The 144,179-nt window shown below is 37.1% G+C and overlaps 2 protein-coding genes across 2 annotated transcripts in view; both read left to right on the top strand.

Moving 5' to 3' along the window:
- Positions 1 to 33,362: 33,362 nt before the first annotated feature.
- On the top strand, positions 33,363 to 132,416 carry ADAMTS19 (ADAM metallopeptidase with thrombospondin type 1 motif 19). The gene is made up of 23 exons (XM_032214776.1): positions 33,363 to 33,615; positions 36,030 to 36,619; positions 53,089 to 53,254; positions 59,774 to 59,946; positions 60,526 to 60,609; positions 62,512 to 62,669; positions 65,906 to 65,949; positions 88,906 to 89,011; positions 96,067 to 96,207; positions 98,695 to 98,845; positions 101,300 to 101,401; positions 103,410 to 103,540; positions 104,389 to 104,561; positions 105,591 to 105,718; positions 106,136 to 106,256; positions 111,010 to 111,090; positions 117,450 to 117,607; positions 119,287 to 119,440; positions 120,416 to 120,551; positions 122,238 to 122,442; positions 124,545 to 124,697; positions 129,356 to 129,533; positions 130,962 to 132,416. The coding sequence occupies exons 1-23, from the start codon at positions 33,531 to 33,533 to the stop codon at positions 131,111 to 131,113; spliced, it is 3,570 nt and encodes a 1,189-aa protein (XP_032070667.1). The 5' UTR covers positions 33,363 to 33,530; the 3' UTR covers positions 131,114 to 132,416.
- Positions 132,417 to 134,615: 2,199 nt separating this feature from the next.
- Positions 134,616 to 144,179, top strand: part of MINAR2 (membrane integral NOTCH2 associated receptor 2) — a 12,302-nt gene continuing 2,738 nt past the window's right edge. The window contains exons 1-3 of the mRNA XM_032213850.1: positions 134,616 to 134,777; positions 139,203 to 139,445; positions 141,616 to 141,753. Coding sequence (XP_032069741.1) covers positions 134,616 to 134,777; positions 139,203 to 139,445; positions 141,616 to 141,753 — 543 coding nt within the window. The remainder of the gene's footprint in view (positions 134,778 to 139,202; positions 139,446 to 141,615; positions 141,754 to 144,179) is intronic.

The raw sequence follows: 144,179 nt of genomic DNA, 5'->3' as shown, positions 1-144,179 counted from the left end.
TTTTGCTGGCCTGTGCTGGCGGGCTGCTGCTTTCTTTCGCCCGCCTGTGCCCGCGGCAGCCCGCCAGCTCAGGCAGGCAAAAGTCACTTTCTTTCGCTCGCCTCTGTGTCCGTGGCAGCCCGCCAGCAGAGGCGGGCGAAAGACCCGCCTCTGCTGGCAGGCTGTCGCTGACACAGGCGGGTGAAAGAAAGTGACTTTTGCTGGCCTGTGCTGGCGGGCTGCTGCTTTCTTTCGCCCGCCTGTGCCCGCGGCAGCCCGCCAGCACAGACCGGCGAAAGAGACTTTCTTTCACCCGTCTGTGCCCACGGCAGAGCTCGGGGGGCTGCCATGAGCACAGGCAGGCAAAAGAAAGTGCTTTAGTCAGTGAGGTGTCGGGAGAGAGGACTGCCTCACCAGCCATAAACCTTACCGCATGTCACTGAATTGTAGAGTCTTGCTGGGTGTTCAAATAGAATCAATCAATCAATCCATGTATTTCCAAAATCTGACTATTTTCATAGTCTCCATAGTCTTGCTATAATCTCCAAGAGGAAATCTATGCAAACAAAATTCTATGGACTTTTTCTCCTCTCTCTCTCTCTAATAGAATAAGAAATAAGCAAAGTCCTTGTTTAAAACTTCTCTGAATGTGACAAGCTATTATATCAGGTAAGAATCCTGGTTTAGATGTTTTCACTCTAATATACTTATTGGTTGTTTTTTTTAATTGCAACTGCATCTAATGTGAACTTGTACATTTCAGACATATTCTTCTGAATATACTGTATAGCTCTATCCAAATCATGATAATGCCTATTTTTTGGAATAATAGTGTAGATAGATAATTAAGAATTTATATTGGCTTTGTGACAACCATTCTCTAAACTAATTCTAACTGTCTGATAGAACAGCCCATGGTTGAGATATGCCTGATACAAGACAGACGTGGCTTCACTTCAGTTTCTTATGTTTCTGGCACATATTACTTTATGCCACAAATGCATGTTTTGTATCCAAAGTTCTCTACCATGTGCCCTAATCTTTTTGTCAGTTTGCCCAACCTAATATGAACTGAAGCTACTATTTAAACAAGCCAACAATATAAATACAAGAGCCAATGGAAAACACATATCTTTTTCATCTGTATTACTAGTTGCCAGGTATGAATTAAAAAAAGAGATTATCTATTTGAAGAGCTCATTAGCTTCTTGGCATTAAAATAATACTAAAAAAAAACCTTTAACTTTGAATGTCTTCTGAGATTTGAAAACAGCAATTTCATCTCATATGTTTGAGTATTTCAAGTAATCTTGGCTACAAAAAGACCCTGAGAGAGATTCTGCAACCCACAAGTTTAAGATGGTTACTGTTCACTTGAAGTATATGCATTAGTATTTGTATCCAAAGGGTGTTGGCTTGGAAAGCAAACTCATGAATTTCAGCTTGAGGAACTTATTAGATCATTCTTATCTCCTGCGCTTCCTTGCCATTTTAAATTGTGCATAAAGTTTGACAATTAAGAAACAATTTTAGCCAAGACGAACAACTTGCCTGCATTCCAATCTGAAACTACAGTAAAAATGTTGTGCATTGCTGCCAAAATGCTCTTCTTTATAGATGCATAATCTGTTTTTTAGGGAGCTAGAGTAAGGGTTCGGGTTTATTATCAATAAAACAAAAGCATGAATATTTTACACAAACAATATAGAGGGATTCTGGGAGATGATCTGACGCTTGGGAAAACAAAAAATAATTGACAAGGAGACCCACAGAAAATAAAATGGGTTAGGGTTAGGGTTATCATTGATGACATAAGCATAAACTTATAAGAAACAGTAACAGACAAACCCAGTAAAATGATGGCCATTCAAATCATAATGTTTTGAAAGGACTGATTAACTGAATAACAACAACGTTGTTCAATAGGGTAGTTGGGAAGCATATAAAATTGAGCAGTGTTTTTGGAACCCCAGACCACAAGCTGACTTTTTGGATCCCTTGCAGATCCCCCTTAGAGCAGATCCTGTTCTCCCACAACAAATCCTCTATTTTACTTTCCCCAATCTGATGCGACTCAAAAGAGGATTCTAAATCTGTTTTCTTCTTGATAAAACTAATTCCTCCAACCAAAAATATCATTTTTAAATATGGAACAGCTATTGCATTTGCAGTCTTTTTATTTTAGTAAAATAAATTATTGTTTATTGTTCAATAAAAGCTTGACTTACTGATTTATGTATGTCGTTTTACAACAAATAATTAATAGTTGTCCTATTTGAAATCCTATACTAGAGCAAAATGATTTCAAAGCACATGAATAAAATATTAGAACGTATTTGTGTCTCTATAATCTTGTGCTCTCCATAAATTACTAAATTTACAGAGTCCATAATATTTAGGCAAAGAAATGTACAGCCTTAAAACTGTATTTCCAGGCAGGACTATTTAACAAGCAGTTCCTCTTTTATCCAGTGGGCTTTACACCCTGGTTGTGTAGTTATGGTTACAATTTATTCCTAGTTTCTGATTTATAAGGAAGTCTGAAGGATAAATATGAAGAGAATTGAACTTTGAAACTGTTTAGGAACATTTAAGTTTATAGTTGCTAGGATTTTCAGGTATCTATCTCTCGTTCTTTATAATGTTCTTTGAGGAGTGAAATTACATCACCATTTTAAGGCAAAGTGTACTAAATCCATGTCTTTTCTTCTTACCTAAAAATTGATGATCCATCATAGGCAATGCTATGTTTTTTAAGTTGCTAAGGCATTACATCAAAATATGTTGGTCTTATTTCCTTAGTTCCCAATTGGTTGAGGAAGGCTGCATTGAAGATCAAAGTGTACTGCACAATGCAGACTGAAAATATCTATAAGGCATCAAGACATACGAAGTCCAGAAATCAAAAAGCCTGAAGATTCTGTATTACAGATAGTCCTCAACTTACAGACACAATTGGAACTAGCACTTCCATGCAAAATGTATCTCACCAATTTCTTAAAAGATTTTAGAATCAGAATAGAGATGGAAAGGACGTTGGAGATCTTCTAGTCCAGCCCACGCTCAAGCAGGAGATCCTATATCGTCTAAGACAAGTCACTGTCCAGTCTCTTTTTAAAAACCTCCAGTGATGAAGCAGCCACAACATATGAAGGCAAGCTGTTCCACTGGTTAATTGTCCTCTCTTAGGAACTTTCTCCCTAAATCCAGCTTGCTTCTCTCCTTGATTAGTTTCCATCCATTGCTTCTTGTCCTGCTCTCTAGTACTTTGGAAAATAAATTGACCCCCTGCTCTTTGAGAGGCTGCCCCAATGTAATATAGCTCTGTAATCTTGGTTTTCCTTCAAAGTTGACTTGGTACCTCTCTAAGGAATGGTTTGGGAAGTAATCAGGGCTATCTCCAGATTCAGGGAAGACCATGCAAAATGTCCTTTGATGGATCTGCTTCTATACCAGTGAACCTAAGGGGCTTATCTCATAGCAGAAGTGAGTAGTACCATTGATGCAGAATTTAGAGATTTTTAAATTTAATTTGATTGGTCCTATTTTTCCAACAGTGCAAAAAACTAAAATGGTGACTTGGTTAAAGGAAAGAAAGAAAGAAAGAAAGAAAGAAAGAAGAAAGAAAGAAAGAAAGAAAGAAAGAAAGAAAGAAAGAAAGAGGGATGAAACTCTTGGCCTTAATGCTCAGTCCCCTCAGGGCTTCGGAGCTAGAACATTGGTCAAGGATACTGATAGAGGTATTAGCTGGAGAATTGTTCTGCTTTTTCTGAGAAGCAGCACTATTTCTTATTTTGTAAAGGAAACAATCTTATTTATGCAATAGTTATATAGCTTTACATAGCTGGCTGCTCCTCCTAGAGCAATTTCTTCTCATCTGTAACAAATTGAAGCAACTTGTCATCACTGTAAGAAGATAGATACTATTTTTTCCTCTTTTATTTGTTTTACTAAAATGGGTATTTTTATCATAAGCATCTCGATTATTTGACAGCCAATTCCAGTACTGCCTATTTTGTTGGATTTCTTAGAGCTTTTTCAAGTCCTCTGTAATTATAATACTGTTGTATTTCATTTACCAGCAAAGTTTCTTCTGAGATACAATCAGTGGTGTGCTTCTGCGCGGTCGCACAGGTTCAGGTGAACCCACCCTTGTGTTAAGCTATCCATTTATAACTAACTTTCTGACTCATTCCCTCCACCCTCGCTGCCCAGCTGAGTTTCATGGCACCCCTGCTTTACTCACCGGAGCTGCCTGAGTTGATTACCTGCTTCTTGGAAGCTCCGCTTTGCTCCCAAAGGGGCATGTGCGAGCGAAGCTAGCATGCGCTCTCACAACCAGTGAACTGCTTATGAACATAAGTGCAGCCCATCTCTGGATACAATCTTGATTTACTTAAAGCTTCCTGTTAGGTTATGTTCTTAACAAGTCTCTCCTGAATACTTCCTAACATTTTAATACAGCTTTACACAAAATAATCCAGACTATAAATCTTGCCACTCAGAGCCTATCATAAACTAGCTCTTTTATTGCAGGGTATTTTTACCTGTGTTTGTATTGGACCTGTAATACTACAGTCATTACTTGTTCCAGTCAGTTCCTGCCAACCATGTTTGTAGTTCAGCAGATGTCAGATTGGGCCAAAGAATCTGATCTGAAATTCAAAGGATTGACTCATGATCCCAGTTAATATATTGGCTTTCTTCATTATTCTTTTTTCTCTAATTTGGACTTTCCATAAGACCATTAAACTGTGAATTATCTTGTTTTATGCTCTAAGCACTAATGGATGCAGAAAAAGAGGTTGTAGTTTAATGATCAAGTTCAATGTGAAATTGACAGAACATGTAAACATGATATGCTCTTTTGACACTGTAATGCCAAATGTAGTTGGCCTAGGATAACTGTATGGCTTGGGAAACATTAAATTAAGAAATTAAGCAGGAGAATGACTTACAATGTTTGCCACTCTAAAGTTTCTTGATTGCCTACACAGTTTTCAAAGAGGTAAAATAGGACCAATATGCATAGCAATAGCAACAGCAATAGCAGTTAGATTTATATACTGCTTCATAGGGCTTTCAGCCCTCTCTAAGCGGTTTACAGAGTTAGCATATTGCCCCCAACAACAATCCGGGTCCTCATTTTACCCACCTCGGAAGGATGGAAGGCTGAGTCAACCCTGAGCCGGTGAGATTTGAACAGCCGAACTGCAGAACTGCTGAAGTAGCCTGCAGTGCTGCATTTAACCACTGCATCACCTGGTGAAAGAAATCAATTTGACCATATTATTTGTACAAGGAAGCAGAACATTTCAGTTATAACAGCAAAGAAATGGCAAAGGACTGTCTGTGGAATAAATCACCAACTGCCTATGTGTGTAAGTTCCAAGCCAAGACAAAACAGTAGAATACGCCCATTTTCTATCCATATGTGATTGTAGGCATATTCCATTCATGGACAAGGAAATCATCAGGAATTGCTTTGAAGTCCTGAACTTCATTGATAGGGAACCAGAGGAACTGTGAAATGAAATCTGAGAAACTTGTTAAGAATGAATCTGAAAAAAAACCTGCCAAAGACCAAGAAACAGAGGAAAGCAAACTAGAAGTCAGAACAGACATGGAAATTGTCAAAGAAAGAAGTTAATGTCAAGAAATCTCATAAAGGAAATTAACAAAGAATTTTAGAGGGCCTTCAGAAGAGACAAGAATCAATTACATCTGTAAAGACACCGAAGGCAGAAACAAGCCTGGAAAAACAAGGAAAGTTTTCCAAAAGATCTGTAGGCTCAGAAAAAAAGGCTAATGAAAAAATAGTAACCGATTCCAAAAAGAATGAAAAGAGTATACTAAAATTCTAAATGGTAGAGAAGCCAAAATCTAAGATGTCTTGACAGATACTTCATACTTGCCGAAACTTCTAACGCTAGAAGATGAAATTAGATCAGCACTGCAATCATTACCAAACTGTAAAAAACTATGGAAATTGAGGAATGTTGACAGAAATATGTCAAGCAACACAACAAGACTATGTAAAAGTTTGACCAATATATGCCAGAAAATCTGGAGAACATAGTGGTCAGCAGTTTGGAAGAGGTCAATTTGCATAATGATACCAAAAAAGAGCCTCTTTTTTGGTATTATTATGCAGATTACACAAACTATCATACAATATTCTTAATTTCACTTGTTAGCAAAATCATTCTTAGGATCACACACTGATTATAGTCCTATATGAAAGGGGGGGATGCCAGATGAAGTGCTTTACCAAAATCTGAAGAACAAGAGAAACTATTGCTTATGCACACCAGCTAATTAAGAGAGCCTTATCCTATACATAGTCTGGATAGAGCATAGCAAAATAGTCTGGCTTCAGGTTGGGAAAAGAGTAAGAATCTCCACAGACATCGAGTGAGACAAGACTGCGTACTCATTTATTCAGTCTGTATGCTGAAATAGGAAATGGGTTTTGAAGATAAATGTGCTTTTAAAATTAGAGAAGAAATATCAATAACCTGCATTAGGCTGATAAAAACAGAAATAATTTTTCAAGTACCAATAATGTTGAAGAACACATTAAAATATTGGACTAAGTTTAAATATAAAGATGATGACAACAGGTACAAAAACTAGTCTTAGAAATGATAATGAAGTTAGTGAAATGGGTGGTGGTAGTTCTTACCTTTTAGGATTGACTAACAATGAAGGCTTTGAAAAAATATTCAGATGCCAGGATGTGCCTATACCTATAAAGAACAGTTCAAGGAATGGCTTTCCTTGGGATACTGTATGAAAGTCAAAGTTAGACATTGAAGAATCAAGACAGAAAGAGTATGGATGCTTTTGAACTTTGTTTTTTTGGAGAAGACTCTTCAGAATACCATAGATAGCCAAGAAAACAAACTATTTTATCACTGAAATAACTCAAAGTTCCTACTCAAGGCATAAATGACCAGGCTCAACTTCTCATATTTTGGACACATTATATGAAGAGCTGACATTATATGAAATCACATGATATGAAATCATTATATGAAGATTTTTTAAAAGAAATCTATAATGTTTAGAAAGATGGAAGGAAGCAAGGTGGATGGATATGATTACAGCAACAATGAATGCACCATTGGAAGACCTAAAGTATCAGGTTGGGGATAAGTCATCCAGTGGGTTCAGCTTCTCTTTGAAATATTTGTATTTCCACTGACCTACACAAATATATTTATCAGAGCTTTGCAAAAATATATGCATAATTCCCTATTTCTATTCATTAATTTGAATTTCTAGCTTTTCAGAACAAAAGTGTTTTGTGGATAGGAGGCAAAAATTAAATGATCTAATCTACTATAGTCTTGACAAAAATAAATTTAAATCAAATAAATACTATGAAAATTCTGGTTTCAAAAGTGTTTTTGTAACTTGAAAAAAAAGCTTCACTATTTTTTTTCCAGAAAACATTGTGTGCTGAGAGTATTAAGCTGAGAAAACTAAAACAACAACTGGAAATAAGTCATGCCAAAAATGTGTGGGATTTTATTAGAGTTTTATGTGATGCATAAATGAAAATGTAATTACTAAAAGAATGTGGCACATTCATTTCTTGCAACTATGATGCAAATGAGATTATTAGTTTTATTCATTAATCATTTTATAGAGCAACAGTATTTTTTTGAAAGCTTCATAATCCCTATGAAAATCACTGACACAATTGTGGCATCCAAAGATAAACTGCCATTTTATTTAATTAAAATAAAATAACCAACATACATTTGGTTGCTAGGTTCATTCCATCCTTGGGATCATGGGTCATATATTATTTATTAAACAATTTAAATTCTACAATTTAGGGGTTTTTCAAGAATACTTTAATATTTCATTATGCCAGACTTGGTTGTTCTCAAAAAGTTAGGCAGGGTCACACCCAGATGGGAGCCCTTCAAGAAAGGCCATAAATATAGGCAAAATTAAGAAGTCATGAAAACATATGAAAAGAAGGCTACTTCTGTATTAATGCCAAGAAAATTGCATGGGTGTGTCCATGAACTCACCAGAAGCTAAGCTTGACTCGAAAGAAACGTTTAATTCCACAATGGCTATGGCTGGCATATGTTTAATTTATGGACCTTATTTTCAATTGCAATTTTAATGCATGAAGAATTTAGACCTCCCGTGTCTTCATCTTGCATATTTCATTGCTCATATGATTCTTATAAAATCTCTCAATTGTGCTTACACTTAGAGATTTCCAGGTTATTATCCTGTGGCCTTTTAGCAAACCACCTTTTATAGCTGAGTTCTTGGCTAGACATTGGTAATAAATGGGAGATCATAACCTGGCTAACCATAATTTATAGTTGTTTTTAAATAACATTATGATATATTTTAAAAGACACTGGAACTATTGTTCTCGAGAGTTATACATACATCATAAGTATCTTAAAAAGGTATTTCCAAAGAGACCATTTGCTTCACAGCCTTATGTCCCACTGATTTTAGTCATTTCATTAAGCTGCCACCATGTCAAAAACTTGGCATTCTCTCTTTTTCTCCTTTTCCTAGGACTTCAGGAACACAACAAATTCGGGTCCTCTAATTCTGGCTCAATAGGAAGATGTCCAATAGAACAGAAGAGTTTTCTCCTCTAGAAATATTTATTACCTATTTTTCCACCTTGATTAGATAGCATCTAGGGAAAAGATTATTCAATTTCAGAATGTTGAAACAAAATTAAATGGTAGGGGGGAAAATCAAGTGTACCCATTATAGACAGACAGACAGACAGACAGACAGACAGACAGACAGACAGACAGACAGACAAAGAAAGAACAGGACACAATGAAGACTGCGATTTTTATAAGCCGTTGTGGTGCAGAGTCAACTTTAACGTGTGTACTCTGTATGACCCCCCTCCCCTTGTAGCAAATCTCTACTCATATTCTCCATGGTCATTAATCAGAAGTCTGTGATCATGATGTACATCCACAGGGAATGCCATTCTTTCCTGGAAAACACAGCTTAATATATCTCATATAAACAAAGCCAGATTGTGTTTGATTATTCCACTGCGGCATATTTGCGTGTCTTGTTACAGTAACAAATTTGCATGAAAAATGGAGGATTTTAGTTATATTGTGTTAGTGCAAATAGAATGATGACGTTTTGAACATGTCTAAGAATAAAATAGATATATCAGACAGACAGACAGATGATAGATAGATAGACAGACAGACAGACAGACTGACTGACTGACTGACTGACTGACTGACTTTCTGTTTTGCTCATGAACAAAGAAAGTCAGATTACTGCTGTAAATATACTAGTCTGCTGGTTTCATGTATTGTATACTGGTTACTTAAAATTGAACACATTTCAGAGTTTACATGTGCCTTCAGCAGTTTTTAATCTGAAAGGCATTTTTCCCCTTACAATAAAGACCACAATAAAGTCTTCTGATAGTGTCATTTGATTAAAATGCCTGTTGAAAACAAAGATATTAGCATGGGATGAGATGGCTTTGTCTACAGTCACTGTTACTTCAAAGCAATATTTCTGGAGATTTGCCTGAAGATTATCCAGAGTTTTTCAGGGGCTCATTGATTGGGGAACATACAGTGCATTCAGAAAGTATTCAGCCCCACTTCACATTTGCCAATGTTGTTATGCTGATTCTACAGTTGTTGAAATTCCATCGTTCCAAAGCAGGGGTGGGCTTCAAAATTTTTAGCAAAGGATTCTATGCCCGGTTTCTGGTTGGACATGGCCATGGTGGGTGTGGCCTAGTTGACCTCCTGTACCATAAGTGGGGGGGGGTTGCCCTCCCAGGCTCTGGAGGCCCTCTTCTGAACTTCTGGTAGGTCCATTTTTCACTCTCCCCAAGCCTCTGCATGCGCCCTGCACTTACCTGCATCTAAAATGGGCCACGTGGGGACTCCTGGGAGGGGTGAGGTGGGCAGGGCCAGCAAGGAGTGGGATTAGGGGGTTCTCCAAACTGCCCAGATCCTTAGCTAAAGGTTCTCCCAAACCCCTGCGAACTCCTAGCAGTCCATCCCTGTTAGGGGCCAGTAAGGTCAGTAAAATGAGGACCCAGATTGTTGGAGCAATATGTTTACTCTATAAACTGCTTAGAGATGTGCATTGCTCACAACATACTGTACAGCAAGAGTTCTACAGGTGTTTATTTAAACCCCCCCAAACAGGTGCTCGGAAAATAGTTCTGTTGCACAGGACTATCAGATTCTGAGCTCCGCACAGCAAGAGTCACTGAATAACTGAGTCCAACAGGCACACATAAAGTCCAGGAAGGCAGCTCACAATTTGAATGGGTAGGATACACAGCAGGAGCAGACAAGACACAGAACTGGGCATGTTGCTCCAGCAATATTTAAGTCTTCAGAGCAGGATTAAGTAGGCAAAGTCAGTGCAGCCCTTCATGAGAGGCAAGATTGCCTCCTCATCAGTAGTGTACCTGACCAGCATTGTGCCTGTCTTCTCCCTGCTCTACTTGTCCTTGAATCAGGAGGAAGCATGGACTCCACCTCCTCCAATGCTAATGGGTAACAACCACTCCCAGTCGTCTCCTGGAGCCTCCTGGCCAATTTACTACAGCTGTGCTTTACCTCCCTCAGCCTCAGCCTGTTGCTCATCCAATTGACCCAGGCAACTGAGCAACTGAGGCTGCTCCATCAGGCTAGCACTCTCTGAGCCCCGATCCTGACCAACACTCTATTCCGCACTTTCCTCTGCAGACTGGAACTCCTCCTCCTCCTCTGAACTTGCATCTGGAGTGGGTTCCAGTAGTGGAGCCATGAGAAAATGCTGTATAGCACTATGAAGTGGTATATAGATCTAACTGCTATTGCTATTTGCCTTTGTTTTGATTCTTTGTGATCTCATTTCATATTATTTGCTAGGATCTTAAAAATGCAAGCATTTAGATGTGATTGACTACAATTCCTATCAAATTTTACCAAGGCTAAGTGAAATTGTTGTCTAACATACTTGAAAGATTCTACAAGAATGTTAATGCTGGCCTTCTGAATTCTAAATTCTTCCAAGGATGGGAACAAATTAAAACATAATTTTTGAGCTATCTTGGCATTTATTCCATTGCATATTTAAAACAATTAGAGCAATAGCACTTACACTTATATACCACCTCATAGTGCTTTTACAGCCCTTTTTAATCAGTTTACAGAGTCAGAATATTGCCCCCAACAATCTGAGTCCTCGTTTTATCGACCTCGGAAGGATGGAAGGCTGAGTCAACCTTGAGCCAGTGAAATTTGAACTGCCAAATTGCAGCTAGCAGTCAGCTGAAGTAGCCTGTAGTGCCACACTCTAACCTTTGTGCCACTTCGCCTCTTATGCAGGTTAAACAAGAACTACTCTTAATATAACAATGGGAGACCTTATTGTAAGCCAAGTATTTGAAGACTGATCAATATTGTCACCTGAGAATAGGCCTAATTTTGCCCTTCATTTTCAACTAGTTTGATGTTTTGTCATCATGAACATTTAGTTTGTAATTCACTTAGCATATTGATTCAAATTCGGAGTCAAGCCAAGTTCAGGATCACATGATCAAATCACGTCACCTGTCAAGAGGGGGAAAAAAATTTAAGACAGGACAGTTAAAAATGGCATGAAGATTATAAAGTGCTTCTATGTGATCATGGGCATATTTTGAAAGCAACAAAAATATGTGTGAGATTGATTAAAAATTAAAGTATAATTTTGGAAAGTTTTCATTCAAATAATATGCCAAAAGAATGACTAGGATGACTTTTCTACATTGGATTTACAAAACTAACCAATTAACATTTTGAAGGGTTTTATAAGAAGAGACAAAGAAAAAACGATAAATTCAAAGATATTATGTGAAAGGATTGAAAATCAAGATTATTAAAAGTTAAAGGAAGAAATATAAAGTTGGCTTATTTGATCAATGTTAAAATAGATATTTTATTTTTGATAATTGTAAATGGAATTTTGGTGACTAGGACTAAATGACAAGACTTTCAAGATTTGCTTAAAGATAAGAAATGAGTTATGAATTGAAGAGCTCATATGTCTTTCAAGAGAAGATAATATATTATTAATATGGTATATTGTGAATAAGTCATCTCTCTCTCTCTCTCTCTCTCTCTCTCTCTCTCTCTCTCTCTCTCTCTCTCTCTCTCTCTCTCTCTCTCTCTCTCTCTCTCTCTCTCTCTCTTCCATTCTCTGTCCTTCGGCTCGTCACAAGAGACCATCCAGACAGAAACCCAATATTTTTTACTGTTGCCTTTCTGTTACATTTGTTAACACATCTGCCTTAGAGGCAATACAGCACAGGCTCGATTCCCACTAAGGGTATGGCTAGCTGATGAGAGCTAAATAGCTTGAAATAGATCTATACTAGTCTCCCTTTATTTATTTATCAGCACAAATATAACATATATATATATATATATATTTGACCTAGGACCAGAAGCCAGACTGCAAATGCACAATTAGCCTCTTTAAACCCCTCCTATCCTTACATGAAACACAAACCCCCAACCAATCAGAACACACCTCCACCCAATCAGGACACACCTCCACCCAATCATGACACAGCCAAGCTCCCACCCAATCAGTTCAAACCCCCACTGGCAGTTAAAAGGAAGAAACAGCCGAGACCTCACATTGCTCCTGGAAGCACCAAGCCTGAAGAAGCCTGAAGATGACGAATGAGACTTCGTCGAAACGTCGCCAAGACATCTCCAATTTTACGCAGGAGAAAACCCGAATAACTAGAGACATATATATTTATTTATTTATATATATATATAAGAAGTAAATAAAAGAATATATATATATATATATATATATATATATATATATATATATATATATATATATATATATATATATATTCTTTTATTTACTTCTTTTTATTTATTTTTACTTTATATTTTTATTTTATGCTTTTCTATTTTTTTACTGTTTAATTTTTTTAATTTGTTTTAGTTTTTATCTTTTTAATTGTAATATTCAATAAAATTGTCCCAAAGGTGCTTTTTTCAAGAGGCAATTGGACTTTCTGGTTTCAGTTGCCTCTTGAAAAAAGCACCTTTGGGACAACCATAACCTGGGTGACTGAGAATCTCCATAGATTTCAATATAATTATTTTAAAAAGCAGCTAGTTAGCTCTATTCTATGTTACAATTCAAATCTGTTGCCTCCCTGTTTGTTATACCCATAATAAGAAACAAAACAATTATACAGTATATAATCAATATAAGTAATTGATTTGTTATTATGTATATATTTCTAACATCAACATGATCACAATTGTTGTCATTGGTATTTTGATGGTATGAACTTCTGAGTGTTTTTCCAGTTAGACAGATCTAGCAGGGCAACCTGGTCTACCCAATTATGGGACAGCGCATATTGCTTCCACTTTCATCTTTCAGCCCCAATCCAGGAGCCTTCACAGGGAGTTGCTTTTGTGACAAACTATTTTTGTGTTGAATTTATGTTTTACTGACAAAGAAATAAAGGGAAACTAATATAGATCTATTTCAAGCTATTTAACTCTCATCAGCTAGCCATATCCTTCTGGGATCCAAACCCAGGCTACTTGCATATATTGGAAGATGTATCTAAGCCACAGGCTCTCCACATTTTGTTGGCTATACCAGAGAAGAGATTAAGTATTTTTCCGGTGAGACCGAACTGCACACTAGTGGGCCACTTTTAGTTCTTAGGAGACAGATGTTCACAGCCTAAAACCAGCAGTTCAGTTGGCAGTGATTGATATTCATATTGGCTAGCTCAGAGTTCAGAAAGATCAGAGAGAACCTGATGTTTCCTATATTTGCTTCTTGATATGATTTTTTTTCCTCTGGATCACATAACATAAATCAATCTCTGTGCCTGTGCTATACCTGTAGTATAAGAAAAGCCTTGGATGTTGATGGTTACAATGAAGTTTATTTTCAGGTTTCTCCAGTCCTCAAATACCCTTCTAAGAACCAAGCACTAATACACTTTATTGGAGAAAATTGAATTGATATCATTTCTGCAAGAAAAAGCAATGCCAGCTGTTCTTTTCTTTTCCCCCCATCTGGGTTTTATCTAGGACAGGCTTCAAATGTAACAGTTCACAAAATCCAAAACAATGCTGCACATTGAGCTTTTGTATCTTTCCTGGCATATATCCAGTAATTTGTTATGGTAATTGATTGAAAGGAAGAGCGGGCAGCTCTTACAAACATCCATCTCCCCTTTAAAGTGGTGCAGCTGGATTGTTCTGGGTATCTCGCAGCTGGAATTCTTTGCTCAAACTTTTAAATATGAAAAAGTAAACATCTGACTGTAACTCATTTTGGGAAACTACCAAAAAACATTGCATACACTTCTGCTGGGTGTGCAATGTGTGGATATTCTTTCACCAATTTACCTAAATGGGAGAAATATCAGGTTTAACTACAATCAAGATAGAAAACAAAACACAAGGGAAATATTTTTGAGCAAGCAGGTTGGCTTTAATAAATAACGAATAATATAAGAGAGAAAAAAACAACATTTTTAGTATACTGTAACAGAGGTGAGTTGCTGCCGGTTTGGCCTGGATTGGCTGAACTGGTAGTAGCGGCAGTGAGAGGCTCTGCTCATCCGCCTGGAAGCTTCTGCACATGCACAGAAGTGTTGCGGGAGCGCGCCCGAACCAGTAGTTAAAAAATTGGCAGCCCACCTCTATACTGTAAGTAAGTGCTAAGTGACACAGTAGCTCAGTGGCTAAGATGCTGAGCTTGTCAATCAGAAAGGTTGGCAATTCAGCAGTTCGAATCCCTAGTGCCGTGTAAGAGAGTGAGCTCCTGTTACTTGTCCCAGATTCTGCTAACCTAGCAGTTCAAAAGCACATCAAAAATGCAAGTAGAAAAATAGGGACCACTTTCGTGGGAAGGTAACAGCTTTCTGTGCTCCTTCAGCATTTAGTCATGCTGACCACATGACCACGGAGATGTCTTCGGATAGCGCTGGCTCTTCAGCTTAGAAAGGGAGATGAGCACCACCACCTAGAATCAGGAACGACTAGCATATATGTGCGAGGGGAACTTTTATCTTTAAGTAAGTGGTAGCTATATTTTCTCTTTTGAAGCAATAGATATAAAAAGCTGTTTTCAGGATCATGGGAAATAGTGGAATTTACCTTTAATTACTGACATAATCTTGTGAAAAGACCAACTCAGTGTAAATTGCAATTCTTTTCAGAAGTCTCTTAATGAATGCTAAGGTTTCAAAAGCTTAAATGAAAAATTAAATGGGTTTATTGATTTCTGTCTTTTGCTTCATTCTACTAACTGCTGTTCACATTTACATCTGCCTTTTTCTAAGCAGTGAAGTGAAGGCAAGAGAGAATCCATTCCTTCATAAATTAAGATCACTTAGTTTATGAAGAATTGTGCTCCGAGGTAAGAAGGTATAGAGTTACAGCTTAAACAAGCCCTACAGCTGACTTGGGATTTGGATCAGAGCTTCTCAAAATTAAAACCCTGCCTTACCCACTCCAGCAGTTGCAAGCAGACTTACCTTCTGGAAGCATGATAAATAACTTTATTAAGTCAGACTGCCTTGAGGAAGAAGAGCAGTGTTACCACTTAACATGAATTAAAGGCTTTCAAATGTAAGTCTGAAAGTACTTGATTTTTTTTCCTGCTATATATTAAGTCTAAAGTGAATACAGATAAGTGAGCTTTTCCTGAAGCTGAAGTGCTCACTTAGATCATGTATCCTGAAATGCATAGAGATCAGGGTCAGCTATGCATTTATTTCATTTTGCACAAGGAGCACATCTGCTGCGATTCAGCTGTTTGTAGCTTAAAGCCTGAGAACTACTGCTAAACAAGATAGAACTAGGAACCATATAACAACATAGCTACCCTAGAGAGTCCAAGCTAAATTCTTAAAAAACATCTTCCAGGTTGCCTGCTGTTTCTGAAAATGCTGTATTTTGGTGGGAACAGGAGGCAGTAAACTTGAATTCAGTCTTTGGATAAATATTTTTATTTATTGCCTGAAAGTGTTCCACAATCCTGTAATACTGCTGGTTAATTTCAAATCTTCCTGGGAAAAAGCAACCCAAAGGAAATTATGGATTTTCCAGTGATGTTATTGTATAATTAGGGCCACATCAAGCTAAATTAGCATTTTAGACACATAAGGTCAAACCGACACTGTTGCCCTCCCACAGAATATATTTATAAGCAATTAAACTTGAGCTCCCAAAACAGCTTCATATTTTGACTTCTAAATTTAGGAGAGTTTTAATCTAATTATCTTATTTGAATGCCCTCCCCTCAGCTATTTTGGAAGGAAATAAAAGACAATTCCTTTTGAAGTATGATATTGTTCCTAAGGCATGGGTACAATAGAAATAAGGGCCTTTGTTCTTCTTCATTGTCATTTTTATAAGGACATTTGTCACCAACTCAATAACCCTCTTATAACTACATTTCTAAGGCATTCTGATAATTTCTATTTACACTATTTGTTAATTTTCTCTGTAAAGCAGCAAAGAGGATGAGTGAAGAATGTCAGAAGTGGACACCAAGAGTTTATATTCCCAGCAGGATCACCCAAAGCATAAAGGTACCTCGCCTATGCTGCTAAAGCAAGGTGACACCTATAGCAAATATAGGTGTCAGCTTGATATAGTAAAATGCTAAAGGTTAGGGATCACTTTAATGACAAAGTTAAAAGCAATGATGATAACCTACCTTTCGTTTGTCAAGAAAACCTCATGCATCTTTTTGTATTTTATATTAAGAAAAATAATTTTAATATTTTTAATATTATTAAAATGATTGATGATGCAGTGCCAAACGATGGTCCAGCCCCTCAGGTTGGGTGGCAGGCTTGAACAGGTGGCTAGATTAGAAGTCCTTCATGGTTAGTTAATGAGTTAATTTACTTTATTGTTATTGCACACGGCACAACAAAATTTAATGCCACCTTCAGCTTACATTATAACTATAAAAATAAAAACACAAGCATACATCCTTTACATTCTATATAATTGAAATTGAAAACCTGATATTGCACTATTCTATAAAATTCAATATGGTTACTGCCCTGGGATAGAAGCTGTTTTTCAGCCTATTTAACTGTGTTTTTATTATTCTGTACGTCCTGCATCTTTAAGAATGTTTTGAACTTTCTTAAGGCAACGGGAACTATAAAGCTCTTCCAAAGAGGGGAGAGGGCAACCAATGATCCCCCGGGCAATGACATTGATGCCTCTGGAGGGCTGTCCTGTCTGCTACTGTGCAATTGGCAGGGTACCTTCCAACACTGCTATTCTGCAAAACTTCCTTTCCCCTTCTCCTTTTCTGGTTTGCCAGTGACTCTTCCAGGAATTTTCTTCTTCCTACAGATAGTAGGTAAATAGGCACAAGAGAATTCAGCAATGCCATTATAATTCCTAAAACCCGTGGCCTGATTGAATCACAAGCCCTGCACTGGCTTTATTATTTTGATTTTTAATAAATTCATGTTTTTGCCCAGGCAAGAGTTTCAGAGAATTAAAATGCTTTAATTTTTTGCAAATAGTTACTAGTGTGTCCCCCACACCAAATCACTACTTTTCTATAATCAGATAATTCTTTGTACAAGGGAGGAGGTGAGGGTCAGTGTGAGGGGGAGAAAAAATACCAATATCAAAGACAAGTGGTGGTATGGCGTATGCCTGGTCCTTTAACACAGACATATAAAAGAGGGCGGGGGAGGTTGTCTCCTGCTTCCCCACACCAGACTACAATATCCCTTGCAGGATCACTGTGGGGGCAGAAAAGTTGACAGTACTTTCTTCCAGTTTCAAGAATGGGAAGAAAGACATCTATGAGGATGTATGAACGACTCACCCAATGAAGAAGCTAACAAGAATTCATTGTCTTTTTTTCAGGTGAGAGGGCAGGGAATCAAAAGAATATTCCTACTACCCTCTTTCAGTCTCCAGTTCTGAGATCTTTTAGTCAAATTATTATTTTTCTTATAAATTGTGTAGTTTAGTTTTTAACATCATCATCAATAGCAAATCTCTTGTCATCTTTTAGAAGTCTAATAGTTTAATATATACCTTATCTACGTAAGATTCCTTTGATTTGTAATTTGAAGTGCACTCTTAATTATATTTATATATGCAGACTATTTTTCAGCCCAATTGCCCTCAATGAATTTCACAGTCAGGATATAGGCATCACAAATGATTTGAATATAACACATTACTATTTCAACTAAGATACTTAAAATAAAATATAGGAAAATATGTAAACTCTTGAGCCTTTTGAAGCAAACAAATTAAGAAAAAAGTTGCCTAAAACCATGGCAAATACATTCACTTCCTGAATTTCAACATTCAGTGCCATCTTATTTCAATGTGATGCTCACTGGATTGGAATAGGGAAATTATATCAACATAATATGATTATCGTTATCAATTCTGTCAACTGATGGCAAAAACTATACACTGGCAGATGTGCCTTGTCCAAGAAGGATAATCTTAATTGAACTGATTAGACCAGAGCTTAGCTTACTCTGAAGTTAGTTTTATGTATACAAATGGACGGTCCACATTAAGTAAAACACAAACACAGACTCATACAGAAATCAGTGGGAAGTGTCTGGTGATTGCCTCCTAGCACAGCAGAGGTTTCCTGCTAATACTGCAGCCAATGATTGTAGATGATGGTCAGGAAAAAGTCATAACATACACAAAGACTGACCAGTGAATCCGTCTTCTCCTATTTCAGGACTCAAAACATTTAATTTAGTAAGAATAATAATGGATTAAGAGAGCGTCAGCATCTGGCCAAACTACTCTGACCTAGGAAGTTAAGCAGGGTTGGTGTTAGTATTTCGATGGAAAATCATCAGAAAAAAAACTGCCTAACCCTAGACTGTAACATTAGGGAAGAAGTCAATGCATTTTACGGCATTTTATAATTTTGAGTATCATAATAATCATTGGTGTTATTGCTAATGTGCTTTTAACATTGAGTTACAAAAAGTTTAGTGATGTAGCAAGGCAGGCCATTTTTTTCAGCCATTTCTTTTGTTTTGTGGTGAGGGGATCAGATAATATTCAAAGTGCAAAATATGAAAGTTTACTTCAATTGTTCTATATCTTTACAGACAAAAAAACTCCACTGTAGACAGAAAACTGTATTGCTGAAAATTGGCACTGAATTAAATAGTACAATCTGGAACTGCTTTAAGGTATACAAAATTGACATTGACCTAGGCCAGTGGTGGCGATCCTATGGCACATGTGCTAGAGGTGGCACACAGAGCCCTCTCTGTGGGCTAGCTCTGTTCTGGGTCTCTGCCGTGCATGCGCGCCTACTTGCCATCAGCCAGCTGGTCTTTGGGTCTCTGTCGCGCATGCACAGGGTGCATGAGCTCTTGCACCCACACCTTGCAGTTTGGGTGGGGCGCACACTTTCACCATCACTGACCTAGGCAAATTGGTTATTCAGATTGGACCACTGGTATGAGACTTAGTTCATTTCTATAACTATCTTTTTATTTTAAAACAAAAATGAAGGGAGATCTTGTCTTCTGTTTTTCCTCTCCTTTTCCTCTCTTTCCTCTAAATGCAAGGGAAAGGAACAAACCGAAGAAGGATCAAGTGCCCAACTTGTACTGGATTTCATGTAAGGATTGGATCAAACCAGATCACAACAAAGGCCATATTCCATAACAATCAGTGTCAAAACAGTCAACAAGGCAATACAATGGAATGCTCAAATTCGATTTCTAAAAACAGCAATTGGAGAAAGGGAGTGAGCAGATAAACACCAACTCTTTATTTATTTCATTTATTTTAGTATTTTCTAGAGCTCACCAGAAAAGGCAACATAATGAAAATATTAAAACTTAAGTAATTAAAAAACGAAATAAAGTTATAAAAATGGCAATGTAAACACTAGCTATAACGTTCATGAGCAAAGCTTGAAGTAAAACTTTTTACATCATGGATGTCAAACTCGCTGTGTCACATTGCGATCATGTGACAAATTGCGATATTTTTTTCCTTCGTGGAACTAGGGTGGTCATGGCCTGTGGAAGTTGCATCCGGCCTATAGGCCGCCAGTTTGACACCCCTATTTCATTCTTTTAAAAAAATTAAGCTGTTAATACAAAATATTTTTATTATTCTGGGTAACCTGTGTTTGTTCAGTATAGTTATTGAAGTCCTGCTCTACTTGTTCAATGTTCATGTTTATTTATTAATTTAAATAAATTGTATCAAATGATATAAAATATGTTATATTTTACAGGGGGGTGGGCTTTTTACAGAAGTACTTTGAGATAACTAATCGAGTAGATTTTCCTTCAGGACAACCTTCTGAATTTTATATGACAATAATAGTACTTAGCATGTAAAATGTAATCTTCGAAAGCTCTTCGCTAACATTAACTAATTTATCTAGAGCAGTGGTCCCCAACCTTTTTATCGCCGCGGACCAGTCAGCCTTTGATAATTTTACCGTGGCCCGCTGAGCGCGCGCAGGGGGGGGGCGTTGTTTTAAATCCACCTTCCCAATTCAACACCTGAATCATATCCCACCTTCCATTTTGTATGTAGATTTTAAGGAATAAACAGCTGAATTAATCAAGGTCAAAGATAAAAAGAGCAAGGGCAAAATTAAATAAGCCAGAGGATAGCAATGTAAAAAGAATACAGTATTAAGGAGAGAAAGGAGAAGAAAAAACCTCGCTTCTGCTGAGGTCAGGGAAATGTTTGATACTGATCTGGATGGGTAAGAGTCCAAGAGTCCATATCGCCAATAACTACGCGTGGGGGGAAAGGAAATGTGTTTTGTGAGGAAGAGAAAGAGCGCGCTTCACCGATGCCCGTTGGCGAAATTTTGGAAGAGAGGCAAGAGGCACCGAGCCCCCACCCCTGGCTGCGGCAACTGGAGCGGGCGGGAGGCAGGGAAGGGGTGGGCAAGACCGCCGCTTTTCCACCGTGCGCTGCAATAGCGGCAGCGGCGGCCTGATCGCGCACCCCCCATCTCCCCTCAAAAGACCCCCCCCCACCCTCGGCTGCCCGACGTTCTCTCTCTCTCTCTCTCTACCTCTCCCGCCATTCCTTCTCACAAGCCAAGGCCGGGCGGGGAAGCGCCATCTCCGTCCCGGGCGCGCCGCCCCTCCCTGGGCAACTCGGAGACGACTGAGCCGAGGAGGACAGCGAGAAAAAGAAGAGAGCGGCCAGCAACGACCGCCGGGGAAGCCGCCAGGGCCTCCAAGGGCTCCGCTTCCAGCGCATGGTCCGCCCCCTCCTCGCCTCGCTTCCAGGCGAGCCGACTGAGGCGAGAAAGGAGAAAGAGGCAGAGGCGTTCACTGAGGGGACAGCTGACTCGGGGAGGGGGCGGAGGTGGTGTAGTAGCGGGGGATTCTTCCTCCTCGCCTCACTTGCTCCTGTGCTTCCGCGCAGCTCCCCCCTCCGGTGACGGCGCTGCATGAGTGAAGAGTCGGCCATTGCATGGCCCCCGGCCGCTGCGCGGCCCGGTGCCAGGTACTCCACGGCCCAGCACCGGGCCGCGGACCGGGGGTTGGGGACCACTGATCTAGAGCACTAAATGCCTGTCAGCAGGCTTTCAACTTACATTTCCTAGTTTTGGATCTCAGTAATTATAGAATACCTTCTCTCTCTTAGGACCCTGTAATTAAATGAAACATTGTCAATCTCCTGTGTTTTCCCAGTATAGCTAGAAGGCATGAATTTAAAGATAGAAGCAAGAACCTTCTAATGTACAGTCAGAGATAAAATGGCTATTACCATTTACTTTAAATAAAGTAATAATGTCTCTTGGAGCAAATTAAGATAGACTTGCCTCTTCCTTAAGAGTGTTTAAAAACATTTATTTATTTTAAATTTTTGATAGACATTAAATTATTTCAGGTTAATGCTAGAGAATCTTGCAGAGAAGTCTGCTAACAAGCAATCACTTTGTCTCATTAAATGTTGCAGCAAACTGTCCTCTTTGTAACATTCAATGTTTTCTTGCTATCTTTTATATTGATGTGGCTGATATATGGATGTGAGGGAAAGTGTTTTGAATCTATAATGGACATGTTTACTATATGTTGGCAGCACTTGAAAGAAGTCACTTCCTTAAAAAAAATCACCAAAAGGTACAATGAATGCACTTATCTCAGACTTGAGACACTTTTTCTGAAAACTGTGTATCCCTATTCTTCATCTCTTCCCATCTTTGCAAACCATCCTTGCTTCTTCAGCATCTACATAAAACAGGGGTGTCAAACACAATTTCATTGAGGGCCGCATCAGGGTTGTGTTTGACCTCGTGGGGGTTTGTAGGGTGGAGGGGGTGTAGCTAGGGGGGGGCATGGCCAGCCCACCCTGGCTACACCCCCTGTCTCTCATGGGAGTGCTTTGCTAGAGAAAATGGGCTTCCAAGCTGCAATTTCTTCTACAACAGCCTCCTGCAACCCACTTCCAGCAAAAATGGAGTTTGCAAGGGCCACCATGCGGCCCTCCCAAGCTCCGTTTTTGCTGACAGAGGCACCACGGGCTGGTCCTTTGCTGTCTCCAGGGTGGCCCTGTGGGCCAGATCCAAGCACCCCGTGGGCCAGATATGGACCAAGGGCTTTGAATTTGACATCCTTAATATAAAATTTCATATTTAGCTTTATATTTCTTCAAACACTTGATTACTGACTATGCGATCAGTGCACTGTACAGTATTGGTCTATTAGTTGATGGGGTGCAGACTTGCTAGGACACATCCTGTTTTATTTGTCTATAACAATGTGACTGTGCTTTTGATAAAAATGGCCTATGGTTGCAACTGGCTAAAATCTGCTCCAACTCATTAGTACTCTTCTACTATAAGAAATGCACCATAGATATAATTAAGCCTGGTAATCTAGTCTATATTTATCTTTTTAAAAAGCAGTACATGGAAAGCCTCAGTTAAGGAAAGCCATGATGGAAGGTAGATGTCGATGTTTATACTCTCATCCAGACCTTAAATAAGTATTTTGCAAACTAGACATTTGCTGCAATTAGCTAAAATATGCAGAAATATATTAAAGACCTGCAAGAGGAACAGTCCAAAAGTCTAGCCAAGTTTAGCTAAGGATGAGCTTTAAGGTTTTTAATATGACTAGCTTGGCTGGTGGTATGAACAGTCAAAAATCCATCACTCACAGATATTTGGATATACAATTGGAACCTGAAGGTTTTATAAAACAAAAAGGATACACTGCATCTAAGTTCTACAGACCTATTGTAAAAATGATGCACTTTTAGATATATGGCTTTTTTTAAAATGGGCATTTGCCACCCGCAATGTCCTAGATTAACTTCACAGTATGACTTTCATTATGTGTTATTTACAGAGAGAATACCCCACTGTGTTATTTAAACTCTACTGCATAAGCCTTGAAGGCTTGTAAATAAGGTCTCAATGCTTTTTAACACTGCATATTTACGTATGCCCGACTATCTAAGATTTGTATATGAAACATTAAACTTATAACAGTTTTGACAGCAACTTTACTATTTCTTAATTTAGTTATTATTTAGCAAACTTCACTAAATAAAACACTTTGAAGCACAATTGTAAGATACATTTTGGATAAGCTCTTTGTTAGTACAGAAGAAGTGTGGCATTAGAGCCTTTAATAAGTTAAGTGATAATGAATATTAACAATTCAAATTGAGATTTTTTTTTCTGAATGAAGTGATTTTTCTTTACTTTCAAAAATGGATGTGCTCTATTTATGCAAGATGAACTTCCTTAAAAAATCTCACTTGAATTTTACATGGCGTATTTGTTTTCAAGGTTTTCTAGAAACTAGAAGTGCTTCTGTTTCTAATTTGAGAAGACATATGATATGCTTTCCTAAAGTAGCAAGCAAAATTCAAGCAGACAAAATTTCTTCTGTTATTTTTTCATAAATCTTGATGTGTGATGTAAATATTAACTTAAATAGTAACTTAAAATGTAAAGTCTAGCCTTTTATAGACCATTAGATAGAATAATTACTGACCAAGATGAGAAAATTATAAAATTATCTGTGGTTTTTAAAAACAATCTTCCAAACTCTGGCACTATATTGCCACTATTCAGAACCGTGGATTGGTCCCTAGGAAATTGTTATTGTTCATCATGCCTGGATTCACATGTCATGCCAGATTATAATACGATATCTGCTATGTGAATTCAGTCACCATGAATTGCAAAGCATGGTGTATGTGTATGAGTCAGAACAAAGTAGCTTGTTCCACAAAACATGGTTTAAAGAAACGATAGTTTTGAGAGATATGGGAAACCATATGTGATCTATTCTCATGAATTTAGACATGAGGTATAGGTGAGACTAGTACATTTCTAAGATGAAGTCTGTACCTCATCTTGCTTTTGGCTTTATCTATGGGATATACATTGTCTTTTAAATTTAAATAGCCTGAAATGCTGTAAGTTACCTCAGCTGGTGCATACCCATTGGAAAGGCAGCACAGCTATTGCTATATAAATAAAATAATTCCTACACCTGATTAGTCTTTCACATTGTTTGTGACACTGGAGAGGGGGACCCTGCTTCCAAGTCAGTGTTGACTCCTGGCAACTGCCTGGATGAGTCCTTGAAGTTTTCTTGGCAAGGTTTTTCAAAAGTGATTTTTCATTGCTATCTTCCCCCAGCTAAGAGAGAGTGACTGGGTCAAGATCACCCGCCTGGCTTCATGCTCAGGGCAGGTCTAGAACTCACATTATCCAGTACTTTTTAAATATATTCTTTTTTTTTTTCAGGATAACAATCAATAATGGAAAACAAAAAGCCAAACCCCAAAAGAAAAATATATGCATTGTGAAAAGACATATAGAAAGTGCTTTTAAAAGAAATAAAAAGATAAATATATCATTTAGCCATTCTATATACAATTTACTCACACAAAAATTCTACATATAGTTTTCTAACACAATTATTCAAGTATGTGTTAATAATAATAATAATAATAATAATAATAATAATAATAATAATAATAATAAAACTCCGCCATTGCCGGTCCCAAGCCCGGATGAGAAAGGAGGAGGGTTGGGGTCAGGTTGGCATCTGGACCCGTAAAAAAAAACCCCGCCAACCCATACAATATGGTGAAAAAAACAAATAAGAATTCCATACAGCATCGGTCGTCGCGCGGGTTAACAAGGGCCACGGCGGATGTTGGGGTCCCTGGACATCCGTTGACAAGTGGGCTACAAGTGGACCAGCCAACAAAACGACAAAAATATAGTGCAGAGGAAAACCGTGCCATAATGGCCTGTTACTACAACTCAGAGCCAGAAAAAAGAGGCTATTTAAAGCGAATGTATGAATTATGGAAACAACAATATCCAGATTCAAATGTTAGTGAACAACGACTAGCAGATCAAAGGCGATTTATTATACGGAATAAAGTGTTTAGTGAAGTTGAACATGAGGAAATTCAGGCAAATTGCAAAACCCAAAAAACAATATCACAAGCGGAAATAACGGATATTCAAGACACAACTAAAGACATTATAGTAGAACTCCCAGAAGAAGCTCTCGGGGAGGAAATAACATCACCACCACTAGAACCAGTTATCACTGAACCAACTGATGAACTAACTCAAAAACAAAAAGAATTGAAGGATAAGATCATGGAGCATTTTCTGCTTAATGAGGAAAGGCAACGTTTACCATCACTAAAAATTGTGCCTAAGAAAATTTTGGCCCCTATCATGAAAATGGTTAATGCAGTGTTTTCAACAATTGAACCGGGATCCATCTTGGAAACAAACCAGTTAATGTACAGCGCAGCTGTAATAGTCACTAATGAACTAGGCATTAAAATTAAAATACCTAGTCACACAACAGAAAAATCATCAAAGCCAAAGTGGAAAATCCGTTTAGAACAAAAAATCAAAAAATTAAGGGCAGATGCTAGTAACTTAAAGAACATGCATGAGCAACGGCTTAAAAACAACAAAATCATAGATCGGCTAATCAGACGATATAGATTGGATACAAGGAACATCAATGAAGCTGTAGAGATTGTAAAACAGCAGATAACAGCAACAGCTAGAAAAATTGAAAGATATGAGGCACGAATCATCCAATATAAACAAAATCAGCAATTTCGATCAGACCAACGGCGTTTTTATCAAAGTCTTAATGTGAATGGTAACACCAAAAGTGAAAAACCAGAAAAACAGGCCACAGTTGAATTCTGGAAAGAATTGTGGGAAAATGCAAAGGACTACAACAAGGAAGCAAAGTGGATACATGACTTTGAGGAAAGCATTGGCAACAAACAAATGCAAGTATTAGAAATAACAACTGAGATGGTCAAAAATCGAGTTAAAAAGGTAAAGAATTGGACATCACCTGGAAAGGACCAATTACATGGTTTCTGGCTCAAATATCTGACCAGTTTACATGCAATATTGGCCAGGCAACTGAAGGAAATTTTACAAAAGGGCCAAATTGATGAATGGTTGACAACTGGAAAAACATACTTGATTCAGAAAGATGCAACTAAAGGAACAACACCTGAAAACTACAGACCAATAACATGCTTGCCAACAACCTTCAAATTATTCACAGGCATTATTGCAGATAACATGATGGATTATTTGGAAACAAAGAACATCTTGCCAGTAGAGCAAAAAGGCAACAAAAGAAGGAGCAGGGGCACAAAAGATCAGCTTCTAATTGATAAAATGATATTAGAAAATTGTAAGAACAGAAAAATGAACTTGAATATGGTCTGGATTGATTACAAAAAGGCATTTGACTCACTGCCACATAGTTGGATCATAAAATGCTTAAAAACAACTGGCATTAGCAAAAATATTACATCCTTTACTGAAAAGGCGATGAAACAATGGAGAACTGAGTTGGCAGTAGGGAATGAGATCTACGGAATGGTTAATATCAAGCGAGGAATTTTCCAGGGTGATTCACTTTCACCTCTTCTCTTCATCATCGCAATGATCCCACTATCAGTAATCTTAAAAAAAAAATGAAATTAGGCTACCAAACAGCCAAAAAAGCTGAAAAAATTCCGCATTTACTATATATGGATGATTTGAAACTCTATGGAAAGTCAGAAATAGAAATCCAATCATTGACAAACACAGTCCGAGTATTCAGCACCGATATTTCAATGCAGTTTGGCATGGAAAAATGCGCCACTGTATCCATAAAAAGGGGCAAAATCACTGCATGTGAGGGAATTGAAATGCCCAATGGCCAATTAATTAAATGCAAAGAAAATGAAGCCTACAAATACTTAGGCATTCTGCAGTCGGATAACATCAAGCATGGAGAAGTAAAAACTATTGTCAGGCGAGAGTATACCAACAGAGTTAGGAAAATTTTGAAATCTAAATTGAATGGTGGAAATACAATCAAGGCCATAAATACCTGGGCAATACCAGTTATAAGATACACAGCTGGTATAGTTAACTGGACACAAGCTGATTTGGACATTTTGGACCGAAAAACCAGGAAACTAATGACAATGCACTACAGTTTACATCCACGTGGTGATACTGATAGACTGTACCTGCCCCGAAAATCAGGTGGCAGAGGATTATTACAAGTGAAGCAAACAGTTGAAGAAGAAAAACATGCACTGGCTGATTATTTAAAAGAAAGTCAAGAACATCTATTAATCGAAGTAAAGAACAAAAATCTACTGAAGGCCCAACAGACGAAACAAGAATACAGAAAAGATGTGATAAAATCAAGAATGGAGAGTTGGCAGAACAAAGCACTGCATGGCCAATTTCTGGAAAAAATAAAAGATAAAGTGGACAGTGAACAAACTTGGTTATGGTTAACAACAGGTACATTAAAGAAAGAAACAGAGTCACTAATCCTGGCTGCGCAAGAACAAGCTATCCGCACAAATGCCAATAAGGCCAAAATCGGAAAATCCTCTGATGATGCCAAATGCAGACTTTGCAAAGAAGCTGATGAAACTGTTGATCACATACTCAGCTGCTGTAAAAAAATCACGCAGACTGATTATAAATTGCGGCACAATTCAGTAGCACAAATGATCCATTGGAATTTGTGCAAAAATTATAATATTAAAACAGCAACAAACTGGTGGGAACATCAGCCTGAAAAAGTCACCGAAAATCAGATGGTCAAGATCTTGTGGGATTTTCGTATACAAACCGACAAAATACTGGCGCATAATACACCAGACATCACACTGGTTGAGAAAAATAAGGTCATAATCATAGACATCGCAATACCAGGTGATAGCAGGGTCGCCGAGAAGGAACATGAAAAAATCGCAAGATACCAGGACTTAAAAATCGAAATTCAACGACTATGGCACAAACCAGCAGTGATAATTCCAGTGGTAATTGGCACACTGGTTGCTATTCCAAAAGCACTGGAATTACATTTAAAACAGTTAAAAATTGACAAAATCACCATCAGTCAAATGCAAAAAGCCGCACTGCTTGGATCTGCACGCATATTACGAAAATACGTTATGACGTCCTAGGCCCCTGGGTGGGGCCCGACTAGTAACCAATGCCAAATCCGGCGAAACAACTGGCCGCTGTGATACAATGGTATAATAATAATAATAATAATAATAATAATAATAATAATAATAATAATAATAATAATAATAATATGAATGTATTTTGATGAGTCCCATATTTCATTTTATTGCCCATATAAAATGTACATCCACAGTATAGGCATTATGCTCGTTGTTGGCAAATGCAATCAGGTCTTCAACCCATTGAATGAAAGGGGCCACACATTTATTATTCAATGCTATTAGAAAATATTATCATCTGAAAAAACGTAGCTATGGTGGTACAATTATATTTATATAATCCAGTACTTTTTCCCCAAAACAAACTAAGGTAAGATGTTTTTAAAACATGTGATTGAAAGAAGCATTATAACCCAAAGCCTTAACCACTACACAAACTGGCTCTGTAACTCCTCTTTAGTAACTCCTTAAATTTTTTCTAATCTTGTGATCAAAGATTTGCTTGGCTTGCAGAGTTATCACAAATTTCACTGATTTATAAATGCTTAAATTTGCAGCTAACAAGGTTTCTATCTGCCAACCTATTTCACCCTAGCATTCTATGGAAATAATCTGCATTGAATATGGTATGAACAGTTACCCTCCCCCACAACTATAGTAAAAGGCGAGAGGGACACTATTGCAATTATATTTGGACACAGTTTCTGATGGAAGATGTATCTGTGGACAACACTATAATTTGAAAGGTGGCTGCCAAAATTTCTTGAAGGAGCGTTGTCTGAAATATGTTCGCACATGCCTTTCAATACCTTTAGTAGCTCTGGAAACAGCCTGCAATAGTTTAAAATCACCAAAGAATAATTTCCTGTAGGGCATGTATGGACCAGCTCAAATTCAGAGTTTGGTGTTATCAACAACACATTCTACCTTAGCTGCTTTTTCAAAAGCACATTAAGGTACAGAAAGCAAGCAGCTTAGTTGATTAAACATGTAGCAAATTTACACGAGGTCATTATCATCTTTAGAAAGCTTTCAGCTGGAAATGTGGAGCTTAGTCCCCCTGCTCAGTTCACACAAAGCGGGTTAAAAACACTCCTGCTTTTGTTGTGAACTTCAGATAGATTATCTCTCAATGAAAGTTTTGTTTATATATGAAGCTTTTTAACAAGTATTTGCAAGCTATGGTAAAAATCAAGATTGGGATCATGTCATATCCATGCTTAAATATTGACAGAAGTCTCACTCTTTTTAATACAGGCTTACAGTGCAATTCTATTCTGGCCAGATTCTTCAGAAATGTATTTAATTAAGTGGCTCTGACTTTTTGGGGATGCAAATTTAGATGAGAGCTTTATGAAGATTAGCAAAGTTGTCATATTTTTTTCAAATATTTTTTAAACTTTTTTATCTCCATGATTCCTGTTGCTGTAAAACTTTTAAAAAATTGCTCATCTTTTTCTAAAGTTATGAACATAAGCATACATTGAATTATCAGGTGTGATAATCATACAAATTACTATTGTGTTATGGCTCTTAAGAAAGCAACATTCTTGTTTTAATCTCACACTTTATTTGCAAAAGTATAGTTTGCTTGCTTTGAAAGATCAAAGTTTGAATACCACCAGAGGAAATGTGTTATGGTAATTTTTCATTAATGATTGATTATTGTTAAAAATTGCTGTATTTGATATAAATCTTTTTGAATATTTTAAGTTCAATGAAAATAGAGATCAAAAGCTAACTTTTAAGCAGTATAGTTCCACACTGTGAATATACTTTTTAAATTAGAAACAAGATTGTTTAAATATCAACTTCTTTATTCTTATTATTTTGATAACTATTAATGAGAAAATGCTTTTTTTTCTCTTTTAAATTTAAACAGTTATATTTGCCTTGAGAGTCAGTTTTTTAAATATTAAGTTAACAAAAAGGTTATCTCCTTCCTTCTTTCCTGATGCATACAACTTTATTGAGGTTTCACTAAGGTCAAGGTTGGGCAAGAAATCAATATACCACCCAATTTTATTAATTAAAGGTTAATCTACATACCTATGGGTTATCAAGCCTCACAAGTTTGCATAGGCAGACATTAAGGCCTAGAGTGAAGCCTGACACCAATCATGTTTTGTGTGTGCAAGCATTAGATTTGTAAAAAAATGTTATGCCCTTCCACTTTTTGCTTACAATCTCTCTTGCCCTGCTTCATGTTCAAAAATTTGAAAATCTGAATTGTTGGACTGAGGACGTCCAGGCTATGATCTATCCAAACCCAAGGGAATTCATGTGGTCTATTCACTCTCTCTCATCCTATTGGGCAGGTTTATTTAAGGAAAAATATTGGAAGAGGGAGCACAGTGTATCTTGTCTTTAGCTCCTGGAGGGAAAAATGAGATAGAAATTGATTCTAATAACAAAATATCAACTGCTGTATTAAACCAGTCAGGATGTGGTGAAAGCTTGCTTCTGAATCCTGATGTTTTCCTGAATAAAACATCTTCACTTTGTTACAGTTTTGTTGCATTTCTAAAGGTATATACTGAGTGGCCTGTGGGATTTTTTTGTTTTACTAAATCTAAATAGAGCTGGTATAGTACTGGAGAAACTGGCCTATATCTGAAAAGAAAGAGACATATCAAAATAAAGAAGAGGCCCCCTGTCCAGGCCAGGACAAAAACCTAATATGTATTAGAATGTGCATATGTACACTGCAGCATTTATTATTTTGAAATATGCTATAGACAAATGGCAAATATATAAGATTTTCTAATACATATTGAGTTCATGGTATTATTAGAAGTTTAGTATAGAGCTACTTTGGTGTAGCAATTAAGGCACCAAGCTAGAAACCAGGAGACTGGAAGTTCTTTGGCAGGAAAGCTAACAGGGTGACCTGAACCAGTCATGGTCTCTCAGCCCAACCAACTCAGAGTGTTTGTTGTGAGGAAATTAAGAGGAGAAAGGAAGATTAAGTATGTTTGCTGCCTTCAGTTATTTATAAAGTTATTCAAGATGGAATAAATATGTGTCAGACCATGTATCAAAACACTAAGGCAGAATGACTGCCCAGTTCTGCAAGTTTAACTTTTCTTTCATATTTACATTTATTCCACATACATTTACTTATGTAATCATGGAAAATTTTCATTTTCCTGGAAACAATATATAATATGAACCTAACAACAATGATGTTCTTTGCATATTTCATATGTAAAGAAGTACACATTTTAGAAGTTAATGCTTATAGAAGACTATGGACATCAACATTTATGGTGAATTTTTAATTTATAAAAGGTATATCTGCAGGAAAGATTATGTTGCATTTATAAGTACAGTTAGTCTTAGTGGCCATTTAAAGTTTACAGTGGCACTGGAAAATGTGACATGATCGTTTTCCTCAGTTACAACCTTTGCAGCAGCCCCTTGATCTTGTGATTGAAATTCAGATGCTTGGCAACTAGTTCATATTTATGACCAATGCTGTGTCCCAAGGTTATATGATCACCTTTTGCAACCTTCTGACAAGCAAAGTTAATTTGGAAGCCAGATTCACTTAACAGCCAAATTACTAACGTATCAATTACAGTGATTCACTTAACAAATGTGGCAAGAAAGGTTATAAAATGGGACCAAACTCAACCAATGTCTCACTTAACAGAAAAGTTAGGCTCAATTGTGGTTGTTAAATTGAGGTCTACCCGTATACGTCTGAGAGAGACAAAATATTCCAGAATTCCTTTCGAGAAAATCGGATTTGTGCAAGCATGACAGGTAAAAGCATACCTCACAGCACCTTTGGGAAAGTACGAATTAGCAAGTATTTTTGCTAATAAGACAATCTTTATAGTCATTTTTTTTCTGTGGGACTCTGACACACATTAAAAATGAAATTCTGTTGCCTGCTCTGAAAGCGTACACAGAACGTGTATATATAGAGATATGCTATATACATACATATGTATATAGCTACACCCTAACATATACATATTATTATTAATCATTGTCCATCTTGAATACATAGCGCAAAGCTTGAGAGTTCACAAGGTTGATACTGTTTGGAACAAAACTTATGGCTATAAGTGTAAATTCTGCTTCGGATTCACAATTCATCTTCCATTCCCGTTCAGTCTCACGGGACGTTGCTTCGATCCTTGGATTTTTTGTGCCGGACCACGCCAGGCCGAGACTGCGTCCACTATTCTCCCTCCAATACTTACCTGCACCTCAAGCCCTCAGACCTTCCCAGGGAAGGAGAAAGGGGGGGGGGGATAAGAGGTATGTAAATTAGAAACGCCAGAGCAGCCAATCAAGAGCGAGCGGCAGGAGTTTGGGGAGCCCGCTCGTTCTCTTTTGAGTCCTCCTCCGCCCACTTCCCACCCAGGGAGAGCTCCTCGCCGTTAGCCCACCGTCCACTGCCGGGATTGGGTGTATGTATGTGTGTGTTTGTGCGCGTGCGGGGTGCCACCACCTCTCCGCTGTTGCTGCTGCTGCCGCCGCCACTGCTCCGCGTGGCCGTCCCTCCCTCCCTCGCCCCCTCCCTCCTTCTCTCTGCCTGTCCGCTCCGCGGCCGGCTTCTCCACCAAAGCAAGTTGCGCCTTCTCCCTCTCGCACGGTTCTTTGGGTTTCCTTCAGCCAGTCTGCCCTCTTCTGTTGACCTCTGCTGGCATGGCTGCCGCCTGACTCGGCCCCCTGAGGTGGCTTCCCTTGTCAGGGCTTCAGCTTTCACTCTGCTCGGGAACCGGAGCAGAGAGGCTCGGGGTTGGTGCCACTGCTGAGCTACTCTTGCTGTTGCTCCTGCTCCTGCTAAGAGGCTTGCCGAGCCCGCTATTTTCTCTGCTCTCCTCCCACAAACTGAAGGAAGGAGGGAGTCTTTGCAGGCTCGGCGTCTTGCGCGAGCAGCTTTTTCCTCGGTTTTTGCAAGGTTCCTCAAAGAAAGGCGCCGGAAGAGAAAAGGGGGTACTTTGGTCGCTCCCCCTGCCCACCTCCGCGGCTTGGATGGAGGCGAAAAGGGAAAGACGGCTGAGCCACCTTTGCTGCATCTTTTATCAGCTGTGCTTCCTGTCAGATCGGATCACTTCAGGTGAGTCCCAGTACTTCATGTTTGCTCAATAATCGGAACCACTTTCTTTTCTTCGGAGATTTCTGGCCCCGGATGATGGCCAAGAGCCTTGCCCAAGGTAATAAGGAACCACAGTGACACAAAGAGGTCTCGCAAAGATGTATCATTATTGGTAGTTTCTAGGAGTAGAAGATCTTAAATATACATTTTGGTGCAGTGTTATTGAACGGTATGAATCTATCCATCTATCAAATACTTCCACACTGCTAGGGAAGGATATAATTTATAAGACACCCTGCACACGCTCAGAAAGAATTTGCCCGCAGCTTGAGAATGCTGCTCTGATATTGAACAGTAAACTTAGATTTAACTTTTTTTCTTCAAGTGATTGCCAAAGTATTCTCTAGGATCAAACAACATTCAGCAGCAACTTGGCAGGACATGCTTACAAGGATATGTTTCTCCAGAGTGTAGTCAGGTGGAGTATCTTCTTATTCCATTAGGATGAGCTACTTGATTCACATCTGCATGAGAATGTTTATGAAGTTTTAGTTCTCATACACCCCAAATTATTTATTTATTTGATAAATAACTAAAAGTGGCAAAAATTGCCCATTAAAGATTAAATACACCCCAAAAAGCCTGTAACATTCAAAATATATAGGATCTGTACTTTGATATATTGATGGATTAATTTCTTTCTGTTTGCCAATCTTATTTGCCTTAGAAGCAAAACTAAGTCTTATTTGCCTTTGCTGCAGAAACAGATCTTATATTCTTTTGAGGCAATATTATCTGATTTAAAACATAGAATAACTAAGTCAAATGTTAATAAACTGTATTATTTCTTGAGGACTGTTCCAATACCAGCAAGAGAATAATTTTTTTACCTTATATCTGCATGCAGTGTGCTAACATTTTCATCAGATTATTTCAGATTTTTTTTTTATTTCTTAAGCACTTCAAATATTAAACCTCAAAGATTTCCACATAGAACAATTTTCTTTTTGTGCACAAATCCACAATTTACAGAAGTTTAAATTCACTAAATATATTTGTATGGAATGTACAACAAATTAATGTTTTGAATTATAAATTTATAACTATATTTACACATATGATGCTTCAGAATTTCTACTGTCATTTGTATTCTTACTGAATTCTTATTGGCTAAACAGTGAAATACTTTAATTTAGGAATGGGATATACAACAAAAGATTATAGGTTTTTTACACATTTTTTTACCCGTAATCCTAATCTATGTAGGATGCTTATTTTGGTGAAACAAATAAAAGTTTGAGTAAATCAATTTCCCCTTCCCTCTTACTCCTTTCTCTGCCATCAGGTGGCATCTTAACTTTTTATTAGCCCTAAAGCTCACATAGATGCTTGGCAAATATTTTTGTAGTCTCTGCCTTTTAATTACAAATTTGTGCAAATTTGTTCCTACTTGATATTGTAGGAAAAACTCCTGGGTATTCAGCCACTTAAACCTATAACAACTATCCTTATGCTGGAGATGCTTAGATTGAAAGAGAGGCTACTTCTGATGATACTGGTGAGATTTTGACTGACTACTTAGTTGGGACTTCTAACAGCCTTTCCCAGTCTAGTATGGATGGTGGTCTGTAAATCTCAACCAGCAACATAGTTTAGGGGACATCACATTGGGAAAGGCTACTACTGTTCCTTACCACATTATTTGACTACAATTGTTCAAATGGATAAAATGAGATGACTATCTTTTAATTCAATTAGAAGCTGTGGATACTCTTCAAGCTTTATTTACAAATTTCAAAAAATATCCTTTTATATTGAAACAGGGATACATTGTAGAAATAAATAAATAAATCTTTAACACAATATTGACTGTATGTTTGTATATGTATGTACATGCATACCTACACACGCATATATACATACAAAGAGAGAAAAAATAAGGGAAAAGCACATTAGTCGTCAGCAGATATTTTGTAGATATCTGTGCACACCTTTAGTTATGTATGTGTATACATATATATATATATATATATGTATACATATATATATATATATATACATATATATATATATATACATACATACATACATACATACATACATACATACATACATACATACATAGTCACTCATCTCACCAATTCTACTCTGGGCAGCTAACAAAAGCTAAAATATAAATGCAACATATATGTAAAAATAGCATTTTCAGCCAACTAATATAAAGAGGCTCCCCAAACACATTATTTTTTCTTACAATGAGTACAAAGGAAAACTGATTTTCTATTGGTAATAGCAGTATGGATCAATGCTGTTAAGTCATTTGGATGTATTAAAATTATGCTGATGAGTCCTAAATCTGGCGTCCATTTATGGCAACTTTTAGAGTTGGGGGCAATTCAGAGTGTGTAAATTTCAGTCTATGTGAATTTTTGCAGGTCTACAACCTCTGGGAGATTTTGAAGAGTGGGAGATTGTTTACCCAGCCCTGTGGAGTAGAAGCCAACAGGAATCCACTGGAGGGAGTGGTGCAGGAGGCAGCTGCAGTCTTGATGGTAACTGTGGGAATAGCAGCAGCAATATCAATGCTACCTCTGCATCCATTCAGGGAGTGGGTAGTTCTCGTGAGATCCGCTCAGTTTCTTCCTCATCTGACCACCAGCACCAGCAACTGCCAGTTCGGGAAACTTCAGAGGATGAATATGAATCTCAGGATTTCTATCACTGGTCTCCACTTCCTCAGGGATCTAATGGTACTTCTCAGCAACCATCTCATCTATATGTATCTCCTTCAGAAGATGAGGATGAGATGTTGCTGAGAATACCAGCTTTTGCTCAGGAGCTCTATCTGCTGCTTAAGAGGGACAGTCGCTTCTTAGCACCAGGTTTTGCAGTGGAGGAACGACTATTGAATGAAAAGAGTACCCCAAATTTGATCCACACACAAACAGAGAGAGCCTGTTACTATAGTGGGTCTGTGCTGCATTATCCTGGATCCTTTGCTTCCTTTAGCACTTGTGGTGGTTTGGTGAGTATTTTTTTCCTCTTCACCTGTATTTCATCTGCTCTTTGCAGTAAAATTTACTTCCCACTGTTATCGTTCCATCTCTGTTCTTTTTCATAATACTTCCATGTTACTCTAATTATTATTTAATTTTTCTTTGCCATTTTCTTTTTCAGTGTTCGAAGTTCTATAACCACCAAAATAAGGAAAGCACTTCATCCTAATTTTAAATTTAAGACATGGTTTTGTAATTGTTAATTTCATCTGCACTATTATAACCATACAGAAGTTCTTGATTTGCGCCTCATCCATTTTAATGTTAAATCCATTGGACAAGCGATATCAAATAAACATTTGTTTGTTTTGTGCCTTTGAATTAATGCTGTCTCCTAGTGACTACTTGGACAAGTTCGTGCAATTTTCTTGCCAATGTTTTCAGAAGTTGTTTGCCATTGATAGCTTATTAAGGCTAGCTTACTAGAAAAAAAAATGCCTGGCTCAGAATCCCCCAGGTGGTTTTGTGCCTAAGGTGGGGCTAAAACCCAGTTTCTAGCCTCATGCTCTAAGTACTACACAAGGTGCCTCTCATTAAGTAAACAAAGATAGTAGCTATTCCTATTACACATCTGTAGCTGTTTATGTTCATATACTTTTTACGCTCAAGTTTGTTGTCACTTTATTGATATACTTTAATGATTATTTAATTATACAACATGAAGATCTTATTTATTTTCCATTAGTTCCATCACTGTAAAAAAATTGGACCTTTAGCCTGAACCTATGCTTTAGGATATTTGAAGTTTTCTGATCAAACTTTCTGGAACAACCTTCCTCAATCTGCTTCTTTCCAGGTCTATAATTATCATAACTGTATCACCCATAGGATGAGAACATCTATTCCAGCTCATTACATTTCTAGGTGTATTTTGAAGCACTTAATCAGGGCATAAAGCGGGATGGCTAGTTCCTTTAGTTTGTATCTGGTATCTGATGTTCAAACTCAGCCTCATAGATCTTCCAGTGACTTCCACAATATAGCATAGATTAGCTTGTTTTCAACATGTTGGCATGGTTACAATTGCTTCGAACTATGTTGCAAGGAATTTACAGAAAATTGCTTCTTGTTCTAGTAGTTGGATTGTAGAAAATGGCTTGTTGTCCTAGTAGTTGGATTTTAGAAAATCACATGCCCATTGTATTGCACATCTAAAAGAGTTAGATCAGATATTAGCAGCTATTAGCTACATGGATATAAATGTGCATATCAGTTTTCCCCAAGTTCGTGTCTTTCATCCTTGTTAAACTGCAGTAAAGCTATGGGGACTACAGGAGCCATAATTTAATACTTGTGGAGAACACTAGGGTTGGGGAAACTGATTTGTATGAATATGACCTCAGAAAACCCATGCTAAAAAGTTATTTGCATGAGAACCAGTTAATATGGGTAATTCTGATTTTCCCCCCTGAAGGCAGGGAAATACACTGCTTAAATTTCATTAAGTTTCTCTTTATTTTTTAAATTGTATCCATTATTGAGGAGTACTGACACTCTTCTTTGATTGTATAACTGCTTAAATGCAGGAATCACAATGATCCTAGTGCTCTATTTCTCTGTTACTTTTCTTTTATTCCAGATTACCTTTTCAGTACATGTCATAAACTAATACAATGTAAAGACATTATGTTATATTAGCCAATTATTTATTAATGTTGTTCTCCTTTATATATAAAACTGAATTAGATGTGATAAATAATGTGTACCATATTCTGCCAGCTTTTATTCTTACTTCTTTTAAGGCTAGGGATACTACATTTGAAGTTAAGAATGTAGGCTGGGAATGTTTAACCTTCCATCAGCGTCTGTTTTTCACATCAAGTTTGCTCTTATGTTATTAGTACAAGGGGGGATGTCTGAGAAGGTAAGAGTTAACTGTGATTTATTGAAACCTTTAAATTAAGGTGGATGGTTTTGATTTCTTAACACTAAAATTTCTGGTCTGGATATAATAAGAAACTCTGATTAAAGCTTCCAGTCTTCTAATGATCAACCAGAGTAGGAAGCTTATCAATTTAAAGCTCTTGTACTTAACACCAAACTGTGCTTATATGTAAGGCAAGATACTGTGGGATTCTGTGACCACTTTCATGTGCTCTGAAATCCTGGTTTCGTAGATAGATCTTTGGTGCTGGAATATATTTTTAATATGATTTTAGCAGATCTTAGGAAAATTATAATTAGATCCAATAACAATAGTATAGGTCCCTTGACTGCATGAAGTATAAAGGTAAGTAGATAGAAAGACTAAAATCCTAGGAACAGGAGAGATGCAAAATTATGGATTGATTTAAAAGAAAGCAGTTACTGTTTCTATTTAGGCTTATTAATGTAAATCTATATAGAATAAGGATGTTGCTGACAGTGGCTTTGAGCCTGAAGTGAGCCAATGGTATTTAAAATGAACATTTCCTGCTGCTTGTGGTTTGCTGGATGTAATCTGTAGAATAAAGCTACAGCTATGAAGACATCATTGGCTTGTATTTCAGAGTTAGGTTTCTCCCGAAGAACATTGAATATAGCTTGCCAATGTTTTGTGGGAACTGAGTTATTTCGATTTATTTTTACTAAGTCTTGTGGAATTGCCAGATTTGATAAAGTTTATAAAGAGAATTAGATAAAATGTAGACCTGTGGTTTAATTTTGTTGTTTAGATTCAAACTATTTAGTTTGGGGAAAAAGATATACTAATATTCAGATTTGAATCTGTGGAATGCAGTTCATAATTTGAGAGCATTTTTACATGGGGCCTTTTAAAAAAAGCTTTTCTAGAATATGGATACAATGCAATACAAGACCAAAATACCTTATGCTTTGTTCTAGTTATCTACAAAAGTTTATAAGTTTAAGCTTCCTCCCATTCAAATTGGATGGCCTGAGCCCTTTTAGAATGGATAACAAATTCTTCATGGTCAGTTTCACTTGACTTGAGAGATTTTAAATGTAGGGAGGGTTGTGCTGGCTTCATAGAATCATTTCACTAAGTTGAAAATTACACCACTGAGAAATTATCATTTTGTTGCTAAATTACATCAAGATGATCTTGAGTTGCTGGAGGGGCTGCAATTGTCCCACAAATTGCAGTTTTCCCACATGTGTTAAAGAAGTAATAGATTGGACGATTTTTATATACTATCATATTTGTTGGTGTTGCTTATGACAATAGAGATCCACATGGGAAGTTGTTGTATTTATAGAATTTTACAAAATATTCCCTGATCTAATTTAATGTCTTGATTTTGCTTCTATCAAGGTTTTTTCCCTCCTGCAGATGAGATGGATACATTTCAAGTTCTCTTAAATACGTTGAGGTATAGCACATGTTATTATAGATTGTGTCTATAGATGATCAGAACATATGTACCTTGACATTCTAATCTCAACTAGTTTAAAAATACATTTTCTATTAAAATAAAGAACATAAAATTAATCAAAAGAACTGAACAAACATCATTTGGCTATAAAAGAGGATTAAATAAATATGTAAGATCCAGAGATTATTAAAAGATTATCCAGGGATAATCCATTAAAAGTATTATCCAGGGATTATAAAAAGATAAAATTGTTTCTCTGTCCAACATTAGTAATTCTTTAGAGGGACTGTTTTTTCTTAGAATAGTAAATATTGGCATATAACTTTTATGAAAACGTCTGCAGTTGTAAAAATTCCAAGGCAAAACTTTGTTCATGAGGGCATGGAAATTGAATGAGGTATCTTTTTCTACTGAAAGGCCACAGAGTTCAAAAGGCTTTTTCTTTGTTTACTTTAATTTATCACTTGTTTAAGTTCAGATAGATATGTTTAGACAGGCACTACTTGATTTACCTCAAAAAGGGTAGGTATATGGACTTCAATAGAAATATCAAATGAAAACAGAAACAGATTTATCTTGCCTGTAAATTCAGGGAATAACTTTGAGGATCTAAAGTGACACAGATGTAAACGTTATTGCTTACTGAGAGTTGAATTGATTTAACATAACTTCTAGCATCATCATTAAATATATAAAACACATAAACTCATATTTCCATTTGTCATCATTAGTTTCAGCTTACATATCAGTAACAGATAAGTCAGTGATAACTAAAGGAGAAATAGGAAAGACTTAGCCAAAGCAAGAAGTAAGATAAATGAAATAAGAAGCAACTTAGAAATGAGGTTGTACATTGGAACAAAAAAATATATACAATAGAATAATCAAGAGTGGACTTCCTGTGGTGATGTCACCGTGCTTAGAGCAGAGGAAAGGGAGCTCTCCTAACCTCTAACTATAACTTCTTCTTTTGGGCTCATTTTTGAGTGCTGTTGATCCTGAAGGGGCCAGCAGATTAAAGGGGATACTCTGTAGATGCTGGGCTGATAAGGCAAATCCCCCAGTGGATTGGAGAAGCCCCCTAAACGGACGAGGAACTATCCTGCCATTTAGTTAGGACCAGAACAATGGCGACTGCATAAGAAGGAAGGAAACAGAGAGAGAAGCAGTTGAAATTGGATACTTGTTACTATTACTAACAACCCAAAGAGAAGGGCAACGTGAAATTGGCAGAGAGGGTGAGCTGGAAAGAAGAAGGCGCCGGGAAGGAGGCTGTTCAATTTTGCCGAAAAGAAGTGGAGCAGAGACGCTGAGACGCTGAGTTGGAAGGGACAGCAGGAATAAGTTAAAGGAATTAGCCACAGTGAGAACGAAAACCCAACATGGACAACAGGAGTGTAAAATAATATTTGCCGAAAAGGTTTGGAAAGTTCAGAGAAGAGATGGTTTAACAGTTGGGTTGGTATACTGAGTTCCTTTTTTTTTCTGCTCACTCTTCCTTCTGCTGCTTTGTTGAACTTATAAGTACTTTATATTTATTTGCCTCGGAGCCTGGAACAGTGTCAGAGACAATAGACAGAGGACTGTCTTGGAAGGAGACCTTTGCTTTGTGGATACTAACAGTGACACTGAGGAGAGGGTGACACCTAGTGGACTGTAAATCTGAACTGTGAAGTCTGATGCAAGAAAACTAACGGTGACATAAGCTGATACATATATATACATAGAGGGACTAATTACTAGAATTGAATACTTGTATAATTGATAAAATTGAGAGACATTTATTGGTATAAGATAATAGTGTGATATATAAATCTATGATATATATTAATTAAAGACCAAAAATCAAATAAATGGGATAGAATACTATAGGAATGTTTAGGTATTGAAATGTGATATTAAGGAAGGTTAATTATTGTTGAATATTGAAATATACAATTATTTACATCATTGATATTACTGATAAAGTAGAAGTAAAACTAAACTTATATGCAATTGTGGGCAAGGATAAATGGGATAAAAATGGCAACTTCAGTAAAATTAGTGAAAAAAACTACATCCAATGTGATCTCAGCAACACCCCCCCTCTTCAAATCAAATCAAAGATCAATTGAGAGTGCGTTGGGGTTGGAGAAAGGTGAAAAGATGGCAGAAACAGCAGGACCAGCTCCAACGATGCAGAGTATGCAATCGATGCTCCAGATGATACAAGAGACATTGGTGAAAAGCCAAGAAGTGACAACTACTAATCATGAAGAGACAAAGAGGAATTATGAAGAAATGAAAAATGAAATGGGAGAATTGAAAGGAACTATCAAGAATGTAGATGATAAAATTGAAAAGATACAGAATGCCTTAGCAATCAATGAACAGAAAATCCAGTGTATGGAAGAAAAAAATAGAACAATCAGATCAGAAGATGGGAAAAATGGAATTGGAATATAAACAACTTAATAAAGAATTAGAACTATCAATAATCTGACTTGAAAATGAAAGAGCTGCATTCTACCTAAGATTCCAAAACCTACCGGAAGAGAAGGAGGAAGACCTGAAAGGAAAAATGATTAAAATCCTCACCGAATCTCTTCAAAAAAAAGAACAAGCGTTGAGAGGAGACAACAATGAAGCTTATCGGGTGCATACTAATTATGCCAGAAGATATAGACTTCTGAGAGAAGTGCATGCAAGATTTGCTAAAAAAACGAGAGGTGAAGTATACAAAAAAACCAGAGAAGAGACGATTACACTACAGGGAAAAGAGTTGATCACGCTTAAACAGATTCCACGGAGAATTTAGGAACAACGTAGGCAGTACCAATTTTTAACAAACCAGTTAAATAAAACAATAATGTACAGATTGTTGGTATCAGAAGGGGTTCTGGTATCTTGGCAAGGAAAAAGATATAAGATAGAGAATATAGAAGAAGCACAGAAATTCTATGAAGAATACTGCAAGAGGGAAGTAGAACAAGGAAGCAAAGAGGAATTAGAAATTAGAGGTCAAGAGGAGGAAACATCAGAAGACAACGAAAGAAATAGGAGAGAAGAACAGAGGCAAGAAAAAGAGAGCAGAGAAGGAAGGCGCGAGAGGGAAAAGTCAGATACAAACTAGAAGTAAAAAAAACAACCCCAGCTAAAGATGGATCAAGAAATAACAATTATCTCGATAAACTTGAATGGACTGAATGCACCAAAATAAAGAGCCTAGATGTTTAATAAAATAAGAGGGTTAAGAATGGTGAAATCAATTTAGGACGATAGTTGGCATATAGACTGTAGAACGAAAGAGAAAAAAGGAAATGATATGAAACTATATGGGTTTGTGGAAATACCATCCCCAGAAAACATAAATTGAGATTTGAAAGAGACACCTATAACAATAGAAAAAGAAAGGGAGGGAAGAAGGAAGGAGAGGAGAGGAGGAATGAAGTAGAGAAAGGAGGGAAGAAGGAAGGGAAAGGAGAGGAGGGTGGAAGGGAGAGAAAGAGGAGAGATAGTAGGAAAGGAAGAGGAAGAGTGGAGGAGAGGTAAGGGAAGAAGAAAGGTAATGAGGAGAAAGGAAGGAAGTAGAGAAGGAAGGGAGGGAGAAAAGAAAAGAAAGAGAAAATAAGGTGGTGTTACAACAGGCGCTAGGGATGGTAAACAAAGCAATCCAAACTGTACCTTATAACCTTTTAAATGGAATAACAATAGTATAAGAATGGCAAAGAAAAAGAATATGTGAATGTATACCTATAATTGTATGTAAGATAATAAATGACAGTAAGAATAAAAAGCACAATATAGGTAAACAATATTTGGTTATAAATAGCTAAGTATAAATAAATATAGAATTGTACATAAAAATGGATAACGAATAAGGAGACCATGAATGCAAGATAGAAATGTATAGAAGGGAAAACACTAACTGCAAAGAAACCGATACGGAACTGCTGTATGATATACGATGGAACTTCTTGTTCCTATGTTGTTTTAAATCATGTGTTTGTTTTTGTTGATGTGTTTATGTGTTTAAAATAAAAATTTATAAAAAAATTAAAAAAAGAATAATCAAGAGTAAATATTAGAGACAACTAGGTATTTTCAAGATGAGCAATGTTTTATAGAGTGTAGAAAAAAATAAAAAGTTCACTTGGTGACTGTTTGAAATTACAACTGCACTAAAAAAAAGTGACTTGTGGCAGTTTTTACACTTATAACCATTGCGGCATCCCTCTGGTCACATGAGCAAAATTTATACACTTGGCAACTGACTCACATTTATGAGGGTTGCAGTAACCTAGGGCCATGTGATCATCTTTTGCCACTGTCTGATAAGCAAAGTCAATAAGGAAGCAAGATTCACTTAACAACTGCAATGATTCACTTAACTACTGTGGCAAGAAAGGACATAAAATGGGTCAAAACTCACTTAACAACTGTCTCGCTTAGCAGCAGAAATGGTCTTAATTGTGATTGTAATTCAAGGACTAGCTGTATTCCTAAGGTAAAATGTTAAATATTATTTTCCTTTGAGGGAAATGTATAATGGATATGAACACATAATATATTTGGTTGAAGTTGGAATTTTTAAAAAATCTTTGTATGAGTGTAGGGGATTTTATTCACAATTATTTGTTAATTTAATATCTCCCATTTATTCTAGAACTTATGCTATACTTTTATTGTGCCTCTTCAGGTGCAATATAATATAAAAATATACTATACTTTTATTGTGCTTGAAAATTATGCCATCAAACTTTGGCAATATGGCAAAGGAGAGTTCAGGAGATTATAAAAATGAGGTCTCGAAGCTTGTGGTTGTTGACCATTAGGAAAAGAGAGGCTTCTATATTTGGGGGGGCAGGGATACTTAACTTAATTTTTAGTTCTTGGGAAAAATGGAATATAATGTTTAGAATTCATACTAATTTCATGTTTTTTTTATTTTAATTATTTATATATGTGCTCAGATGGTGGCAGCATTTCTCCAATATTTTGAAAGGCTATTAAAATAGGTTAACATTTTATTTTTTTATATCATCATATCCAAATTATACCTACATAATTTTGTGTAAATTATTCTGATCGTCTTTTTTTCTTTTTTAAATAAATTATTGTCCAAATTATATAAAAATCTATGCTTTTTCCACAACTAATTTATAAAACAAAATAATATTTAAGTTGTTAGCTGTTTATTTTATAATAAATTAAATACAGAATTGACTAATGATTTAATCTAAATGGCTTGAAAATGTTTTGATAAATAAGAAACCTACGTATTTAATGAACAATGCACATTTTCAGAGCTCTTGGAGTTGTATGTTGGGATTAGGCTCTTAGAACCCTTTACCACCACCAAATTGCAATCTTTGATATGAAGGTTTGGTAAATTACTCCTTCCATATGTTATACAATATATATTCACCTCATCCCTATGGGATAGGCCCATCCCACCTCACTGGTAGAAGAGGCATACTGCAGATCTTGTTAGTCAAGGAATTTCGGCTGATAGAGTCAAGAAAAGCCTTATCTGCCATGAATCTTGCCCTTTGGAACATCTCTCCTCAGGGTGAGATCTGCTCCAACCCCTTTAAACTTTTTTAAGGGCCTGCAAACCTGGCTCTGCCAGTTGGCTTGGGAGCCATGTGGTAAATTGTCACGCTGGGGGTGATGATGGATTAATAGCAGATCTCACCTCACAACCTGCACATCTTGTTACTTCCTTTCCCATTTTTTTGCAATAATTTATAATTTAATTATTACTATGTACTTGTGTGTGTACATACATACATATAGATACACACATACATATTTTGTAGATGTATTGCTTTTAAGCTTGTAAACTGCCGGGTCACCTGGTGGCTAGATGGGTGGCAAATAAATTTAATAAACAAAAATGTAATAAATATATAAATATATCTATATATAGTTTTTTAACAAATTAAATTTAAATTTAAATCAAATTTCGATTTAATCTTCATTAAGATTAAAATAATCTTAATTTATCTCCCTGCTTATATTTATTATTATTTTTGAATATGTAGCCTGTGAGAGGCCACTCAAAAACTCAAATGCACAGGCTGAAGTCTTGCATCTTTACATCTGATTATTTCATATTTTGCATATCCACATAACAAATTCAAAGTTTGTTGTGACTTTTCACTTCAAGTGAAAAGTGTCCATAATATTTTTATTTAGCATTTGTTCTGATGCTTTCCTTCAGGAGGAAATCTTTTATATATTGCTTAGCAACTAAGCATTCTCAATTAAAATAACTGTAGAAAAGCAGCCTTTTTTTACTTAACAAAATTGTTGATTGAAGCTCTTTTTCATAATAGCTATTCTTTGGTTTTAATTGGCTGATTCCTTGTCTCTTTAAATATAGTTTGAAATAAATAAATGTTTGGTCACTTTTTGGGAGGTTCACCCAATCCTTAAATCACAATTTGTATGCATCTAATATTTAGAACATTAGAAGTGTGCCCTGAGCAACTTCATAAGTTACTTCATTTTTAAAATGTGATGGTCTTCCAACAGTTTGTTTAATTACCTCAGCTGTGCTTCTTTGGATTCTTACCAGATCTTCAACCTAAAATTAGGTCAAGTCAGGCTAAAACTGCTTGAGTGAAACCAAGAGTTGGACTACAGATAGTCAGCAAATGGCTCTTTGTAAGTTGAAATGGAGGAACAAGTGGGCTTGTTTCTAATGTTGAACATTCATGTGTTAATTATTCCTTGTGCGATTTGTCATTTGTTATTGCCACCACATAAAATTGGCATTTTTGTGACAAGTTTATAATTTAACTGACTTTTGGGACATTGGTGTAATCACTACAGAACTGCCAGTTATCTATTTTTTTTGCCTCAGGAAATTTTACAAGTGAAACAATTCTTTTGACAAAAACAGCTGTCAGGCAGCTGTCTTCTTTATTTTGGTGTTGGCTTTTTGAGCTGTTTTCGGAGCTTTTTTTTTTTTGCTACTCAGTCATCATATAGGATTTATTCCCTCTAGTCAAAGGTTTGCATGGTTGTATATTCAGACCTGACAAATACATGTTTTATCTTCTTTCCATTGAGGCAAAATTCTCTACTTCTAAATAGGTTTTGGCTGAATTACTTTTAGTTCTGCTAGAATGCATCCTATTCATGTGAATGGAGCTGATCCCCAGTAGAACAATTATATCGACATGTTGAGTTTGAAAATCCATTATTTTAACAAAATACAGAGGCATATGCCAGAAAAATATTGTGTATACTAAAGATAACTTCCTTAGCCATATCCAGCTACTTCATCTCTTTTTTCTTTGCCCAATTGGCATGAAAGGTAAAAAAAAGAAGAAGCATTCTCTTATGAATTTTGAAGGCAAGAATGTCATTTTAAAGTTGCAAGTTGGTATGAAAAGCAATGGCTGGAAACTAATCAAGGAGAGAAGCATCTTAGAACTGAGGAGAAATTTCCTGACAGTTAGAACAATTAAGCAAACAACTTGCCTCCAGAAATTGTGAATGCTCCAACACTGGAAGTTTTTAAGATGATGTTAGATGACCATTTGTCTGAAGTGGTGTAGGGTTTTCTGCCTAGGCAGGAGGTTGGACTAGAAGACCTCCAAGGTCCCTTCCAACTCTGTTATTCTATTTTATTCTAAAACTGGTTACTTCATTAGAAACAAAAGAGATATCATATAGCAAATCCATGTAAAGGAAAACATAATTTATACATACAAAAACACCTCTATTTTATCTCTAGATAAAAAATCATATGTGTAACATAAATAGGAAGGCATATACCCCCCCCCCCCCAACTGTATAAGGAAATGTTTGTAATAAACTAACACACTCCATTCCATTGATGATAATAGGCTAAATCTCCAAATTACAAAACATTATAAAAAGAGAGGCCAGGAACTGTTCTGTATGACAGCCCATCCAAAGCAATTTAACAACTTTAGATGAATAAATATTATACTGTATATTTGACGTTTATTGATTGTCTGGTGTGTTTTACTCCCAGCTTGTAAACAAACCAAGGGGGAAGAAAAAGTTTAATCCTCCTGATAGCACATTCTACCTGGGGCTGCCCTTGAAGACCACCAGGTAATTTCAACCAGTCCATAATGCAGAAGTCCACACAATAATGAGGCCCCATAAATTTTCCCATTTGTTGCATGAACTGCACTGGTTTCCAATTTCTTTCCAGATGTAATTTGAGGTGCTGGTCATCACCTTTAAAGTCATATGTGGCACACCTTTCCAATAGATGGTCTCATGGGTCAGATAAGGTGGGCACATTCCTAGTTCCTTCCCCTAGCTTTTGCACTCTAAAGGGAGCTAGGAAGCTTGCCTTTTTCATTGCTAACCTCTGCCCTATGAAACACTCTGCCCTCTAATGTTTGGCAGTGCTCTATCCTCTTAGGCTTCCATAAAGATTTGAAGACCTGCCACCTCTCACAAGTGCTGGATAAGATTGGATTATTGAACATTAGAAACTTGATTTAGCACTTTTGTTTTTAATATTTTAAAGTTTTAATCTGTGTAGTTTTATAGTGTTAATATATTGTATATATTATTTTAATTTTTAATTGGAAGCTGCCCAGAGTTGGCTAGAAGATGAGCTGCTACATAATATCAATTCATAGTTATTATTAGTTTTGGTTTGCATCATACAGTTATTTCAGTATAGTCTTTAATATTGGAATGCTGCATAATATATAGTGCAGATAGTCAGTGACATGGCCAGTTACTATAGAACAGAGGCAAAATTGGATGAGTTGTGACAAGCCAGTCAGCTCAGAAGGAAGTGTCATGAGAAGCCCCCATAAGGGGAAGGTCAGTAGTTGGTCTCCACTTTAGTGGGATAGGTTAAACATTGGATTGTAAACAGAGCTGATAAGAAGCTGCCTTGCCTTAAAAGTTTTTTTTTTTGCAGAAAACTATTCTAATAGTAAATATATGCAGCAAGTGACTGTGTTGTTTGTTAATATCTCCACTCAAGGAGTTGTTTTAGTGATAAGAACCTTAGCCAATGGAATGGCTTAATTTGTAAATATCCCTATCAACAGATATCTTGGCTTCAATGAGTACCTTAAAGATTTGTGATAGAATATCTAACAAAATAGGAATAGGAAACAAGGATATTGAAAAAAGACACCTTAACCCAAAGAAGGAGGAAAGCATGAGAATGAAATTCAAAATAGTTCTGCCTTAATTATGGTAGATATAATTTGAATGGAAAAATTGCTTTGACAAGCTTTCAAGATTCTGTTACATTGCCCATCCAGCAATAAATACCCAGAAATCAAAGTGCTTCTTGTTTTTTAGTTTCCAATAATGAGGAAATAAAAGATATCTAAAAATATTAATAACAATAAAGACAATAGTACAATGATGCAATTCAATTAACATTTTAAAAATAGCTATTTTGACATAATTCTCTCTTAAAAATATATATTACTTATCTATTGCATTAAAGTAGACCATATGGAAATAATATTCTTCATTTGTTCATAATTGTTCTGAGTGGCATGTTTTTTTTCTTCCTCAGCTTGAAAATTATGTCTAGTGTTGTCTCCTTTTGTGATTACTGTGGTTAGTTTAAACTATAGCCTAAACTAAACTACCAGTTGATGCACTGCCAAGCCACAGTTACAGGGTGATTTTATAAATTGTATGAATATTCATTTTCTTTGGTAGACAAGTGGAAAACAATAGCTGTTTCCTGTCAGACCATAATTTTGGAAATTTCTCCCCCAAATATGCAAAGGTAACACAAGGATTTTAAAAAGCTCAACCGATTCTATCATATATTTCAGTTATGGATTGTATGCAACTTTTGAAAGATGAAAAACTTTTAAATCATTAAATAACAAAGGAAGCAAATATTCAAATATCCGAAGCTGAATTGACAATATCAGGTTAGTTAGGAAAAGTATGTATGAAGAATTTTGAGACAATATTATAAAATAGAGATTGCTAAAATACTTGCTTCATCTTCAGTGTATGACACAATAGAAAAGGAATTAAGATTAATCAGAGTACTATGAACTTTAAATGACATCAAAATAAATAATCATTTTCAAATAATTTTGAATATGCATATTTACATCTCCCTACTATATGTGTCTGTGATCAGTCTGTTTCCTCCTAGTATTATAGGCACAATTAACTGATGAAGAACAAGGAATAACACTAAAATACAAACTAGAGTAAGTGAATGTGAACAAAGCTGAAAGAAGGTTCAATTTACTGAGAAGAAAATTTATTATACGTTATTTCACATACAGTAAAAGTTTGATTCAGTGGATTGCCTTAACCCTAACCTCAATGAACAAAATTTTATATTGAAGAATAAAGTCAATTGTTCCTGAAGTATTCTGGAGAATTAATTTGATTTATGTCATTTGTGACAATTTAGGTCATTTAAATGATTAAATAATTTTTTGATCATTTTCATCAATCTTCATCATTTGTATAATTATAGAGCAATAGCGATGAAATAATTTGATATAGATGATGTAATTTAACAGATGACATAAAAACATCAGTTATGTAATTACATGAATGACATAAATTAGGTCAATGAAATACATTTGAATTAAATGGACATCCCTTTCTTCTAAATGGAGTTTTATGGTATAATATATAAAAGATGTAATTTGAGAGATTCATAATATAGAATAGCAGATGTATCTGAATACTATTTTTGCTTGATTTCATTCATTTATACTTCCTGACTCGTAAAAGTAAATTGGAGTATATTTATATATTAAAATCCTCTTTTCTTACAGTTTTGTAACCCACTTTGCAGCTTAAAAAAGATGTGAATGTTAGAAGAAAGTTTAGACAGAAATGAACAGACTGTCCTGGTTCTAGGAGAATTGGCTGAATAGACTACATATGTTCTTGTATTTATGATGGCCTCATTTAATATGAACTTTGGGATGGATTGAATTTATTGTGTGTAGTCAGTGGAAAATTTCCCAGTCTTTTAAGGAGGGAGTTAATATGGATAAGATACAATGCATTGTCTTTATTCAAGAATAAGAGAAAAGACATGATCAGATGGACAGAACATTTGCAAATGCAATACAGCCAGTACTTCCGGAAGAATAGTTAATGAAATACAGAGGTACTGATTGCCATTTATATGTAGATTCTTTAATCTTCTCAAATGTTACAGAGCAGCATTATTGCTTTTATTATATAATCTGAGGAAAGTTGGCTGAATCTCGACTATTTGATTAGAGTGTATGGTTTGTGTTCACTCTATATCTTCTGGGTTCTTTGTTTGGAATGATTTAGAGAAACATGAATGCCTGTTTTGCTGCTGCCATAACATTATGAATGGAGATAGATAGGTAGAAAGATAAATGTTGATCTTAAATGTGATTTTACTGGTTTTTTTAAAGAACATCTGGGGAAACATAGCATCAACCATGACTATGTTAACACAGTTAAATTTTACAGTTCATCTTTTTCTTCATTGGTAGTTTGCCATATATAACATTTCCTTAAGACAATAAAAGCATTTTTTTCTCCTTTAAATAAAAACAAGAAGTAAAAACAAGAAGTAAAAACAAGAAGACATCTTTTTGTCTATAACATGTGTTTTATCTTTATTATTTATAATGTTAAAGCATTCTTTACTTTCCAGTGATTCCATCAGACACTGAGACTGAGATCAAGTGATTTGTCAGAGACTACCCAGTGAGTTTTGAACAGGAATTTGAACCTGAATCTTGCTTGTGCAAACTCAGCTATACCAAATGCAATACCAGTTGGATTATAGAAAATGTCCAGCTAAAAGAACCAAAAGCATTAATAGTCAGGAGAATCTTCTATGAGTAGAAAGAGTAAAACATGTTAAGTTTCTTTTAATTCATAAAAAGGAAGACATAAACTGTATAATGTGAAGAAAATGGATACAGAGCTTTTTCTCTCTCTTACATTTATTGAAGATTGTCAAATAAATGGTTAGTAGAAAATTCAAAACACAACCATCTTCAAATATTTAAATAACACATAGTATTTGCTACTACAAGAGTTGGTAATGGCCATATAGTAGTTTACATACTTTTTAAAAAGATTTTGTTTAAGATCATAAAGTAGGAGTTTATACATCTGATCATCAAAGATTAGGGAAATGACAAGGGAGCAATTCCCTGCATGTCCTATTAGTGACCTTACTGGGGCCATTTCTCTAATAGGTGTTGATACTAAGATACTACAATGGGCTATATTTACATATGATCCAGCAGTAAAGTTTGTAACATTATAAAATTATTACTGGAAATGAGTGTGTGTGTGTGTGTATGTGTATATATACAGTATATATTGTATATATATCAGATTTTTATGTAAAATGTATTCTACAATTGCATGTTTTGCCTTAAATATGCAAAATATACATATATTGAGTTAGCTTAAAAACCCAATAAGATACTTCCCCCCATTGTTTGGGCGTGGATAGGTGCTATATTCGCAGAAACGTTATCTAATTCTATAACCATGCAATTATTTTGATATCAGGAGCTCAGTGCATTTCAGGTTACAAACTATGGTGTACAAACTACTTTCTTTTTACCATCAGTAGAGAAATTTCAAGTTTAGAATCCCATATAAACAAATTAAATGTAATTAAGGTTTACAGAAATTTGCTTGCACTGAGTTTCCTCATATAAAGATTATTTCTATATGGAAAATATCATTTGAGGCAGGTTCTCTTTCTCTCTCACCCTCCCTCCCTCTGTGTATCTATGTGTGTGTATATACATATAGCTATGGGCATCTAATCTAATCACACTCTAATCCAGACATTGGAGGTGTGTTACTCTTTAGAAAAATGTTGGGCTGCTTTCTTAATTGATTTCTTTTTCAAAACTTTAAACACGTTTAACACATAACACATTTCTTGAGAAAGAAGTGAAACTCTTTAGTGTTTTGAAATGGAGTTAATATTTTTATATTTTCCTAAAAGCTATGGCAACCGATTTTGCTGGATCAGCTCATAAAACAGAACAATCACAACATAGTGTCATTTGGTATAGCTACAATTCTTAAAACAAAATTTTAAATATTTTATTTTTCTATATATAACAAATACATGACAAAATCTTGTTAATCTGTTGTTTTTGGTTTTCCTGCAGATTGGTTTTTTGCAGATGAATGACGACTTTATATTTATTGAGCCGTTCAATCATAGTTTGGCTGTGATAGGTCAAGCGCATCGGGTATGCAGACGTAAAAGATCCATACGTGAAAGACCTTCTGAAAAATCCACCTCTCATAATCAATACTGCAGTGTTTTTTCTGGTAATGTAATTTCTATTAATATATTTTAATTTAATATGTACTTTATGTAATTTTTTATACCTCACTGTTCTGTTTGCCTGACTCCTTTTACGGGAGTTTTCTATTACCTTCTCCTAAAACCAGTCTTCTCCAGCTTGGTGCCTTCCATAAGTGATGGACTTTGTTGCAGCCTCGTAAGTCCTCAGACTTACGAATGACAGCTCGGCAGCAGCCAGGCGCGTCTTAGCCAATCAGATGCGCCTGCCGGTTGCCGGGCTGTCATACGCGAGGCTATTGGTTAAACCGTTTGACAGCTGGGTATAAAAGGCTGTCAAACATCGGAGACTTGCCGGTCTACTTACTGTTGTTGTTGTTACACGTTCTTGCTTGAATAAAAGGTTACAGTTACCTCAGACACCTCCGTTACTTCCTACTGCCGATCTAACACTGGCGACGAGTGGTGGGGAACCGGCTCTGAGCACAACCTGCAACCGAGAGCAAGCAACGACTTAATAGGCGCTTAGACCGAATGTTTACCGCGCCTAATTCTCCTCAGCTGCATCCATCAATTCGCCTCAGACAATTCTTGATGGCCAGCATGCCAGCTTTTGCTCCTTTCGGAGTCGGCGGAGAATCTTGGGAAGCCTTTTTAGAAAGGTTTGAGTGCTTCCTGATTGCAAATAACAGACAGGGCTATTCTCAAGCCAGAAAATGCGGTTTTTTCCTCACCGCTTGTGGCTCTGAGATGTTTGCTACTGCCAGATCATTTGCTGCCCCTAGGGCCGTTTACGATTTGACCTGGCAAGAATTGACAGACGGGCTACAAGCCTATTATGCTCCAATGCTGTCACAAATTGCTCGTCGCTTCGCATACCGCAGGCGGGTGCAGAAGCCTTCAGAAACTGTCAACCAATTTCTACAGGCTCTCCGAGTCGCCGCGGCTCAGTGCAATTTTCCAGACCTTGAAGACAACCTCGCAGAACAATTTGTGTGTGGCCTTAAAGACATTTTTCTGAGGCGCCGGCTATTAGGCAAACCAAAAGTTACCCTAGTCTACGCTATAGATGAAGCTCGAGCCGCTGAGCTAGCAGACCTTTCTTCATCTGAAATTGACCGTTACCTAGCTCAAATGGCCGTTACTGTCGGTTTACCTGCCTCGCTGGTCTCACCTGCCTTGCCTGCACTACCAGCTCCTGAGCCACCACCGCCTCAACAATCAACCTATATCACTAATTTGATAGACGAATTAGCTCCACTACCCGAGCACCTCCGACACGCTCAAGTGGACCGCCTGAGGGCTACCCCTCATCGTCAGCCACCTCAGCAAGTCCAAGCGCTTATCCGATCTCCTGCCGCTTCTTCCATTTGCCTAGGCTGTGGAGGCGCGCATCCCCAGTCTACTTGCCCTTTCAAAGCAGCGGTCTGCCACCGTTGCGGTAAAAAGGGCCATCTAGCTCAAGTCTGCCGAGCCTCCCTGCCGCCTCTGTCTTCTAATGAACCTGCTGCTACCTTCGGACCACCTCCACCGCCTAAGAACCCGCAATCCCGCAGACCAGCGCAACGCCAGGACGAGTGCTACAATCTCTCGGAGGCCATTCCTACGCTCTCCGAAGTAGCTGTCAACCTGGCTTCCGAGGGTACGACGAAGATCAACATAACTATCTCCATTGAGGGGCAACCTTGCCTAATGGAGGTTGATTCCGGTTCCTCCCGATCCCTCCTTTCTTGGGCCATTTTCTCTAAGCTTTGCCCTAAAGTCAAACAGTCCCAACTGTCACCACCGGACGCTATTCTAAGAGACTATCAAGGGTCTCAAATCCCCACCCTGGGGTGTTATGCACTACGAGTCTCTTATGGGACTCACGCTGCTGTCCTGTCAGCACTAATTGTCCTTAAGCCCCTGCCCTCCATCTTAGGGTTAGATTGGTTCTCTCCCCTAGGGCTATCCCTTAATGGAGTTCATAGTACAGCGGACACGCCCCCTTCTGATGTAGCAGCAGTCCTATCGGACTATGCTGACATCTTTGATGGACAACTAGGCCAGTACAAGGGCAATCCCATCTCCCTTAACTTGGATCCCCAGGTTGCTCCAATCAGGCTGAAGGCCCGCAGGGTGCCTTTTGCCTTGAGGCCAAAGGTGGACGCCGAACTTGATAAGCTTGTGGCGCAGGGCGTACTGGAGCCAGTCGACCATTCACGCTGGGAAACCCCCATAGTAATTCCTGTGAAGGCCGACGGTTCCATTAGGATCTACGCCGACTACAAGTCGACGATCAACCTTGGCCTCCAGGCAAACCCCTATCCAGTCCCTGTAGTGCAGCACCTGCTCCACTCCTTGGGGCAGGGCTGCATTTTCTCCAAACTGGATATGGCGCAGGCCTACCAGCAGCTTCCTGTGGATGACGATGCGGCGGCTGCCCAAACCATCGTCACCCACCAGGGGGCTTTCCGTTGTTGCCGCCTCCAATTTGGCGTATCCGTTGCCCCGGGGATCTTCCAGAGCCTCATGGAGCGCTTGCTCCATGGGCTCCCCGGCGTGGTTCCCTACTTTGATGATGTCCTGATCGCTGCAAGCAGCCGCTCAGACCTCATCAAAGTTCTTCGGAAGGTCCTTGACCGTTTCAGGGGCGCGGGCTTAAAATTGAAGCGCAGCAAATGTTTCTTTGCTGTGCCACAGGTGGAATTCCTGGGCTTCTTAATAGATGCCCAGGGAATTCACCCCACCCCTTCTAAAATAGCTGCCATCAGGAACGCTCCCCCCCCAACCTCAAAGGCGTACCTGCAAGCGTTCCTTGGTCTTTTAAATTTCTACACGCCATTTATTCCCCACAAGGCATCACTAGCCGAGCCGCTTCATCGGTTGCTCGACCTATCCATGGCCTGGCGCTGGGGCAGCCGCGAAGCGCATGCGTTCGCGGCTGTCAAATCCCTGCTGACGTCAGAGGCAGTCTTAGTCCAATATAGTGACAAGATGCCCCTGACTTTGGCTTGTGATGCCTCTCCCGTGGGTTTGGGGGCAGTTCTGAGCCATGTCCTTCCCAACGGCTCAGAAGCTCCCATAGTTTTTTACTCCCGGACACTTTCCTCCGCCGAGAGGAACTACAGCCAGATTGACAAGGAGGCTCTGGCTGCAGTGTCCGGGGTTAAAAAGTTCCACGATTATCTATATGGGCGGCGTTTTACCCTCTACACCGACCACAAGCCACTCCTTGGGCTTCTGGCCAGTGATAGTCCGACCCCACCCATTCTTTCCCCTAGGATGACCCGCTGGACGGAGTTCTTGGTGGCGTACTCCTACGCCCTATGCTACCGTCCAGGCAAGCACCTAGGGCATGCAGATGCCCTCAGTCGCTGCCCACTTCCTGGCGAGGACATCCAGTCGGTTCCTTGCCGTTCTGTCCTATCTATTGCTCAATTGGACTTACCCCTTACGTCTACCGATGTGGCCTCCCACTCGCGGTCTGACCCTGTCCTATCCCAAATAATGACTTGGGTCCTGAGAGGCTGGCCTATAGCATCTGCACCACCAGACCGCAGGCCCTTTAAGTCCCGCCAACTAGAATTATCCCTACATTCTGGTTGTCTTCTTTGGGGCGACCGCGTGGTCATCCCATCGGTCCTCCGGCACCAAGTGCTACAGCGGCTTCACGCCGATCATCCGGGAATAGCGCGCATGAAGGCACTAGCTCGAAGTTACGTTTGGTGGCCAGGCCTAGATTCCGAAATCGAGGCTTGGGTCTCCAAATGCATAACTTGTCAACAGTCCCGGCCATCTCCCCCCTCCCCCTCCCGGGAGTGGGAGATGCCCCAAGGACCGTGGTCCCGTATTCACATTGATTTTGCAGGCCCCTTCCACGGCCAGGTATTCTTGGTGGTTGTAGATGCGTACTCTCGCTGGGTGGAACTGTTGCTTATGCACTCCACCACAGCCAAGAGTACTGTGCGGGCCTTGCGACGGTTGTTCGCAACCCATGGGTTGCCGGACACAGTAGTGTCCGGCAATAGCCCACAATTTTCATCTACGACCTTCCAAACATTCCTGGCCGCCCAAGGAGTCCGCCATGCGCCGGTTGCCCCTTACCATCTGGCCAGCAATGGCCGGGCGGAGAGGGCGGTTTGATCGGCCAAGGAGGCTTTGGGACTATTGAACCGTGGTGACTGGCAGGCAAGGGTGGATGCGTACTTAATGGCACAGCACTCCACTCCTTGCCCCCTGACTCGGAAAAGCCCCGCGGAGCTGCTGATGGGCAGGCGCCTGCGGACCACCCTGGATAGACTGCACCCCCTCTATTCAGGGGTTCAGCCTGGCAACCTGGGGTCTCCCTCCCGCTCTTTCCTTCCTGGGGACTTGGTCTGGGCTAGGAACTATGGGGGGGATACTCGATGGGTGCCTGCCACCATCATCGAAGTAACAGGACCCGTCTCCTACAGGGCAAGAATTCCTGACGGCACCATCTGGCGGTGGCACCTAGATCAATTGAGGGGCCGCCACAACACCGAAACGCCAACTCAAGCCGACCCGTAGGGGCAAGCCATAGACACCTTACAGCCAGCCCCGGTTCCGCAACTTCGCTCCAATATTACAAACCATCCAGCCTTTCCTGATGCAGGCCAGCCTAACCAATCCACCGGGCATACACCCTCTGCTGTCAGTCCAGCACACTCTCAAGCCGAGCCCGCAATACACCAGCCATCATTATTAGGCCACTCTGGGCCTAGCCCTCCCCTCTCACAGGCCGCCTACCGGCCTAATTTCAATCCACCGCCATCCTCGGCCGCGCCCCCATCGCCCAGCCTACCTTATTCATTCCGTTCTCCAGTACCAGCAGGAGGGTCTTCTGACGTCACCTGGAGCTCCACTCCCCGAAGGGAGGAGCTCTTACAGGGGCATCTCTTGTCAGCTCTGCCTGCAGTCCAACTGCGGCGGTCGGGGCGTGTCTGCCGCTTGCCTGCGTATCTCAACGACTACGTGTGCGCAGTTTCTCACGCATGCGCATCACTGGGGGGGAAGGAATGTTGCAGCCTCGTAAGTCCTCAGACTTACGAATGATAGCTCGGCAGCAGCCAGGCGCGTCTTAGCCAATCAGACGCGCCTGCCAGTTGCCGGGCTGTCATACACAAGGCTATTGATTAAACCGTTTGACAGCCGGGTATAAAAGGCTGTCAAACATCGGAGACTTGCCGGTCTACTTACTGTTGTCGTTGTTACACGTTCTTGCTTGAATAAAAGGTTACAGTTACCTCAGATGCCTCCGTTACTTCCTACTGCCGATCTAACAGACTTCAACTTTCAAGATTGCAAATAAGCATATTTACTATTAATTCTGAGAATATTTGATGAATACCAGGCTGAGAATTCTGGTGTACTGGTAGAAAGTTAAACAAATCTTCATCTATTTCATTAATGGTGGTTTGTATCTGTTTTGTTAAACATATTGAAATAAAGAGATTTCCCACTACCATACATCATCTGCCTCCATTTATAAACAAAGGATAAAACTTATTTTACTTGGAATTAAAGTGAACTGAACATAGTAAGACAACCAAGCAATGTTGTACCAGGATTTTAATAAAATAAATAATTTGCTAACTCCCTGTTGGAATGGGTCCACTCTCTTTTCTGATTTTACAACTTTTTTCTGGTCAAGATGATTTTTCTTGCGGTTTTTAAGTTGTGTTTATCAGTTAAAATAAATGCTCACAACCTGAATAGGGCTTGCGGTATCTAATTGTAGTTCTTTGAAAGCTAGCTTTACTAGTCTTATATTTTGCAATTTGTTTACAGATCTGTACCACTATGTAAAGCTATGTTGATTACTTAACTCAGATATGTCCTGTAAGTAGGCTATCTAAGATAAACAAAATAAAAAAATAAAATGTTCGCATTCTATTATATCACTCCAATCTACCACTTACATTTCTGTTGTCATTCATACCATTACCAGCAGTTGAGAAAACTTCTGATCCAAAATCTAAAAGAGTTGTTACTGAATAATACATTAGTAATTGGCTCTATATTACATTTTTTGTATGGAATTCAAAGTTGCTCCATTTTAAAAATACTTCATTTGAGAAAGCTTGGTTCTGAGCCAATATAATTTAAAACAAGGGCGTCAATTTCAAAGCCTGGGGACTTGCGGGGTTCTTAAATCTGGCCTGTGGGGCTGCCCTGGAAACAACAAAGGACCGGCCCTGGTCCGGCTGCGTGTGTCCCTCCGAGCTCTGTTTTTGCTGGCAGAGGGTTGCAGGAGGCCGTTGCAGCCGAAAATGGAGCTTGGGAGCCTGTTTTCTCTGACAGAGCGCTCAGGCCTCGAACGGCGCCCCCGACACAAGTGACATGGATCTGGCAACACCCATCCCAGTCATGCCCACCCCAGCCCCCAAAATCAAACACAACTCTGATGCGGCCCTCAGTGAAATTGTGTTTGACACCCCTGATTTAAAATAACATAATATTCCATGCTTAAATGTAATTTTAAACTTGGGCCTCTGGGTTTTATTCCACTATTCGAGCTACTAATTCTATTGTTTCTATTGCAGAGAAAAGAAGAGTCAGAGGTCAAAAAGGCACAGAAAATGGACGAGGAAAGAGATATTCCTATAAATTACCTCAAGACTATAACGTGGAGACTGTAGTGGTTGCAGATCCAGCAATGGTTTCCTATCATGGAGCAGATGCTGCTAGGAGATTTATTTTAACTATTTTAAATATGGTAAGAAAATGTAGGTCTTTTCAACAAAATAATACTTTAAAGTTTAAATATAACTTACTTAAAATGAAGAATATAGCCTAATAATGAGCTTGTAATAGAAAAGACGGGAAATCATAGCTAATACTTTTACATTGGCACTAAGACAAGATCCAGCACAAAGTCATCTCATAAAGTCCACTGTTGGTTTGGAATGTATAGATCATAAAAAATAGCCAGTTTTTTCTCCTACTATCCAGACTTATTATTATTGCCATATGTATTAAGAAAAAAATTGAATCCAGTATCTTATTCTACTATTGCAAATATAAAATTCTATATATTCTATATATATGATAAGAATATAATGAAACTGAACTGAGATGCCGATGATGCTAATGTCTCACTGAGTATATGAAGAAAATATTACAAACATAAACTATACATGTTTTGTGTAGAATCCTGAATAGATTGTCATGTTGTAATTATTTGGGAAAACATTGAAAACAACTCAGTATTCCAGAGTTTCAAGAAGCTGCCTCAAACAATCTGTGATTTGTCATATTATTAATTTTTACATTACTGTATTTCTTTTGTTTTCAGGTATTTAATCTTTTCCAGCACAAGAGCCTTGGAGTCCAAATGAACCTTCGGGTGACTAAGCTTGTTCTGCTTCATGAGACTCCAGTAAGAAAGTACTGTATTTATCTCTTCCATGTACACTAAAAAAGGCAAACATTGATACAAGAACTTCCAATTGTCAATGGCCTAAAGTAAAAGTGAAACCAAAGGGAAAATCTGACCTTTCCTAAAGAATAAAATGACCTTACTTAAAGAATAAAAACATTGCCTTTAAGCAATTTGAGAGAGGGTCAAAAGGGGGGAAATTTCATAGCATGGCTGCATTTCCCAATACCTGATATAGTTGAAAAGTAACCTTTACATCACTGTTTGACCCATCTTGTTCTCATTGATGGAATAATATATCAACAGCTGTACCATTCAATTTAGCGGATGTTCTTTCCTAGGATATATATATATGTGTGTGTGTGTGTGTGTGTGTGTGTGTTTTATTTGTGCTGATATATATATATCTTTTTCTTTCAGGGATGTGGGCTTTCTGCCTCCCCCCCTTTTTATTTTTGCGAGTCTTCCTTTTTATTTTATCTCTAGGGAAACTTTGTACAAGATAGGGTTAAGTCTCAGACTAATTCCACTGCTGGACTATGCAGACATGGGTGGGGTGGGTGTGGGTAGAAAAGGTTGTTTGCATAAGGAGAAAATATGTTTCTTTCTTGAAGTTTTATCTTGATGCTTTGCAGATGGCAGCAACCTGAAGTTGGACTGTGACTCTGTCACTAGTTGCTAGGAAGAAAAATTAGAAATGATTTCAATGAAAGCTCTGAAGAGATTTATTGCAGCTATATTGAACAAAGTAAATGCAGAAAAAGAGGCTTGATGGAGAACTTTCGATCCTTTCAACCATTCAAAATGCCCCAGTCACGCAATCTAATGCTTAGATATGTTAAACTGTTTTTTAATTTTTATAATACTAAATGGAAGGACTATTCCATTTTAAATGTATTTGAGCATTCTATTATGACATAACACTTTTGTTTGGATAGACATCTCAGTAATACATAAATAGGTGATATTATTAGTTTCCTGCATGCTGAAACAAACACAAATTATTTTGAACTTCAAACAAATACACTTGAATCTATTATATATAATATAATAATATAAAAACAAGTTGTCTATGGGGATTCTTCAGTCATCCAGATCATGGTTGTCCCAAAGGTGCTTTTTCAAGAGGCAACTGGGCTTTCCGGTTTTTCTTTGAAGACATTTCACTTTTCATCCAAGAAACTTCTTAAGCTCTGACTGGATGGTGGGGAATCTATAAATCCTTCCATTCCCCACCATCTAGTCAGAGCTGAAAAAGCTTCTTGAATGAGAAACAAAACCTCTTCAAAGAAAAACCAGAAAGTCCAGTTGCCTTTTGAAAAAGCACCTTTGGTATAAAAGCCAATTTGATGTAGTGGTTGCTTGACTAAAAACCAGGAGTCTGTTCCTTCCTTAAGCAAGATGCTAGATGAGCAACTTTGGGGCCAATCATTCTATTTTAGGCCAGACAACTTCATGGGATTGTCTTTGTGGTGTAAATAGGAGTGGGCATAATGCCACTCAACAATAACCCAACAACGTCTTGGGTTTACAAAATAAATATAATTAATATATTTAGGTTAAACAGTCTTCTAAATAGTTTGATTTTGTTGATCAAGATATGTTCAGTAAATCAAAATAATAGAAACTTTAAACACTTAGCGTTTATATTTATCTAACTTTATATCAATATTCTTGGGTCTTCTGACTCTTGGAATTTTCTACCAGAATTCTGAGAATTTTCAGAACTCCCAAACATCTAAAGGACACTATATAGTAAAAGATTGGAGAAGAAAATAGTGTTGTGAATGCAATATAGTAATATTGTTTCTGGAACTTTGTTCCAAACCTTTTTGGAAGTTTTGTTGAAAAAATAATTTCATTTAAGGGATATTATCTTAAACTATTTATTAAAATTTTCAGGCAGAGATGTATATTGGACATCATGGTGAAAAAATGCTGGAGAGCTTTTGCAAATGGCAACATGAAGAATTTGGTAAAAAAAATGACATACATTTAGAAATGTCAACAAGCTGGAATGAAAATGTGTCACCAGTGGATGCAGCTGTATTAATCACCAGGTACATTGCAATTTTTATACTTCTATGTTAGTGATTCTAAAGCTCATGCCATGATTTTAGGCACTCTGTTGCAGTGAAATCTTGCTACAGACAAAACTGCTGTTAGATTAGGGAGGGATAATTATAGAGGGATGAACACCTAGGACCACTACAGTCCAAAGGCTTTCTGAAAAATAGAACTATGCTTACAGAATGTTAACCTGGGGACTGAATCCCCCTCAAGGGAGAGATAGTTCCATAAAATGCTAGAGTCTTGGCAGCTAACTCGAATCAAAAATAATTCTGCCATGAAAAATTCTCACAGTCTTCCCTAACATGATGTATTGAGATGAAAAGGATTACAAGATTTTCAGCAGCTGAATTATTTTAGTTTAGAACTAATATATACTCCAATATCGTACTTTGTTTCTTTGCAATAGTTTTTTTTTGAGCCAGCAGAAAGACAGGTTATTTTACTGATAAAGAAAAGGTGTACAAGTAAGGTGTTTAAAACTGCTTCTTAAAACATTGATCACTACTTGGCCATGACTTGCAGTAAAGAGCTTTTATTTTCAGTCTCTCCTCTACACCATCTGCCTATATCAAGACCATTGTTGTACTGATTTCCCTTCATCTCAAGGAAATCCATATCTTGTTTGTATAAGTAATGGTTGGTTTAATTGGATACTTCTAATTCTTGAGGTCAGATCAGAGCTGAATCCACAAGTAGCTATTCTTGCACACATTCCATTATCAGAACCATCTCTTGGTCATAAGCACTTGCCACATAAGACCCGAGATCTAACAAGACATACAAAAAAAATCTGTATAGTGGATAGGGTAATACCTGAAACAGCAGAATAGATGGGGAAAATTGAGAAAAATCACAAAATATAATGACCTGCAAATAGATGTAGACTGATTGTGGCAAAAGAAAACAAAGATAGCACCAATAGTAATAGGTGCCTTAGGTGCAATCCGAAAACATCTGGAGTTACCACTTGAACACCAACAGCATTGACAAAATCACTATCACTCAAATGGAAAAGGCAACTTTCATCCTAAAATAATATTTTTAACACGCTCAAACAACATCTGCCTATCTCAAGTTCTTGGGGAGGATGTGATAGGTAGACAGAAATGCCAAATTCAGTCTGAACATCTGGCTGATAATAATAAAAATATGTATGATGCCTGGATAATCATAAATTCAGTCTTAGTCATTGATAAATAATCTAACAGTCTCAAAGACCTGAAGCTTTTACTAGTTAAGCTGAAATGTATTTACACATGCAAGCTTTTTAAATTGTCAGTAAAGCATTATACCTGACCTGATTTTAAGTTAGTAAGACAGATGATACTAGAATGTTTAAGACTAACAATAACAGAGATTGATTTAAAGTATAATTATTATTTTAAATTTTATCTTAAATTTAAGTTACTTAATGATTTATGGCCTGCCCAGAATCCTTGTTAATTGGAACAGGCTATAAATATAACAAATAAATGAGTAAATAAATATTTAAAAGTATTGTTATTAAAATAGAATTTAACCTTAATAAGTAGCTGAGTTTAGTGCAATTGAAATTCATTGAAAAGTTTTCTTTTGCAATTTCCTTGTTATTAAAATAGAATTTAATCTTAATAAGTAGCTGAGTTTAGTGCAATTGAAATTCATTGAAAAGTTTTCTTTTGCAATTTCCTTATGCTGTACTTTGTTATCATATGTTATAGATACCCCCATTCCCCTTTTATTTATTTTTATGTATCTGACTGTCTTTTTACTTATTTCTTTGAAGAGATTCATATATAATTATAGGTTTTATCTTTAGGAGCTGAATATTCAATTTTTGCATTGCCTGAAGGACCTCTTGAAGTACTGTACTTAATAGGTTTAAATCTTTATGAACAAGGTATAATTTATGGTAATGAGTGTAGTTGCCCGTTCTTGCCTGACATACTTTTCTTTCATTAGTTAAGCTTTAGAAAACAATCATAAATCTTTTTAAAGCTTTACTATATTCCCCTCGAATAAAGGTCTGTTAAATCTTTGGTAACCTTGATAAAACAAGGGACGTGGTGACTCAGTGGCTAAGACCCTGAGCTTGTCGATCAGAAAGGTCAAAAGTTCGGCAGTTTGAATCCCTAGCACAGTGTAACAGAGTGAGCTCCCATTACTTGTCCTAGCTTCTGCCAACCTAGTAGTTCGAAGGCATGCAAAAATACAAGTAGAAAAATAAAAACCACCTTTGGTGGGAAGGTAACAGTGTTCTGTGTGTTTAGTCATGCCAGCCACATGACCATGGAGACATCTTTGGACAGCGCTGGCTCTTCGGCTTTGAAACGGAAATGAGCACCGCCCCCTAGAGTCGAGAATGACTAGCACATATGTGCGAGGGGAACCTTTACTTTTAACCTTGATAAAGTACTTGCAAAATAGACCAGCTTCTTTGATAGTATAACATATATGAACAGTGTTGTATCAATGCTTCCATTTTCATATATGAGATTATTCCACATGTTAGTTATTTAATTTTCACAAAGAGTACAATAATGTCTAAGTTTGAAGTTAGACTCACAGAATCAGAAAGGATCAGGAAAGGACTGTCTCAGAAGTTACAAATTTAAAACAATGTATGTCACTTGAGAGCACCTTGCAATATAGTCATGCTGGCCACATGATCACAGAAGCATCTTTGAACAATGCTGGTTCCCTCGGCTAGAAAACAGAGATGAGCACTGCCCCCTAGAGTTGGATATGACTGGACAGGGGAAATCTTTACATTTGATCTTTCCTCATTATTATATCGCTGCTCTGTTTTCACAATGAGAAAAAGCAAAAAATGAAGCAATACTGTTGAGGGCTTCAACAAAGTTTCACAAGGAAATGACAATAACACATAGCAAAACCGAAATCTGTGCATCCGCAAGAAAGGAGAAAGTTCGAAATGAAGTGCTCAGTGAAGTTTGAACCTACAGTAATTAGAAGTGCATTATTTAGTCACAAAGCCTAAAAGACAGGTTTTCCCAGACAATGTGTACTGTAGTCTAAGAGTAGTATATCTATATAAAATTCAAAGAAAGCCTATCTACTGAATCATTATTTTCTTTTATTATTACAAAACAACCTTTTAATATAAAAACAAATGCTTATATTTGCACATAGAGTGCATATATATGTATTGTAGGATTGCAATCCTTTAACCTTATTGGTGAAGAATATTAAGAGTTTGCCTTTTTTTTCATCCCAATTTTAGGAAGGATTTCTGTGTGCACAAAGATGAGCCTTGTGATACAGTGGGTAAGTGAAGTTAAAAAATAGCTCTTCAAAAGTATCATTTTAAGACTTGGACATATATGAGGTAAAGAAATGGAGAACATTACTTTGGATACAAACGACTTCAGTTCTTGTGGAATGGAAAAGATATATGAAGTGTTTGACTTTCCAGCAGGGTTTTTGGTAGTGGTCAGCAAGCACTAGATATAGTCATTGAAATAAAAAAAGTCATCTTATGGGAAAGATCATGATAAAAAGCATATATTTTATGAGTATGAGTAGTTTATTTATATGCCGCCCTTTTCCCTGGGGGGACTCAGGGCGGCTTACAATTCGAAAGGAGGGGAAAACAAACAAATTAACACATAAGACAGTACATCATTAAAAACACAACATTCATACAATTCGGGTGGGTTACGGTCTTTAACCCCAGGCCTGACGGGATAGCCAGATTTTAAGGGCTGTGCGGAAGGTCTGGAGGGTGGTGAGGGTACGAATCTCCACGGGGAGATCGTTCCATAGGGTCGGAGCTGCCACCGAGAAGGCTCTCCTCCGCGTGGATGCCAGTCGACATTGACCGGCAGATGGAACTCGGAGGAGGCCTAATCTATGGGATCTAATTGGTTGAGTGGAGGTAATTGGCAGTAGGCGGTCTCTCAAGTACCCAGATCCACTACCATGAAGGGCTTTGTAGGTGACAAGTAGCACCTTGAAGCGTACCCGGAGATCGACAGGTAGCCAGTGCAGCTCGCGGAGGATAGGTGTTATGTGGGTGAAACGAGGTGCACCCACAATCGCTCGCGCGGCCGCATTCTGGACTAGCTGAAGTCGCCGAATACTCTTCAAGGGCAGCCCCATGTAGAGCACAGATTCAGAAGACTTAAAATATATTCCCTATATTTGAAAATGGGTGTAGCTATCACTATGAACCTTGCTGCTCTGGAAGTAAAATTGTTTTTGCTTCTCTCAGTAAATAGTTTTTTGAGGAGAGTTTTGAAATTGATTTCTGACAATCAGTGAAATCTATTGTTCTTTTACCTTACTAGATTGCCCAAGTAAATAAACTAGTTTATCAATGTGATCATATATATTGAGGCTTATTCAATAACTGTTCATCAAATTTCAGACATTGTGGAGAATCTTTTCTTTTCTTTTTGACCTTTTGAGCAGAGTCATTTTTAAAGGGAATGTTTGCATTCTACTAATAAACTCTTAAAATATTAATAATCATGGTGTGTATTACATTCATTAATATTTATGACAGCTTTTCTTGATGAATATGCATAATACTGTAAGTGTTCTACAGCAAGTGTTTCAAAAAGAACATGGAAGCATATGAATTTAACTTGTTAAAAATGTAATTAAATAAATTGAAATAAACTTCTTCAAGTTATGTTAGAGTGCTTTCTTTTTTTTTATGATATAGTTCCTGTATATTGGAGAATTGCCAGCTAGGCTGGAAGAGGGAGTCAAGCAAAGGCCTAGCTTGGGGTCCTTGCATAGCTGTAAACAGCGTAAACATGACTTCCTTTGAAATCCATGAAGCCATATTTAGTCATTCCCAGGGGAAGGCAAGCAATCTGATGAGATTCTTGTAACATAGCTGATGAAAGATAAAGTTACAATCTAAAGCTATTCACAAGTAGATGTCATTGATTGTGCCTGACATTAATTTTACTAGGCTCATTTTTCACACCCCTCTGTAAAAGAAAATACACCAGAACCCACAGGCAACTGCTGGATTGCCCTAGGACAGTGATGGCTAACAGCGCCCCCATACCCATAATGCATGGGTACGCAAGCCCCCCATGTGCTCCCCATGCATGTGCATGAAACCCCCTGCGCATGCATGCGTGACCCCTTGCACTCCCCCATGCATGCGCCCCGCCTCCCCTCGCCCTTTTTTTGCTTCCAGTTTGGTGCAGGAGGCTTTCCAGGCCCAAAACGGAGCACCCCCGTATCCCATTTCTTATGGCATATGGGGGTGCCCAGTTTTGCACCTGGAAGGCTACCTGAACCAAGCCAAAATGGGGCACAGGGGGACGTGCATGCCCCCATGCCCTATTTTGGGCCTAGAAGGCTTCCTGCATCAACCTGGAAGCCAAAATGTGAGGGCACAGTGTGAGGCCCCCAAATGCATGTGCATCTCCCCCTCATAGGCCCTTCCCCCACGCATGTGTGGCAGAGACCTGAAGACCAGCTGGCTGGGGGGAAGCCCACACATGTGTGGTGGAGTTAGGCTGGGGCGATGGCTGCCATGCCCGCAGAGAGGGCTCTGCGTGCTACCTATGGCATGCATGCCATAGGTTTGCCATCACTGCTATAAAAGATAGTGGAACCATGCTTACATCAACAGAAGACAGAGATAAGGAATTGGAAGGCAACAGTGCTTCAATTATTTCAACATCCTCTGGCCCCTACCTCTGGCAATTCCAGTCCTGCAGCCTGCCTTGTTGCATTCCCATAAGGGTTTGCCAAAGAACTTTGGGGAGGTCATGCTTATGCTGTTTGTGGCTATGCAACAACTAGTTCCTTGCTTGTTCCTTCCTCCCCCAGGCTAATTCTCTGAGAATTCCTCAACACTGCATGCTGTTGGTTTCAGTTCCACCACAAATCCGCAAAGCCCATATCCGCGGAGACATAAGCGTGAAGACTAATTCGCGCCGTTCGAAGCGCTAAGGAAAAACGCGACCCTACCGCGATGACATAATCGCGGAGGGCAAATCCGCGCATTCCCAAGCACTCAGTACCCTAAACCTAACCCTAAACCTAAACCTAAACCTAACCCTAAACCTAACCCTAAACCTAACCCTAAACCTAACCCTAAAACAAACCCTAAAACAAACACCTAAACCTAATCCTAACCCTTACCTTAATTGAAATCGGCTTTCTGCCGCGGCGCCGTTTTAAAGCGCCCTTCTGTTGCCGCGCTGTTGTCGCGGCAGTGATGACGCGCGGTGATGATTTCGTGGCTTTAGCGACACGCTTATGTCTCCGCGGATAAGGGCTTCGCGGTTTTGTCGTGCCACAGTTGGTTTCTGTATGTCCAAGAATTCTGGTCAAAATTCTGATACGGTATACATCAGAATTGTGCTTTGCCATTTAAGGTTATTTCTTATGAAAAATCTTAATGTAAAGTAAAGTTGAATTTGATTTGGTTTAGCAAGGAGTAAACAACAAATAAATATAAAGAAGATCAAACTGATGCAACTAATGAAAGTGCTGGAATGTAATTAGTTCAATTTTAGGGGCAATGATCATTTTATTCCTTTTTCCATTTTAATATTATTTGTGGACTTGTTTGTTATATTGTAATTTGATATAATGGTCTTTAATTTTTAACTGTAATCAGAACATAATTTCTTTGATCATTTTGGGGAAACTTTTTATGTGATAAGACTGCTGACAAGAGCTGTATCTTTTTCAATAATTAACCACCTTGCACTTGTTTTTCTGACGCGCTGGGCCCTAAGAACGTCGGGCCCGATTATTGAATGGCGCGTCCCCCCCCTCCCCTTCTATCGGAGATAAGCTTCCCTCCCTCCCTCTTTGGACTCTTTTGATCCTGGAAATGACACCAAGAGAAGCTGTTGAAATGAACGCACTTACCAGACCTCTTTTTACTATGGTTAACTCCCCGGTTCTTATCATTGCAGCCGACTCTCGAACTCACTTTACCCCCCAGCCCCTCCCCCCCCTGGACTACACTGAACTTTTCAGAAGAGCCCCCCCCTCAAGGTAGGCCCTCCCTTAGGAGAGGGCAGAAGACACCTTTGGACTACCATAAACTGAACATTGTATCTGTGAGCCCGCGCAATTTTCAATTTTTAAATTTTTAAATTTTATTTTAATATGGTATGTTGAGTGCATGGGATTGCTTGGGATGATATGAATGATCTCACTTTTATTACTATTACTGTTGTAACTTTGTGTTTTAATTATTTCGTGAGGACTGCTTGAGTGAGAGTTTGGGTATGACTGATTCGGAGGACCTGCCGGGGTATGCGGGGGTCATCGGGGTGGTTGGGGGGACCACAACCACGGGTGAGGGTCGGAGCATTGCGGTCATGACAGGGAGAGGCAGATATGGCGGGGACTTTAGGGCAGGCCATCATCGGGGAAGGAGGGCTCGCTGTGTCATAGAGATCCCTCCTTCCGGCCCTAGGAGTCCCACTCCAAGGTCAGATGGCGCGGGTGCTCAGGACCCTGGTCTCAGGCTGCTGTCGCTAAATGCCAGGTCTGTTGTTCATAAGGCCCCCCTCATCCGGGACTTGATAACTGATGAGGGCGCAGACCTGGCATGTATTACTGAAACATGGCTGGGCCCGGAGGGAGGAGTCCCCCTCGTTGAGATGTGCCCAGCTGGATTTCAGGTGCTACACCAGCCGAGAGCCCAGGGAAGGGGTGGCGGTGTGGCTATTGTAGTCCGGGAGTCTTTAATACCTCGTAGGATCCCTGCTCCGGAGCTTGTCGGGTGTGAGTCCCTGCTAGTGAAGCTGGACCTCAAGGGTCAAGTGGGTCTGCTGCTTACGTACCTGCCTCCCAACTACGTTGCAGCAGCCCTCCCCTCGCTCCTCGAGTCAGTAGCCGAGCTAGCGGTTGAGTTCCCTAGACTTATAGTTCTGGGGGACTTTAACTTGCCTTCGCTCGGTGAACACTCTGATGGAGCGCAGGAGTTCATGGCTTCCATGACAGCCATGGGCTTGACTCAAGTCACTCAGCAGGTCACACACTTGACCTCGTATTCCTCTCGGAGCAGTGGAGTTACGATCTTGGTCTGAGGGGTAATGAGATCATACCCCTGTCGTGGTCAGACCACTACCTACTGAGGCTAGACTTCCGGAGGCCAAACCCCCACCGTAGGGAGGAGGAACCGACCAGCTGGTTCCGCCCCAAGCGACTGATGGATCCTGTTAGGTTCCAGACGGAGCTTGGGGTTATTCCTGATACCCTCGCCCACAGTTCGGCGGAGACCCTCGTCGCTGCCTGGCACACGGCAGCTTCGGAGTCTCTAGACCGGATTGCGCCGCTACGGCCCCTCCGGGTCAGCGGCCCCCGGAGGCCTCCTTGGTTCACTGAGGAGCTCCGGGAGGTAAAGCGCCGGAGGAGACGCCTAGAGCACTCGTGGAGGTCCGATAGGTCCGAGTCGAAACGGGCACTTTTAACAGCATGCACCAAGGAGTATATTCGGACCTTAAGAACAGCAAAAAGAACATACATTGCCTCCTTGGTAGCGTCCGCCGAGTCCCGCCCAGCCGCCCTGTTTAGGATAACCCGCTCCCTCCTAAATAGGAGGGAGACGGGGGACTCCTTACAGGGTAAGGCTGAGGAGTATGTCCAGTTCTTGGCGGACAAAGTTGCCCGGTTTCGAGCGGACCTGGACTCCACCCCAGTAGATCCAGCCGAGACACAAGGAGAAAACTTGGCAAGCCATCTCTGGGTTGAGTTTCAGGAAGTTGCCTCTGGGGATGTGGACAAGGCTATGCGAGCTGTGAGTGCCTCCACCTGCATACTGGACCCGTGTCCCTCCTGGCTGGTTGCCAACAGCAGTGAGGTGACACGAGGCTGGATCCAGGCGGTTGTTACCGCTTCTCTTCGGGAGGGGTACTTTCCCACCGCGCTCAAGACAGCGGTGGTAAGATCCCTCCTGAAGAAGCCGTCTCTGGATCCAGCTGTTCTTAATAACTATCGTCCAGTCTCCAACCTCCCCTTTGTAGGGAAGGTTGTTGAGAAGGTGGTGGCTCTCCAGCTTCAGCGTACCTTGGAGGAAGCTAACTATCTTGACCCCTTCCAGTCTGGCTTCAGACCCGGTTACAGCACAGAAACCGCTTTGGTCGCATTGACTGATGATCTCTGGAGAGCTAGGGATGGAGGCCATGCTTCCATCCTAGTTCTCCTGGACCTCTCAGCGGCTTTCGATACCATCGACCATGGTATCCTTCTGCGACGACTGCGGGAGATAGGGGTGGGCGGCACTGTCTTGCAGTGGTTCTCCTCCTATCTCTCGGACAGGTCGCAGTCGGTGTTGGTGGGGGGGCAGAGATCGTCCCTGAGGCCCCTAACTTATGGGGTGCCGCAGGGGTCGGTTCTATCCCCCCTACTATTTAACATTTACATGAAACCGCTGGGCGAGATCATCCGAAGGCACGGGATAAAATACCACCAATATGCGGACGATACACAGTTGTATCTGTCCGCCCCGTGCCAACTCAATGAAGCGGTGGACGTGATGAACCGGGGTCTGGAAGCCGTTAAAGACTGGATGAGAGCAAACAAGCTGATACTCAACCCAGACAAGACCGAGTGGCTGTTGTGTTTCCCTCCCAAAAATTTGACCAACATACCATCACTCAGGCTGGGGGGACAAAATTTACACCCCTCAGAAAGGGCCCGTAACTTGGGAGTCCTCCTGGATTCACAGCTAACTTTTGACCACCATCTCTCAGCTGTGACCAGGGGGGCATTTGCCCAGGTTCGCCTGGTGCGCCAGTTGCGGCCCTACCTGAATAGGGAGGCCCTCACAACAGTCACTCGAGCCCTTGTGATCTCCAGGCTGGAATACTGTAATGTGCTCTACATGGGGCTGCCCTTGAAGAGCATCCGAAGACTTCAGCTAGTCCAGAATGCGGCCGCGCGAGTGATCGTGGGCGCACCACGGTTCGCCCACATAACACCGATCCTCCGTGAGCTGCACTGGCTACCTGTTGATCTCCGGGTGCACTTCAAGGTCCTACTCACCACCTATAAAGCGCTCCATGGTAGTGGATCTGGCTATTTGAGAGACCGCCTTCTGCCAATTACCTCCCTGCGTCCCATCAGATCGCATAGAGTTGGCCTCCTCCGTATTCCATCTGCCAGTCAGTGCCGACTGGCGACTACTCGGAGGAGAGCCTTCTCTGTTGCGGCTCCGACACTATGGAACAATCTCCCCATGGAGATTCGTACCCTCACCACCGTCCAGGCCTTCCGCACAGCCCTCAAGAACTGGCTAGCCCGTCAGGCCTGGGGATAATCTTATTTTTGCCCCTCCCGAATGCTGAGTGAATGTTGAGTTTTACTGTCTAATTTACTTTGTGCACATTTCTTTTTTTGTATTGTCCTACACTCCCCTTCCTTTTTTGATTGTAAGCCGCCCTGAGTCCCCTCAGGGAAAAGGGCGGCCTATAAATAAATAAATCTACAAATCTACAAATCTACCTAGTGATTGTGAATTATCTTAGGTATCCATTATAGCAGGGGCATCAAATTCAAGGCCCGGGGGTCAGATCTAGTCCGCAGGGTGCTTAGATGTGGCCCGTGGAGCTGCCTTGGAAACAGCGAAGGACTGGCCTGTGGTGCCTTTGCCAGAGTTGGCTACTGCCCTGTGCCTACGTGTCCAATGTGTCCCACAGAGCTTGCAAGGGCTGCGTGCAACCCTCACGGGTTCCATTTTTGCTGGCAGAATGTTGCAGGAGGCTGCTCCTGTAGCTCGGGAGCCCGTTTTTGCTGGCAGAGCGCTCAGACCACCAAAGGCATCTCCAACATGAGCGACATTGAGCTGGCCATGTCCACCCTTGGCACCCTGAGGTCAAACACAAACCTGATGCAGCCCTCAATGAAATCGATTTGACATCCCTACCTTATAGAGCAAAATAGCATTTTATGTGTGCGTAGTTGAGTGTATCAAACAACAAACAAAATCATAATGAGTTATAAATTAGAGCCATGGTTCACACCCTGATTACTATGGAGCACTAGGGTCCTACAGGAAACTCAATAAGTATGCAACCGGGTATTTAAGTTTTTTGAGAGAAATACAGCAATTTTTGACATCTGTTGAACATCACATGAACTAGGGGCACCATGAAAAAATTACTGAGACAATGACACTGAATTGAGAAAATCTGAGAATTTCTGAAGTAGAAACCAACAAAAAGTAAAATATTTGTATCACATCCTCTATAAATACTGTATTTGAGGTTCAAATCATGTATTGTGTAGGAATAAACTTCATTACACAGTGAGAATTATTTCCAAGTATAAAATGAATAGGAGTGTTCTAAGAGGAAAATTAAACATGGATTTTTTAAGCAACCCACAGGACAGCAAAATTTCAGTATATAATGTATAGTTTTATACTCTTTAAGCAACATACATGTAAAACAATGTTATTCTCCCTTCTTTTTTCTCTGATAAAAAACATTTGGTATAAGGAAAGAAAATGAAATAGTTTTTTTTCAGAAACAGAACTGCAAGTCAAACTTAATTTTCCCCAACTCATGCTTTGAAGTATGTGTATCTGAGAAACACTTGTGTTTATTAATAACAGAAAAAAACAACTTAGAAACATAGGAATAATATATATCACATTTGCTATTTCAAATATGACGCATTTTTCAAATGCATTTGGGTGAAAATTATGAAAGTTGAAGCCTTATAAATGTACCATTCAAATATGTTAGGATTTATTAGTGCTGCTTATCGGTTTTCTGCATGAAAGCACAATCCTAAAGAGTGATGGTTTGTGTTTTAAATATGGTAGGTATTTATTACATAAGATTACTTCAGATTGTGTAAAATGCCAGTTTCTGTATGAATTATTTCTAAAGTCTGTTGTCTTTTTCTTTTTGCACTAATAACTTGAGTTCAATTTCCCAAAGCTCAAGTCAGCCTTCTCAATAGCCATGGATTATGAAAATTATAGACCAAAGCTTCTAAAGCATGATCACGTTTACAGGCTGGATCATGATGTATTGCAATGTTTTTTGCCTTTGCTGAGTCAGAGTGGGTATGGCTGCACATCACATATCCAGCCCACAGCCCGCCAGTTTGACAGGCCTTTTCTACAGGTTGTATAACTTTGTACTTTAGTATCCTTCTTTACTCTATCAAGTATCAGTTTCTTTTCATCAGTGTGTTCTGACCAGTAATTTTCATGACCAGTAAATATCAGGTTTTTTCTTCATTCTTTTTTTTTTTTTAGCATTTTCTTCATCTTGTCTATTTGTTTTTATTTATTTTCCTTTAATTGGTCCATAATGTTAGTGGTGAGATGGTTGACATATAGATTTTGAAAATAAATCAATAACATTTCATTTCTACTTGTGGCCCTTCATTTCTTCTTAAGACTATTCTTCTGATTCATACAAAAGATCTCACTTTTTGGAACTAATTTCTTAAATATGGCCGTTTTTTTTTAAATTGTCGCAGTGGACTTCATTTCTGTCTATCAATAACTGCATCTTTGTGTTGGTATAAGCTCATATTTGTGGACATCAGTGATAGTATTCAATCACCTTGTCTTTTCATGCATTGATTCTTGCCTTAGCATTAAGTGTCCAAAACATTTAAGCTTTATGTGTGAGCCCTATTTCACTTTGCAAAGGCTATCTGCAATATGTTATAATGGATGCTTTAAGATACTAATAAAGAAAAAAGAAACATCTTAGGGACTTACCTTTTTATTATCTGTTAGATGTTAGCAATATGATCTCAGGTACCTGTATTTTTTGAATCTAGCTTGTAAATTTGGTTGTTTCATTCCATCTATTCTTGAACTCTCAAAAGTGCAAAAATCAGATTGTTATTTTAATAGTAAATGAAATGAATCAATTGTTGGATAGTTCTCCTGATTACAGAAAGCATTTCTATCATTAAGTAACAATTTGGGGATTAAAAAAAAATCTTCACTGAAGCTGTCAGTTCTTTCTACAATAATGTAAGATTTATGGAAATCCTTTATGAAAGTCCTCATTTCAGCTTCAATAGAGCTAGTATAACTGGATTGCAAAAATATGGGTACCCACTTGGCTGCCACCTAGTTGTCATCTGCAATTTGTAGTCAAGATGTGACCATAGAAGATTTTCATGTTTTCAAATTTTCTTTTCTTTCTCTCTATCCACAGACTTTTTCCAAGTCTTAATAGCAATAGCACTTAGATTTATATAGCACTTCACAGTGCTTTACAACTCTTTCTAAGCGGTTTATACAGATTGCCCCCAACAATCTGGGTCCTCATTTTACCAACCTCAGAAGGATGGAAGGCTGAGTCAACCTTGATCCTGGTGAGATTTGAATTGCCAAATTGCAGGCAGGCAGCAGTTAGAAGAAGTAGTACTGCATTTTAACCATTGCGCCACCATGGCTCAGTGGTTTATATTTCTGTCTGCCTTCCTGTTCTCCTCTTTGCTGTTATTTTGTTGCTTTATGCTTTGCATATGAGGACAACATATTTCAGGAAAGTATTCCAAATAATTTAGATTAAATTTTATATAATAGCTCTTAATTTTGGTTTCTTCTACTCTTAAGTGTTGGAATCCAGTTTGGTTGCTGAAAAATGTTTAAAATCAATAGAAATATAAAACCATATTTACATAATTTTCAGAAGAGACAATAAAAAAAACCAAGAAGGAACCAAGAAGGAAACATCCTCTCCAGCAACCAACACCCTGATAAGCAGAAATTAACACTAGGCAAACAAGCAGAAAACAATTCCCTTCTCTTTGACTATCAAAAAGAAAATTACATCCCCACCAAAATTGGCAGGGCAATCTACTATATATAAACAAGGAGCAAACCTCACCTTATTCACACTGATTATGTTACCAACTAGATAATGAAACAACTGAAAGCAAACAATCAAGCCCAGAGAACAAGGATTCCACTGCTTGCAGATGCAAGAGATCCAGGACTGACCACTTCTAAGTTTCATTGAACCTTATCTATTTGTTCCCAAGAGATGGCAAGGAGTTGGGAGATTCCTGTATAATAGGCAAAATATAATAAAGTAGTTAGTTTTCTACTTTAGTTTAAACATGTGGATCTGGTTGCTTGCACCAGACATGGGATTACAGGACTGCTGGGATTGGCATCGCTAAGCAATGCTGCCCCTTTATTATCACATCACTTAGTGTCAGTAATCCTGGTCCCTATTTCCATCGTAACCTGAGGGCTACTTATGATTCCATTATTTATGGATTAATACATTTATTCAAAGGTGGGCTTCAAAAATTTTAGCAATGACTTCTCTGCCCGGTTGCTGGATGGGTATGGCCATGGTAGGCGTGGCCTGGTCAGCCTCCTGCACCACAGTGGGGGTGGTCATTTTTGCCCTCCCTAAAAAAAAGGAGGCTTGGGTTGAGCCTCCGGGAGGATGAAAACGGTCTCTCCCAGGCTCCAGAGGCTGGAAATGGGCTCATTTCTGGCCTTCCAGGATGCCTGTTTTTTGTCCTCTCCAAGCCTCCGTGCTGGCTGTGTACCTATATGGCATCCCAAATGGGCCATTTGGGGACCCCTGGGAGGGGAGGGGTGGGTCAGGGTGGGCGTGACCAGCCGTGGGTGGAATTTGTGGGTTCTCTGAACTAGGCAGATTTTTAGCCAGAGGTTCTCCTGAAACTGTGTGAACCCGCAGCAACCTACCCCTGCATCTATTCATTTAGCAACCACTTCACCTTATCACATCAGTAAATATTAAGAACAAAGTCTGTCCTAGATCAGACAAAAATGTTTTAGAGCAAAATGTTAAAATACCTTTAGATTAGATTACCCCCCCCCCAAAAAAAAAAAGCTTTTGAGTCTTTTCTAGTCTTTCCCAAGTGAAAGCTACCAGTCTGGAGGGATTTCTATGAAATAGGTATAGAACTATAAAGTTGCTAGTTTGAACTCTACTCGTGGGTCTGCTTGTTTGTGCCTGATATATATTGATCACATGACAAAGGATATATAAAAGGAAAAACAGTTATGAATTAACAAACTTGTCTATTTTATTGTTCTGCATATTTGTGCTTTTAAAAATTTAATTGAACACAACTATCAATTCTACTTATTTTTGAAAATATGATTCAACATAGAATTAGCAATTTATGTGTACTTATTTGATTTTAGTTGAATTTATTGGAATTTACTTTTGAATAACTTTGTATGGGATCTGACTTAACTCTATTTATTCATATTCTAGCATGTAGAAATCATAGGTTCTTTAAACTTAATTGTTATAAAATTATAATGTTCCTTCAAGCAATGATGCTTGAAAAGCAAAGTGTATCAAGTTTCAGTTTTTAGGTAAGTTTTTAAGCAATCCCTAAGATCGACTGTTAAAGGCTTAACTATTACAAGAGATCAATTGTACTCTCTCTGTGGATTTTAATCTTGGAACCATTCCAGCTGTGCTTAATAAGAAGCCACAGGAAAAAGGAAAGTAGGGACATTCTCTCTCTCTCCCTCCCTCCCTCTCTCCCTCACTCCTCCCCCCCCTCTCACACACAGAAGAAAATCTTTCTCTTACCTAATGCTGTGATGGTTAAACAGGAGCAGCTGTTCTCTTGAATCTAGTTTTTGTTTCCTAATACATGGAATTAATAGCGAAAGAAAACACTTGAAACCACTTTGCAAAAAAAAATGAATTCAGTTGCTAATGTTTTATAGAAGTTTCATGCTCAACTACAACACTGTTTATTAAGAAATAAAATGAATAAAACACATTTCATTGCATCTAGATTCTAAAGTAGTAAACTTCTTTAAATGGGCAAGGGCATTTTTACATTATCTCAACTATTACAGGCATAGAAGATTATCAGTCATAGCAGTGGCAGAATTAAGAAAAAAATCTATAGCATGGGTAGTGCTCAACTTATGGTAATTAGTTTAGTGATCATTTGAAGTTACAATGATGCTGGAAAAAATGGACTTACTACCTGTGCCTGAGGTTCTGGCTATTGTAGTGCCCTAGAGTCACTTAATTAAAATTCAGGTGCTTAGTAACTCATCTGCACTTACAACTGCAAGGACATTTCAATTTCTCCTACCTGCCTATCTCCTCCCACCCAATCTATGTCCTTTTGACTTCTCTGTAACTTATTTGCAATGCTGCAAACAGCCCAGAACCTCACAGCTCTGGGGCTGCTTGCCACAACCCAGAAAGCCTCAATTGTGCTAGCAGCCACTCATTTGCCCAGCTGCCTTGTCTCCCAGGTCCTATGTGATCCCTAGCTTGGTTTAGCAAGTACCATCAACTCTTCAGCCTGCCCTAGTAAGCATCAGCAAGCATTCATTCACCCAGCTACTTGGAATGGGACAACTTGCCACAGCCAGCTCATTGCAGCAAACTCACCACAGCCAACTTGCCATGGCCGTCTTGCTGCGGGACAACTTTCCATGGCCAACTCGCTGCTGGATAACTCACTGAAGGACAATTTAAAAATTCAATTTAATTATTCAAAGTAAATAAAATATTTTAATTTTTGTCATTCACATTTCATTCAGTCCCTCCTTTGACATCCTTTCTTTAATGATTCTATTCTATTCTTTGATATTAGGGTAACTGTTGTCCCATAACGAGTTGGTCATGGCAAGTGGGCAGTGGCGAGTTGGCCATGGTGAATTGTCATAGACCCCAACTGCTTTTTCTCCCAGTTTCCTGTGCCAGATTTCTCTCTTTTTTTGGACTCAGCTTTTCCAGCAAATGTTTCCTACTTTCCTGCTTTTTTCCTTCTTTTTGAAGATAGCACTTGAAAAGCTCTGCTGTCTTTGTAAAGTGGTACTGTTTTTTTTCCAAAGATAGTGCAGCTTTCCAAGGGAAACTCATCTACCAAAAGGAATTCTAGATGAGTATATAATTTTAATGGGATGTAGAAAATGAATAGTAAAATAAAATTAAATGAGACAATTGTGTGGTGATATCTGTCTGAAAATAATGTTTTTCATAACACTAATTTGTCAAAAATCAAAAAGCGACAATCAAAATACAGGTAGTCTTTGACTTATGACCACAATTGAGACTAGAATTTTAATTGCAAAGCAAGGCAGTTGATAAGTGAATTGCATGTAGTTTTGCAACCATTTTTTGTTATGGTTGTTAACTGCATTCATTGCAGTTAACTGAATTGTTAAGTAATCAAGCTTCCCCCACTGAGTTTGCTTGTTAGATGCCTTCTGGGAAAGTTGCTAATGGAGGTCATGTAATCTTGGGACACTGCAACCATTGTAAATAGTTGTTGGTTGCCAAGTGCCCAAATTTTAATCATGTGATTCTGGGGATACTGCAAAGGTTGTAAGCATTAGGATTGGTCATAAGTCACTTTTTTTCCAGTTAAGCCATTGTAACTTTGAACAGTTTCTAGACAAGTGGTTATGAGTCAAAGACTATTTATAATTCTAGCTTTTTTTGCCCAAGTCTATTGCTTTGTGTAAGGGATGTGGTGGCTCAGTGGCTAAGATCTGAACTTGTCAATCAGAAAGGTTGACAGTTCAGCGGTTCGAAGCCCTAGCATCGCATAATGGAGTGAGCTTATGTTACTTGTCCCAGCTTCTGCCAGCCAAGCAGTTTGAAAGCATATAAAAATGCAAGTAGAAAAACAGGAACCACCTTTGGTGGGAATGTAACAGCATTCTGTGTGCCTTTAGTGTTTGGTAATGTCCGCCACATGACCACGGAAACGTCTTTAGACAGCATTGGCTCTTTAGCTTTGTAATGGAGATGGGCACTACCCCCTAGAGTCGGGAATGACTAGCACATATGTGCGAGGGGAACCTTTGCCTTTACCTATTGCTTTGTGTAAGAATCTCAGGGTTCTTAAAAAAATCTGTACATAATTTATTACAATTCTGGTCACAATTCTAGTAGGTGTTCCATTCTTTTTGAGAGCTCTTTTGCTCACCAGAACTGAAATGTTGTTAGCTAATACTAGACACTAAAATGCCGTATCCAAAAGTATTCCAGTAAAAAAACCCTGCTGGTTACATTTCCAGTTCTTAATTTGTCTTGTCAGTAAGAAAAACTAGAGGCTCTCTGCTCATAAGAAGAAGAGAGGGAAGAGAAGTAGGGTGGGGAATGCCTCCTTCAGTGCCAGTAAATGCCAAGAACCATGGGTATTCTGCTTTCAGTTCTTCAAGCCCATGAAATAAACCCCTGTGTGCAATCCTGACATTAAGAATCAATCAATCAATCAATCAATCAATCTTTATTATGGCCTCAGACAAGCAAATACCATTAAGAGAGATATTACCTGCTACTTCTATTACAGCAAGAGAAACTGGGATAGAGAAGGGACCAGGTCCCTCAATGTTTCTCCCTATTTTTCTTGCCAAGAAAGAGGGAGGCAAACAGAAAGAGAAAGAATAGGAAATGGCTCTTCTATTGACAGTTTTCGATCCTGTCATGTGCTTCTTTCTCCCACTCTTTCAGTACCTCTCCCTTCTACTGCCACTAGAGAAAACAAATTGTAGGGAGCAGAAGTGACCCATTATCCCCTTGCTTCTCTTGCCATGGATAGGCAGAGCAGGGAAAGAAGGAGGAAAAGTAGTTTATATCTCCCTTTACTGGGGTTGCTGGCTGAAAAAAAGAAGAGGAAGCAAAGAAAGTGACTCTGGCTACTGATCAAAAGAAGTAGGTCACTTTGCTAAGCTACCCCTTCTGCTCTCCTACTTTGTCTGCCCAGGAGGAGGAGAACCCTGAGTCTTCCCTTGTTAAAAAGGCAAATAGTTGCCAGACACCAGAGGGAAGAGCCATATCTGCTGCAAACTGGAGTAGTTAACACACATCTTATCTATCAGTGAAAAGGGGAAAAGGACACAAGTTCAACTTTTCTTCTCAAAAGGTTAGGGACGAGTTTAATGTAATATCCTCTGTTCATGTGTTCCCCATCAGTTTGCTGAGGTATCTTCAGTATGTACTTAGCTTAGACCTGGGGTATCAAACTTGATTTCATTGAGGGCTGCATCAGGGTTGTGTTTGATCTCAGGATGCTGGAGAGGTGCATGACCAGGTGGGGTGACCAGGCTCCATTTTCAACAGTGATGGCCTCCTGCAGCTCTCTGCCAGTGAAAAGACAGTGTGTGGGCTCTCAGGACCTCGTGTTTCACTGGCTGAGGGCTTCCAGAGGCTGTTGCAGCCAAAAGCGGAGCCTAGATGGGCCTTACATGGCCTCCCAGAGCTCCATTTTCGCTGGCAGAGGCACCATGGGCCTTCGCTGTTTCCAGGGTGGCCCTGCGGCCCAGATCTGAGCACCCCTTGGGCCAGATCTGGCCCTTGGGCTTTGGGTTTGACACCCCTGGCTTAGACTAAAGCCTTGAGGGATCAGGACAAAATTGGGAGTCTGTTCATACGCCACCCATTCTGCTACACAATAATCTTATTTTCATGAATCGGTCATAATAATATTGGGATTTATGCTGCTATCTTCCAACTTTCTGCATGTGAGATTTCACCACATAGACTGTCATGATGGGTATTTCACAATTTTGTAAAAAGAATGGATATCTGGGTTTATTTTTTCAATAAGGAACATTCTGGATATACTTATTTGTATGAAGTGAAATAGCTATTTAGGTATGGAGAAGCTTTTTGGCAAGATCCAATCTAGATCATTCACCGGGACCAGAGGTTTACTCTACGGAATTTTTTTGGACTCACACTGAAGCCCATCTTCAAGAAATTTGTCTCTACTGCTTTTGGTTATTCTTTGTTCAAGCTTTTTTCTTATTGGCAAAGGACTATTTGTTGTGATTAAGATTTATTTGGATTAATCCTCTGAAGGGCTAGAAGACTAATTAAGATAGTCTGCCATGAATTAGATGAACTGTTTTTGGGAAGGTTTTGGGAATTTTCCTGTTATCTTGGCAAATTCTCAGTTGCTTTCTGGTGTAAAGAAATGTTCTGTTATTCCCTCAAAATATTTTCAGTACAGTAATGGGACTGACCTTCGGAGCAACAGATTTTTGCTTTTTTTTTTTGTGCGATACAGTTTACACTTTTTTTAAAAAAATGGTCCTGTTCACACATCTTATTCATATTAGCTTATTTTTTACCATCCGGGCTTGATTTTGAGACAGAATGCTTTGCTTGCCTATATAGGCAATATGATCCTTTCAGTTTTGCTGGTGGCTTTTGATACTAATACATTATTATTATTATTTTCTTTTTCTTTTTTTTGAAGTTGTTGGTTGGATTTAGACTTGGAGGCACCATTTAACACTTTTTCATCCTTCCAGGAGTGTGTTGCACATCCTATTGGCTCTTGAAAAACTTTAGCTGGTCCAAAATACCAAAACTAGACTGGTAACTTCAACCAGTATATAGTAAGTAGGGTTGTGCAGCAATTCTGATACAGTCTCCAAATAAGTGTTAGAATGCATGGGAAAGCAAGTGTAACATCTATTCTATAGTATGTGTAACACCTTAAAGCAATTATGTTTCATGCAATTGCCAGAAAAAGATGTGGCTGCTTTAGCTTGACATTAACAGGTAGTAAAGTCCTATATGCTCTGACGTACCCTTTGAAAACAAAATCTGTATCACCTCACAGCTTCAACAGGAACATTTGAAAACATTTTCCCACAGTCCAAATTCTGGTTGTTCTATTTATTTTTTATTTATTTCACTTGTGACTTCTATCCTATCAAATATTCAAAGCAGCTAATAAACTTTGGAAAACAAAAGATTGAATCTAAGAAGTACTGAAGAAGTACTGAAATTAATACAAATGCTAATTACCGTATATACTCGAGTATAAGCCGACCCGAATATAAGCCGAGGCACCTAATTTTACCCCAAAAAGCTGGAAAAGTTATTGACTCGAGTATAAGCCTAGGGTGGGAAATGCAGCAGCTACCGGTAAATTTCAAAAATAAAAATAGATACCAATAATGTTTTTGAATATTTATTTCCTCCCCTGTAGTGGGGAGGGAATGTGGCTTTCATAGTATCCTTCCCCTGGAGTGGGGAGGAATTGGGGATTTTGCAGTATCCTACCCCTGTAGTGGGGAGGGAATGTGGCTTTCATAGTATCCTATCCCTGGAGTGGGGAGGATTTGGGGGATTTCATAGTATCCTTCCCCTGGAGTGGGGAGGAAATGTGGATTTCATAGTATCCTTCCCCTGGAGTGGGGAGGATTTGGGGGATTTCATAGTATCCTTCCCCTGGAGTGGGGAGGATTTGGGGGATTTCATAGTATCCTACCCCTGGAGTGGGGAGGATTTGGGGGATTTCATAGTATCCTACCCCTGGAGTGGGGAGGATTTGGGGGATTTCATAGTATCCTACCCCTGGAGTGGGGAGGATTTGGGGGATTTCATAGTATCCTACCCCTGGAGTGGGGAGGATTTGGGGGATTTCATAGTATCCTACCCCTGGAGTGGGGAGGATTTGGGGGATTTCATAGTATACTAAGTCAGAAATAACATTGCTGCGTAGCCAGGAGTGTGTCTCAGTCACTTAAACCTCATACATAAATCATTGTACGAGGCGCTCGACGGCGCCTCTTACCTGCCGCGGGTCCCACCAGGACCGGCCAGAGGCACAGCAAGCTCCGGAACCAGAGCGGGAGCCTCCGCCGCATGGCTCAGCTCCGCCAGGGACGCATCCGGCAAGGGGAAAGCGGGGTCCCCTCTCGCGCAGCGGGTGGAGGGCGCGGGGCGGCGGCAGGGCTGGGCTGCCTCCGGGTCCTGCCTCCCGGAGCCCTGGGGCGGCCGCGGGAGTCCGTGGGCGGCGGGGCTCGCTCAGCTTCCAGCAGGGAGGAGAAGGGGGGCTTCCCGGAGCCGCGCGCTCGGCAAGCTCGCCGCTCAACTCAGCGCCAGCGCGCCTTCATCTCCGAGCGCCCAGCGGAAGGGCCAAGCCGCTCGCCTCGGAGCCGCTGGAGCTGGGACGCCGCCTCTGCCGCGGAATTTGCTCCAACTCAGCCGCTCCGGCCCATTGTCAGCCGGCTGGTCCCCGCCTTCCCTCCCCTCCTCTCTCTAGCTTAAAGAGACACCGACTTGCCTCGGCTGGAGGCCGGGCACGGGGAGGAGTTGGCGCCAGCCCGGGGAGGGGGCTGCGAGCGGGCGGGCGGGGGGACGGGAGGTAAAAGGCTGGGTGGGTTTGGTTGCCAAACCGAGGCGGCTCGCTCGGGGCTCTTCCCTCTCTCCCCACGGGTGGGCAGCGGCCGGAGTTCCCACAAATGCCGCTCCCCGCATTTTTCTGGACGGGGTCTCGCAGGAAGGAATCCCCTCCTCCTCCAACAGGCAACAGCACTGCCGGATCCAGTTGTAGACTCGAGTATAAGCCGAGCCGGCTTTTTTCAGCCCAAAAAGTGGGCTGAAAAACTCGGCTTATACTCGAGTATATACGGTAATTGCTAAAAGTTTGGTGAAATAGATGTGTATTTATAGTTTTCTAAAATCTGTGAAAGTAGAAATCTAAAAGCAACTCTCAAATTGCATTTTACTGCTAGTGAAAATGATGACTCTTGACAGCAGCCATATTTTTAAAAAAGCCTCACTTCCTAGTCTGTTTCACAATGGGAAATGTAATTTTTTAAGAAGTCAAGTCTTCTTGGAGCTTTGAAGTTTATTATAAATGCTTTAAATTGTACTCAGGAAACAATTACTAATGATTTAATTAAGTACAAATCACACAATTCCTGAATCTTGTGCCAATTAGCATCCTACCTATAATATTTGTATCTACTGCAACTTCTGGAAACTTTTCAAAGGTAATTCAAGAGTTGCCAAATCTGATCAGTTTATGAAGATTACCAGCTGGTGAAATGGATCCAGTTGCATTTACTGTGTATACAGTCCTAACAAATCCAAGACAAGACTGTTTGAAAGATGGCGTTCTGTTCGGGTTTCGTTTAGAAACATTTTTTGGGAATTACCACCATTTTAGGCATGGTAACACACAATGTGAGAAATAAGCTTCTTATTAGGCTAGAGATATAACAGATAGGATAATCAGTATCCTATCAGTATGAAGATTATTTCATTTGGGGGAAGAAAAAATCCAGCAGTTTTCGATATTTGTAGATATTACAAGCCAGATACCTTCGCTAGTTACAGCCTGTCTTTTTAATCCATAATTCACTGGACGTTATTGAAAACACTTTACCTTCTTTATACTTCTACATTTAGGTTTTGTACATGTCACTTTAATTTATATGGAAGAAGTGGTAGGGATTATTGATCTTTGACACAATAATTATTTTGTAAGATAGGATTTAGTTTTGCTCCCTTTCTGCCAATGATTTAAATTTGTTATAAAGCTACTGAGGCAGGAATGCATCACCATCTGAAGGCTGTTAATATCCAGTGATCCATTCTACTTTGAACCAAGGATTTGAAGCCAATGTACACTGGATGTTGCACAAGCACACACACACACACACACACACACACACACACACACACAGTGGGGTGGGGGGTGGGAGAAAAGGGAAAAGGAGTTTCTAGATATGGGTCAAGTAACAATAGAAAATGTTTGTCCAGAGAAATGTATATTTGCCTGTTTCAAACAGTTTTACATTTCCTTCTGAATGAAAAATACTCCATTTATTCCAGGTGAAAGTGGGGTTGCTCTTAGAATTGACCTGCTTGCTAGGCTAAACCTGCCAGATTGTAATTGAAGTAGAGATATGTGTACTTTAAAGATTGCTGTAATAGTTCCTTCTCTTTTTCATTTATCCTCCCACTTTCCCTCTTCCTCTTTCTTCTTTTGTAGCAGATTTCATGTATAACATGATAATCAATGGGCATGTTGCCTTGAGTTTCAGTAGATAAAAAGCCAACTTTTTATATATTTGAAATAAATCCTTTAGCAAGAAAGGAAAACCTAAAATATTTTTTTATTATTTATAGCTTGTGGCTTTTCTTATACAATTTATATGAATTCTCACTGAAAACCATGCTCAGTAAATTTCTGTATATATCTACATTCAATGGAATGTCAGCATTAAAAGGCAAGACCGCTGTTAAGTAGCAAAATTTGAAGCACAAATGTAAACCAAATGTACATTCTTTTTGTCAATGTATCATTTTAATCCTGGTTAAGACAAACAATAGAATATTTCTAGGAGAGACTTCAATGAGTGCTGATAGACAAACTAAAACATTTGGACCACATGGAGAGCTAATATTCCTATCTGTTTGGCCAATGAGTTGCTTACCTGAAATGATACGTGATATGTTTTCTATTTATCCACTGTTGCACAAAGAGATAAGAAATAGTCAATCCAAACCTTTAACAACTGTTTTATTGCAGTTAGTCCTCACTTAACTCTAATTGGGCCTGGGATTTCACTGCTAAGCAAAGCGGTCAGTATATAAATTATCATGTGACTGCACCACCTAGCAAAAACTATAGTCCCAGTTGCAAGCCTTAGGCGAGGACAGCACAGTCATTAGTCAAGGACTTCATGCTTCACCTGCCCTGCCTTCTCTGCTGGTCTCTGCTTTAAGTCCTTCTGCGTAGATAAGCAGTTGCCTCAGCCGCATGTGAGAGGGAGAAGAAGACAACGAAGATCACTTGGGACACAGGGGTAGCCAGGGGCATTGGAGTGCAGTGGGGGCCAAAGGGCAGAGATGGGGGGCAGATAGGCTGGTTGGAATAGTTTAAGCACATACTGTAGTTGTAAATGTGGGAAGGCTGCCAAGCACCCAAATTTTGACTATTGTGATCAAGGCTGCTGCAATGACCATAACTTTTGAGGACCAGCTGTAACTACCATTCATTCAGTGCCTTTCTAACTTCAAATAGACACTGAATGAATGGTTGGTAAATGAGGACTACCTACAATGTTCTGTTGATAGCACAAACAGTTCATTGTTTTCTTCAAGAAATTAGGCTAATTGATTTATGATGCTCATTTCTTCCTTTGTAAAGGCAAAGGGGATATGTATGTGTCTCATGATCTCCTATAGTTTCCTCTCTATATTTACTTCCTATGTTACTTATCACCAGGGTATCATTTTAATTCTTTTCACATTTTCCATCCATATGTATATGTTTATGTTACTTCTCCAAGGTTGAGGTTAATGCAGTGTGGCACAAATGCCTCAGGCTGTTGTGACGGTTTTGCTCTCAGCTCTTAGATTAATTTCTAGTTACCTTTTATGATATTTCTACATTCTGTTGCATTGCTACTGCCTTGTAACTAAATAAATGTATAAGAAACTCAGTTAACCGGTTGCCTTAATTTTACAGTTTGTGTTAATGCCAAAACTAAGTCAGGGAATGTATTTGTAGTAGAAAGTATGGTTTTATCAGTGAATTCTTGCTAATTATAATATAAAAATTATGGCCATTTTGAAAAGGTTTTCCCAAACAACATTTTGGGAACCTATGAAGCCATATATCTCTATTCTATAATTAAAGTGTTGATTAATAACATGCATTTCAAGTCCTGTTTGATAGTTTCTTAAGCTAATCTAGTCCTTTTTAAAAGAATAATGTGTCTTGGATAAACTTTTGCTATGGATGGAAAAATCCACTTTCTACTAACATGGGGTATTACTTTCAAATTAACATTGAGATGAAATCCTTATTGTTTCATCCAGAATGTTATATTACAGTTTGAATTTACATTACAGCATGTAATCATGTTATTTTGTGCATGGAGAAATCTGGCATGGAATATGTGAAAGATGTGTTAAGACAGTGTTTGTTAGACTATTACACTAAATAGTAGACTAAGTATAGACTAGTAGACTATTTATTCTACCCTTTTGTACTTTTTCCTTTGTTCTTGATTTCTTCAGAGGATCTGCATTTGTTTAACCTATGCCTATGATATTACTAGAAAATGTCCACTGATTTTTTTTAAAAATGGGACAGGGGAAGCAAAAGCCTTTAGAAAGTATATAATCATAAACCAAAACATGCAATAAATCATTATCTAAATTTCTTGTACATATGTACAATAAAAAAATATGTAGCAGCAAAGAAGACATTCCAGCAGTGTACTGATGCCATCAGATTTGGGTTACCCCTTGTAATTTTGCATAATAAAACCCTTAATTAAACATCACACTTGAAATGTCCATTATTATATATGTTTTAGAGATGCATCCTAACAAAGCAGTATCTATGTTTTAATTACTATATTTTTGACAGAAATTAAAGAGACTTATCAGTATAATATTATTGGGGTGAGGTATTTTTGGTAAGCATATGCAAACCTTAGTAATAGCAGGAAATGAATTTACTTAGATAATATAAAATATGCTAAATAATTATGATTCTTGTATCTTTTAGGAATAGCATATTTGAATGGCATGTGTAGTGAAAAACGAAAATGTATAATTGCAGAGGACAACGGTCTGAATCTTGCATTTACTATTGCTCATGAAATGGGTCACAAGTAAGTAAATGAAATCAGCAATATCTAAATTTACAGTTGCATACAGTGGCTTAAAGAAAAAAAATAAGCCCCAATTTGAGTGAGAGGATTTGATATTTTTGCTTTTCATATGCTGCTGGGTTTTTAAATAGAATGCTTATTTTATATATTCCATATATAAATGCAAAGAAAAAATATTTCACTGATTGGTAATATTGCAAATAATTAAATGAGAGAAATGAAGACTCTAGGAGAAGAAGAACCAGAGCCTGGGAATAGAGTCAAGAGGGGATTCAGCCTAGAATTTTTCAAAAATGCTCCACGTCCAGCATCCTTTGAATTCCTTGGACTCTTCTTTAGCACCAATTCACTGCTGACAGTTAATTGACTAAATTCTAATATATAGGCTTGAGCAATAAATCTTAATTGGAACTTAATATGCAATCCTCATTCTTTGCACCTGACAGAGACTTAGTTAGAAAGCAAGGGGAAATATACTTTAAAAAGAGAGAGTTAATTTTTGGATTTCTGGAAATCAGATGGAATATTTTCTGGACATGAAATTTCACATGAAAAAAACAGAGGAATGGTCACACCAGAAGACTACTACGATTAAAAAATTTTTCCCCCAAAGTCATAGCCTCCACTTACTTTTACAACAGAATCCTGAGTCCAGGAGAATCCCCCCCCCCCGTGCTCCTGCTGTCCATGGGGAGAAAGTATCCTGCTGAAAGCCAAAATTAATACAACTCCCCACCACCACCACAAACAGCAGGTTTCTAAATGAACAGCCATCATACTTGGGTCAAGTTTCCTCCAATTTATTTCCTGATTAGCAGTGCTTATTTCCTGTTTCAGAACTTTATTGAAAAAGTGGAAATTAAAATGTCGTTCGAAAAATATACAGGTGAAACCTCAAAGGTGGGAATTGAGAATCTTTTCTCATCATATGGCCTTAATATTTATGCGGTGGGATAAACAAAGGAACAGAAATGAGAATCTATATCTTGCCTAGTTCTATCCTTTTATACTATGGAATTTATTACAGTATTGTTTTGTTGTATAAATATGGAGTCTCTCAAGGGTATTGATAGTAGTATCTTATTTACTATTCTATTTTACAATTTAATAAGATTTGTTTGAAAATAAAAGCCCAAAACTTAAATTAAAAACAGACTTTGTAAAGTAATGATTCATAACTTGAGTATATTATCAAAGAGATTTTTAAAGCCTGCCATTGTTTATGCAATCATATAAAAAATGGAGCAAAGATAATTTTCAGGTGGCTTTATAAGAAACACAATAGATATTTTATTTAGACTAAAACACATTTTATAACATTTGATTTTTCAAAAGGGAATTATAAATACGAAATCCTGCAAATTATTACTGGTTATTTGGATATATCAACTGCAGAAATTTTCAGCTTGTTCTCTTAAGGGCTTATGGTACATAGAAAAAAACAACAACTTACTATCTGTCTCCCATTTTCGCAAATAAAATAAAGCTGTTAAAATGAAGTTGTCTATATTCATAGGTGAAGCACAAGGAACTTTGGTACAAGGAATTATTGTTGTTCTTCAATTCATGTACCATTTCTGATTATTCAATGGACTGAATAATCATGACCCAATGGATATTTATTTCACTGACTTCCAGTAATTGCTTCTTTGATTTTTTTATGAGCATATACATGCTTCATCAATTAGACTTCTTTTTTTCTCTTAGCTTCTTTTTTCTCTTTAATTTTTGTTTGAATCAAGATTTTATCCAGTAACTGTTGTCTTCATATTTTGTGGCCAAAATATCTAAGTTTTACTTTTATGATTAGCATTTCCAGCAAGCAGTCTGATTTCGTTTATCTTTGCATTTCATATTACCTCATCTAGCACTGCTAAATAGTCTCATTAATCTTCTCCAGCATCACTATTCAAAGGTGTCTGTTTTCTTTTGTGCAGTCTGTCTGACGGTCCAATTTTCACAGCCATATGGCAGTGGAAAGAAACCATTCCCTCTGTGATGTCTTATTTTGTGTAGTTTTGTTATAGTCAGTTAAGAAAAATCTTTTTATTGAATAATTGTGGTAATTGTCTTTTTAAGCCTAGGAAGATAATATATGTTATTACTTAAATATTTTATCTTATATTTGTATTGGTTAGTGCTGGCTATGGACATAAATATTTTTTTAAAAAAATATTGAGATTCAGTCCAACTTTTCTATTGTGTTAACAGAATTCTTTTAATCCTCCTAGTTACTAGTGTTATCTATGGTATTATCAGCATATCTGAGACTGTTGATATTTTACCCAACCAGTTAAATTTTTAATGTTTTTTCCACCAATTAAATATTAATTAATTACATTTAATTCTATTTTTATTTGTTGTAACACAGCATTTCTTTTAATGCATTCTGCATACAAATTAAATAGAATATACCTAAGTGCATGCCTTTGTAAGTTTTCAGCCATTTATTGCCCTATATTCTGTTCTATTGGTTGTATTCTAACCTACATACACATTTTTCAATAAATTTTATTGAAAAAGGTGGTGATGCACTCCTTTCTCAAGATGCCATCCTATGATCCAATGACAGCTACCAAGCAGTCCCCAACCTTCTCTGTGTAGAGGTTGGATTTTAGTCTGAGATTTAGTACTAAAATAGCTTTGGTTGTGTTTGTTGTTGACTTGTGGCAGAACCAGGACAGGGGTTTGTCCATCCTTGTGCTCCTTGATCTCTCAGGGACTTTTGATACTGTCGACCACAATATCTTTCTGAACTAATTGTGAGCAACATTTTATGGTATTTCTGTTTCTTACTCCTGGTTAATGACTGGTTCTAGTCATCATTGGTTGTGAGGGAGTGAGCACTCCCTAGACAGGGTTCTATTTTCCTTTTCAACATCTACATGAAACAGCTGGGTGACATCATTTGCCACATTGAGGTTTGGTGTCATTAGTATATTGATGATACCCAATTGTATTTCTTGACCCAAGTCCAGTCAGGGCCTGGAGGCTGTGCAGGTTTGGATGGGGAGGAACTGTCTCCAATTCAGTTGTATCAAGACCAAATATTGTAGATACTTGGGCCCCTCTATTGCTAATGGTGGAGTGAACAATATTGCAATCCAAAGTTCTTCATGTACTTACATATTAAATTAATCTAATAATACTTAGAATCCATAGAAATAAAAAGTACTGCTGAGCACAAAAATGGATTATCGCATTCATAAGGAAAAAAATGCCTATTGTGTAAAGAATGCCCAGGATTATGTACAGGGTAGTTATACGGTTGACCCATATAGCTTAGGAGAGCTTTTGAGCAATCTGTATTATTGTTTTGACTTGTATAACAAATATGAGTTGTACTCAGATTTTATTTAAGACTTAAAAGTTTATAGGTCCTTTTTACATAATGTATGTCCTTATTATTTAGTTAAAATGCAATTGTTCAAATTTGGAACCTAGAGTAAAAAATAAATGCATATCAGACATATAGGGTGGTTTAGAGGAAATGAACTGGCCTGATAAACCTAAAGGAAAGCATTGGACATTTTTTTCAATAAGTACCAAGCTGAACAGGAGAACATTATCTGTTAGTGGTAATAGAAAATTCAGGGGGTCTTAATAAGACTGACTAGTCATTCTCTAAGGTCAAGGTAAAAGATAGTATACTTAGGAGTTCTTGACCATTTAAGAGTGAAGCAGATAGAACTAACAGGCCCTAGAAAAATTATTTATTTTACCTATTTGTTAAATCGATAAGCTGCCCATTTCACTATGGTCACAGCTCTGGATTACAAGAGATAAACATTTTATTGAAAGACACTCAAAAGCTTTAGAGAAACTATATACCAAGAAGCTGCTGAATTTGGTTTCCATTCCTCTCATTGCCTTTTCTCCTTCTGTGACCTTCAAGCTTCTGATTACAGCTTGCAACAAATGGGCCAATACTTTTGTATTTAGAAATACAAGAATAATTCCTGTGCAAAATAATTTCTTAAGAATTTTTGCCTGGCTTCTTGTACCACTTGGTTGCTTGTTGATTAATGGATAAAGCATTGGAGTCCATTTTGGATTTTTGTGGTTTTTCCCTTACAGATCTCCAAAAGCCAGAGAAAAAGAATGTGCTGTAATGGGAGTATCTCTGAAACAAGCAGCTGCTAATTAAGGAAGTAAGTGAGAGTGTTTCTCAAAGATAGGAGAGTCTCTAGTCTACATCTTAGTAAGAAGAGAGAGAGGAGTGAAAATCCCAGCTCAGCCACAATCTATTCTGTGAATGATCGCAAGATCTCCTGTGCTTCTAGAGAAAGATGTCATTCTCCAAGTCTCTCCCAGCACATAGAATATAATTTATTTCTGGGCATTAGTTGTCATGTCTTGGCTTGTTTCATCCTAGCACACTGAAAAGTATTTAAAGGTGGTCAGATACAAATTGAAATTTGTATCCAAAAGGAGTCTACGTGAGGAAACTGTTTTCAGTATATGAGCCGTCCCCTCAGTACAAAGAGTTGACTGAAGAGAGCTTCTCTGCCATTCATAATGAGACATTTCCAGAAGTGTAAAGCTCCTTCATCCCTGTCCAATAAGGGCAAAAGGAAAAAAAATAGAAGCTTCTTTGAATTGACCTAATATAAAAGATTCACATTTAAAACCAATGGTAGTAGATTTTTTTTTATTGTCACCTCTTCTTTCCTAATAAATCTCACTAATCATATTGAGTTGTTCCTTGTTTTTCATTTGCTGTAAGTTATGGACTGAAGTAATATTTTCCTGGACTGATAATTTGATTATTAGGCATATTTTAATTTAGAAGAAGGAGCTTGTGATCTTGAGTCACATTCAGCAACAAGGCTTTGTGTAATAGAATTAGTGTAACATATCTTTTCAAAATAAATATTGTGTCAGCAAGGTACTTCAAGTCACTGTAGAACTGCTTCAAATACCTCGGTAGTATTTGAAGCAGTTCTAAATTTGGCTTATGTTAATATTAATTGTCTGGCCTTGGACTCAAATTGAAATCATTGTCATTTTTGTGGTTGCATCTTTCTTAGTGGCTGCTCTATTTCTTTGGTGATCTTTTTCTAGTCTCCAGTAGAAGATCTGATTCTTCTCTGATGTGAAATGACTCATTTCAGTTCATGTCAATTTCCTGATTTCCAGAATGTCAATATTTAGCCTTAATTCTTCTATTTGACAATATACTTAATACTTAATATGTTAAGTTTGTCTTGGTTCATGTTTATGTTCACATCGGTACTATAATACCTTTTCAACACTGAACTTTCTTTTTATCACTGGACCCACTGACAGGTAGACATCCTCTGAACCTTAATATAGCTACATCATAAGCTTCAATGCTATCATAATTCCCCCCTGCTCATTTTATCTTCCAATATCCAGAACTCATCTTCCATGTCATACTGTGAATATCTGCTTGTGAATGTGTGTTTGGTTTATTTGGATAGAATATTTGAGTAGCTGTCATTTCCTTTCAATGGAGCTTATTAAGTCTGATCCTGCATCTATGAACTGCCCATCATGGATGACCTTCTAAAAATATGCATTTTCTGATGTACAATACCATAACTTAAATGCACAAATTCCTTCACCACAAGACAATCTACATCTTTACAAGACAACCTACATCCAGGAATGGAGACAGGAACATAAGCATCGAATATTGTATTTATTTTCCAGATTGGGCAGCTAAGAACATTTTATTATTAATCTGTTATTTATTGCATTTATTTATTTGTTATTATTTGGTTTAAATTTGTTTGATTATAGTAGGATAGTTAACTGATCATAGTTGGCCAATAATTAGAGTAGCATAAACCTTGTAAAATGAATAAATTTATAATATACCATAATTTTATTTATATGACAGCCCTTGAAACTTACAATTAGCTGAATATCATCTACTGAATTTCATGATTGAATGGGGATTTGAATGTGTCTTACCTATTCCTACTTTTTACCCACTATACTGAGGGTTATATTTCTGTACCAGATTGATGATAGAAGATTTTTATCTCTCTGTTTTCTTTGGTTGTGTTATTATTATTATTTTCATGATTGCAAATGAAATTGATTTACAATAGTTTGTTTGGTGATCAAAGTTACAATGACACTGAAAAAGTAAAAAAAGTAACATGACCATTTTTCACGCTTACTGTTGCAGCATTCTCATGGTCTTGTGATCAAAATTCAGATGCTTGGCAACTGACTCATATTTATGACAGTTGCAAAGTCAATGGGGAAGCCAGATTCACTTAACAAGCATATTATTAAGTTAATAACTGCAGTTATTCACTTAACAACTATGGTAAGAAAGGCCATAAAATGGGGCAAAGCTCACTTAATAACTTGCTTAGCAACAGAAATTTTGGGCTCAATTATGATAATAAGTTGAGGACTTCCTATAACCAACTTTTTTCTGGTAGAAACAAAACTTGTTGCAATGGCAAACAACAATGATTAACTGCAAACCTAAGACTGGTTATTTGAATTATGATGTACTCAGATACTTTTCTGAAACAAGTCAGACCATAAACAATATATGTATTAGATTGCTTAGCAAAGCGTAGACATATCTAACTAGACAAACATACATCTAAATCAATGAATATGTTCAAGTAATCATAGTCTTGTTTATTGTGATTTGTTGAATAAGCCAAGTTGACTGGATTCATTCAATGTACTAAGCAACAAATCAAGGATTATAAATAAGAATGGCTAAGTCTCAGTTTTAAATCCAAGGAATATATTGTATTAAGTTTGATTTCCCCCTGAAATTAAGAAGAAATATTAGACATGTATATCCTTATGTGTGTATGTCTATCTATATGTCTATTATCAATTTAAACTTTAATTAAAGTAATTAAATTCTCTTTGCCAAATTTGTTCTTTAAAGATTGCAAGTATGTTAATTTTTATCTTTGGAAATTTACATTCTGTTGTGTAAATCCTTAATTCTATATCTATGTTGGAAATGTTAGTACACATTTTTGGTTGAACATTTGAGAAGCTGCTTTTATACTCTTCTTCCCTTAAAATGTTTTCCAAACTTGTTTCAGCATGGGAATAAATCATGACAATGACCACCCATCTTGTGCAGATGGTCTCCACATCATGTCTGGAGAATGGATCAAAGGGCAAAACCTTGGGGACGTTTCATGGTCCCGCTGTAGCAGAGACGATCTAGAAAGATTTCTCAGGTAATTTATTCAAGAAGTGGATATAGTTACAATCAGACTTTTATTTTGTTTGGTTATTTTGTTTTCCTGGTGATTATAAGTTTCAGGTATGTCAAGCTTTCAATACCTTACTACAGTTTTTATATCAGATTGAAAAGAACTATTTCTGAAAATTGCTTGCTATTCTTTAGAAATATTATTACCTAATGCTTACCTTAAGCAGAAGCAGCTTTTAACAAGGCATTTCTTTAGATTTCAGCATTTTGGGGAGTAAAATAAATAAAGAATAAATGTTAGTAATAACTTAAAAATTAAAATCCAATATCATGTATATAGTGAAAGTTGACTATATATAAATATACATCTATTCTCTATTTTTTATTTTATTATATGTGTGTGTGTGTGTAAAAGGCTGTATGTATGTATGTATGTATGTATGTATGTATGTATGTATGTATGTATGTTTGTTCCAGCATAACTCTGGAACGTATCGAGCAATTTCAACCAAACTTGGTACACAGATGACTTTCTCTCTGGAGAAAAATACTGTAAGTGTAAGTGTAAGACACCCCTAACACCCCTCGGGGTGTGTGTTAAGATGCGGCCTTTAAATGGTTTCTACTGTACTGCTGTAATTCTTGAACGCCTCAAGCAATTTCAACCAAACTTGGTACTTCTTCTCCCTAATCCCATGCCCATCATCCCTGCCCTCTTCCTTTCCCCTTCCATGCGCTCTTCTGTCCCACCCTGTCTATGATCCTGGCACTTTGTCCCGAAGTGTTTGTCTGACAGGGAGCCATTGAGAGGAGCCTTTCTTCTCCCTACTCCCATGCCTATCATGCCTGCCCTCTCCCTTCCCCCTCCCATGCACTCCTCTTTCCCACCCTCCTCTTTTCCACTCTGTCTACGATCCTGGCACACACCAGGATCACACACACCAGGGTGTCTTACCCCACAGTCTTTTTTCCCAGAGAGTAAATCATCTGTGTACCAGATTTGGTTGAAATTATAGATGACTTATCTGGGGAGGGGGGGAGACACCACTGATGTGTGTGTGTGTGTGTGTGTGTGTTCCACCATAACTCTGGAGTGCCTGGCCTGTTAAGGAAAGTGAGTGTGGTGTCCTAGAACAGCAATTGTTTGTGATGTCTGGAAAACTAGCCATGATGTTTGCCCGCCAGTGGACCAATGGGGAAACGCCTAATGGATTTGGGGCAAAGTGCCAGGATCGTAGACAGGGCAGGAAAGAGGAGCACATGGGAGGGAGAAGGGAGAGGGCAGATGATGGGCATGTGAGTAGAGGGAAGAAAGGCTCCTCTCAGTGGCTCCCTGTCAGACAAATGCCTATAAATACCCGAGCAACACCAGGTTACCAACTAATATACATATACATATAAGTAAGTGTTATGTCAAAGCATCTGGTATGCCCAAATATGAGAGGGAGCATACTGCTTCCTTTTGCCTTTCAGTTCCACCCTAGGAGCCTTCTAGGCACGAAACCATTTTTGTGTTGCATTTGTGCTGATAAGGGAGCTTGTGGCTTAGTGGCTAATACAATTGCCTAACATGTAAAAACAGCCCAGGTTCAAATCCCAGTAAGGGTATGACTAGTTGATGAGGGCTAAATAGCTTGAAATAGATCTATACTAGTCTCCCTTTATTTATTTATCAGCACAAATGCACAAATTCTCCTGTCCTGAGTAAATTGTCATCTCTGCAGCCTCCTTCCCAGTTGGGCCAGATAAAATCTCTTTGGCAGACTCAGCTGCCTATCATTCTTATCTAAGTAAAGATCACTTGTATTTTTAATTTTTTAAAATATTGCAGTACCCCTTTATTCTTGCAGTATTAGAGAAAGTGTTAGAAGTCCATTTCATGCAATATGATATGTGTATTTTGTGACAGGATTTTGAATTCCCTAGTTAGAATTATCCATAACATTTCCACAATGGGATTAAGTAGTATAGGGATTCTATACAATAAAATTAGAAACCGGATTCATGTTTGTGCCCAGATGAATCCTATATATTTTATCTTTACTTATCCAGTTCTTCTTTGTGTTTAATAGCTGTTTAATCTAAAATGGAAAATTATGGAGCAAGAGGGCTGCTTTTTTGTATTGACCTTAGATTGAGCTTTAGTGGTATTCAAAGATATTCAAAGTCATGTTACATGATTTTGTTCCCCAGACATATTTGGACTTGTGTTCTTTCATCATCGCTTTCCCATGTAATGGTCTTGAATAATGATCAATAATGATGAATTTTCAGCTAATTCATGAGGGAGGGAGTGAATGGGGATCATGGACCTCCTCCAAGTACTACCGTTTAAAGTGGCTTTTCTACTGAAAGCTGCCTCACTTTCATGGACATATGTCATGTTATCCTCTTTTTCACTAATATAAAAACTTTCTTTATTAAATTAAGGCAAGATTGGGTTTTAAAGCTTTCATCTTAATTCTACATAAAGCATATATCTTATTTTCACCAATCTCTTATACCTTGCCAGATCAAAGGCCAGTAACTGCTTGCTGCATACAAATCCCCAGAGCCTCAATTCTGTGATTATTCCTTCAAAACTCCCCGGGATAACATACACTGCAGATGAACAGTGTCAGATTCTTTTTGGACCAACTGCATCTTTCTGCCAAGAAATGCAGGTAGGAATAATAGATTACTGCCATTTATGACTTAACAATATACCCAGGTTTAAAGTTTGCTGTTTTCCTTTGTGTACTTTGTGTACATAATAAAAAGATTGAAGAAATAATAATAGCAAAGGATTAAGGGAATAAAGAAATACAGAACAATTCTGAATGTTTCCTTTATTAACTATTCAAAGCTTCTTCATATTGTTTCCATTCTGTGTTTGATTTTTCAATATTTAAATGACAGATGTCAAATCAAAACAGGCCTTTATAATGGTCATGCAACGGTATAAAACTTCTGATGTTATGTGTTGCCAAACTTTCATTCACAAGATAGCTTGGTAACTTGGATAGCTTGGAGATGAGGTGGCGCAGTGGTTAGAGTGCAGTACTGCAGACTACTTCAGCTGACTGCTAGCTGCAGTTTGGCAGTTCAGATCTCACCGGCTCAAGGTTGACTCAGCCTTCCATCCTTCCGAGGTGGGTAAAATGAGGACCCAGATTGTTGGGGGCAATATGCTGACGCTGTAAACCACTTAGCAAGGGTTGTAAAAGCTCTATGAAGCAGAATATGTCTAAGTGTTATTGCTATTGCTAAGATAGAATAGATTTTTCATTTCTCGTGCACATTCAAATGTTATTAGCCTTGGAAAACAAGGTTGCCTTATTGAATTAGAATGCTTTGTTATTGGGGAGATTTTGTTGCTTTTAGATAGGGCTTGGAATAAAATGGAAGAAAGTATATTAATAGTTTTTATTTTAATTTTTATCTTAATTACACCAGGTCAAAAGGTTAAATAGTGGGCTATAAGCTAGATGTTTCCAATTCAAACAATCAGTTTTATACACCGATTACACTTTCATAATCTCTTATCAGTGAGTAGAATATCATTTTGTTTTTCTTCTTTCTATCTTCCACTGCCTCTTCCTTCTTCTCATTCTCCAAGGCTGTTGGTGTTCTTCCTTTCTTTCTTTGGCGAGTAGAGAAATTTTACTTGTCAGGACTGACTTTCCTGCACATCTGTCCATGGATACAAAAATAAAATATATCCGTCAAATAATCTTCATTCCAACCATAGAATTTGAAATGTTACTGTCAGAATGTAATCATGACTTGAATTGTTAATACACTACTATAAGGAGTCTGCAGCTCCAACCATGGTCATCTAAGTTCACCCTTTGGGATCTTCATGCAATCTTGTGATATATATAAGAAAGATAGGAGCTCAGTTGATGATGTCATTTGTTTTCAGACAGGCAAGTTTGACCCCCCCACCCCCGATATTATTGCTATTATTATGTATTAAAATATAAATGTTAAAAGATACACATACATGTCTTGATTATAGGGAAATAGTTGGCTTCATTGATTTTTAAATTTACTGCATTATATGCTATTTTTTCTTATAACAGTTTATAATCAAATTTGATTGCTTATTAGTAACCTATGACTATCACTAAGTTTTATAACTTATAATTCTTGATGAATGTATTTTTTTCTTTTTTCTTTTTTCCCTTTTATGTACACTGAGAGAATTTGCACCAAAGACAAATTCCTTGTGTGTCCAATCACACTTGGCTAATAAAGAATTCTATTCTATTCTATTACAAATTAGAAATATGAAATATGAAATAACTTATGAATTCACATTAATTTCTATGAAATTGGAATATGCATATTTGAATTCATTTTGTGTATTTTAGCAACTGGTTTGGCCTTGAGGTTAAGGTGCAGGACTAGGAATTGGGAAAGCAGAGTTGTAATCCTGCCTTAGGTTTGAAAGATACCTGGGTGACTTTAGTTATTCTCTCTCAATCTTAGGATGAAGGCAATAACCAACCACTTCCAAAACTGCTGCTGTGAATAATTGCACGGACTTTTCTATGTAGTTGCCAGGAGTCAAATTAGACATGAAGGGATGTAAAATACAACTTTATTTATAAACTGTGTGAAGACTAAACTGGCATCACTATTATTATACTCTTTTATTATTCTTTAAATTTAGTGTTTCTGTAATGTAATGATTTAATCTTTCATGTTTATGTTTGTTTGTGTATGTTCATTTTTGAAGTTATGTATTAAAAATATCCTTAAAAATTCTTTTCCAGAGAAAATATACAGAAATTGTTTTCAAGAGATACATTACAATCCATAAAACTACATAAAGCCAAAGCTTTAAATTGGATAATTAATTGCCTTCACAGAGCAAATTGAAGTAGGAAAGAAAAATAGTTATCAGAAAAAGGGAATCCCAATTTTATATTTATGTAAACTAAACAAACGACTTTCTTTTTATTTTGCAATCGGATCTACAGTATTTCTGTGTTGAAGTCATGATAGAGATTATATTCTATAGCAAAAGCATAATTTATTTACAGCTTCTTAAAATAGCATATTTCTTGTGAAAGTTATGAAGAACATTTATATACAAGTTTTTACATTTGTTTTTATTTCTTTCTTTCCAGCATGTTATTTGCGCTGGGTTATGGTGTAAAGTTGAAGGTGAGAAAGAATGTAAAACTAAGTTGGATCCACCAATGGATGGAACAGATTGCGACACTGGAAAGGTGCATCATAACATCCTTAATTTTTAATAAGTGAATTTGTTTATATGTGATCTTGAATCTATATTTCATTGCACCATTTTTATTCAAAATGTGATTATTCTAAAGTGCTAATTAATTGGTTTAAATATTATATCTCCATTAATATACAAAGGATATTTTCTCAGCAGTTGCTATTGTTTAATTGAAGACACAGTCTTTGTAGAAAATGCGTACTAGAATTTCAAAGTTGTAACTACAAGAAATTTTTAGTGGGTTTTTTTTACCTCTTATTAACTTCAAGTATTATTGTTTACTTATTATGAAGGACAATTTCAAATAATTTAAAGTAATAGTATTGATTTAAAGTCAAACTGGCAAGTCATTTTCAATTCCAGTGAAACTTCTGACCTATCAGTAATAAGAGTTGAGATCCTTATTTTCAGAAGGAAAATAAAATTGGGTAAAATAAATAAGTTATTTCATTAAATGAAATCTATAATTATTTAAATCAATGGAAGTCTCATACAATCAACCAACAACCAGAAAAACCTTAATTCTAGATCATTGTAACTAATTCATAGCATTCTAGACCAAAACTTTACCCAGACTATTAGAATTCTGTCTAATGGATTTTATTTGTATGGATTTAATATAAGTATTGTAATAATTTATAATAATTAGTAATTCTCAAGTGCATGTATCAAAACTAGTTTATCCCAGGGAAATTAGTGACCTATCTTATTTAATGAAGTAAAATAACATAAAAATAAACATTTTAACAAAGAATCTTATTTTTGATGAACCTAGAAATGTTTTTTGATCATGTGCAATCATAAAATAGTGGGGATGAAGATATAGCATAGGAAAACTAGAAACAGTTTCACTGAAAATAAACGGGCAGGCAGGAAGGCATGTAACTCAACTTTGAAACAATTGATAGTAAAATTTCTATTTTATCTGAATGCTTTTCTTTGCTAGACTATATGAGATCATCTATCCATAAAAGGGACACTAAGAGAATTCAGTAATTGAGATGGCTAAAAGTAACTATATGGTCAATGTAATTCTATTTCATAAGTTCCATTGTTAATATGGTTGTTGCCAAAATTCTCAATTTTATAGCAGAAGCTTCAAATGATTATCATAAGATATCAAAGCAGGCGGAAAGCTTTTAGGGTTTTTCTCTTCATAAGCCAAAATAAATTGGCCTTCCTTTTATGTGGACATCATTTCTTGTTATTTGAGACATTATGCAAAGTTGAACCAGCTTTTTTTTTTGTATGTGATAGAGTCGATTCATGATGTGCTGTGATCTTTGTATATATACTTTTGATTGCAGCTATATTGCCCTAGGCAATGTATTATTTGGATTACAGATTCAAATTTTTATAGGCAGGCTAGATTATATATGGAAATAATGTAATGAGTACTGACTTGTATGTAACCCCTTCCAAAATATTCTAGGTTTAAATAAAGACATGATTTGGGAGCTTCATTTCCAAATCTAACTCTACAGTTTCAGGCATTTTGTGTCTTATCATTGATACAACGGTAAAAAGACAAAAGGTGGACCAGCGTAGGCAATATCATCCATTTAGCAATAAGTATGCTATAAGAGGGCAGAACTAACTAAGTACTAAACATGTCTCTTTCATTCTAATTTATCCCCTAAGTAGAGAAGCTGTAATGTAAAAACTAACGGTTCTCCGTTATGCAAATATTGAATCTAATTAGAAATAGTTATTTTGATTTTGCACCATTCAAGAAAATTTGTTTGAATAGATAGAGCAATAGTGAATTTATCTTAAAGGAAGATTTATTTTTCTCTCCAGCAAATAATTTGCCTTTTAAAAAATGAGTTTTCTTAAATTTACCAAGAATGCAGTAATTCGGGCAGAATTATACTTTTATTCCTCTCTACTTTGCCCTTGTATCAGATATTGTAAGTTACGTTCCTTTTGAGTTTATATAGTAAATAACTTTGCATGTACTTCATATATTTTAAACTAAAAGCTGATGTTTGTAATAGTGGTGTAAAGTTGGAGAATGTATCAGTAAAACATCTTTCGCTGGACACATGGAAGCAGAATGGAGTACCTGGAGCTCTTGTAGCAGAACTTGTAACACTGGAATTAGCAGTCGACAACGTAGATGTGCTAGGTAAGCCACAGCTTATTTGTGTTCTGCTTGTCATATTATTTGCTAAATTCCAAATTAGTTACAGACAGATGCTCTGTCTACTACTTCACAATGTGAAAAGAATATTACACAACTAGGTTCATGGTATTATATAAAATTGTAGATTGCCAGTAAACACGAATATTTCAAGTGCTGAGATAGGCACTCTCAAATATATTTCTTTATATACAATTCAGTTTAAGAAAGGAAAACTTAGTAAGTAGTGTTTGGCATGTATTTCTGATTTTAAAATAAATGGTAGAATAAGTATCTTTATATAGATCATTACTCAACTTTAGGCACCTTGGGAGTATGGGGAAGAATTCACATAAAACAAGGATAATCCAGTCCAGCCTTTCCTGCTTTTTATTCAAATATATTGGGGTGCACCTTTTAGAACATCTGATCATTGGTACCCAATCTGTCAGAAAACCAAGATTAGAAAAAACTGAAGAAGGAAGAGTCAAATAATTGCATGGTTTAGCCTAAATTTAGTTTGATATCATAATATTCATGGTGAATATTTTTTATAACAGTTGCTGTTAAAAAAACTATTAGATTCTCTTTACCATTTATAGGCAGGATATACATAGGTAATTTTAATTGTTTGTAAATCGGTATAGTGCTTATATATTGGACTGGGATTATGTATCCCAGTGTGTAATTTTGAAGTGAAGCTGTCTTAGAGATAAAATGAAGTGATATGAAACCACATTTCCCTCCTTAAGCTCACAGAAACAAATGTGATGGAACTAATAACAGTGTAAATCATGCAAGCCATTTCCACACAACTAATTTAATTTTATAATTTTAATTTTTATCTTTCCTAGTCTAGGTCACGAAGAAGCAGAATGCCAGGGATCAAGAATACAATATAAAATATGTAAGAATCCCTCTTGTAGTCCCGGACTGCCTGCATTCAGGGATTGGCAATGTCAGGTCTTCAGCATCAGGCTAGCTTATCAGAAACATGTACACCAATGGCAGGCTGTTATAGATAAAGGTAAAGGTATACCCCTATCTTATATTTAATAGCTACACACTTACTGTCAAAATACATCTGCATGCACACACATACGCACACACACACAAATCTGAGCATATTATACCTAATAATTATAATAGTAGGACCCATATCAGTGAAGTTGATTAATCCAATGAAAGCAATGAGAAAGTAATACAGTTATAAAACCTTATAGCAGATTACTTAAGAATTTTTTTGTGTGCTTTTTTAAAAATGAAGAATATTTTCTTGCATTTAAATAAAAATACATCCTGCAGTATATGGCAGACACAAAATAAATGCTAGAATTATATATTTTAATTAACCATGAAGCATTTCTTTAAAATTTAATTTTATCCATACTACACATTTGCAACAAAATGAAAGAAATATGTTAACCTTACGACTAGTCATGTTATGCTGATATTGGCTTTTGTGCACTGTCACATTAATATAGTGATAAAAGCTTGTGTTAGAATACATATTTAGCATTTAAAATACATAACATTGTTCAATTTAAAATACAAAATATAAACAATTCATAAAATAAGAATTGTAGGTTCACACTCCTAAAAGTTGATCACTAAAAAGATGCAACTTTAAACCTGAAATGTCTCAAAAAGCAAAATAATTTATCAGCATGTATTTCTGATATTACCTTGTTTCTTTCAAATACAATCAGAATGATGCCATTTAGTATAAATATAATGAAGTCATTCTTTGCGGTTTAGTAAGAAACTGGGTACAAATAAATATATTTTCTTTGGCCATAATTACTGGTAAATGTGAAAGTATTTATCATAGTGTATCTATTTTCAAATAATATATTAACTTAATACCAGTAATTTTTCTGGGTCTGCTTTGCTACCTCCGTGAAGAGACAAGAAAAAAAAAAATCTTACAAGTTTTCCAATAGTGCACTCATTAAGTCTCTTAAAATATATGTATTTATAACCAGTACTGGATTATTTGCATTGTTCAAAACTATTTTCAAGTCACATTCTAAAAAATATATATTTATTCACATAGAAAAACCATGTGCATTATTTTGTTCTCCAAATGGAAAAGAGCAGCCAATATTGGTAACAGAGAAAGTGATGGATGGAACTTCCTGTGGCCCTCAGGATGTAGATATATGTGCAAATGGAAAATGTCAGGTAAGTCTTCCAAAATTAACTATTACTGTTTAATTATTTTGAAGAGTTTTTTTCCTTAATTCTTTTAGATTATGGATATCATCTTTAAACTTAAATTATCCTGAAATTTAAATTTAGAACACTGTAGAAGAAATGGATAAGAATGCTATATTTTTGTATATATGAAGTGGGAATTTTGAAGGAGGGCTTTGTAAAAACCAATCTTTTAATGAAAAAGGGATAGTATTTCTGATGGGAAAGAATATATTTTTTAATTCCGTTTATTGTCCAGATACCCCCAAAATTGTTCAGAATAGGTTATCACATTTTACTGTTAGCAAATAATATATTTCTTATACTAATTATAGTCTATTTTGATGTAGAACTATCCTTTAGCTTGGAGTGGACAATGTGCTATTCTTCCTTTTTTTACTTCAGAAATTTGGTTGTGATGGCATATTGGGTTCTTTAGCATGGGAAGATCACTGTGGTGTCTGCAATGGAAATGGAAAATCATGTAGAATTGTTAAAGGAGATTTTAATCATACTCGAGGAGCAGGTAAACTTCTTTTAACATTTATCAATTACAAAATTTGTAATGCATTTAGTACTCTGCAGGCTATAAATTGTGTAGCAGTATACTATTTTTATGTTGTTTAAATTAAATACAACATTTAGAAAAGGTATTTTAGCTTAATTTTACCCAGTTTCAACCTTATTGTTAAGGAGATTAGGAACACATAAGAATAAATACGTTATAAATCCAACTCCATGTTTTTGGATACATTTTATCCCAGATTATTTTGTGTACCTGAATAGTAAATATTGCTCTGGATTAGAATTTTATCAACACTAGAATTTTAAATAAAGGACAGAAAAATTGTTTGCCCAAAGAAAATTATTTCATTTATAGAAAAAAAATGAATTGTTTTTCTAATATTAAATGAACAAAATAAAAATAAACACATACAGCTGCATCAATCCAATTTCACAGATGACCAGTACAGAAATAAGGGAGAGAAAGGGCCTAGAAATGATGCTAGGAAAGAATTATCATATTACTCATCATATTACTTAAAAATCTTGCTGCTTTGTAAAACAAAAAGGCTAATTCAAATGTTAAAAATATATCAGTTGCATATCAAACTTCTATTATTCTATATAATTCTTCAGGGAAGGTATGTTCACCTGGCAAATTGTTTTGACCCCCCCTGGCCTGTGATAAACCAGATCACAGCTGTTTGCCACTATTTAATTAATGAGATAACCAGTCCTTTGGCTGAAGGTCCAGGCAAACTCACGTTCAAGATAATCGGTTGGCAGCAACCCAGAAGCTCCAAGAAAGCAACTCAGATAATTCCACAAGACACAACTAGAATACAGATTTCTTCAATAAGAATTGGAACGGTTGTTTCCTACAAATACCCCCTCCCAATGCCCTTCCTTATAAACCCTCTTGGGAGGGGCCCAAGAACAACCACCTGTGCTTAATTATCATCTATGAGACTGCCTATGGAGTTGCTGTTTCCATTTCTCAGCTCTATGCTCTCTAGCATCAGGGACAAACTGCCTCTGATCTTCTCCATTGTTCTATGTCTCAGGCACCTCCTGGTGGCCAACCAGTCTCTCTGGTCCCTGCTCTGAGTCTGAACCCTGCCCAGGGTCCTCCACATCTTCCATAGCAGACTCATATGGTTCCTCGCTATCCGAGTCCATCAGCAGCTCAACCGGATCCTGCTGGGCCACAACAGCAAATAAATAAATATCATCACAATGTTTACATGAGTTGCATAATTAAGCAATTACAGAAATAAAATAAATAGCAGCAGAAATTGTAAAAAAATAATAATTGTGCCATCTGGAGTACATTGCATCAAGTGATTTTGTCTGTTATTTTGGGTGGATGTTGACAGAGAAATGTGATCCATTGCACCTGAAGTCCACTAAATGTAATTGAGGTTTCACTTTAATTGGAAACAGAAAATATATTAATAATCAATGAATATATCAAATCAACTAATTACATTGAAATTAGATATAGATTGATGAAATTAAATTAAATTAGATTTTTTCATTATTTGAGTATTTCTGGGTAATGTAAAGAAGGAGAGTGCAAAAATATGAAGTAGATGTTTGAAGTTTTCTATCTTGAATCTATGCTTAAAATTGGAAAAATCTATATGCACCAGCATTTAATGAAACATTAAAGTTTCCTTTTAATGATAAAATGAATGCCACAATATCACAACATGAGCTCTTTCTCTTACATATGTGGATTCTATATCATAATGCAGATTTTTAAAAAGTACTTGCATAACAACATTGTAATGCTGTGTCGTAATTTTCCTGCCTGGACCCTCATGTAAGCCTACTCATGTTTAAACTTGAAGAGTTTGGCTATTGAAAGTATATTGTTATATCATATTATAGCATATTGTATTATATTATATTGTATTATATCATATTATGATTAGGGACTGGAGGCTAAAGCACATAAAAAACAGTTGTTGGAACTGGTATGTCTAGTCTGATGAAAAGAAGGATTAGGGGTGATTCTTAGGAACTCTTCAAGTTCCAATATCTCCGGGGCTGCCACAAAAAAGAGGGAGTCAAGCTATTCTCCAAAGCACTTGAAGGTAGGACAAGAAGCAATGGGTGGAAACTAATCAAGGAGAGAAGCAACTTAAAACCAAGGAGAAATTTCCTGACAGAACAATTAATCAGTGGACCAACTGGCCTCCAGAAGTTGTAAATGCTCCAACACCAAGTTTTTAAAAAGAGATTGGATAACCATTTGTCTGAAGTGGTATAGGGTTTCCTGTCTAAGCAGGTACCTTGACTAGAAGACCTTCAAGATCCCTTCCAACTCTATTATGCTATTCTATTCTATTATAGAGTTAAAATATTCTAAAAGAAGACAGAGGTAAAAAGAAATATTAAATAATCACTCAATAATATTACATAATACATTTAAATTTAATAAATACATTTACGGTTCCTGTTCTTCATTTGTCCATCATGTAATTTTTATAGAGATCGTTTTAACTTTTCAGAAATACCAAGTTAGGTACAGTACACCTTTTCTGGCAAGCATATATATTTCTACAAAAACACTTAAAATACAGGGTTTTTTTAGTATCGATGAACTACTTATGAAATCATCACTTGCTTCTGGATTTTTAGGAATAGTTTGATAAACATAGCCATTTTCCTATCAGTCAATAAATTAAATTTAAAGGACTATAAATTTAGTCTATATTCCATGTCTAGGTATACTGATATAAATCTTGTTCGTTTCTTCATGAATTATGTATGGAAGCTTTCTAGAATTTGCAACCACAGTGCTTATCTGTGGTCTTAATGATTAAGTAGTATTTGTTTTTATTGAATCAGTATTGCTGCTGCGGTTTTTCCCCAAAGAAGTGTTTGAATGAATGTCTAGCTTTGTTATGATCAGCTAACTGTAGATCACTGTATTTGCGGATAGTACACATTCCTTGTATTTATTTTGGATATAGCTATTTAGAATTTGCCAAGTAATTTTGTTAGAGTTGGGAAGGAAATCTAGAAGTCCCATTTCCTTACCCCTGCCAGAGTGGAGTAATGTAAACATGTCAAATTTACTTCTGATTTTTTTTATTAATCCAGGAATGTTGATCTGAATAGTTTACCCGATCCTATGGAATCAGTCCAAGTAAAAATTATAAAATTTGTGAATGAAATCTGTGAAAATGCTAGTAGTGAGTCTCTTTGATATTAGCCATTCACAGTTACAGAATTCACATATATTATTACCAACTAACTAGTATTCTTAAACTAACAATGGTGGGCAGCTGAACAGGTCAAACCATCTTTTGTGTTAATGTTTTGTTAAGCCATGCTTCACTCTGGGTCATTCAACAGCTTTTAATACACAAGGCAGAATAACAGAGTTGGAAGAGACTTTTGAAGTCTTTGAGTACAACCTCCTAACCGTAACCCAATACCTTTTCAATTTGTATGTGTTCTTATAATCCCCCCCACACACACACACAGTACAAATATTTATTATGAGAAGCAATGTGCAAAAGGTCAAGAGAGGGGTTTAATGTTCCAAATCAGCAAGATGATAGCTATAGTGCTATGAACAAAGCCCTGCCATTTGATACCTGCATCACTGAACATTTGTATTAAGATTTTGCCTATTTTAACTGCCTCTTCAGATATCCATGATTGAAATTTTGTTGGGGATATTATTTTAATTAATTGTTTTAAACCTGAAATAACTTAATTTAATTTAACTTTCTAAATGCTTTTTTTTTAAAAGATCACTAATTACCAAATTCCTAGAAGGTTTTGCCATATCATTCCCAATATACTTCATGCAGTCTGAAAGGAATGGAAGAATAAATTGGACAACCATTTCTCTGAACTTGTATAGGATCTCCTGCCTAAGCAGGGGGGTTGGAGTAGAAGACCTCCAAAGTCCCTTCCTTAACTCTGTTAATTCTGTTAATCTGAACAAACAGATTGTTATAGTCAAAAACAAAGAAGCAGCAACAACGGAGCATCACCATCATTTGGTGATACTGAAGGGGATATATACTGATAATTTGCTGCACTTATTTTTTTACATTTCTTATTTTTATCATTATATTTGCTTGCACACTTTCTAAGATGTATATGAAATATGGAATTACTTTTTGTATCCCAAACATTATATTGCATTCCATTTAAATGATTAACATCTTATATCCTGATTTGTTTAATGCTTCAAACAGACTTGCATATCGGACAAAGACTAGAAGTTTATGATGGGGCCCTCCCTGGCCATCTTTTTGGTCTTAAATAGGATGGTTGGAATCTAAAGTACTTTGGTTGATAGCTGGTCTATTGAACCCTTTCCAAGTAGTTGACAGATCAGCTGTCTTAGCAATTTAGCACTTTTTTATGTAGCTCAGAGATAAAAATAGGGAGGACGTAGGCTCATGACAAACCTTTTGAAAAATTGCTTCGTTAAATAAAGAATATAGGTTCATTAATATTTTTCAGAAAAGATAAAAACTTTTCATCCCTTTTATCGTCCACAAATCTATAAAGGGGACAAGTTTGCAATCAATTCAAAATTGTTCAAGGGAGATACAGTAATATTTGTTAATGGGGGTGGGAGAGATACAAGAAGTTGATGCACAAAATCAAAAGCCTAGATTCCAGAAATTTTAGCAGATATAGGGTTAAAATTTTTGAATAGATGAAACCAATATACATTCAATATCAAATTATTCTAATTTAAATAAATAGATAACAATATAAATGTCAGTATATCTACTCAGGTTACGTGGAAGCCTTAGTAATACCTGCAGGAGCAAGAAGAATCAAAGTTGTAGAAGAGAAACCAGCTCACAGCTACTTGGGTAAGTTACCATCAAATCAAATCAAACAGTGTGAATGTTAGGATGGAGGATCTGTTTAACCTGGATGAAACCAAAGCAAGTAGATTCTTCCTTTTTTAAGTAGCACAATGGGAGCATTCTAATTCACAATTTCAGAAAAAAGTAATAAAGGTTGTTATTGATCAGATTAAAAACAACCAACTGGAATGCTAGCAATTTATTAATATAGCCTAATGTTTCATTCAATTTCTGTATGTATCATACAGCTTTTCTATTTGTATCAAATGTTGCTTATTGCCACACCAATGCTGAAGAATGAGTTAATAGAATATAAACTGTTTTGAATCTTTTTCTTGCAGCTGTAGCTAACTATAACCTATTTTATCTGCAGCTCCTAAAAGTAAAAGCAGTAAATTGGTCAATAAATTCAGTAAATGTTTAAGAACTAGCTGATTTAGGGTTTTGCCAAGTGTTAGCACTTAGTTTGGCTGTTTTAGAATGATTGATTCAAAAGTTGCAAAATTCACAAATCCTTTCATGATTAAAAGTCTGTAAATGGTTTTTGTAAAACACAGAAACAAAGAAGTCTCTGTGGGACTTGCTGTCTCTTATAATTTACCATAGAATGAACTGAACACTGAAAGAGAAAAATTGGCAGAGTCTAAGTTTCTAGCTTTTTTCTAAGCACTCACATACAAAAAAAGATAAAACTGACAGCAACCAAAAGCTTATTTTGGAAAATATCCAGAGTTATGATTTCTAATGTTTGTCACATTCAACTGATATTGCTTTTTCCTTGTTGAAATATTTTAAAGAATCCAAGTTTGCCAAACAGTAGAGTGAAAATTGAAAATTGATATAAAACGGTTACAACACATATTAGTCCAGGGGTGGCAACATTGCATCCTGCTGGCTCAGGAATTCTGGATGTTGAAGCAAACAGGTCATAAAAGTTGCTATAATTGCAGACTCCTGTATTAGTCACAATGTTGCAAAAATAAATAAATGAAGAAAGAATGAATTAATGTATCCAAAAGCCTAATTAGACAGCTGTATCCATAGAATGCATTTCTTTTCCCCTCCCCCACCACCCTCCAATGCTATGTGATTTGGGAATAAACTATAGAGTGAGAATTGAATATTAGTTGGGTGTGATTTGGAGTCCCTGTTTAAATTTTAATGCGACAAAATTAGTTTTTGAACATGTTATTTTTTTCCAGTTTACAAACCATCAATCAATATTGCAAATATCACTATAAATGTCTTAAATAAAAATGGATAAAATTTGTCTGATACTTGACATGTCAGGGTTGGTTATAGTGAGACATGCTTGTGTTACAGTTTTAACTGAGAACCTCCCTTGAAACCTTTGGCCTAGAATACCATCAGTGTTGGGATGTACAGCACACACAAAAAGTTCCCACGCTACCAAAAGTGCTTTTCTGCACAATTGTAATATTATACATAAAAATGCAGCTTCATTTTAATCTTACAGTGTAGTGCTTTAAAAATTGTGTGTGTGTGTGTGTGTGTGAATGCATATTGAGTAAACTAAGATTCTCAACAGGATATATAAAATGTATACAGTATTGCTGCTGTATTGTGTGTTTTCATAGATAAGATCAGGGGTGGTTTTCACATAATGTTTAATTATTTTTTGATGATATACAAAATATTTCAGAAGAGAACAACACGATTCCTGTTCAAATCTAGAGTCCGTTTCCTAACTTTACAAATGGAATGCATTTTTTTAAACTTATCTTTCTCCAGAGCATAGTTAATTATGTTTTTATAAGGGCCCAAGAAACCTTCAAAAATATACTGCACATTTTCCTGAAACAAAATTGTTTACATGCATGTTGCATCTGTACAGATCATAAGGGAAGACCTGAAAGATTATATCAATCCACATCTGTATCTGTTTATGTGAAGATAGTATCGGCTTGTTTTCTAAGGGGAAATACGAGAATGGCAATGACAGGAATAGAAGTATTTCCCCACTTAGAAATATAAGAGGAGAAAGGGATATGCCGTATATGAAGAATATGCCATATAAAAAAGAGTAATAAAACATATAAGCTCAATTCTTGCTTATGGGTGGAATCTGCAGTATTCACACAGTATTGCCAAAACTTCATGACAAATCACAGAGGTATCAACAGTATCCAAATTATTTCTTCTCATATAATATATAATTTTAATATATATAATGTCATTAATATGTCTGGAGTTTTCCAAACACATTTCCCTACAGTTATTTCCCCTGTATTTTTATACTTTAAATCACTTGCCACACAAGGCTGGTAATTTCTCTTAATTAATTATTATTTTCCTTTTCCCACCCAAATCTAATTGACTGCTATGCTTAGAAGACTGGTTGCATTTTCTAATTTTATTTTGTCAACTGTGGTAAGATGCCCACACTTTGGCTCCTTCCAACCAAAAGATACTACATGGATTTTCCTTTTAGATTCATAACAGTGATAAATTTTATATCCATGCAATATCAACTAGTTGAATTGTTCTGAGTATTAACTATTCTGAGCATTAATTGGCTGTCATAAAGGCTATCATACTTGGACCATGTCATGAGAGCTGATTCAAAAAGTCAATCATGCTGGGAGGTATCAGCAGAAAATGGAGAAGAGGCTGCTCTAGTATCAATTGGCTAGGCATGGATGATATTGGAATGACTGTGGTGGATCTGAAAGACGCGGTGCAAATCAGAGGGCCATGAAGAGTGTTGATACATAGAGCAGCTGAGGTTGACACAACTGAATGTCTGACAGTGACGTATTAAATTGACTTTTACAGATTTGCCCCATGTAAATGTTTCACTAAGACTTATCTAGGAAGCATTTTGTAGATATGAAATTCATATTCCTGACTTGAATTCTTCGCTAGGGAACTCTATTAAAAAGACCAATGTAAAAATCCAAATAGTCACTTGAATGCAAATATTATTAAGTTCAGCTTTTGAATGGGTTGCTTAAATGAGATGCATAGGTCTGGTGGTTGAGTTTTTAACCAGAACAGGATAAAGGACTTTAGCTTCTTTATTATTTATTTGCAAATTGTTGCAACACTCCAATCCAGGATTCCACACATAAATCATTCAATATGAAATGCCACAATGATTAAGACATTATGTAGAAATTACCATTAAAATTTCTAAAAGAATCTAACACTGGAGGTAATAACGAGAGTACACCCAAGCGCAGATAGCTATATGTTATATAGAACATTATTACATCACATATAGTAACGGGGTGGGGGCATCTTAATTTGAGAGAGACAAGATGTTACATAACTTAGGGATAGTAACTGCTTTCAAACTCTACCCTCTTCCCCCTCATTGGTGACAATTTCAGCATACCTGTTCAGCCTACATGCACACAGTTAGAAAGGACTCATGCTTTATAAGTCTTAACCAGCATTTTTAATTTTACATAGAAAGTTATTGGTTGCCCACAATGTAAGTGTTGCTCACAGTATAAAACAAGCTGTCATCCTTCAGCAATTGGACCACAACCTTTGGAATCAACTTCAGTTTCCAATTAGGCTTTAGTAAAGATAAAGGTTCCCCTGGCACATATGTGCTAGTCGTTCCTGATTCTAGGAGGTAGTGCTCATCTCTGTTTCAAAGTCAAAGAGCAGCGCTGTCCAAAGACATCTCCGTGGTCATGTGGCCAGCATGACTAAATGCCGAAGGCGCACAGAATATTGTTACATTCCCACCAAAGGTGGTTCCTATTTTTCTACTTGCATTTCTACATGCTTTCGAACTGCTAGGTTGGCAGAAGCTGGGGCAAGTAATGAGAGCTCACTCCGTTACGTGGCGCTAGGGATTTGAACTGCTGAACGGCCGACCTTTCTGATCAACAAGTTCAGCGTCTTAGTCAATGAACCACCATGTTCCTTAATTAGGCTTTAAGGACAACCTAAATAGAATATATTGCAGAGTTCAAATATGACTTAGTGAAGGGCATCATTAACTATGCAAGGGTATGTTGCTTTAAAGGAAGCTGTAACTGGCATACCATCTGGCTGTCCTGGCTCATGACCTCCGCACAAGGTTACTAGTTCTTATATACTTTTTAAAAACATGGATGTTTTTCTCAGCATGACATATGTTGCAACTGGAACTCTTGTCTGGAAATGGCAGTTGCAATACATCTAAGCATCAGAAAGCAGATGGTGAGTACAGGTTCTCTTTTCCTGTGCTTTGGCTTCTATCCCATAGTTTGGAGAAGGTAATTCCTTTGTCTTCTCTGGTGCAGTAGGTCTTATTTTACTTTCATTTGTTTTTTGTAGTTGCTGCATATGGTACTATTTGAGATAACAGCTAAATTAGGAAGGCAACATTGCGTACTGTGTATTGAGTACATATTGTGGATAGGCTTAAACAAGCAGAAGTCAGAGTAAGATAATGACTAGAGATAGAATGATGGTATAGCATTGTGATGGTAAACCTATGGTATGTGTGCTGCAAATGGCACGCAGAGCCATCCCTCCGGGCACGCAGCCGTTGCCTGTTGCTCTTCTGGATTCCTGCTCTGTGTGTGCAGGAGCACCGAAAACCAGAAAAGCAGCTCCCTGGTATGCAGGAACATGCTGGGAAGCTGAACTTCTGGTTTCCGGTCTGCGTATGCAGCTAGTCTTCGCACACATATGCGTGCCAGAAACTGGAAGACCAGGTGGCCTGCGTGTATGTGTGCACAGAAACCGGAAGCTCAGCTTCTCGATGTACACATGCGCAGGCTGGGAAGCTGCTCTTCCAGTTTCTGGTGCGGCCCCCTGTGTGCCCACTCCCATTTCAGCACTCAGTCCTGAAAAGTTCTCCAACACTTGTATACCATATTGTGGAAAAGTTCACATATTCTTGAGAAATCACACTCACATCTAGAATTTTACATGATAAATGTATTACTTAAATGTGTTCTGTCTTGGGTAGAAGGTGTTCCTCCACTAACAATTGTACTAGAAAAAAACATTAACAATTTTGATAGTACTATGGTTTCCATTGTTTTCCAGTGTGGGCCTTTTCATTTTTATTTTATTAAATATAATACTGTAAATGTCATGAGTGTGAAAGGGAAAAGTTCTTTTGTACTGCTGCATTATTGAATACTGCAAATATTGCAGAACATTTCACACTTATTTGTATTTCTTTTGCTATCCTTTAGTGGCCAAAATGGATAATGTAATTGTATCTTTGTGGTGTTCTTGCCATTGTTTCCTATAGAAACAATACAAAACAGTACAAATATGAGTGGGAGTTGATTGCCAGAGATGACTCACACAAACATACAACTTTACGAAGAAGTTGGGGGCAAGGGTCAAGTAATTGAAGCACTTTCACATAATAAATGCCAAAGTTACAACTTCAATGAGAAAGTACACTTTAGAGCCACCTTTTCTCAAGGACATCAAGTCTATTTGATTCTATATTTCTGAGTCTGAACCATCACAATTCACATTACAGGAAGAACAGTGAAAGATTATGAATCAGTACTAACAGTTCCTCATAATCTATATAAGTTGACATTAAATGTGTGGCTTCATAAGCTGTGGAAAGGAAACAGCCAAAAAGCATTATTTCTGTCAGGATAGATCAAAGATAGGATAGGTCTCATTTCAAAAGTCACTTACAAATATCCAGAATATATACAACTATAGGAAGTTTAAGTCAAGAGTTTGCCTTAAATTACGTATTTGCAGAAATTGCAATCAATAGGTTACATAGTCAAAATAAATTCTTAGTTTTATATAAGCACTTGTATCCCACAAGCCATTCATCAATATGTTTGTTTGTGTGTGTGTGTATGAGGGAGAGAAGAGGGAGGAAGGGAGGAGGAAAGGTGGGAATTTCAAGTTAACAAATAGAAAGCAAATATTTTGAACTTCATATCCCAAAAGTCTAAATCAGCATGGTCAATAGTAAGATTATAGGATTTCTACTTCTAGAAAATTTGAACCAATTTTCTTATACCAGTTCTATTATTTCCATCAATAGTGTTTTTAAGTCATAAGAACAATGATATATCATATTTAAAGTACCATAATAATGTTACATAATGTTTCATATATATTCTTTCACTGTGTTTTAAAGTTAAAAAAATAATTAATAATTTGTAGAACCCGTATTATAGTGGTGAACTAATTTTATAAGCTTTTCATATATTGAAATGTGTATGGAATGTTGAGACTATTCTGAAAGCATGCATAATGTTTGTACAGTTGCTTTCTTACTGGAATTTTATTATTAAACTTATAAAATTTAAATTGTTTTACATTTTTGATTCATTGGCTCTTTTAGCAAAATAAATTTTAAAAAAATGAACCACTTAATTTTGCACTGTTTTCTAATGTATCCTCAGCACTCCGAGATGCCAGCAAACAATCTATTAATAGTGATTGGAAGATAGAACATTCTGGAACATTCAACATTGCTGGTACCATTGTCCATTATGTTAGGAGAGGTCTGTGGGAAAAAATTTCTGCCAAAGGTCCAACTACATCACCTTTACATTTATTGGTATAGTAGCATAGATAATTTATTTAAATGTATTCTAAGCTATGAGGTGAAATGTTTGTGCCTAAATATATGTATTGTTTTGTAAGCAGTATGGTAACCAACTTAGAATAACATAAGAACACAAAACTAGTTATGCCAGATCAGACAACAGACTCATTTAGGCTAACACATTATTGGTTCACATCAAGAAAGTGGCTAGCTATTTCCTAATGAGAATTTGCAACATAATAGGATCCCATTAGTAATTCATATTAGTATCAGAAGACCTACATTCTTCAGAAGACCTACATTCTTGAAGATGCATATCATGATGCCAAATAGGATTTGACATCATGATATGCTTCTTCTCTATGAAAAGTATCTTCTTGATTACAATAATGTGTGCTAAAAAAACTAGGAGAAAAGGAGATGTATACATAATCTGAACAATATGCTAATGATAAATTAAACTATACTTAAAATTATTAAAATAATGGATCTTTTAATTTCTCCATAATCTCAAATGTGTTTAAACCCTGGAAGTGATAATTCTCATTACTATTCAGACTAGGGGTGTCAAACGTGCAGCCCATGGAGTGGATGCATCATATGCTGACCTTGCCCCTGCCCGATTTAGCGAAGGGGGAAAAAGTCCCGATATGTCATGTGACAACATCATGACAATGCAAGTTTGACACCCCTGATTCAGACTGTATGGGAAAGTCCTAGTTGTGCTCAGAGCATGGATATGTGAAAGTGCAGAACTTCAAATTCTTAATTCATTTCAGTAGAAAGAACCAATCTATGCAAATAAGCTTCTATAAGTAAATGCAAATCAACATAATGAGAGAGTTTTGTATTTGTACTTATGTATATATACATGAAGTACATAGAATAATCATGAATAAGATGATGGAGACAAAAATAAAGTCTGGCTTTGAAGAGTAGACCTACAATTGCAGGTCGTCCTTGATTTATAACCACAATTGAGCCCAAAAGTTCCACTGCTAAGCAAGACAGTGGTTAAGTGAGTTTTGGCCCATTTTATGACTATACTTACCATAGTTAAGTGAATCACTACAGTTATTAAATTAGTAAAATAGTTGTTAAGTGAATCTGGATTCCCCATTGACTTTGCTTGTGAGAAGATCGCAAAAGGTGATCACATGACCTCAGGACATTGCAATTATCATAAATATAAGTCAGTTGCCAAGCATATAAATTTTGATCATGTTACCACAGGGATACTGCAACAGTTGTTTGAAAAATGATCATAAGTCATTTTTTTCAGTATGATTCTAACTTCAAACATTCACTAAATGAATGGTTGTAAGTCAAGGATTACAGTACGTGTATCAGAATTTCTAGCCAACACAATGGTTCAATGGCTGGCAGAATTCTTAGGGTATGCTGACAGATCCTTCCTTCCTTCCTTTCTTCCTTCCTTCCGTATTCAGTGATAAGATGCACCAACATTTATTTCCATGCTCTTTTTAGGGGGGGGGGAGTTACGTCTTATACTCCAAAGAAAAATACGGTAACTGAAAACATATTTGCTTAGCTGTTCTATATAAATGCTGGGCATTTATTTTATGGAATTTCTTTATGATTTTCTGTAGACTGGTGTTCCTTTTTTTATCATGTCTGCTGCTTTTTTGTCATATCTAGACATACATATATTAATTACATATATGTTACAGGTCCTGCTTTTTCAAGATCAGAATTATGGGCTACATTATGAATATACCATTCCTTTAGATCCAGTTATTGAGAACCAGAGCACAAAAGTATCAGAACCTCTATTTATGTGGACACACTCAGGTTGGGAAGACTGTAATGCTGTATGTGGAGGAGGTAATGATTATACATTTGTGGTATAGCTACGTATGTATTGCTGTAATACTTAAAAGTTTGATGCTGCTTTCACTATATTAATTTTGTCATTAAGGCTACTAAATCAACCCAATTGCAGTGAAAAAGCAGAATTGTTCAAATATTTATATATTTGAGGGGTAAAATACAAAGTCAAATATCTTTAACATAGAAAAAGGCAAACCTATTTTGTTTTGTCCTGGTAAACCTCCAGCAAGATGAAAAAGGTTTCCAATTGGCCGTTTAACAGTATGCTCATAAATGTTTATTCACGTAGAACATGAAATGTCTCTGTTTGATGAGTAAAAAACACCCACTTCCTTACCAGGTAATATCAGCTGATCACAGTGATTCTGTTTTGCTGTGATCACAATGCTGTAAAGTTGTCTTGCCATAATTATTTTGGGTTTTTTTCAGTACACCATAACTACTATCAATCATTTTGGCAAACTACTATTTTGAGATCTGTCAAAACATTTTAAAATTTCCATTGTCACATTGAATATGTTATTCTAGAATTTTTCTAAATGTTTCAATATCTACAATATGAACCTTAACAATTTCTTCAATAAACTATTTTACATTGTTCCACAGACAAATATTTAGCGAAAGTGTCAATTTAGGTTTATAATTTTGACTAACATAAAACTTGCTGTTGTTCCTGTTTAGAAAACTAGAATTTTTTCATTTCTAGGGTGGTTTTTTTTTGCAGTTTTAATTAATATCCTAAAAGTTACATATTGAAAATATGAAATCCTCAGTAATTTATTTCATCAATTTCAGGATGGAATTTGATATTTATCCCCAAATGAAAATAAGATAGTAAAAAGCATTAGTTTTTTTCTAGTATAAACTACTATTTTATTTATTAATATTTAAATAATTTTGAATAATTTTATTCAATGATAAAGCTTTTGACATCAAAGCTATCTGCAAACTTTGTTTTCCTTTTACTAGGTGAAAGAAAGACAACAGTATCCTGCACAAAAATTATGAATAAGCATATTAGTTTTGTGGATAACAAGAAATGCAAACATTTAACAAAACCTGAACCACAAATTCGAAAGTGCAATGAGCAGCCATGCCATACTAGGTGAGGTTGAGACTCCAAATGAATATTCATACAATAGATACTGAGATGGAATGAGAGGCTGTCCCTTGGGACAGTTTTGGGATATTCTCTTTGACATTGAATGGATGATGGAAGCCTTGGTCTAAAGAATTAAGCAAGGAAGTGATACTTAGGAAGCGAAAATGGGGAGGGGCTACTTGTGACATTTGAATTTCCAACCTTAATGATCAGATTGTTACTATTAATCTCTTCTTTGTGTAATTTTATGGAACAAAAAGTATTACTCCCTTTGATCAATATTATCTATCTAGTTATATATATTAGAACTTCAAAAATGATCTTATTTCTAAAAGGCTGCAGTTAATCACTTAAAGTATATATTTATAATAGCAATAATTAACAAAATAGATACATTAAGATTTTTAAAGCAATTACTTTCAGCTTTCAACTTCTCCACTGTAGTTTTTTCAAAAGAAAAAATAATGTAGATTGTAAGAAATATAATTAAAATGATTTGCATCATGAGAACAAAAGGCAATCAGTGATGGTTAACATAATACTAAATTAGGGTCGTTACTAGAGATAATACTTGCATGTTTAAAATGGATAGCTTTGTAGATTTTGGAAAAGTTAGCAAATAACAAATAATTAAACAGAATGCTAGGAATGGTTCTAAGTTAAGATAATAGAAATAGAAACCTGTATTCCACATGTCAAATCAAATAGCATATAAAAGTATTTTTAGGTGCATGAACAGGCAAGGAAAAGATTAAATATATTCTTGCCATTTTATCCTGTTTCTCCCATAACTTTTATTTGATACCATAATTTCATTTCTTCCATTATAGAACATACTTGCTTCTTTCCATTGATATAAATACTGCTAGTTTTAAGAAAGACTGTGTAAAGCAACAAACATTACTTTAGCTTCCCTTTCCTATTCCATTTATACATAAGATTTTAATTTAAAAATAGAACCTACCTGGATAAGATATTAAATTTAAATTTCTATTTCATTTTTTAAAAAAAATTCACTTTTTTAATGAAGATAGCTGGATCATATTCAACTGGGAGATTTTAACCCTACTTCTAGCCATCTTCCTGAAAAATTCTCACTTTTGAAGTTGGCATTTCCATTCATAGATATCCCCATTGCCATTAATAGATTATTTTCTAATAATGAAAATATTAGCTTCAAAGGAAAGATTTCAGAAGGAGAAAAATAGCTAAATTTTAAATTTTCTCCTGATACTATTTTCATGTTTAAAGTATTGCTTAAATGTAGACATGCATCGTTTCATGACATATATCATTGTTTAAACTACTGAAACTTACAGATTTCATTAATGTTTCCCTCGAGATAGGGTGGTGTGGGATTTTTTACACTTAAAGAGCAATTTTTATAATAATGAAAATAAATCACTTCTACAATGTAAGAAATATCACTATGCTTTGGCTTACATTTGACAGAAATAGTGTTGTATAAAACATTCAGCACCAAATAATCAAACAAAGACATTTCACTGGTTAAAGGACTGCTACGTAGTGGTGCTTAACATGTATTTACAAAAATTGAATAACCAAGTTCAATTAGAACTTTGAACTTGATTTTAAAATCAAGCAGAATGAGAGAATATTTTGAAGATTATTTTGGCTTGAAAAATCTAGCAAAATGCCAATTCGTTATTTTCCCTTCCTTTCCTTTAGGTGGATGATGACTGAGTGGACTTCATGTTCAAGGACATGTGGGAAAGGAACGCAGAATAGGCAGGTAGCCTGTACTCAGCAACTGAGAAATGGAACCCTGATCAGAGCCCGAGAGAGAGACTGTCTTGGCCCTAAACCCACTTCAACACAGCGCTGTGAAGGCCAGGACTGCATGACAGTGTGGGAAGCGGGCGTCTGGTCAGAGGTGCAGTATAAGCATGGATTGTTTATTTACTTATGGTACTTCTAAGCTATCGTTTATCCAATTTATTATAAGACAGTTGTCATGAACTTATAAATCATTTATTTCAATTGTATTGGAATGAAACAATATTCTGTACCAAGTGAAAGTATAACAAAATGCTTTAAATGTTAGGGCAAATATAAAAAGCTCCATGTGGTGATGAAAAAGATTCATTGCCAGTGTTAGCTGTGCATTCTTCAAAAGGGCATTGCCTACTCAGTACATTTTATTTCAGGTAAGGTTACAACTAGCATACCAGCCAAACCTGGCAAGAGCCGACCTGATAATGTATTCTACCTATCCACTGAATAAAAGCTCTGAGTCCAGGAGGCTTCTCCAGATTTTGATCCTGCTATTTTGATGCCACAGTGCCATCAGGAATCAAGAATCCTGGAGACAGAAGGCTTTTGAATTAATCGATACTTTGTCTTATTTGGGTTGCATCAGATCCAGACATTGAAAGCCATCAGTCATTCCCCCAGTAGGCCCAGGCTGATGATTTGCAACCGGGTTTCATTAGTCAATTGATCATTCCATACCTACATTTATGGATTATTTATCCCAGAGTTTTTGTGTAAATGTTATTCAGAATTAATGTCAGGCTCAGACTAAGAATGACAGAATAATCCAGCCAAATTCCAGCTCTTTATTTTTTTATTTGTTTATTCATTCCAGTTTAAAAACTATACTGCTCTAACCCTAGCAGGTATACACTAAGACAGTGATGGTGAACCTTTTTTGGCTCGTGTGTCATAAGCGGGAGGAGGGCAGGAGGGTCGTGCACGGGCGTGCCACACTCATAATGCAATGTGCGACACCCCCCAACGCGCATGCGTGAATGACAGGCGCAACTCTCCATTTTTTGCATGCTTTTTTTGCCCTCCCCAGGCTCGAGAGGCTTTATAGGAGCCTGGGGAGGGTGAAAACAGTCTCCCCCCGAGGCTTCAGCAGCTTCCCTGAAGCCTCCGGAGGGCAAAAAACGACCCTACAAGAAAACCGGAAGTCACTTCCGGGTTGCTTGTAGAGCCGATTTCAGCCCTACAGAGCATTCAAGAGCCCTCAGGAGGCTTCCCTGGAGGCTCTGGAGACAAAAAAATGACCCTACAAGCAAACCGTAAGTTCCCGGCTAACCTTTCTGAGACTGTAATTCAAACTATTCAGGCTTCCCGAGGCCCAGCCATTAACAGAATCTACGAATCTATGTGGCAGACTTTCATCACTTGGTGCCTTTCTCAAGATGCTACTACCTTGGAGGCCTCAGTTCCCCAGGTATTGGAGTTCTTGCAGCAGGGGCTTGTTAGAGGGCTCTCCCCTAACACACTTTGGCAGCAGATGTCGGCCCTTTCCTCAGTTCTCTCTCTTCACCGGGATAAACCTCTCTTCATGCACCCTCAAGTCTGCCATTTCCTTAAGGGCGCATCTAATCTCTGCCCTCCTGTCATACACTGTTTCCCCTTGTGGGATCTAGCCAAAGTACTTGACTTCCTCATTCAACCACCTTTCGAGCCTCTCAGGTCAGCCTCATTGAATCACCTTATTCTGAAGACAGTCTTTCCGGTGGCAATCAGGTTGGCACGACCCTTTGCGTCGTGGCCTAGTTCGCAGGGGGAGTGGTTCTGGGAGAAATATTAAATCATCATGGGATTGAGAGCAATCGAATAGCGCACAGCAGTCTACTTATCTCTTTCGTCAAGAAAAGCAGGAGGACATTCCTCAGAGGTGATGACATCACTTTGGTAGACTCAGTTCTATTGGTTACTGGCTGAGTTAACCCATGCATTACCGCTGTCTTCACCTTCCCAGAGAAGGGGTGTATCAGGTAAGAACCAACGCCCCATACTGACTTGTTCACATGTTTATTTATTTGCTTTAAGTGCCCGAAACCAGCCATTGTTTAGGTCACTTACAGTAATTAAATGCTAAAAACAAGACAGAAATCCGGCCTGTCTATCAGCGGTGTAATGCTGGTTTTGGGTGATATATGTGAAAGTTATGGGAGCTGCAGTTCCAACAGGTTGGAGATGCTGGTGTAAGCACTGGATCGTGTTTCTATCTTACTACAGTGCTCTATAAAATGTGGGAAAGGCATAAGGCATCGGACTGTAAGGTGCACCAACCCTCGGAAGAAATGTGTTTTGTCCACAAGACCCAGAGAATCAGAAGATTGTGAAGATTATTCCAAGTGTTACATCTGGAGAATGGGAGACTGGTCAAAGGTACAATATGTTTTATGAAATTGTCAGAACTAGACTTTGCCAAATATTGTGCAATGTATTTTTAGTGAACGAGAAACCCTGAACAATGAAAAATGAGAAAAAAACATAAATTTATAAAACTGATATATTCTAGTTTGGTCATGAAAATAATTTAAAATGTACTTTATACGTATACTAGAGTTATGAATGCCCTTCAGATATTTGAAAACATGGAAGAACTCTTAAATTAGCTTTTTTTTTCAAATAGTTTAATGAACTGTGTTTTTTTTCCAACCTTGTGCACCTGCTTCAGGAACCCAACATGTGAAGGAAATGTTCCAAAGGATTTGCATAGCCCTAGCATAGATTTATTTTTTATTGATTGCGGTTGACGTCAACTTTCTCTCCATTCTGTTTTTCAATTCCTTAGTTGCCAGTTTGTTTGTTCATTACTTTTACCATTAGAATTCTGTTTGAAAACCTTGTTAGTAAAGATACAAAATTTCCTTGTGTGTCTGTGATTTCAGTTGACTGCGTCAGGATCACAATTAAGAGTTAGAAAGGATATAAAATGATCATTTTAAAAACACCTACCCAAATAGGTTCCTTATCCATTAATACATTCTTTTGTGTGCTTAAAAATTCAGTGTGGCAAAACATTATAGGAAATATTTTTTTATGTTGCCAGACTTTGGAGAAAAATTACTAAAGAAATAAATTAATCTTTGTGTGTTCAGACAGGGACAACAACTCTTAGGAGATAGAACAATATGAGTCTTACATACTTAAAATATGTGGTGGAGTCATGGAGAACCTATAAAGCAGTGGTGTCAAACTCAAGGCTCGGAGGCCGGATCCGGCCTGTGAGGTGCTTAGATTGGCCTGCTGGGCCACCCTGGAAACAGCGAAGGACCAGCACTCACTGCCTCTGCAAGTAAAATAAAGCTCTTGCCCTCCTGAGCTCCGTTTTTTTTGGCAGAAGGTTGCAGGAGACCATCCCAGCCGAAAATGGATCTCAGGAGTCTGTTTTCACTGGCAGAGCACTCAGGCCACCACAGCTGCCCTGGCACGAGTGACATCAAGTTGGCCATGCCCACCATGGCCACGCCTCCCCCCCCGATGTCATACGGAATCCTGATGCAGCCCTCAATGAAATCGAGTTTGATACTCTTGCTATAAAGCAATTCTAAGTGGCATCAAACACTACTCCCTGTTCTCTGTCACTGCTGACAGAAAATTTACCAGTTCCTATGACTTTAGTTGAGTAGAATGACAATTACATAGCTCTTCCCTAGATCTAATTGTTATAGTAATTCTTTAAGATACAGATAGTCCTTGTTCAGCTACCACAATTGGGACTAGCAACTTGGTTGGTAAGTAAATCTGCAGCTAAATGAAACCTCGCCTGTGCTTATGATCTTATTTCACTGCTTTACAAACCTGCGAAGGTGGTAAATGCAAGAACTGATGTGAAAGTAACTTTATCATCACTGTTAAATGATCGCTAAATGAGGCAATCCCTAAATTAGGACTACTTGTACGGGCACAAGCTTATAACTCAACCTCAAGTTCATTTCACAGTACTTTGCAAAACACAACAAGAAAACAACTACAATGATTTTATTGTTAAGTTCTAAAAATATGTAGTTGTTCTGGACGCAATTGCAAAAGATTAAAAAAAATAATTTCAGTGCTGTTCTTGCTACCCCTGAATATTAAAAAATGGTTTCTAGGTTCAAAGCCTTCAGATAGGCTCCAAATATCCAAAGGTCATTTTGGAACAGCCTTTATATTTAGTAATAGTTTATAGCTATATAAGTACATCTGGTTGTATAATAGGTTTCAAGTCCTGGTTTGTATCCCAGGCTCTCTAAAGGCTAGCCAATATTGCTTGTATTTCATTTTACAAAGTATTCGGTGATTTTTTTTTTTAAAAAAAGACAAAAGACTGATGGTAATAATTATATTCTGGCATAATGATCTAAGTGGAAATCATTGTATGCAATTAGTGCAGACTTGTTTTCAGTCTTACAGAAAATCTTATTAATAAATGTTGAACATGTCATTTGGGAAACAAATATAAAAGCAGCCTCTTCCATATAAACATTAGATTTTCATTATTGCCTCAGATGCATGTATTTTTCTTTTGCAAAATAAGTCTTAAATTATATGTAGAGTAGCATTTTTACTTTGAAAAATGAAAACATTTTAGTTACATTTCCAAGTTGTGGACTTGAAAATTTAAATATTTACCAAAAGCACCTTGTAGAGAATTGGGGGAAATGATGATTCAGAAACAGCATGTGACATAGACTAGGTGAGAGTGAGGATTGTTCGTTTCCTGTTGGAAGAAAGAAACGGTGTTAACAATATATATGTATTATGCATTCATGTAATAATAATAATAAAAAAATCCTTCCCCAAGTGAATAATAACAGTTGAATAGCCTACTTAGTATGTTTTAGGAGCCTGAACAAACTACGGTAAATGTGCTTTTAAATCTCTTTTGCTGCATAAAGCAGGTTCTTTTCTTGTTTATGTTTAACATATTTCAATAATATATAACTTTTAAGGTCCTGATCTAGTTGAGTTCAGGAGATTTCTGGTGTTCTCCAATAAGAATTTATTTATTTTTTCCCTATGTTCTCTGGGTTTTGAAATAGGTGAATTGTAGTTTTTTTAACAAAAGCAATCATTTGTTCTTAGAACAAATTGTTCAAATCTCTATTGTTAATAATGATACAGATTTTCACTCTCAGTTGAAGCTTTTTTTTTTAAAGCTCAGCAGTGATTGCAAACTATTGTAGCTGAAGAAGACAGTTTAAAGGCTATCCTTTGGCAGGGAGGTTTTCCTTAATTTTCCCCGAGATCTGCTAGAAGAAGTATGACATTACATACTGTCCTCAGCTTTTAATCTAAGCATTCTATACTTATTTCAAAATATAGTCTTTGGAAAATTGAGCAAAGACTCAAGTAACATTGTTGAGCTGCACATTGAGACATTTCATATTATCTTTGCAATGATTATTAGTAGATGAAAATTAAAATAGGTTATATTGCTTTCTATCATCACTTTCTTTGTGGAAGATTCATTTTTGTAATCTTTGACAAGAATACTTTACTTGGATTGTTGCTTAGGTACGTTTTTAAAAGATTTAATGCTGCATGCAGAGGTGCGGAGTAAAAACTTTTATGTCTTTACTAGGTCTTTTTCCAGATAGGGTAACCCTGTCTGGAACCATTTTCCAGCCCAGATAAGGTAACCTTGTCCATATAATTTTTATTTGCTAATCAAGAGCAGTTAAAAGCAGTTCACATTATTAAGTACGTAGTTTTTACATGTGACAGTATTCTGATGGCAAATTGAATTTGAAATAATTTAATGAAATCACACCATGATACCTATTTTAAATGTACTTTAAAAAAAGATATGTTTAGGCACAAGGTATGTTTACACATTATAAAAATGCCCTTTGTTATACCAAATTCTTGGCAACTTGTCTTGTAATTGACACCAACTTAAAAGGTTTGATATTTTCCAGATAATAGGAAATTGGAAAAGCCACACAGAGGATTCTGTACATGCAATAAACCTGCATATTGCCACTAAATTATATGGACTAGAGTGGCTGACAGCAGTTCTATAGTTCTTAATAAAAGAATTGAATTTAATCTGTTTGTGTAATTGATGATTTTATATATGGATCGTATGGTATAGTGCATATGATTGTACTGTGTAGCAATGGTGGGTTCCGGATCCCGTTTCAACCATATCGGCGTCCTCCACATGAACATGCGCAGTGCGTGCACATATGCTTGGCGCATGCGCATGCATCTTACCTTCCAGCGGTGCCTCTGCGATGCTCCAGCTGCTTGGTGGAGTGTCGCGCAGGTTCTGTAAACGCCATGCATGTGTGCAGAAGCACTGAAGGCTTTAAAGGACAGTTAAGAAGCACGGGCAAGTGAGTGGGCCCTCCAGAGCACCATACTGGAACAGTACCTGGTGCTCTGGGCAGGTTCCCGTACGCCCATACCGTACTTCCTGCAACCCACCACTGCTGTGTAGTTAATGCCATAAGCTCTAAATTCATACTGAATTTAGAAAGGTTTTAAATCTTGCTTTCCCAACCTAAAATAGTTCCTCTGTAAGGGATCCCACTCCCAATATTTAAGGGATCCCACGTGCTAATCAGTCCTTCTTCCTTGATAGTGAGCCTTTAGAATACGAAAGTTTTGGCACTGAAAAATTTATTTTGACATTGAAGTGACTTGCAACTGAGTGAATAAATGCCAACTGCAATTCTGTGGATTTGTATTTTTGCCACCAAAGAAAAAAGTGAATCGATACACCATTTTTTATGTACACCTTTGCATAAAATTGTGTTCGGGGAAATACATCTATGACTTCTAAAGAGATAAAATAGGATCATTCCTTTTTTGAATTGTTGAACCACAACTTCATTTTAGGTGTTCAACATTCCACTTTATACTTACTTATTCCATCTATGATGGAAAAGCAGCCAAACATAATAGAAATCAAGTTATTTTTCTGATTGTTTTAAAACTGTTCTTAAGAATTTAATTGCCATTTCTTAATACCCAGTTTAAGGTAGATTAATTTTTTTTTGGGGGGGGGAAAGCATTTTTGCTTATGTATGTGTATCTTATATTCTTTGAAGTGTTCTATTACCTGTGGAAAAGGAATGCAATCACGAGTCATCCAGTGCATGCACAAGATCACAGGAAGGCATGGCAGTGAATGTTTCGCTTCTGAAAAGCCTGCAGCCTACAGACCTTGCCACCTGCAGCCCTGCAATGAAAAAATTAATGTGAACACAATTACATCACCTAGATTGGGTAAGTAGCTAGAAATGCCATATGAAGATGAGTATTCTGGTCTTGCCTGCCATTTTCAAGTTATGTTTCTCCGGCTCCTAAGATCAAAATTCTAGATTCTTTTTACCTCAATTGTGAAAGCAACATTAAGTCTATATTCCAGATAACCCATTTGACTATAATTATCTTCAATATAGTGTCTCTGTCATAAAAGTACCATATGTGAACTATTTCAGAATTATAAATGTACCATATGCTGAATCATCCGTATAACAGTCTAGATTTAAGAGGCTCCTACATTACTTTCTCCATGATCTAGTAGGGTTAGGTGATAGGTACTTTTGGATTCAAAAGCAACACCCACATACAGTAAATATGAGTGCCTATGGCTTATTTCAAGGTAGTATGAGAAAACGACATAAAAGCATAAGACAGCAATAAAAAATATTCAAGAATACTAAGGAATATAAGAGGAGGCTATCCCAAAGTTAAGGAATATTTATTTATACCAGGTGGCAATGAGATCATTACAAGGTTTTTAGTTGAAAATAAGAGCTATTGATCCTACTGTATACATATGTCTCATGCAAAAGACAAGACAAAAGAGAGTATAACCTTTTACTGATTAACATAAATTCTTGCTTAATTTTATATTACGTTCTCAACAGTTACATGGAAATATAATTTCTGTGTACTCTGCATCTAAGGAAAAGAGATGTATATCACTATTCAATTCTTCTTTAGCAAGCTTATGGTGAAACCACTATTATAACTGTTCCTTGGATGGTGGATAATATACAAAAATTCTACTAGAGAATTCTCAAAAGTGGACATCTGATTTTTGCAGGAAATATCTAGAAGCTAGTCTAGATGGGGTTAAGTGATATTGAACCCTAATAATTTGCTTAGAAATTTAGCCTTTGTTTCTACATTTTGAAAACCATTTTTATATTTTAGTTGTGTTTCATTCTTAGTTTGTTGTTTCATAACATGTTATCTAGTACATTTAAAAACTTTAAATATGTGGCATATTTTTGTCCAGCTTGTAGGAGCTACCTTCTTTGCACTTGACAGATCTCTTGGGAAGTTGCATGCTATGAAACAAAGCAGTTCTGAGGCCAGATATTCTTGACAAATAAAAAAATAGCTACAGTCCAATGTTGTGTTTAGAACTGTGCCCACCTTCCCAGAAAAACAAGGCTAATAACTAAGGGAGCTAAAACATCCTAGAGGAGGATGTTATGCACACATCCTTATCTGTTTTATTTAATTGATTTTATTGATCTAAATGTGGTTTTGTAATTAGACTTGCTTACCATAACAGATATTTTCTGAAAATGCCCATTATCTTCTCTTAAAATCTCAACTGTGCAAACCAACCAGAAAGGTTGGATATGCCTATGTAATATGCAGCCATAGTGATGTCTGTGATTTTGTTTTATTTCACAGCTGCCTTAACATTCAAGTGTCTTGGAGATCAATGGACTGTATATTGCAGAGTGATACGAGAGAAGAACCTGTGTCAGGACATGAGATGGTATCAACGTTGCTGTGAAACATGCAGGGACTTTTATGCACAGAAGATGCAGCAGAGAAGTTGACCCATAGCAGGCAGGCTCGTGGGCTCTCAGCTTTTCACAATCACATTATTTATAAATTCACACACACTTCTTCAGACCAAGTATATCAAATTACATATAATTTAATCAAAGTAATTTATTTTTGCCCGCGAAGACATTTTTTTTAAAAAAGGTTAAATAGCTTTTGTTTGGGTTTTATGATCAGAGTTTCCATAATTAAATTTTATATGAATTATTTTGGATACATTTATGAGAATTTTTCTAAAAATAATATTTTAAATGTTTATATTCAATAAGGTAAGCAACTATTTTGGCATCCTTGCTATTCAAAAGAGAAATAAGTAGTGCAGTACTATAAATAGATAAGTTTGCTAGTTTTGGTCACTTGAAGCCAAAGGCACTTAAGCCTACTAAATTGCTTATTGCATTGGATAATAAACTATCATACTACCCTGAATTTATTTTCTATTTAGATGAATAGTTTTTCTGTACTGTATATGAAAATGAAGTCATCTTTATTTTTATTTTGTTTATATTTTGGTGCTCAGAGTCAGATTGACTCCAGAATTTTTGCAATAGGTTTTGGAACTCCATTCATACTTTATAAAGGGCCATATATAACATGAACTGTTCTTGGAAATGTATTTATGTAGCAAATGTAACACTTGACTCAGCCATCCATGAATATAGTCAGTTTCCTAGGCTACATTTTTATCTTTGTTCCACCAAAATAATCTCAAGCGTCAATTCAATTCAAGTGTGGGTAATTTTCATCAACCTTCTGTATCATTTTATATATTTTCTGTTTGGATGCACTCTGGAGATTGTTGGAACACCTTAAGTTGATAAGAGCTCTGTGTGCCCTTAGAAATATTCTATAGGAAATTATCTACTGTAATTTAAAAAAAATTATATGAAAATTAGACAAACATGGCAAAGTAGGCATTTTAATCATGTGAACATATACTTGAACACAAGTATTGAAGCAGTTAAACACTGTAAAGATTTACACTGAATCTCTGTTGCACTCTTTTATCTAATGTAGAGAAACATCTTTCTAAACCTTGGAACATCTTTTGAAAGAAGTCTGTGCTAGTTTAACATGTCATTTGCTTTTAAGTACACCAAGCAAAAGGCCGGTGGCTAACCTGCAGTGTTCACATGTAATTTCTTGGAAATTTCATTTACCAATGGAAGAAACCTAATGCTTAAGATAAATTTGGCTACATTTTCAGGCTTAAAAAACTTAGAAGATACTTCTGTGATGAATTGTTTCATTAAAATGTTATTAAAAATACACGTTTACCATTTTGTGAAATGTGAAGAAAACACTTTCCTTATGAAATTTGTACATGAATCACTTGATTTTATATTTTCAATAAATATAATTAGAAATGTATAAATATATATTTTTTATAAATTCCATTTATATACCTTTTCTTATTCCTTAACATCTGTTTTCTGTTCATAATAAAATCAGGACATGGAGGTGGGGAGAGCAGACACTGAATAGCCTTATTTTGAGTGGTTCAGACACAAAATTAATTCCAGAATTGACTAGAAATAATAATTGAAGAACTATAGATAATTTTACTTTCCAGCCATGTGTATGTAAGATCTTTCTCTATTAGTTCATTAAAGTGCTATCCACTGATCTTTAAATGAACTGAAAACTAAGCAGCATGAAATTTGTGCCTCCGTTGCTGATAAATACCTTTCCTATATATGGATCTCTCATGAGTCACACCCAGTAATGCTTTCCTGGTTATGAAAGTGCAGAACCTGATACACAGACCAATGGTTGATTCTTCTAGCTACAGTGGGACCTTGGGTGCCGACTCTAATCCATTCCAGGACTTTGGTCAGCACCTGATTTGGTCATTTTCAGAAGCAAGACAAACTCTGCATGCATGCACACACAAAAAATGGCGGGGCAGGGAAAATCACCGCAGCTGTGTTTATTCAGCACCCGAGGATGTGTTTGTGACGTGACTGAAACATTTAGCAGATTTTTCGGTCGGCACCCGAATTGTTCGTCCCAGCCGAACCGAGGTCCCACTGTATGCTTTTATCCCTTTTAATCATGTCACTAGCTGACAGTAAAATAAGATTCTTCCAATCACAACACTACCATAAAAATGGGGCAAATCTGATAGTAGGACTTTGATATCTTTAGATTCTTTCCCTACCACATTTTTGTAACAGCTCAAGTTGAATAAAACAAACACAAACCTATCCAAGTCATGAAAGGAGCTGAGTTACACAGCCCAGTATTCTTCAAAATATTTCCTTGCCTTTCTTTCATATTCCTTTCATATTCATAGATAACATGTGACAACTATTAGTTTCCGCCATGTTCTGTTCAGTGGTTCATTTTGGAATAAGAGGTTGGTCCTATCATTTCAATATTGTACTACTTCAGGCTATTATACAATTTCAGTATTGTTTCAGCCCCCCTTGTCCAAAGTAATTGTCTTCATGTTTCATGCACTGTTATGTATGATTGTAGAAAAATAATATCAGGATGGTAAGTGCAACATTGCCTGGGGAGCCATAACACAACAGCAGGTTTTAAAAAATGGTGCATGAATACGTCTATAACTTTCCTGAATACTGAATGCAGTTTACTGTATGTGCTCCTCTCTGTGGGAAGAAACAGACAGCATTAGGTTATCTTATATTGTGTGAAATTATTTTAATTCTGCTCCTGATTGTGAAAAAGCAGTTAGCCACACAAAAATTAAAAGAAAGGCCTAAAATAAGGAATATAACTATAAATATCAAAAAATTAAGCCATTTCCAGTTCTCACTGCAGCTGCTTTATGTTGCAACCCAATGATCAGAACAGTTTGATGCTTAGAAAAAGCATGGAAAAGGAAAGGTGACTGGCCATCTTCAAGCATATGTTGAAAGCAATATGAAAAAGGTCGCCAAATGCCTGTTATATAACTTAATCATATAAATGTTAAAACTCTGTTTTTCCAGTAGAATCTGGCAAAGGGTTGTTGCATTTAATTAGATGGTGCAGTGCATTTCTCTGATTCTTCCTCCTCTCCCAAAGCCGTATTAGTTCTAATTAGGAACTCTCTTTTGAGAGCTTTTTTTCGTTTCCATCTTAGGAAAGGTCATATGCCATGTCAGTTTGCAATCTGGGTTACATCAAAATCATGCTGCAAATCAAATCGTTTTCTCCTGCATGGTACAGAAAATTCATCTTTCCTACTTCAATTGGCTGAGCTAAGTTGTCTTACATTTTTAAACTCTAAAATGCTACATAAGGGCAGTGTGCCGTAGATTCAAATCATGCACAGAGTTACTAATAACCACATTTGATGGGCCTCTTCATAGTTTTCCCTGCAATTTATGCAGGCATTAGGAAATGAACTTGCTTGGCATTCAAGAAGGCCAGTTACAATTTCAAGTACCGGAAAAGCCCTATCTTTGTTCACTTAATTAATTATTGAAAGCAAAACTAGCTGCTGAGAAGAGTAAGTCGGTTACAATAAAAAGGTAAGGGAGAAAGATGGATTTCTCGGCATTGCCGAATAACAACCCTGATAAATTCCTTCAGCTGGAAGTGAAGTCCTTAGCAAAAACATCAGCCTTTTTACAAACCTGGTTGGCAAATTTTCCACAAGAACCTTTTCCTGAAGAGCAAAAGTGGCACAATCGAGTCTATTCACAGGTAAGTAGCTTAAGTTCCAGACTTGGTCCTAATTTGATGTAATGAGACCCTCTAATGGAAGCAGAGTTTCCAAACTTGGCAATTATTGTCCACGCTTTTTTTGCTTTCGGGCTTTTGACAAGAATTTAGTAAGAGAATATATGCAAGGCAATAGTGTCACACAAAGTTTTATATTTAATCTAAGGGAAACAACTAAAAGTGAGGAAATGTTCTGTTCCTCAGTTACTACAAAATAATAATCAACTGTCTTTTTCCCCTTCCATTTTCACCCTCACAGGGTTGTTATTTTGGGTGAAGAAGTATTTTAAATTAGTAGCGGTAAAATGATAGTGAAGAAAGTCGAGCGAAAGCAGAGAGTTTTGTGGTGATGGTATTGTTTAGCTGTCTTACTTGAATTGTGTGAATCCTGAACCAAGGGCAAGAATCCTGCTTTATGTGTCCTGAACCCATAATGCTCAGGTTTGCAGCCACTATTGTGATCTTTTGTTATTTCAGTACTTGGCTCACTGCTGAATCCTGTACATAAAGCAGATGAACAAGATATCTTGCTCTGTGCTCAGGGCCATCAAAAACAACTTAAGCATTTTCTTACAATAAAAGATCCTCAAGTACGCATATGAAGTGAAATTTTCTACTTAAGTATGTAAGCATTTTGTCTTGTCTTGCCATATTTTCATAGATCTTCTTATCCTACAGCACAGGCACAGGTTCTATTCTTTTAACTTAAGCCAACTTTTTAAAAGAGATGGACAAAGAGTTGATGTTATTTCTTTTATGGAATCTCGAACACAAAGGACTCCAGAATTATTTGTTTGCATGTTTTTACTCCAGCAATCCAGCTACTGTCTGAAATCTTTTCAGTATCCTGTAATCCTAATACCGTAATTGAAATTTTTTGCTATATTTTATCTCAAGATGCAGACTGAATTATTTCTTTTTTGTCTATTTTTCCTCTCATAATGCCTCCCATCTACCTTTTGTAATATCTGATGAACAGCTCTTGAAGGTTTGCATGTTGATCATGAACTTAAGTTGGCCCATTAAAGGTATTACCCTAATAATTACAAATGGAATGAAAAAAAAACAGTACTAAGCACCTATACCCGTGATGGTGAACCTATGGCACGTGTGTCTGAAATGGCATGCGGAGCAATGTCGCCTGGCATGTGCGGTGTCGCCTATTCCTCTTTCGGCTTTGTGGAGTGCATGCGCACGCAATGACCAGCTGGAGTTTGCACCTGCGGCAGTGCCGGACAGACTAGCTGGCTGGTGCGCATGCGCACTTTGGAAACCGGAAGTTCATTTTTTGGTGCATGCATGCCTCTTGGGCAGCTTCTCTTCCTGGTTGCGACTCAGATGAGCATGCGCACACATGAGCGCTTCACATGCTAGCTCACTTTTTAGCACTTGGTGCTGAAAAGGTTCGGCATCACTGATTTATACTATATAAATCCAATAAAATAGACCAGATTAAAAAATCAATGCTATTTAAATTACTACTTTTATTGAAACAGTTATAGTTAGTGAATCTTGTAAATCTGTATATACTTTGACCACCCTCACTTTATCTTCACGTGAACTAGGGAATGATTTGTCTAAAATATTTTTTTGAGTTGTTTTCTTGGCCTGATCATTGTTTTGGTACTGACTCTTCCTCTTTTCCATCAAGGTCTGAGTCTCTTTGAGAGTGGGCGGCATACAAATTAATTAAATAAATAAATAAAGGTCAGTCCCCCCTCCCCGCTACAAAACATAACTTAAGATAGAAAGATGTCCCAGAATGGATTGTAAGTAATGGGATTCATTGATTTCAGCAGGATTTACATCAAAATAAATAAACTTGGAATTTTAGCCTAAATTATTTTAAGATATTTTTACTATTAAAAATAAAAATAATAATGTTGCAAGTTCTGGTATTAAACATGATGTATGCCATATGTAGGATGAATGATCAAGAATGAACCATATGCTGGTTTAAGGACAAATGAGGTTAAGGATTCATTACTACCAGTATGTTTTGTATAGAGAAGGATATGAATAATGACCCAGGTCCTGGGGCTCATTAAATCTTGAGGGTAAGCAAGAATTTCTGTCTATGAATTTGTTTTTGAAAAAAAGAGTTGTTTCTTAGAACTCAGTGCCTCATATAAATTGCATATCAGGACGTCACAAACACTCCATTCAGATTAATATATCCATGTGTGTTTATTTGTTTTTCATCTAGAAGTTTAGTCTATTCTCTATAGAGGTGGAAGTAAAGTATTTCTCAATCTGTTAAATAACTTCTATTGCAAACCAAAAAAATTTTACCCAATGCTTTTTTATCTTACTCTACCAATTATCAGAGAGTAAAATAAAATAATCCACAAATAATACTAAAGTTAGCTGAGTTTTCTTCAAATGCTGTGCAAAACCATATGCATAGAAGTATTTCATCTTATCCAACTATTCTTACATAAATAGCACTTGGAAGTTGAAGCTCTAATAATACAAAAATGTTGTTAATATTATACTAATATATGGTGATTAGTTTGGAACAAGCTTATTCTTAATTATAGAGTTTCCAAAGACCTTTGAATGTTTTGGCCAAATCAATTTCCCACATTTTAAATGTAAGTAAGCCAACAAAAGAGTTATTGTTTATAACCTTGGGCCCTGAACCTTAGTTGAAATTACTCCAATGTACATTTAGATGTAAAAATAATTAAAGATTTCTCAGAACAAATGCTTTGCAGATGTTTGAGATAAAAAAATGGCAAAGTTCTCCAGGAAATGATAACATCCTAGTTTTACTGGGCAAAATGGTGTTATTGCATTGGCTTTATACACATGCACAGTGCAACTGTTTTAGAAATACCATACCAAATATGGGCAACCGCACCGCAACGAAGTGATGAAACTAGGATCAGGAAATCACAAGTTCCAGTCCAGTCTCAGCCAGTCAAACTATTTGTCAGTCCAATCAGCCTCTTGGGTTTGTTAATGTTGCAAAAAATAAAGAGGAGACAACACTTTGTATACTGTCTTGAGTTCCTGAAAAAAGGCAAATCCAATCCATTGAATGAATAAATGAATGACAAGGCAGGTCAGTATTATTAATGAGGCTGGTAGTGTTATGAATCTAGACTTTTAGATAGGCAGGATATAAATCTAAAAAGAAAAATGATGATCATTTATTTGAATACTATTAAATTTGCCTATAAACACATATTATTTTAAAATTATACACAGACACACACAAGTGCACATATACATGTACACACACACACACACACACACACACACAAATAGCCCAGAATTGCTTTTTGTGAGATGTGCAGCTATACAATTTTATTAATAAATAGATAAATGTTCAAATAAATATTGAGATTTCCCATTTGGTATAGTGGTTAGACCATCAAACTAGAATCTGTGAGACTTTGTTCTAGTCATTCCTTAAGCCCAAAGCCAAGTGGGTGACTTTGGGCTAGCCACTTTCTCTTAGCCTTAAGAATAAGCAAATCACTTCCAAAAATGCTACCAAGAAAACTTTAGAGACTAGTTGCACTTACTTGAACACTATCAATACAGCTTGAATCACTATCACTGAGATACAAAAGATTTTGTACAATCTGCTTCATTTGGCACTGAAATAAAGCGAAACTGATCTCCTGGGAGAAATGCATTGGCATTCCATTATTTGGCTGCTAATTCCAAGAAGATTGTCACTTCAGTCTCCGTCTTATAGTACAACTTTCAGTGAGGGGATGAAAAGTAGATATTCCTAGGCTGCTTTCAATTTGGGATTAGAGGGTATACAGAAAGAGCTACTAAAATACCTGGGGGCCTTGAGCAGATCCATTGTGGAACAGCTTTTTTTTTTTTGGTTTAGAAAAAATTGTGAGTTCAGAGATACATCATCATCATGGAGATATGGAAACACTTGATAGCATATTATGTATCAAACTATGCATGACATAGATAAATATTGGTGAATCTAAAAAGTTCATCAAACCATTTGGGCAGCCATACTGAATTCACTAGAAGGATGACTGCCCAAGCATTGCAAAATGATGAGAAATCTGCTTCTGCTAATATGCTTTGTAGAGTACTTCTTAAAATATCTACTTAGACATTGCTACTAATTGGTGCTTTGAAGTATTTGTTCTGCATCATGTCTCTAATATCAATTTTAATCTGAATACCCTGAGTGATTGTTTTATCATACACAAATCTTTCCTCTTATTAAAGAGCCATTCATATTTGTCCAATGGTTTGATCCAATTACAAGGAGAAAACAGTGGTATTGTTTTTCTCAACAGTATCTTTTCAGTGCCACCGACTGATCATTTCTCAGAAGTAATTTCCCTCAGACTACATTCTGAGCATAAGGTTGATCTTTAGGGAGCCGAATAATAGCCCTCTTTTATTGTGTGTGTTTTCTAGAGAGAAAAGAAAAACATCCAGGAGCAGCCTGTTTGGCAGCTGGCCCCGCTTCACCCAGTAATGATTGACAAAGCTCTTGGAAAGCATGTTACGCCTGTCACTTTGAAATCAACCATCAAAAGCAACCCTCTCTATGATGGGATCCTTGCCGATGATTGTTGGGAGAAAAGGAGACATAACCCATCATGGACAGTCCAAGATTATGATAGGCATTCCAACACTAGCCTGCCTTACTATATAAAGGTACAATCTACAGTAACAATAATATGGGATTTTATGCAAGAATTGAAAATAAAAATATACAATAATTAATGAATAAAAGAGAAGAGCAAAGCAAAATGATTGGCTTGGGAATAGAATATACTATCCATTTGTCCTTGGGGGGGGGGGAGGTCAAAAGATTAGACAAGATTGCCTATCTTTCACATCAAAGGATCTGTCAAAGGAAATCGATAGCATTTCTCAACATGGCTTTGTAAGATGTCAGGAAGCAAAGGTCTGTTGACAAGACACTGGTTTTCATCATTAGCAACCTGAAAGTACAGTACTACTACTAACTCCTTGACAGTTTAGTTAGTATTTAGTTACAGCAGTACTTAAATTATATGTTTAATAGCAGAAAGCAGAGTTTGTGATTTCTTTTTCTCTTACTTAACATTTAGAGCCAGTTTTGTGTAATGGTTAAGGCATCAGGCTAGAAACTTAGGAGAGTGTAAGTTCCAGTTCCACCTTAGGCACAAAGGCAGCTGGGTGAACTTGGGGCAGATTGAACAGAAGAAAGAACAAGAAATAATATCAATTTATTTAATTTTGATGTTAATTAAATGTAAAGAAATGGAAATGAAACGACACATACTGCTTTGTATCTTTGATTTTTTTTTTACTATTGTGTGATAATTTTCCCTTCTATTGTCTCACACATTATATGCTAGTGAAAATTATATGCTTTAAGAATGCAATGCTTGTATTTAAGAATGTGGAGGGGAAAATAGATTGAAACCATAGTGTGATATTTCTCCCAGTTTTTGCAAATGCTACCAAAATTGATGCAATTTTTAAAATCATGATGGGAATCCATTCAAATCACCAGATTTCTTGAAATGGAATCAACAGACAAGTAGCTTTGTCCTATACTGATGTCATCCAGCAGGAAGTTGTATGATTTGTCTAGGTACAATATTAATAGTAAACCAAACAAGTTCGTATGATTTTTTTTTAATGGTACAAAAAATTAAGATCTAAGAAAATTTAAAATCTTGAAAAAAATCTAAATTATCTGTCTGGAAAAAAGTCTCTTTCTTTTCCAAGCCCAAAAAGCCCTTCAAATGTTTTGAGCCTTGGAAAGAAAAAAGACTTTTTATCAGACAGATAATTTAGATTTTTTTCAAGATTTTAAATTTCCTTACATCTTAATTTTTTGTACCATTAAAAAGGAAACACAAGAAAAAAAGAAAGGAGGAAGAATTCCTTCTGTAGAAGGAACTTTTCTATATGAAGCAAAAGCAAACAAAGAAACCTTTGCAATGTGTTTAATTCTTTTATTTTAATTGTTGTAACACATGTGGGAGCACCTAAGCTAAGTCTAGGTGTTTCATTGTTTCAGGATTTTGCAGATCAATAAAAAATTAATAGAATATCAGTCCTGTACCTCTTTTAAATGGATAAAATATTCCAATAGAAGAGAGTATACATAGCACAGGATTGAATTGTCCTTTGTGCTCTCAGGGCTGGTTCTTTGTTTGCAGATGATTCATTAGCCAACTAAACAATATCATCAGTACATAAATATACTTGTTCGTTTAACTCAGGATTAGCAATCCATGTCTGATTAATTCCCTGCGTTTTCTCAGCTCTTCTTTCATTTTTGTAGCCCCCCCCCCTCAATATGCATCCAGCAGAAGGGATGATTATATAACTAATGTATGATGTTATTGTGGAAAAGATACAAATTCTTCATCCACGTCAGTTGTATCATGAAATGCATATCAGTTGATCCCTTTCTCCCTATGGAAGGCAGGCCCTCAAGGTAATGCCATCAAAATTCAGTATGATTTTTTCATTCTCTTTTTTAAACCAACCCCCCCCCCCCGTTTAATAGCTGCATTAACCTATTTACTGAAATTAAAAGAGATGTCAATGTAAAAAAGAGGGCTTACCACTGAAAGCATTGCAACGTGGACCATGGATGCGAAAAGTTAAACATAGATTATCCAAAGAGGGTAGGATACAAATACCAAAAGGTTATTCACCCACCTACCCCCATCTGAGGCAGGGAGAAAGTCTAATCTTATGCCCATGGCTAAACCCAGTTACCATATGTATTAGAAAGAGGGATGTAATTTATTGCTAAGTATGTTCAGTTATATCCAGTTATGGTCCTTACATAAGAAAACTCAAATTAACTTTCTTGTAGGAAAATCCAAATGATTTACAGTACTGGATGGAAGATATTTATACTCCAGGATATGATACCTTGTTGAAAAAGAAGGAGAGAGAAGGAAAACGGTCTAGACACTGTCTTATCTTGCTCCTTGTATTGCTAGCTGGTATTGTGATGGCTGCTGTAGCAGCCTGCATCTTGTTGATCTGATGAGCCAAATCTAGCTATTAAAGTTTATTGCACAATCCTTTCCTTTTTCTTTTACATTTATTTGGCTAAATTGTTACTATTATTAAGATCAATTAAATAAGCCAGCCATGCTTTAATTTAATTCTCATGATTTCAGAAGAAACTAAATGCAACAAACTTTTTTTAATAAAATATTTTTATTTTTTGAATAAACACAAACAAAATCATCTTCCATTACAAATTGTAGAAAGTGTGTCAATTGGTTACAAAGAACTTTTGTGCATCTCTTCCACAGTCATCACCTATAATTCATATCAAGTTATATATTTTACACCACATATATTTATATATATTGCTATCATCATATCTTATCCTTCATATGACTATAGTTGTTTTAACGTCCCTTTATAACAAACATTCCAAAATTTAGAACAAAACCACATAGTTGCATTCCCTTATCTATTTTCAATAGCATCCAACCACCTTATACCTTTATAACACATTCAAAATAAAAATTAATTATGTTTAATAACAAAAATTAGACCTATTTTCTTAATCATTGTTTACAATTTATATCCAATTTCCATTTATCCTGTCAATACAAATTATTACATTATTATCATTTTCAGTCATTTATTTAACATTAGTTTGACTAAGTTTAATTTACTTTTTCCCCTTTTTTCACCCTTTAATTTTTTTTTACCAAATTTCATCTTATCAAACCAATGCATATATATACATTGTTGTCATTATCAAATATTTATCTAACTTTATCCATTAACACTACATTTTTAACATAATGCTCTAATTTTAACAACATTTTTAGACCTCTTTTCTTAATTATTGTTTACAATTTATATCTAATTTCCCTTTTATCGTGTCAATACAAATTATTACATTGTTATCATTATAGTCATTTATTTAACAATAGTTTGACTAGGTTTAACTTACTTTTCCCCCTTTTTTACCATTTAAAATTTTTACCAAATTTCCTCTTATCAAACCAATACATATGTATTGCTAATTGTTATCATTATCAATTATTTACTTAACTTTATCATTATCACTATATTTTTAACATAATGCTCTAATTTTAACTAAATTTAAGTAGTGTTTTATTATTACTTTTCATATCTCAACCTGTCTCTTTCCAGTAATAATGTAGTCCTATTTCTTTTGCCATTTGTGGTATTAGTCTTCTAGTTATTTCCTTAATCAAATTTGTTTGGACTTCTCTTCACAACTTGTTACTTGTTACATATCTTGTAAAATCTCAAAACCCTCCATCAGCTTTTTTAATCAGTTTATCTTTGGTTATCAGTAGAGTTTTTGTCAACATTTCTTTCCTTAAATCCATCCATTCTTCTCTTTTTTTCTTCTATACTTTGAAATCTGTAGTAAAGCACCTTTCCATCTATCTTCCCTTTCCTTGTTCCACTCTTTCCATCTCCAACCACACTCAGTCCACTGTCAATATACATGGTTATCTTGCCTCTTTGTTCATTTTTCCCCTGGGTTTTTAGGACTCCAGCCTTCACTTTTTCTATTTGCTGAATATCTTCCATTTGCTGAATATCTTCCATTTTTCCATCATGTTTTACCACATTAAAGTTTATATTTTCAATATTTTCCAATCTCTTCTCAATTCTCTCTGTTGTTTCTAATAATTTTTGAATTCCAGATATAATCTGTTGTAATGTTATGGTTTCTTCTTGAGGTCGTGCAATCCTTCCAATTAATAAACACTGCCACTCTTGTTTAAAAACAAATCTTTGTTTTCACTTCTTTCCAGGTAGCAACAAGCATCCAGAGAGCACCTGCATAACCAAGTTCTTAAATGAAACAAAATAAAAAGAAAAAATCCATCCCAACCAGTATTGTAGAAATAAAGGAAAAGATTTAATCCATAGGTTAAAAAAAAGAAATAGAAGAGAATCTGAAACTTTCACTTTAAAAAGTAAAAAATATTCACAAAACTTCCATTGATAGAAAAAATAAAATAAAAAAGATAACACACTGTCCAATAATGCTTAGTTTTGCCACTTATTTCCTTTTCTTTACCATTTTAATTTAACTTCAATCTTTTTTTGGCAGTCTTTTATAAAAATAAGATTTCCTCACCAGATGGGCATACTTTCTCTTTCCACTTTTCCTCCCATTGCGGAGCTGTCCCGACTTCAGCAGCTTGAGGCTGTGTTTTTTGTCGCTGGCTAGAAGAGATTCTCTTTGATCAATCAGGGACTTTGCGATGTCCCTGAGATCAGCAAGATGGACTCTTCCCTGTCACCATCTCTTTGGGATAGTTTAGGTCCAGATAGAGCGTCCAGCGGCAAAAGTGTCGACTGCGATCAAGGAGCTCCAAGGTCACACATCATACCGTCGCGATGTCAGCTCCTTTCTTAAATGCA

Source organism: Thamnophis elegans, chromosome 3 (genome assembly GCF_009769535.1).
Source record: "Thamnophis elegans isolate rThaEle1 chromosome 3, rThaEle1.pri, whole genome shotgun sequence".
Lineage (NCBI taxonomy): Eukaryota > Metazoa > Chordata > Lepidosauria > Squamata > Colubridae > Thamnophis > Thamnophis elegans.
This window is presented reverse-complemented; position numbering and strand designations above follow the sequence as displayed.

What these genes read in the sequence shown, in the direction of transcription:
- ADAMTS19 (XM_032214776.1), top strand. Translation starts at nt 33,531, where the DNA reads ATGGAGGCGAAAAGGGAAAGACGGCTGAGCCACCTTTGCTGCATCTTT. An exon ending in TAATCATACTCGAGGAGCAG is followed by an intron (nt 106,257 to 111,009) that starts GTAAACTTCTTT and finishes ATATCTACTCAG; the next exon opens with GTTACGTGGAAGCCTTAGTA. An exon ending in GAGCAGCCATGCCATACTAG is followed by an intron (nt 120,552 to 122,237) that starts GTGAGGTTGAGA and finishes CCTTTCCTTTAG; the next exon opens with GTGGATGATGACTGAGTGGA.